This window comes from Tursiops truncatus, chromosome 3 (assembly GCF_011762595.2).
Source record: "Tursiops truncatus isolate mTurTru1 chromosome 3, mTurTru1.mat.Y, whole genome shotgun sequence".
Taxonomy (NCBI): Eukaryota; Metazoa; Chordata; class Mammalia; order Artiodactyla; family Delphinidae; genus Tursiops; species Tursiops truncatus.
The window spans coordinates 123,951,457-124,095,635 of NC_047036.1; the positions used below are offsets into that span (position 1 = coordinate 123,951,457).

Here is a 144,179-nt window from a genome sequence, read left to right on the forward strand (position 1 = left end):
GGTCTTTTGTCTCCTGAGGTAGGTTTATTCCTAGATATTTTATTCTTTTTGTTGCAATGGTAAATGGGAGTGTTTTCTTGATTTCACTTTCAGATTTTTCATCATAGTGTATAGGAATGCCAGAGATTTCTGTGCATTAATTTTGTATCCTGCTACTTTACCAAATTCATTGATTAGCTCTAGTAGTTTTCTGGTAGCATCTTTAGGATTCTCTATGTATTGTATCACGTCATCTGCAAACAGTGACAGCTTTACTTCTTCTTTTCCAATTTGGATTCCTTTTACTTCCTTTTCTTCTCTGATTGCTGTGGCTAAAACTTCCAAAACTATGTTGAGTAAGAGTGGTGAGAGTGGGCAACCTTGTCTTGTTCCTGGTCTTAGTGGAAATGCTTTCAGTTTTTCACCATTGAGGACGATGTTCATTGTGGGTTTGTCATATATGGCCTTTATTATGTTGAGGAAAGTTCCCTCTATGCCTACTTTCTGCAGGGTTTTTATCATAAATGGGTGTTGAATTTTGTCGAAAGCTTTCTCTGCCTCTATTGAGATGATCATATGGTTTTTATCCTTCAATGTGTTAATATGGTTTATCACATTGATTGATTTGCATATATCGAAGAATCCTTGTGTTCCTGGAATAAACCCCACTTGATCATGGTGTATGATCCTTTTAATGTGCTCTTGAATTCTGTTTGCTAGTATTTTGTTGAGGATTTTTGCATCTATGTTCATCAGTGATATTGGCCTGTAGTTTTCTTTCTTTGTGACATCCTTGTCTGGTTTTGGTATCAGGATGATGGTGGCCTCGTAGAATGAGTTTGGGAGTGTTTCTCCCTCTGTTATATTTTGGAAGAGTTTGAGAAGGATAGGTGTTAGCTCTTCTCTAAATGTTTGATAGAATTTGCCTGTGAAGCCATCTGGTCCTGGGCTTTTGTTTGTTGGAAGATTTTTAATCACAGTTTCAATTTCAGTGCTTGTGATTGGTCTGTTCGTATTTTCTATTTCTTCCTGATTCAGTCTTGGCAGGTTGTGCTTTTCTAAGAATTTGTCCATTTCTTCCAGGTTGTCCATTTTATTGGCATAGAGTTGCTTGTAGTAATCTCTCATGATCTTTTGTATTTCTGCAGTGTCAGTTGTTACTTCTCCTTTTTCATTTCCAATTCTATTGATTTGAGTCTTCTCCCTCTTTTTCTTGATGAGTCTGGCTAATGGTTTATCAATTTTGTTTATCTTCTCAAAGAACCAGCTTTTAGTTTTATTGATCTTTGCTATCATTTCCTTCATTTCTTTTTCATTTATTGCTGATCGGATTTTTATGATTTCTTTCCTTCTGCTAACTTTGGAGTTTTTTTGTTCCTCTTTCTCTAATTCCTTTAGGTGCAAGGTTAGGTTGCTTATTTGAGATGTTTCCTGTTTCTTGAGGTAGGATTGTATTGCTATAAACTTCCCTCTTAGAACTGCTTTTGCTGCATCCCATAGATTTTGGGTCGTCGTGTCTATTGTCATTTGTTTCTAGGTATTTCTTGATTTCCTCTGACTTCTTCAGTGATCACTGCGTCATTAAGTAGTGTATTGTTTAGCCTCCATGTGTTTGTATGTTTTACAGATCTTTTCCTGTAATTGATACCTAGTCTCATAGCGTTGTGGTCGGAAAAGATACTTGATACAATTTCAATTTTCTTAAATTTACCCAGGCTTGATTTGTGACCCAAGATATGATCTATCCTGGAGAATGTTCCATTAGCATTCGAGAAAAATGTGTATTCTGTTGTTTTTGGATGGAATGTCCTATAAATATCAATTAAGTCCGTCTTGTTTAATGTATCATTTAAAGGTTGGGTTTCCTTATTTATTTTCATTTTGGATGATCTGTCCATTGGTGAAAGTGGGGTGTTAAAGCCCCCTACTATGAATATGTTACTGTCGATTTCCCCTTTTATGGCTGTTAGTATTTGCCTTATGTATTGAGGTGCTCCTATGTTGGGTGCATAAATATTTACAATTGTTATATCTTCTTCTTGGATCGATCCCTTGATCATTATGTAGTGTCCTTCTTTGTCTCTTCTAATAGTCTTTATTTTAAAGTCTATTTTGTCTGATATGAGTATTGCTACTCCAGCTTTCTTTTGGTTTCCATTTGCATGGAGTATCTTTTTCCATCCCCTTACTTTCAGTCTGTATGTGTCTCTAGGTCTGAAGTGGGTCTCTTGTAGACAGCAAATATATGGGTCTTGTTTTTGTATCCATTCAGCCAGTCTGTGTCTTTTGGTGGGAGCATTTAGTCCATTTACATTTAAGGTAATTATCGATATGTATGTTCCTATTCCCATTTTATTAATTGTTTTGGGTTTGTTATTGTAGCTCTTTTCCTTCTCTTGTGTTTCTTGCCTAGAGAAGTTCCTTTAGCAGTTGTTGTAGAGCTGGTTTGGTAGTGCTGAACTCTCTCAACTTTTGCTTGTCTGTAAAGGTTTAAATTTCTCCATCAAATCTGAATGAGATGCTTGCTGAATAGAGTAATCTTGGTTGTAGGTTTTTTCCCTTTCCTCACTTTAAGTATGTCCTGCCAGTCCCTTCTGGCTTGCATAGCTTCTGCTGAAAGATCAGGTGTTAACCTTATGGGGATTCCCTTGTGTGTTATTTGTTGTTTTTCTCTTGCTGCTTTTAATATGTTTTCTTTGTATTTAATTTCTGACAGTTTGATTAATATGTGTCTTGGCATATTTCTCCTTGGATTTATCCTGTATGGGACTATCTGTGCTTCCTGGACTTGATTTGCTATTTCCTTTCCCATGTTAGAGAAGTTTTCAACTGTAATCTCTTCAAATATTTTGTCAGTCCCTTTCTTTTTCTCTTCTTCTTCTGGAACCCCTATAATTCAAATGTTCGTGCGTTTAATGTTGTCCCAGAGGTCTCTGAGACTGTCCTCAGTTCTTTTCATTCTTTTTTCTTTATTCTGCTCTGCAGTAGTTATTTCCACTATTTTTTCTTCCAGGTCACTTATCCGTTCTTCTGCCTTAGTTATTCTGCTATTGATACCATCTAGAGCATTTTAAATTTCATTTATTGTGTTGTTCATCATTGTTTGTTTCATCTTTAGTTCTTCTAGGTCCTTGTTAAATGTTTCTTGCATTTTGTCTCTTCTATTTCCAAGATTTTGGATCATCTTTACTATCATTATTCTGAATTCTTTTTCAGGTAGACTGTCTATTTCCTCTTCATTTGTTACATCTGGTGGGTTTTTATCTTGTTCCTTCATCTGCTGTGTGTTTTTCTGTCTTCTCATTTTGCTTATCTTACTGTGTTTGGGGTCTCCTTTTTGCAGGCTGCAGGTTCGTAGTTCCCATTGTTTTTGGTGTCTGTCCGCAGTGGCTAAGGTTGGTTCAGTGGGTTGTGTAGGCCTCCTGGTGGCGGGGACTAGTGCCTGTGTTCTGGTGGATGAGGCTGGATCTTGTCTTTCTGGTGGGCAGGTCCACGTCTGGTGGTGTGTTTTGGGGTGTCCATGGACTCATTATGATTTTCGGCAGCCTCTTTGCTAATGGGTAGGGTTGTGTTCCTGTTTAGCTAGTTGTTTGGCATAGGGTGTCCAGCACTGTAGCTTGCTTGTCGTTGAGTGAAGCTGGGTGGTGGTGTTCAGATGGAGATCTCTGGGAGATTTTTGCCGTTTGATATTATGTGGAGCTGGGAGGTCTCTTGTTGACCAGTGTCCTGAAGTTGGCTCTCCCACCTTGGAGGCACAGCACTGACTCCTGGCTGCAGCACCAAGAGCCTTTCATCCACATGGCTCAGAATAAAAGGGGTGAAAAATTAGAAAGAAAGAAAGAAAAAGTAGAAAGAAAGAAAGAAAAAGGGAGAAAAAGTAGAAAGAAAGTAGAAGTAGAAAGAAAGAAAGGAAGGAAGGAAGAAAGAAATGAAAGAAGGAAAGAAAGAAAGAAAGAAAGAAAGGAGTGAGGGAGGGAGGGACGGAGGGAACCAGGGAGGAAGGAAGGGAGGAAGGAGGAAAGGAAGGAAAAAAGAAAGAAATAAAATAAAATAATATAAAGTAAAATATAATAAAGTTATTAAAATAAAAAAATAATTATTAAGGAAAAAAATTTAAACGGACGGATAGAACCCTAGGACAAATGGTGGAAGCAAAGCTATACAGACAAAATCTCACACCGAAGCATACACATACACACTCACAAAAAGAGGAAAAGGGGAAAAAATAATAAATCTTGCTCTCAAAGTCCACCTCCTCAATTTGGGATGATTCGTTGTGTGTTCATGTATTCCACAGATGCAGGGTACATCAAGTTGATTGTGGAGCTTTAATCTGCTGCTTCTGAGGCTGCTGGGAGAGATTTCCCTTTCTCTTCTTTGTTCTCACAGCTCCCAGTGGCTCAGCTTTGGATTTGGCCCCGCCTCTGCGTGTAGGTCGCTGGAGGGCGTCTGTTTTTTGCTCAGACAGGACGGGGTTAAAGAAGCCGCTGCTTCGGGGGCTCTGGGTCACTCAGGCCGGGGGGAGGGAGGTGCACGGAGTGCGGGGTGAGCCTGCGGCGGCAGAGGCCAGCGTGACGTTGCACCAGCCTGAGGCGAGCCGTGCGTTCTCACGGGGAAGTTGTCCCTGGATCCCGGGACCTTGGCAGTGGCGGGCTGCACAGGCTCCCCGGAAGGGAGTTGTGGAGAGTGACCTGTGCTCACACACAGGCTTCTTGGTGGCGGCAGCAGCAGCCCTAGCGTTTCCTGCCCGTCTCTGGGGTCCGCGCTTTTAGCCGCGGCTCGCGCCCATCTCTGGAGCTCCTTTAAGCAGCGCTCTTAATCCCCTCTCCTCGCGCACCAGGAAAGAAAGAGGGAAGAAAAAGTCTCTTGCCTCTTCGGCAGGCCCAGACCTTTTCTCGGACTCACTCCCGGCTAGTGGTGCACTAACCCCTTCAGGCTGTGTTCACGCCGCCAACCCCAGTCCTCTCCCTGCGCTCCGACCGAAGCCGGAGCCTCAGCTCGCAGCCCCGCCCGCCCCGGCGGGTGACCAGACAAGCCTCTCGGGCTGGTGAGTGTCGGTCGGCACCGATCCTCTGTGCGGGAGTCTCCCCGCTTTGCCCTTCGCACCCCTGTTGCTGTGCTCTTCTCCGTGGCTCCGAAGCTTTCCCCCTCCGCCACCCGCAGTCTCTACCCACGAAGGGGCTTCCTAGTGTGTGGAAACCTTTCGTCCTTCACAGCTCCCTCCCAGAGGTGCATGTCCCGTCCCTATTCTTTTGTCTCTGTGTTTTTCTTTTGCCCTACCCAGGTACGTGGGGGAGTTTCTTGCCTTTTGGGAAGTCTGAGGTCTTCTGCCAGCGTTCAGTAGGTGTTCTGTAGGAGTTGTTCCATGTGTAGATGTATTTCTGGTGTATCTGTGGGGAGGAAGGTGATCTCCGCGTCTTACTCTTCCGCCATCTTCCTCCTCTGCAGCCTTTTGAACACTTAGGCTCTAGGCTTCCATCCAGAGAGTGCCCATCCCGGGTCCTGTTACTGTTTATGCATCTCTCCCTACCCCCGACCCTGCACTGGTTTTGGGAGGTGGCAGGCACTGAGGTGGCCCCCAGGTGAGACCCTGGTATCCGCAGGGGATCAGTGAGGGCCCGCATCTGGGGGGATCTTAGAGGGTCTCTGAGTTCCACTTTTAAATTATTATTCTTTATAGAGAGTTGTCTGTAATATCTTTAGCAAATACATCTTGTAGTTAGTTAGCTGTCAGCCTGCTGGACTTGTTAGAACTGCACTTCGGAAAGTAGCCGTGCTACCTATCTATATCTGTATGCAATTTCATTTTTCAATTAGAATTAATACCTATAATACCTAGGGTCTATGTAACAGGGTCAACAATAAAGATCCTCCATTCTGTTGCTACTAAGATGAAAGTAAGCATATGCTTATTTATTATATTTATTATTTCTCATCGTATATGTATATACTTGACCCAGTGTATTGGACCATTTTTCCATTCTACTTTGTATAGAATAGGAAGAAAAATGTTGCATTGTGATAACTTACATGTTTGTCACCATTCCCCCCACCCCTAGACCACACACATTGATGAATTTATGTTGGTATACTCACTGTCTAGAACTCTATCCAGCATACAGCACTTGCTCAGTGACTGCTTGTTAAAGTAATGAACTTTGTGAATGAATGACAAAAAATAGCATGCCGTTACTTTAATTCTTACATCCTTCACAAATGATTATTTTCTGTCATTCAAGTTAATAAACCATGGAAATGTATTTATTGTATTGTCACTCTAAAATATCAGGTCTTCAATTTTAAAGGAATTTATGAAGAAAATGCTATCATCTAATCTTGGGACTGAAGCATTCCTTCAAGTGGGTCCTGTTGCCACACTGGAGATAAGCCCATGTATTGGCCTCTAGTGACCAGTGCTGTTTTCTACTCAGCATGTGTTCCATGCTTCTCCTAACAGAAGGCTGATTTTGTTCTCTATTCATTTACGTGTTCTTTTCCACATTGGCAGACACACCCTAGGCCTCATCATGACATGGAAATCCTCAGTCCCCAAGATGCAAAACTAAAGTGCCTTTTCTGATCAGATCACCTTCTTTCTTTCCCACTAACTACCACTTTCTGCATCTCTGTTCAGTGGCCAAAAACCCATCATCCTCATTATCACTACCGTTCCCAACTAGTGAGTGCCTACTCTGTGCCAGGTCCTGAGTTATAAGCACTATAGATATTATCAGCAATCCTTATGTTACCATCACCTTTTCACAGATGGAGCTAGATTAAGTGAAATGTGTAGGGTCCCATGGATATGAAGTGGCAGAGCCTGAATTCAAACTCAGTTTGTGTCTAGCTTTAAAATTCTTACTCTTTCTACAGTGCCAAGTGGAGGAATAAGAAGATATATTCACAAGCCAGGATGTTGTCAAAGTCCAAGAACTCACATAGATTCAACATATATTCCAATAGGTAAGTCATAGCTAAATTATGTGAACTTTGAAAGCAGAGATGAGTAGGAAGATTTTTATTCTGAAGCTGGGAGGAGTCATTGGAAGACTTTTGAGGCTGGAAGTCACAAGGTAAGATTAATTTAAAAATTTTTTTAAATTAAGACAGTTTTTTAGAGCAGTTTTAAAATAGCAGCAAAATTGAGGGGAAGATACAGATATTTCCCATATACCCCCTGCAACATCCATATGCATAACCTCCCCGTTATCACCATCCCCTATGGGAGTGGCACCTTTATTACAACTGATGAACCTGCATTGGCACATCATAATCACCCAAAGTCCATAGTTTATATTATAGTTTACTCTTTGTGTTGTACATCCTATGATGTACCTATGGGTCTGGACAAATGTGTAATGACACGTATCCTTCATTATGGTATCATACAAAGTATTTTCACTCCCCTAAATATCCTCTTTGCTTGTATTATTCATTCTAAACACCACCCCACACCCAACTCCTGGCAACCACTGACTTTTTTTTACTATCTCTACAGTTTTGCCTTTTCAAGAGTGTCATATATCAATAGTTAGGATCCTACAGTGTGTAGCCTTTTTAGATTGGCTTCTTTCATTTAGTAATATGCATTTAAGGTTTCTCTATATATCTTCATGGTTTGATAGCTCATTTCTATTGAGACTGATTAATATTCCTGCTTCTGGATGTACTACACTTTACTTATCCATTCACCTACTGAAGGACATCTTGGCTGCTTCCAAGTCTCGACAGTTATGAGTAAAGCTGCTATAAACATCCATTGGAGGTTTTTGTGTGGACATACATTTTAAACTCCTTTGGGTAAATACCAAGGACAGTATTGTTGGATTGTATTGTAAAAGTATGTTTAGTATTGTAAGGAACTGCCCAACTCTCTTCCAAGGTGGCTGTACCATTTTGCATTCCCACCAGCGATGAATGAGAATTCTTGTTGCTTCACATTCTCACCAGCAGTTGGTGTTTCCAGTGTTCTGGATTTTGGCCATTCTGATAGCTGTGTAGTTTTAATATGTTTTTTTATTCATTGTTTTTATTCACTTGTTTTAATTTGCATTTCCCTGATGAAATATGATGTGGTGCATTTTTAAAATATGCTTATTTGTCATCTGTATATATTCTTTGGTAAGGTCTCTTTTAAGGTCTTTAGCCCATTTTTAAATCAGGTTTTCTTATTGTTGTTTTAAGAGTTTTTTGTATATTTAGGTTAGCAGCCCTTTATCAGATATCTTTTGCCAATATTTCACCCAGTCTGTGGCTTGTCTTCTCACTGTCTTGACATTGTCTTTTGCAGAGCAGAAGTTTTCAATTTTGGTTATCTACAGCTTATCAATTATTTCTTTCATGGATCATGCTTTTGGTATTGTATCTAAAAAGTCATCACTGTACCCAAAGTCATCTAGGTTTTCTCCTGCTTTATCCTCTAGGAGTTTTATAGTTTTGCATTTTACATTTTAAGGTAATCTTTCTATTGAGTTAATCTTTGTGAAGGATGTAAAGTCTATGTCTGGATTTATTTATTTTTTGCTTGTGGATGTTCATTTGTTCCAGCATCATATATTTAAAAGACTATCTTTGTGCCATTGTATGCCTTTGCTTCTTTGTCAAAGATCAGTTGACTATATTTATGTGGGTCTATTTCTGGGCTCTCTGTTCTGTTCCATTGATCTTTTTGTCTTCTTTTGCCAATCCCACATTGTCTTGATTACTGTAGCTTTATAGTAAGTCTAAACTTTATAGCATCTCTCTTCCAACTTTGTTTTACTTCTTCACCATCGTATTGACTATCCTGGGTCTTGTGTCTTCATACAAACTTTAGAATCAGTTTGTCAGTATCTACAAAATAACTTGATGGACTTTGATTGGGATTGCATTGAATCTGTAGATCAAGTTTGGAAAAACTGACATCTTTTTTTTTTTTTGCGGTACACGGGCCTCTCATTGTTGTGGTCTCTCCCAGACGTGCAGGCTCAGCGGCCATGGCTCACGGGCCTAGCCGCTCCACGGCATGTGGGATCTTCCTGGGCCGGGGCACGAACCCGTGTCCCCTGCATCGGCAGGTGGATTCTCAACCACTGCGCCACCAGGGAAGCCCCTGACATCTTGATAATATTGAGTCCTCCTATCCATGACTATGGAATATAACTTCATTTATTAAGTTGTTTAAAAAATTTCATACATCATGGTTTTATAGTTTTCCACATATAGATCTTGTACACATTTTGCTATATTTATATCTAAGTATTTCATTTTTATGGGTGCTGATGTAAATGATATTGTGTTTTTAATTTTTTATAACTTCTTTACTGGAGTATAATTGCTTTGCGATGTTGTGTTACTTTCTGCTGTATAACAAAGTGAATCAGCTATACGTATACATATATCCCCATATCTCCTCCCTCTTGCATCTCCCTCCCACCCCTCTAGGTGGTCATCAAGCACCGAGTTGATCTGCCTGTGCTATGCGGCTGTTTCCCACTAGCTATCTCTTTTACATTTTGTAGTGTATATATGTCAATGCCACTCTCTAACTTCGTCCCAGCTTACCCTTCCCCCTCCCTGTGTCCTCAAGTCCATTCTCTACGTCTGCATCTTTAGTCTTTATTCCTGTCCTGCCCCTAGGTTCTTCAGAACCTTTTTTTTTTTTTTTTTAGATTCCATATATATGTGTTAGCATACATTATTTGTTTTTCTCTTTCTGACTTACTTCCCTCTGTATGACAGACTCTAGGTCCATCCACCTCACTACAAATAACTCAATTTTATTTCTTTTTGTGGCTGAGTAATATTCCATTGTATATATGTGCCACACCTTCTTTATCCATTCATCTGTCAGTGGACACTTATGTTGCTTCCTGGCTGTTGTAAATAGAGCTGCAATGAACATTTTGGTACAAGACTCTTTTTGAATTATGGTTTTCTCAGGGTATAGCCCAGTAGTAGGATTGCTGGGTCATATGGTAGTTCAATTTTTAGTTTTATAAGGAACCTCCATACTGTTCTCCACAGTGGTTGTATCAATTTATATTCCCACCAACAGGGCAAGAGGGTTCCCTTTTCTCCACACACTCTCCAGCATTTACTGTTTACAGATTTTTTGATTATGGCCATTCTGACCAGTGTGATGTGATATCTCATTGTAGTTTTGATTTGCATTTCTCTAATGATTAGTGATGTTGAGCATCCTTTCATGTGTTTGTTGGCAATCTGTATATCTTCTTTGGAGAAATGTCTATTTAGGTCTTCTGCCCAATTTTGGATTGGATTATTTGGGTTTTTTTATATTGAGCTGCATGAGTTGCTTGCATATTTTGGAGATTAATCCTTTGTCAGTTGCTTCATTTGCAAATATATTCTCCCATTCTGAGGGTTGTCTTTTCATTTTGTTTATGGTTTCCTTTGCTGTGCAAAAGCTTTGAAGTTTCATTAGGTCCCATTTGTTTATTTTTGTTTTTATTTCCATTTCTCTAGGAGATGGGTCAAAAAGGATCTTGCTGTGATTTATGTCATAGCGTGTTCAGCCTATGTTTTCCTCTAAGAGTTTTATAGTGTCTGGCCTTACATTTAGGTCTTTAGTCCATTTTGAGTTTATTTTTGTGTATGGTGTTAGGGAGTGTTCTAATTTCATTCTTTTACATGTAGCTGTCCAGTTTTCCCAGTACCACTTATTGAAGAGGCTGTCTTTTCTCCATTGTATATTCTTGCCTCCTTTATCAAAGATAAGGTGACCGTATGTGCGTGGGTTTATCTCTGGACTTTCTATCCTGTTCCATTTATCTATATCTCTATTTTGTGCCAGTACCATACTGTCATGATTACTGTAGCTTTGTAGTATAGTCTGAAGTCAGAGAGCCTGATTCCTCCAGCTCCATTTCTCTTTCTCAAGATTGCTTTGGCTATTTGGGGTCTTTTGTGTTTCCATGCAAATTGCACAATTTTTTGTTCTAGCTCTGTGAAAAATGTCATTGGTTGTTTGACAGGGATTGCATTGAATCTGTAGATTGCGTTGGATAGTATAGTCATTGTCACAATGTTGATTCTTCCAACCCAAGAACATGGTATATCTCTCCATCTATTTGTATCATCTTTAATTTCTTTCATCAGTGTCTTATGGTTTTCTGCATACAGGTCTTTTGTCTCCTTAGGTAGGTTTATTCCTAGGTATTTTATTCTTTTTCTTGCAGTGGTAAATGGGAGTGTTTCCTTAATTTCTCTTTCAGATTTCTTATCATTAGTGTATAGGAATGCAAGAGATGTCTGTGCATTAATTTTGTATCCTGCCACTTTACCAAATTCATTGATTAGCTCTAGTAGTTTTCTGGTAGCATCTTTGGGATTCTCTGTGTATAGTATCATGTCATCTGAAAACAGTGACAGCTTTACTTCTTCTTTTCCGATTTGGATTCCTTTTATTTCTTTTTCTTCTCTGACTGCTGTGTTTAAAACTTCCAGCACTATGTTGGATAATAGTGGTGAGAGTGGGCAACCTTGTCTTGTTCCTGATCTTAGTGGAAATGCTTTCAGTTTTTCACCATTGAGAATGATGTTGGCTGTGGGTTGGTCATATATGGTCTTTATTATGTTGTGGTAAGTTCCTTCTACGCCTGCTTTCCAGAGGGTTTTTATCATAAATAGGTGTTGAATTTTGTTGAAAGCTTTTTCTGCATTTGTTGAGATAATCATATGGTTTTTATCCTTCAATTTGTTAATATGGTGTATCACATTGATTGATTTGTGTATATTGAAGAGTCCTTGCATCCCTGGGATAAATCCCACTTGATAATGGTGTATGATCCTTTTAATGTACTGTTGGATTCTGTTTACTAGTATTTTGTTGAGGATTTTTGCATCTATGTTCATCAGTGATATTGGCCTGTAGTTTTCTTTCTTTGTGACATCCTTGTCTGGTTTTGGTATCAGGGTGATGGTGGCCTCGTAGAATGAGTTTGGGAGTGTTTCTCCCTCTGTTATATTTTGGAAGAGTTTGAGAAGGATAGGTGTTAGCTCTTCTCAAAATGTTTGTTAGAATTCGCCTGTGAAGCCATCTGGTCCTGGGCTTTTGTTTGTTGTAAGATTTTTAATCACAGTTTCAATTTCAGTGCTTCTGATTGGTCTGTTTATAGTTTCTATTTCTTCCTGGTTCAGTCTTGGAAGGTTATGCTTTTCTAAGAATTTGTCCATTTCTTCCAGGTTGTCCATTTTGGTGGCATATAGTTGCTTGTAGTAATCCCTCCTGATCCTTTGTATTTCTGCAGTGTCAGTTGTTACTTTTCCTTTTTCATTTCTAATTCTGTTGATTTGAGTCTTATCTCTTTTTTTCTTCATGAGTCTGGCTAGTGCTTTATCAATTTTGTTTATCTTCTCAAAGAATCACCTTTTAATTTTATTGATCTTTGCTATTGTTTCCTTCATTTCTTTCTGATCTGATCTTTATGATGTCTTTCCTTCTGCTAACTTTGGGTTTTCTTTGTTCTTCTTTCTCTGACTGATTTAGATGTAAGGTTAATTTGTTTATTTGAGATGTTTCTTGTTCCTTGAGGTAGGCTTGTATTGCTCTATACTTCCTTCTTAGAACTGCTTTTGCTGCATCCCATAGGTATTGGGTTGTCATATTTTCATTGTCATTTGTTTCTAGGTATTTTTTGATTTCCTCTTTGATTTCTTCAGTGATCTCTTGGTTATTAAGTAGTATATTTTTTATCCTCCAGGTTTATGTATTTTTTACAGATTTTTTCCTGTAATTGATATCTAGTCTCATGGCATTGTGGTCAGAAAAGATACTTGATACGATTTCAATTTTCGTAAATTTATCAAGGCTTGATTTGTGACCCAAGGTATGGTCTATCCTGGAGAATGCTCCATGAGCACTTGAGAAGAAAGTGTATTCTGTTGTTTTCGGATGGAATGTCCTATACATATCAATTAAGTCCATCTTGTTTAATGTGTCTGAAAGCTTGTGTTTCCTTATTTATTTTCATTGTGGATGATCTGTCCATTGGTGAAAGTGGGGTGTTAACATCCCCTATTATTGTGTTAGTGTCGATTTCCCCTTTTATGGCTGTTAGCATTTGCCTTAGGTATTGAGGTGCTCCTATGTTGGGTGCATAAATATTTACAATTGTTATATCTTCTTCTTGGATGGATCCCTTGATCATTATGTAATGTCCTTCTTTGTCTCTTGTAATAGTCTTTATTTTAAAGTCTATTTTGTCTGATATGAGTATTGCTACTCCAGCTTTCTTTTGATTTCCACTTGCATGGAATATCATTTTCCATCCCCTCACTTTCAGTCTGTATGTGTCCCTAGGTTTGAAGTGGGTCTCTTGTAGACAGCATATGTATGGCTCTTGTTTTTGTAAACATTCAGCCAGTCTATGTCTTTTGGTTGGAGCATATAATCCATTTACATTTAAGGTAGTTATCGATATGTATGTTCCTATTACCATATTCTTAATTGTTCTGGGTTTGTTATTGTAGGTCTTTTCCTTCTCTTGTATTTCCTGCCTAGAGAAGTCCCTTTAGCATTTGTTGTAAACCTGTTTTGTTGGTGCTGAATTCTCGTAACTTTTGCTTCTGTGTAAAATTTTTCATTTCTCTGTTGAATCTGAATGAGATCCTGGCTGGGCAGAGTAATCTTGGTTGTAGGTTTTTCCCTTTCATCACTTTAAATATATCCTGCCACTCCCTTCTGGCTTGCAGTTTCTGCTGAAAGATCAGCTGTTTACCTTATGGGGATTCCCTTGTATGTTGCTTTTCCCTCAACCTCTTTTAATATTTTTTCTTTGTATTTAATTTTTGATAGTTTGCTTAATATGTGTCTTGGCGTATTTCTCCTTGGATTTATCCTATATGGGACTCTATACACTTCCTGGACTTAATTGACTATTTCCTTTCCCATATTAGGGAAGTTTTCAACTATAATCTCTTCAAATATTTTCTCAGCCCCTTTCTTTTTCTCTTCTTCTTCTGGGGCCCCTATAATTCGAACGTTGGCACATTTAATGTTGTCCCAGAAGTCTCTGAGATTGTCCTCAATTCTTTTCAGTCTTATTTCTTTATTCTGCTCTCTGGTAGTTATTTCCACTCTTTTATCATCTAGGTCACTTCTCCATTCTTCTGTCTCAGTTATTCTGCTATTGATTCCTTCTAAAGAATTTTTAATATCATTTATTGTGTTGTTCGTCATTGTCTGTTTGCTCTTTAGTTCTTCTGTGTCCTTGTTAAATGTTTCTGGTAATTTCTCCATTCTGTTTCCAACATTTTGGATCATCTTTACTATCATTACTCTGAATTCTTTTTCAAGTAGACTGCCTATTTCCTCTTCATTTGTTTGGTCTGGTGGGTTTTTACCTTGTTCCTTCATCTGGTGCGTATTTTTCTGTCTTCTCATTTTGCTTAACTTACTGTGTTTGGGGTCTCCTTTTCTCAGGCTGAAGGTTTGTAAATCACCTTGTTTTTGGTATCTGCCCCCAGTGGGTAACGTTGGTTCAGTGGGTTGTGTAGGCTTCCTGCTTGAGGAGACTGGTGCCTGTGTTCTGGTGGATGAGGCTGGATCTTTTTTTCTGGTGGGCAGGACCGCGTCCGGTGGTGTGTTTTGGGGTGTCTGTGAACTTAGTATGATTTTAGGCAACCTCTCCTCTAATGGGTGGGGTTGTGTTCCTGTCTTGCTAGTTATTTGGCATGGGATGTCCGGCACCACACCTTGATGGTCCTTGAGTGGATCTGGGTCTTTGTGTTGAGATGGAGATCTCTGGGAGAGCTCTCGCCAACTGATATTACGTGGGGCCGGGAGGTGTCTGGTGGTCCAATGTCCTGAACTTGGCTCTCCCACCTGAGAGGCTCAGACCTGACCCCCTGCCGGAGCACTGAGACCCTGTCAGCCACATGGCTGGTTTTGTTACCACCCTCTGGAGTCAGTCCCTAACAACAGTCCTCCTGCCCAGTGCCTCTCAGGACAATAGAACAAAACTGAGCTCAGTTCAGAAGCAAAGGAAAGCTTCATTCTTTGATTGAAGAATGGAGAGGCACAAGCTTATGCTCTAGAGTACAAGCTGCCCTGTGTTTTTAATTTTAAATTCAATTTTTCATTGCTAGAATATAGAAAAGTGATTGATTTTGTATATTAACCTTGTATCTTGCAACCTTGCCATAATTGCTTATTAATTCTGGGAGTCTTTTTATGATTGTTTTGGATTTTCTACATAGACGATCATGTCATCTGTGCACAAAGATAGTTTTATGTTTTCCTTCCCAATACCTTAATTTTTTATGGAACTAATAGTTACCGTTTATTAAGTACCTACTAAATCCTAGGAATTTTCAAATATTTTCTAATTAATCCTCACAATAATTCTATGAAATAGTTTAGTCTCAACCAAGTCTCAGAAATTTTAAGTAATTTTCTGGTTTTCATGGCTGGTAATGGTGGATTTAGGCCCCATAACCTAATCTGTATTGTTCTTTACTTGTCGTGCTTCCCTGCTTGTAAAATGTTCTAGAAATGTAGATCAGACAAAACTGTGCAAGATTTGAGGTTATTGGAGGCAACAAATGTAATAATTAAGGTGAAAGTGGTTTATAATGTCTGAGACCAATGTTAATGACAGAAAATGTTCTGCATGGACCAGGGAGTATTCATAATTGTAAACAGATTAAAGAATTTAAATTTTGGGCAAATGAAAAGTTTCCCTTATCAGCAGGCAGTCACTGTCTTTTGATACTTTATCATGTATTGTGGTTATGAAAATGTATAAGGTACTGTCTCTGTTCTGTTAGATATACAGCTATGAAAACAAAAGCAAGTCATAATTTAATCCTTAAAATAATGTGTCAAATGGGTGATCAAGTCAATATATATATGCTAGAGGAGGTTAGAGGAGGGAGTGTTTCCTGAAGCCAGGTGGACAGGGAAGGCTCTTTGTAGCAGCTGGCACTCTCCTGCACTTCAATTTTAAGGTAGTGGGCAGACTCCATGATTGATGCTCTTCTTCCATAATGTCATTACATCATAAAATTGGGAAGAAAATGAAGGATCAACTAATCCCACGTTCTCATTTCACCAATGTGGAAATTAGGGCTCAGAGAGGGCAAATTTTTAGAATGTAGCTTTTTTGACGATAAAGTCAGTACTCAATTCTAAATGTATGTGGCTTTCAGATCTTTGTGCCTTAACACGTCTTTCCTTTTCTATAGGCAATTGTTTCCTTGGAAGATCTCAGAAAGAATGAGCTCTTTCATATTTATGTCACTGTTTATATCTAGGAAATTTGATTTAGGAGTTGAGTTGTCTGCCTCAAATACTTTTTAGAAGAAGGTGGGGTGGAAATAAATTAGCAAGTAAGCATAAACAGACATGAGTAGTCCTGGATAAAATGACATTCTTTAAATCTAAGGAAATCCTATATGATGAATCATACTTCATGCATTTCACATTATAATTTGACCTTGAAGAGTTTTGTGGCTATTAAGGACAGTGTGATTTCGTTCTTAAAAAGAATTGGTGGGTGGGATCTGGAATGGAAGAGGAAGAGAACAGTCATTTATTGAACACCTTTTATTTGCCCATTATTGGGCTAGATTTCATTTAACTTTAATCCTCCCATTATTCTGTGAGATCAATGTCATTATTTCTCCTTCTCTACTAAAGAGGTGCAGAAGTTCATGTACCTGTTACGTGGAGCAGGTTGGCTCTAAAGCATGTGTCTTTTGCTCTGCAGTAGTTTACTTTATACAGTCTCCAAATTGGGTGGAATCTTAGGGTTCCTCATCTGTAAATGAGAATGTTATTACCTTTTTCATTTATATCCTACATAGGAACAAGTAAAACAGTCTTATTATCCAATTGGCTAAAGATATGAAAGTATTATGAAAAATATTACACTATTATTGTCAGTTAGAAGTGTGAGATCACAGCCTGCTGGCATTAAAAAAATTTTTTTATTGAAGTATAGCTGATTAACAACATTGTATTAATTTCTGGTATACAGCAAAGTGATTCAGTTATACATGTATAAATATATTCTTTTTCATATTCTTTTCCATTACTGTTTATTACAGGGTATTGAATATAATAGTTCCCTGTGCTATATAGTAGGACCTTGTTGTTTATCTATTTTATACATAGTACTTTGTATCTGCTAATCCCAAACTCCTAATTTATCCCTCTCTCACCCCCTTTCCCCTTTGGGAACCGTAAGTTTGTTTTCTATGTCTGTGAGTCTGTTTCTGTTTTGTAAATAAGTTGATTTGTATCTTTTTCTTAGATTCCACATATAAGTAATATCAATGTGTCTTTCTCTGTCTGACTTAGTTCACTGAGTATGATAATCTCTAGGTCCATCCATGTTGCCGCAAATGGCATTATTTCATTCTTTTTTATGGCTGAGTAATATTCCATTGTATATATGTACCACATCTTCTTTATCCATTCATCTGTCGATGGACACTTAGGTTGTTTCCACGTCTTGGCTATTGTAAACAGTGCTGCTATGAACACTGGAGTGCATGTATCTTTTCGAATTATAGTTTTTTCCGGTTATATACACAGGAGTGGGATTGCTGGGTCATATGATAGCTCTATTTTTAGTTTTTTAAGGAACCTCCATACTGTTCTCCATAGTGGCTACACCAATTTACATTCCCAACTGTTGGCATTTTAAGTCTGGAAGGCAGCACAATAGCATGGCCTCTGTGGTCACACATTTCTAGGTTTGAATCCAGTCTGTGCCACTCTCTAGTTTTGTGACTTAGGTTAAGATTCTTAGCCTCACTTTCTAAGTTTAAAATGGAGATAAAATATCACATAGGTCTATGGGGAACATTAAATCAGATGACAGGTGAAAAACATATTAGTTCTTTAGGCTCTGAGGAGAAGAGGTTTTACCCAAGCTACCTCTAGTAATGGGAATGAATTGTGAGGATATCATGTGGCAGTAAGAAAGAAGGATGATAGACAGAAAGTGTGGTATATACATACAGTGGGATGTTATTCAGCCACAGAAAAGAAAGCAGTCCTGTCACATGCTACAACATAGACAAATCTTGAGGAAATTATGCTGAGACAAGACAGACACACATGGACAAATACTACAGTTCCACTTTTTAAAATATTTATTTATTTATTTTATTTATTTGGTTGCACCAGGTCTTAGTTGCAGCACATGGGCTCCTTTGTTGTGGCTGCAGGGCTCCTTAGTTGCAGCAGGTGGGCTCCTTTTTTTGTGGCTCGCAGGCTCCTTAGTTGTGGCATGCGAACTCTTAGTTGTGGCATGCATGTGGGATCTAGTTCCCTGACCAGGGATCAGACCCAGGCCCCCTGCATTGGGACTGCAGAGTCTTATCCACTGTGCCACCAGGGAGTCCCTATATGATTCCACTTGTATGAGGTATTTACAGTAGTCAAACTCAGAAACAGAAAGTAGAATGATGGTTTCCAGGGGTTAGGGGGAGGGGGAAATGGGGAGTAATTGTTCAGTCATGCATGTTTTAGTCATGCAAGATGAAAAAAATCTGAAGAGATCTGCTGTACAACATTGTGCTTACAGTTAATACTGTACAGTACACTTAAGATTTTTTTAAGAGGATAAATCTCAAGTTATGTAGTTTCTACCCAATTTGAATACAAAAGAAGAAAGAAGGATCCTAGGGGAACCATCAAAAGGCTTTTGGAAGACCAAAAGTAGTTCAAATAAATGATCCGATTGGAAAACTGACAATGTACTTAAGGGACCTACAAAGCTGAGGTGCCAGAGTTTTATTTTTTAAGGTTTTAATATTACGTTACAATCAGTGCATAGTCATAAAGGTAAAACTCAAGTGTGTGAACTGCTATAGACATGTTTTGGTGTTAAGTAATTTTATAGTTTTTTTTAATTGCAGTATAATTGCTTTACAATGTTGTGTTAGCTTCTGCTGCACAGTGAAGTGAATCAGCCATACACATACACACACCCCCTCCCTCTTGGACCTCCCTCCCCACCACCATCCCGCCCAACTAGGCCATCACACAGCACCAAGCTGAGCTCCCTGTGCTATACAGCAGGTTCCTACTAGCTATCTATTTTACACATGGTAGTGTATTTACGTCAAACCTAATCTCCCAATTCATCCCACCCTCCCCTTCCCCTGCCATCCACACAACTGTTCTCTACATGTGCCTTTCTATTCCTGTCCTGCAAATTGGTTCATCTGTACCATTTTTCTAGATTCCATATATATGCGTTAACATACGATATTTGTTTTTCTCTTTCTGACTTACTTCACTCTGTATGACAGTCTCTAGGTCCATCCACATCTCTACAAATTACCCAATTTCATTTCTTTTTATGGCTAAGTAATATTCCATTATATATATATGTGCCACATCTTTATCCATTCATCTGTCAATGGACACTTAGGTTGCTTCCATGTCCTGGCTATTGTAAATAGTGCTGCAGTTAACATTGTGGTACATGTGTCTTTTTGAATTATGGTTTTCTCAGGGTTTACACCCAGTAGTGGGATTGCTCGGTCACATGGTAGTTCTATTTTTAGTTTTGTAAGGAACCTCCACACTGTTCTCCATAGTAGCTGTATCAATTTACATTCCCACCGACCGTGCAGAAGGCTTCCCTTTTCTCCACACCCTCTCCAGCATTTATTGTTTGTAGATTTTCTGATGATGGCCATTCTTACCTGTGTGAGGTGATGCCTCATTGTAGTTTTGATTTGCATTTCTCTAATAAGTAATTTTACAATTTTGAATTCCATATTTTGTAGACAACTGTGTCAATGTAATTGCAATACTTCGAACCCCTGCCTTCATCTCTGGGAACAATAGATTTTCTTGCCAACCCTTTCATTAGATATACAAGTATATTTTAAAACCACAAGCTTGCAGTATCCTTTTTAAACAAATTTGATGATTTTTCTTTTTACTTTTTTCAAAATATTACACATAAAGCTTGGCTCATTTCCAGTAATATTACCTATTCAATTTCATTCTAAAATGTCATTTGTGTTACCTTCGGCCAAGTTTTTAAATAATATTTCCTTATTGATTATATGTAGGTGATAAGTTTCCACTTATTATATTCTCTAACTTATGAAGGTATATCAGATTACTCTTCAATTTGGCATGCCAAAATTTGTCCATATCAGCAAATACTTAAAGCAGAATAGGTAACCAAGATTTTCTTTAATAGAACATTAATCCAGTATACAGACTTCCTATAAAATATTTGATGTTTAAAAAAATCATGTAGAAAGAGCCACGAGAGATAAAGCAGAATGAGACCCAAGATCCAGGTATTGTGCCCTTTACATTTTGGTCCCAATATCCTTTTATAATTGTATCTATCAGTATTTTCAGTCACCTTTTGTCACAGTTGAATTAAGCGCTGCAATATTACTTTTCCTCCAAATATAGTTCTCCTGAGCCTCACCCATATATCTATGTGTTCAGACCATTCATCTCTCAAGGCTTTTTTTCAAATTTCATGTCTCCTATAATCCTTTTCTTAATATTTCAGCTGATAGTAATTTTTTTCCTTCTAAATTCCCATGCCACTTTATGTTTCGGCAGTTATCACTTTTTATTTCAAAGTAAAGCTATATTGGGCATATGCCTTGTCTACTCTATTACAAGACCCTTGAAGGCAAGACTTTTATCTGATTCATCTTCAGTAACTTCCACTGACTTTGAAATTGATGCTCAGTAATGACTCAGCGAATCGATGAGTTTGACTATGCGTGCTGTCAAAGCAAGCACAATGAGTGAATGGTTTTGGTAGAGCTAATGGAAAATGAGAAGTGGTCTTTTTTTTTTTTTTTTTTTTTTTTTGCAGTACGCGGGCCTCTCACCGCTGTGGCCTCTCCTGTTGCGGAGCACAGGCTCCGGACGCGCAGGCTCAACGGCCATGGCTCACGGGCCCAGCCGCTCTGCGGCATGTGGGATACTCCCAGACCGGGGCACGAACCCACGTCCCCTGCATCGGCAGGCGGACTCTCAACCACTGCGCCACCAGGGAAGCCTGAGAAGTGGTCTTTAAAAATGAAGAAAAGGGGCAGCAAATCTGAATAATGCGTTCAATGAGGATAATACAATTCTTCACAACATGAGGAATTTTCAACAGATACAAGATTTAGGATACCTCCGAGCAATTGAGATGCAGGGGGAAAATAGGGTGAAAAGTCCACACTTGGCATCGTTGTTATTTTCAAACTGTTTATACTTCTTCCTTCTTTCATTTTGATTAATAAGATAAGTACACACTTCTTTGCAGGTACCCCTCTCCAAGATTTTAAAACTTACGGTTTCTGCACTTGTAATAAAAGGGGAGGCTGGGTGAGGCATATTAGTCCTCCCATCTCTGGTTGAAAACAAAACACTTTTATGTATTATGTATGTTATGGTTATATTCAAGATCTTATTTTAACAAATTTTATTTTTTTTAAATTGAATTACATGTTGCAAAGACAGAAATGTTCCAATCTCCAAAGAAAGAACAGAAGACACTTAGGAAAGTTCTAAAGAATCAAGAAGAATGGAAGATAAGAAAGCATTCTCTGGAATGCAAATTTAAGGTAGACCATGGTTTTAACAGTGAAGAGAATCAGAAATAGAAATAAACCTTTAGTATGTGACCAGCTGTGAACTCCTAGGTAGCTTGGTGAAGTTTCATCAAAGGTGAAAAGTCACTGAAAAAAGATCCTTGGATGGAAAGGGTCTTGAAGTTAGATCTAAGAGAAGTTCAGTTCTGGAAATGCTAATGACAAAATAATGATTGGAAAACATGGAGGAAACAGAAAGAAGGACAAAGTAAAATGTCCAGTATTCTACATCTTTTTTTGAAAGTGGTCCTTTCTCTGGCAAAAACGGGTTATTGATGGATTCAACATTTGTTCATGTACTCTACACTCAGGTGAGGATTTGATTTTTAAAATCAGAAATAAGAAAGTTTCCAATCCTGTAAGACATTAAAAAATAAGTATCACTTGGCTTTTCTATCAGTACATTATACCCTCTGGGGGCATAGCAGAATCCCTTGTTCCAGAATCAGCTGTATAATCACCAAGATAATTAATGAAGCTTTGAAGCTAATTCTGGATAATAATTCTAGAGTAGAGTCTCTGAACGCTCTGTTGGCATTTTAGAGTGGCTAATTCCTTGTTGGGGTGGGGAGTGTTGTCCTGTGCATCGCAGGATGTTTAACAGCATCCCTGGCTGCTATCCACTAGGGGCCGTAGAACATCCCTAAATGTGACAACCAAAAATGTCTTCAGACATTGCTGAGTGCCCCCTGGGGGGCAAAATTGCCTTTATTTAAAATAGATTAAAACTAATAAAAATGTAAACTAGCGGTCAAACCCCATTATATAAAATACTATATATGAGTCTGAGTTTGTTCCCTGGAATACAGGGTGATTAAAAAAAAGAGTCAATCCCCAAATCAGGCATGAGTGAGTGATTGAAAAAGTTGTGGTTTGGGAAAAACACATGGGGCTAGGAGTCAGGAGAAGTGAAATGAGTTCCAGCTGGGCCAGTCTCTAATTTTTTGTCCTTGAATCTATGGCTTCCCCTTGTCAGGACTTACTAATAAAATGAAGATATTTGGGGGCTTCCCTGGGGGTGCAGTGGTTGGGGGTCCGCCTGCCAATGCAGGGGACGCGGGTTCGTACCCTGGTCCGGGAGGATCCTGCGTGCCGCAGGGCGGCTGGGCCCGTGAGCCATGGCCGCTGAGCCTGCGTGTCCGGAGCCTGTGCACCGCGACAGGAGAGACCACAGCGGTGAGAAGCCCGCGTACTGCAAAAAAAAAAAAAAAAAAAAAAAAGAAGATATTTGAATATACTAGAATACACCACATCCCATTCCTGTTCAAAGACTATGATAAGCTTGTGACTATTCATAAATGTACACACACCTGGTTCTTTGGGTATTGAACTCTCTCAAAGACTGGACACTCAACAGAGCTAAGTGTGTTTTCTTGCCAGGGCCTGACCTGAAAGGTTTTCAGTCTTTCTTTCTTCCTTTTGCAACAGGATTCAGCCCATGTCTACGCTCACTGTTTACTTCCACGAGAAATGGAAGGAAAGAAGTGTGCTCTGGCAAAGGCATTTATTTGGCCCTAAGATGATATTCACATTTTCCACCTCTGGAGAAGAGGCCTGGGGCTAGGCTGTCTGGGTTATGCAAGCACCTTTTGCTGAGCTCAGAAACATAAGCCAAGTGGGCAAGGAATCAAGAGTGAACTTCCACGGGAATTTCAGAGCCCATTTCTGTCCACTTGCCTCTCTTCCCAGAAAACCAACATCAGAGGATGTTCTGCATTTCTGCCCTAAGTAGGCTGCCATTTTCCCATTGCATCACAACTCTAAGAGGAGAGATTATTCTGACTCCCAAGAGTTGTTTTCAGAGCACAGCAGTTAATTAGGCAACAAGACAACAGGGTGGAGTGCTGCTTTATTACTCCGGATGTCTCCACACCCACAATGGACTTGGCCTGGTGCCCCTGCCAGCCACCTTCACAGCAGTGGCATCTTATAATGCAGCCACACCCAGATGATGACAAATTGTATTTTTTAAGGACTAACTAATTTAAAAATTGCATATAGTCATTAATCTAGGGGCAAAAAAATGTGTTAGCTCTTCCCTCTCTTCTTTCCCAAAGCCCACATAATTGTTTGAAATTTTGAGATGTAATGAGCTAGCCTTTTAAGTGAATATTCCTGATAAAATAGGAGTTGAGGCAGCTTGAGGCACATAATACCAATCTACACCAAGAACAGCAACTAGCTTCTGCTCAGCACCTTATAGCTCATGAGTCCGTCCACTAGTACTGTTTAATTATATCTTTATATAATTAGCTCTTGATATTGTACATTCTATGGGTTTGGACAAATGTGTAAATGTATAATGACATGTTTCCACCATTATAGTATTATACAGAGTAGTTTCACTATCTTAAAAGTCCTCAGTGAAGATATCTTTATTATATTGGTTGATACACTTCATCAGTACAGTGTAACTGGCCTACCTTCTTTTCATTCCCTTTGTTCATTTCCCAATGTGCCTCACATCATGAGTAGTTTAGGAATGCAATCTGTCTCACTTCAGCTAAAAGTGAGGACTGGAATTAAAACACAGACTTCCTAATTCCACATCAAACACTATTTTGACTTCATTCATGAACTTGCAAATGAGCTAAAGGCATAAGAGGGACTGGTAATGGTAAGAAAAGGCATTCCCTCCAGTCTCATCCCCTGCTGGATAATAAGACATTTCCTCTCTTTTAAGGAGGGAAAATGTTTGAAAATTTAAGAGCTTAGAATGAGCTCTTTGATTTTCTGAACTATTTAAAAAGGTGTCACTTCTTTTTTTTTTTTTTTTTGCGCGGACCTCTCACTGTTGTGGCCTCTCCCGTTGCGGAGCACAGGCTCCGGACGCACAGGCTCAGCGGCCATGGCTCACGGGCCCAGCCACTCCGCGGCATGTGGGATCCTCCTGGACCGGGGCACAAACCTGCGTCCCCTCTGCATCAGCAGGCGGACTCTCAACCACTGCGCCACCAGGGAAGCCCAGGTGTCACTTCTTGATGGCTCAGATGACCTGTCAGTCCATCCAGCCATGTGTGGTTGTCGTTCACTGAGGGTGACCCAACTCCTTACAAAAGCTGCACCACCTGAAGTACAATATGTTGTCCAAAGGAAGGGGCACTAATGAGGAAATGACTCCTTCACCCTGGAGGCTATTAGTTGTACCCCTAAAATTAGCACTGGTTTTTAGCACTTCCCACAAAATATTGAATACTTTAAAAGACCCGGAAGTGGATTTCCCTATTGTGATCTCTGATTCAATGTAGCCAGCAGGCTAACAAGAAGACCTTTCTAGCAACAGATAACACTGTGCACTCTCCATACGCCAGGTACTATCTAAAGGCTTTACATAAATTACCTCACGTCATCCTCATGGCAATCATGTTACCCTTCTCAGGTTAGTGGTGAAGAAATTGAGACAGAGTTTAGGTAAATTGTCCCTGGTTACACAGCAAAAAAGCCAGTTTTTAAATCCAGGTAGCATTGCTCCAAAGCCCAACACAGTTCTAAGTTACATCTCCTTTGGCTCTCAAGAAGGACTTCAGCATGTATAACTTGAACAGCTACCAATAATAATAGTTGCTTTAGCCTTTTCACACAATCATGTCAATCTGCTCAACAGTTCTGTCAAGTGAATGATACTCTTATCATGATTTGTCTGAGATCAAAATGCTAGCAAGTCACACATTTCCAAAAACCGCTTGTCTCCTGTGGTGCAGATTGGAGAAGTAATCTTCTCTGTCCAGACACTGTTGGGATCCACCTCCAGGAGATGGTCCAGGAAAATCCTGAGACACTTTGCTTTAGCATTACAAAGTGGGGGTTTGGAAGGATGAAAATCTCCCCCACCCCATCAAAGTAAATCATGACATTTACAGTTAGATCATATCGCTTAGGGGATGAAGGTACTGAGGATGTGTGGTTTTAATTGAAATAATTAGGAAAAATCATTCTATTTGTCTTAGCCCTCATATCTTCATCTGTAAACTAAAGGGGGGAGTTGGATGACTTTCAGTGTTCTATCTAGCCCTAAAAATACCTAACGAATTTATAGAAATAGCATTTTTATTCTTAAAAATAATACCTACTTGGTACAAAAAACTTATCAGACAAGGAAAATGAAAGGAGAACATTAAAAAATCATAAGTAATTCCACCAGAGATAATAAATGTTAGGATTTTCTTGTAAATCCATTTCTATCTTCCTTAATACTTAAGTGTATAAATGTTTTAAAAATAGTATGATATTTAATGTCAATTTTTTTCCAAAGTTAAGTTTATTGAAGTGAAATTTATAAAGGCAAAATTTAAACTTTTGGGTGTACAGTTACATAAGTTTTGACAATCACTTATGTAACTACCATCACCTCAAAATATTTTCATGTGCACCTTTGTGGTCAATCCTGTATCCTCTCCTTTGATTCATAGCCCCTCGCACCCTCTGATCTGATTTCTGCCCTTGTAATTTTGTCACTTAAAAAATGTCATATGGGGACTTCCCTGGTGGTCCAGTGGGTAAGACTCTGTGCTCCCAATGCAGGGGGCCCGGGTTCGATCCCTGGTCGGGGAGCTAGAGCCCGCATGCCACAACTGCAACTAAAGATCCTGCCTGCTGCAATTAAGACTTGGTGCAGCCAAATAAATAAATAACTATGTATTTATTATGAATATTAATAAATATTTCATAATAAATATTTATCATTTCATACGAATGGAATTTTATATCTGGCTTCTTTCATTTAGAATAATGTTCTTGATGTTCACCCATGTTGGAGAAGGTTCATTTCTTTTTATTCTTGATTAAAAATCCACTGTAAGGATGTACAATAGTTTTTTTTTTAATCCATTCATCAATTGATGTACATTTGGGTCATGTCTGTTTCTCAGTGATTATGAACAAAGTTGCTATAAATATTCTTTTGTAAGTTTTGTGTGAACATATGTTTTAATTTTCTTTTGAGTAAATACTTAAGAGTGAGATTTCTGGGTCCTATCGTAAGTACATGGTAAACTTTATAGAAAGAACATAGGATTTTGTAATCTACATTTTTAAAAACTTTGTTTGGAATTTTGCAAAGATAGTACAAAGAAGTTCTGTGTACTCTTTACCCAATTTCTCCCAATAATTAAGTCTTACATAATTATACTACAAAATCAAAACTAGGAATTTGATTTTGATGAAATGTGTGTGTGTGTGGTTCGATATTATTTTATCGAATGTGTAGTTTTGTGTAATTAACACATCAATCAGGATATACAATTTTCCATCACCACGAAGACCTCCCCCATGCTACCTCATTATAGTCACATCTACACCCCCCACTCCCCATCCAACAGCTATCATTAACCCCCGGCCAATATTAATTTGTTTTCCATGTCTGTAATTTTGAATGTTATATAAATTGAATTACAGTATGTGCGTTTTGGAGATAGCCTTCCTTCACTTAGCATAATGCCCTTGAGATCCATCCAAGTAGTTACATGTATACATAATTCATTCCTTTTTATTGTTGAATAGCATTCCGTGGTGCAGTGTACTAAAGTTTGTTTAACCATTCACCTACTGAGGGACATTTTAGTTGTTTCCAATTTGGGGCTATTACAAATAAAGCTACCGTGAATGATTGTGTGCAGATTTTTGTGTGGATATAAGTTTTCATTTTCCTGGGGTAAATGCCAAGATGTGCAACTGCTGGGTAGTATAATTCGTACGTGTTTAGTTTTTTCAAGCAGCTGCCAACTTATTTTCCAGAGTGGTTGCACCATTTTACATTCTTACCAGCAACGTATGAGAGATCTGGTTTCTCCAAATACTTGCCAGCATTTGATGGTCACCATCGTTTATTTTAGCTACATTCTGACCTCCCACTCTTCTAAAATTACTTTCTACTCTTTACTTTCTCATATATTGTTGCAGTCAAAAGGTATTACAGGGCTTCCCTGGTGGCGCAGTGGTTGAGAGTCCGCCTGCTGATGCAGGGGACACGGGTTCGTGCCCTGGTCCGGGAAGATCCCACATGCTGCGGAGCAGCTGGGCCTGTGAGCCATGGCCGCTGAGCCTGTGCATCCGGAGCCTGTGCTCCACAACGGGAGAGGCCACAACAGTGAGAGGCCCGTGTACCACACAAAAAAATAAATAAATAAAAGGTATTACATAGTCTTTCATGGAGACCCCACATTATTTTGCTCCTGGAACTTTGCGTATGTCATTGTGCTAAAATATCAGTTACATTCCCATCACCACATGTTCAAATATTCTCAAGCCTCAAGGCCCACCCAATCCAAAGTCCACATCGTTCAAAAAAATCATTACTATCTTCCAGATAGAAATACTGTATCTTTCCTGGACACTTCATTTGTACTTATTTTAGGACACTTTAATATTTTGTTTGGGACTTCCCCAGTGGCGCAGTGGTTAAGAATCCGCCTGCCAGTGCAGGGGACATGGATTTGATCCCTGCTCCGGGAAGATCCCACATGCTGTGCAGCACCTAAGCCCGTGTGCCACAACCACTGAGCCTGCACTCTAGAGCCTGGAGCCACAACTACTGAGCCCATGTGCCACAACTACTGAGCCCGCATGCCTAGAGCCCGTGCTCCACAACAAGAGAAGCCACTGCAATGAGAAGCCCGTGCACCGCAATGAAGAGTAGCCCCCGCTTGCTGCAACTAGAGAAAGCCCACGCACAGCAACGAAGACCCAACGCAGCCAAAAAATAAATTAATTAATTAATTAATTTAAAAAAATTTTATATTCTATTGAATTATTTCTGAGGCAAGTATTGTCTTCCTTACCAGGTTGCTAGATTCCTTAGCGTAGAAAAATTCTTTATTTTTTTCTCCTTACTTCCAGCACCTATGGTTTTCAAGCTTTCAACTACTGAAATTCAACATGCCTCCTACAAATTGATATTGATCTAAATTTTTGATTGGCATTAATATCCTTATAGATAAGTATACAAGAGGAAAATGCGTAATTTCAAATCTCTGTGTTGAACATTTTCTTAATCCTATACCATCTTTATCTTCATTGCATCTAGTTAATTTCTACATAGCATTCAAATTTTATAGTTTAAAATCCACTTATTCTACCCTAGGCCCAGATAGTAGCAGCCCATGCATGTGATCTATTAAGTGTTACTTATGGTTTTTCTGCCATCCCCAGAGGCATAAAAGACAGTCTCTCCAAGGCAGCCATGTGCTTTATATCTGGACAGATTTCATTGTTAGAGAGCTTTCCCTTTCAATGGAGTCATAACAGCCTCTTACTAACTTCAGTCAGGTTCTAGCTTTACTTTCTTGGGTTACATGGAGTAAAACTTTTTTTTTTCTGCTTGATCATAAAGAATTTCAAGACTTTCCTAAGTATTCAAAATGCCAGTGAGTAACAATTCTGGCTTAAGGTGAGTTATAAACAGATACTATGATTTATAAACATATGAATGCTTGGTTTTCATCTAATGAAACAATAAGAAATATTCTCTCATGTAATTTCTATAACTCTTGACTACCTCTCCTTTGTTAGGTACAAACACTTTGAGTGGTAAAAATGTCCTCTTGGTGAACTGATATCTTTGTCATCATGAAATGATTCTCCTTATCTCTGGTAATATTCTTTGCTCTGAAATCTAGATTGTCTGATATTCATATAGCCAATCAAGCTTTCTTTTGATTAATGTTAGTATCATATATCTTTTCCCGTCCTTTTACTTTTAACCTATTTCTATCTTTACATTAAGGTGTGTTTCTTGAAAGCTGCAAATAATTGGATTTTCCTTTTTTTTATCTAATTTGACAATCTGTCTCTTAATTTACATATTGACATATAACACACATGTTTATGTCTAATACATTTATATAGAATATATTTACATTTAATATATATTTTACATAAAATATATAGGTTTAAATATAATACAGATTATTGATATGGTCAGAGTTGAGTCTGCCATCTTTTTGTTTTCTATTTGTCCTTTCTGTTTTCTTGTTACCTTTTTCCTTTTTTCTGCTTTTGGATAAATCAAGTATTTTATGATTTCATTACATCTCCTTTGTTAATTTACTACCTATAGATCTTTAGTTCTTACTATTAAAGCAGTTATTTTTAAAAGAGATTTAAATAATAAGAAAAATTCTCATATATTTACCCATGTCGTTATCCTTTCTAATGATTTTCTTTCCTTTGTGTAGATCCATATTTTCATGTGGTATGTTTTATTCTCTTGCCTGAAAGTCTTCCTTTAATATTTTCTCCAGTAAATGTATGGAGTAAGGGATGAATTCTTTTAACTTTTATACATAAAAAAGTCTTTATTTCACCTTCACTTTTAAAAGATGTTTTTATTGGGCATAGAGTTCTAGATTGACAGAATTTTCTTTCAGTACTTTAAGGATGTTGCTTCACTGTGTTTTTACTTGTGTTATTTCCAAAGAGAAAATCTGCCGCTTTCCTAATCTTTATTATTCTGTATATAACAGAGCCTTCTCTCCCTGCCCCACTCACCCACCCCCTGCAACTGCTCTGAAGATTTTCTCTTTCTCACTATTTTTGAGCAACTTGATAATGATGTGCCTTGGTATAAGTTCTTCACATTTCTTGTTCTTGGAGTTCATTGAGATTCTTGACCTGTTGGTTTATAGTGTGGAAAATTTGGGGCCATTACTACATCAAATATTTTTTTCTGCCTTCCCAGGCCTACCTTTGGGGGCTCCAATTACACTTATATCAGTCTTCTTATATTAGTTGTCCCACAGCTCACTGATGCTCTTTAGGTTTTTTTCCTCTGTGTTTTATTTTGTATCATTTATATCATGTGTCTTCATATTCATTCATCTTTTTTTCTATGACATCCAATTTATCATTAATCATATTTAGTATATTTTTCATTTCATACTCCAAAGTCCAATTTGTATTTTGTTTTTATGTCTTCCATATCTCAACTTTATATTTTCGAATATATGGAACACATTTATAACTGTTTTAATGTCCTTGCATTCTAACATCCGTAACAGTTTTGAGTTAGTTTTAATTGATTGATTTTTCTCCTCACTATTTTCTTGCTCTTCATATTTTCTTGCTTCCTTAGCATGCTTGGTAATTTTTTATTGAATATCAGACATTGTTAGTTTTATATTATTGAGTAGTGAATGATTTTGTATTTCTATAAATAATTCTTAATTTTGTCCTGGGACACAGTTCTGTTAGGAAAAGTGTATGTATCCTTTTGGATCTTGCTATTACCATTTGTTAGGTAGGACCAGAGAAATATTCAGGCTAGAACTAATTATCCCCTACTACTGAGACATAGCCCTTTTGAGTACTCTATCCAATGCCTTATGAATTTTGAGATTTTTCCAGTGTGGTTGATAGGAACAGGTACTAGTCCTGACCCTGTATGAACATAGGGTGCTATTCTCTCTAATTATTTCAGGTGGATCTTTCTTTGGTCTTGAATAGTTATGTCATGTGCCTTTGGTGATCCATACTGTGCTGAATGCTTAAGTGTTATTCATATTTCTAGGGTACCCACTCTGTTCCAGCTCTCTCATCTCCAGTATTCTGTTTTGGTAAATTCCAGCTGCCTTCATCTCTCTGGAATCTCAGCTGTCTCCTTAACAGAGTCTGTATGGCTGTGCCTGAGTTTCTCCTTCATTCTCTGTGACTTGGAAATTTTCTTAAGACAGTAAGCTGGGGCAGCTTACAAGTCGCAGCTTGTTTGTTTACTATCTCTCATGGATCACTTGTCTGCATTTCCAGAGACTGTTGTCCGGTATCTTGAAAACCATTGTTTCATGTATTTTATGTTTGTTTTTATTTGTTTGTTTACTTATTGCAGGCAGTAATATAACTCCAGTTCCTATTACTTTCTTTTGGCTAGAATCATGAGTCCAGTCAATTCTTTTGACTGATTTTTCTTCTTAACATAAATTCTATTTCCTGTTTCTTGGTTTGTCTGATAATTTTGGATTGTATGCTAGTCATTTTATGTTTACTTTGTTCAGTGATGAATATTTTTCTTTCCTCTAAATGTCCTTGAGGTTTGTGCTGGGACACAGTAAAGTTACTTGAAAATACTTTGATCCTTTCTAGCCTTGCTTTTAAGCTTTGTTAGGTGGAACCAGAGCAACTTTTTGTGGTTAATTTTTTCTCACTACTAGGGAAATACCATTCTCAGATCTCTAACTAAATGACAGGTTTTTCCCTTTGATTGGTGGGAACACAAGCCATCTGCTCTCCTGTTTTACTCTGGATATTATTCCCTCTACTTCTTAGCACCCTTTTTTCCATAGCCTTGAGTAGTTTTCTCACACACAGTTACTGACTATCACTCAGTTGAAGACTCTAGGTGGACAATTTGCTGCAAATCTCTCTTTGAAGTTCTCTCTTCTTGGTATCATGCCATGTAAATTTTACCTCCCTTGGTCTCCTCAACTCTTAGCTTTGTATCCTCATCTCGGGGAGACTGCTGTGCTCTACCTGTGTTTTCTCTCTCTATTCAACAGACTGGAAACTATAGACAGTAAGCTGTGGCAATGTAGAGCTAACTTGGGTTCTATTCCCACTCCCAAGGATCATGACCTGCATTATCTAATGTCCAGTGTCAGAAAACTCTTGTTTCATGTAGCTTTTTTTTTTTAACTAATTTTTTTCTTTTATTGTTTCAGGTGGGAGGAAATATTCTTTCCTTGTTACTGCATCTTGGCCAGAAGTGGAAATCTTATCATTAAAAATGAAACAAAACAAAACCTGGTATATCCTGGTAAACATATTTTTTTGTTTCTCTTTTCAGAAAATAACTCAGTTATTTTAGTTTTCTTATTTGCCTTCTCATCATTTTCTTCCTAATGAAATTATGAAAGCTTCAAGCATCTTTCACAGTGTTCCAGAAGGATTATTCTATATAAACTACATGTTAGTCTTCAGTAGAGTATCTTTTCCTTTTCTTTTCTCCCCCTTTTTTCCCATTTTTCCGTTATTATTATTATTTTTTTGATTTTGGTTGTTTGATGTGCAATATGTTTTTGTATGCAGGTAGTAAATAAACTTTGATCTTCAAAAAAAAAAAAAACCAAAGGGCATAGGGAAAAGACAATGGAATCTTGATTGAGTAGACTTCAGTCTGAGTCCAGCTTTCACCACTTACTGTTTGTATCTTTGGGAACGATCTCTCTAAATTTTAGTAAAATGGGGATGCTAGCAATAATGTATGTCCAACCTACTCAGAAGGTTGTTCATGAGGCCCAAATGAGAATATTAAAAATTGTAATTTGTAAAGCATTTTACATGTTATTATTGCCCTTCATCACCAAGATTGGTTCAAACTTGATTTTTTCTCTCTTTCAGTATATTTGGTGTCCTTCTGTTCCTTTATTTTCTTTCTGAATACATGCCTCTCTTTTGTACTCTTTCCATGTTTTCTTCTTTCCTATCCTAATCTCACTGAATTTGTGTTTAGACCTCTGTTAAATATGGGAGAGTGTGAAAAAAATATATCAGAACAAATACATATATATATATATCAGGAAACTTGAATTCCTGTCACAGCTCTTGCACTTATGGCTAACAGACTTGAAGAAAATCATTCAACCATGCTGATTTTCAGTTTTACTGACCATGAAATGGAAATAAGATATTATTTGCTTACCTCAAAGAGTTAATGTGAGGATCAAATATATAAAATATAGACAGTATATAAATATTTTTATATATACATATTGTGTACAAATTAGTATTGCATTCTATTATTATATAAATATCCTATTATAAAAATAAATTTTATATGCAATTGCTCTATAACTACAATAATAATAAGTATATTAATAGCCTTTATTAATGTTAGTAACTGCATAGAATTCTTAAATAATTTCCTATACAGTTTTACAATACTTCTCAGAAGCATAAGTAGTATTTTCTATCTAGAAGTGACAGAAAAAATAGACTAAAGCTGGTTATTGCATTTTCCAAGGTTGTGTATGTAGATAACAAATGTCCACTACTTACAGCTTCTTGCTCAGAAATATTAAAATTACTTTCTGGAAAAATACCTTCTTAAATAGAGGTGTTTTATAGTAAGGACGTGGTGATGAAGTGCATTAATATCATGTGGGAGGTGTCACTCAAAATAAACAAAAAACCCACTAAATGCAAAATAATTTCTATATTCACTTTTAAATTTCTGTATTCACTTTTAAATTCACTTTTAAATAACTCCTGCCCCCATCCCCAGTAGTGTTAGTTAACTAACTAGTAATATAGTGGAAACTAAAATTCAGGTAAAAGAAATGACTACAACACAATTTCATTCTCTGATTCATTTAAAATATATATTTTTAAATTTTTATTGGAGTATACTTGATTTACAATGTTGTTAGTTTCAGGTGTAGAGCAAAGTGAATCTGTTATACATACACATATATCTCTTCTTTTTTTTTTTTTTTTTTTGTGGTATGCGGGCCTCTCACTGTTGTGGCCTCTCCTGTTGCGGAGCACAGGCTCTGGACGCGCAGGCTCAGCGGCCATGGCTCACGGGCCTAGCCGCTCCACGGCATGTGGGATCTTCCCGGACTGGGGCACGAACCTGTGTCCCCTGCATCAGCAGGCTGACTCTCAACCACCGTGCCACCAGGGAAGCCCCCATTCTTTTCTAGATTCGTTTCCCATATAGACCATTACAGAGTATTGAGTAGAGTTCCCTGTGCTATACAGTAGGTCCTTATGAGTTATCTATTTTATATACAGTAGTGTGTATGTGTCAATCCCAATCTTCCAATTTATCCCTTCTCCTGCTTTACCACCCCCCCCCAGTAACTATAAGTTTATTTTCTACAAGGAATGATTCATTTGGATTAACTGAATTTTTCAGATGATTGAAGGCTATACACCTTTTTAACCCCAGCTTATTTTTTTAAGAATTGAGAGTATCATCAGGGAATTCCCTTCTAGAGGCCAAATATCTGTATTATATGCTAGTTTTATTCTATGGACATCGTTTTTAAAAGATTTTCACAGAGTCAGGTGAACAATGATTTGTATGATTATTTTCTGCTTCTTCCACTAGAGTATAATTTCTTAGAGATTAGAGACCACATCTATTTTATTCACAAGCTTAATGCTGGGCTCTCACATGATAACAGATAATTGTATGCATTCAGTAAATATTTGTTGTATTCATGTGGGGAGTATTATAGAATCTATTGGAATACCATAACATCTAACTTTGGACTTATATTTTTAACTTGTTAAATCACATTTTGGTAATTTGGTCCCATACCTGAGGATTCTCTGATTTATTATTCATTCTTACTGCTTTTTTCTGTCTAGTGAATCAGGATTGTTGTATGACACAATGGTTGGTGCTATTTAACTTGCTACTTGTTTGAATGAAATTTTTAAGTCTTAAAACCTAGATGTGAGCCACAGCTTGACTGCTTACAGACCATGTGGCCTGGTGTAAGTGACTGTGCACAGGCATCCCTGGTGTCTCTCTCTACATCCAAATTTCCTCCTATAAGGGCACCAGTCAATTTGGGTTAGGGCTCAACCCTAACGGCCTCATTTTAACTTAATCACCTTTGTAAAGGCCCTCTCCTCGAACACAGTCACATTCTGCAATACTGGGGTTTAAGACTTAAAAATCTGAATTTTGGAGGGACACGGTTCAGTCTATAACAGGAAGTGTCTGAGATAAACTAGTTATAGGTGTAAATAATATGGTCACTACAGTGTGTGTTATTTTAGAGCTTGGACTCTGGATTTCACTGCCTTTATTTTCATTGAGTGTTATCATTTGCAAAGACCACTGCTTACAGGCTGTATGACCTTGGAAAAGTTATAGAATCTCACCAAACCTCCATTTTTTAACCTGTAAAAAAAGAAAAAAATGATACTCTTTATTGTTGTACCTGTCACTTAGTAAGTGTACCATAAATGATAGCAAATTTTATATTTCTTTGCAAATAATTTAATAAAGATATATATACCACCTTTTTCTAATTTTGCTTATAAATCTAACAGTTTTCTTATTGTATATACACACACATAAAAGTATTTCACTGTAAAATATGCGTTACTTTTTTGCCAAAACTCATTATACTAGCTACTTCAGAATTAATTCATTGTGATTTTTTTCCCAAAGGACTGTAGCTCCACAAACTTGTTTTCTACAGTCAGAATGAATCCTAGGAGACTTGAGAATGTACAGAATTTTCAAGTGATGGATAGTGTAGGGTCATGGAATAGGAGTTCCAGTAGCATCAGCTGTAGGGAGAAGCTGGATATTGTATTTAAGAACAAAATATAACCTGATACATAAAATTTAATACAGTTAAAAATTAGGTATTAAAACATTCCTGTTTTCTTAATCCTAATCTAACATAAGCAACAATTATGTCTATAAATAGTAGGGTCTGTATGCTTAGTGATCAAAGAATGCCCATCTCATCCTGTTCTTAGATAAAATGACATGCTTATCTTTATAGTTTCTCAGCCTTTCTAGACAAACAGAAAGGAACTCCCAGAGAAGGAGTAAAGGTACCTGTTAATGGGACATTTCAAGATAAGAAGGGGGGTAAAATCTATTTTCCAGTTAGTGTCTTTTAAAAAAGGAGAATACAGACATGTTCAATTAATGGGGGAAAACATGAGAATTTTAGGAAAGGAAATTAAAAATTAAGAAAATAAAAAAGAAATTAATTCATCTTCTAAGAACTGTTAGGACATATACTTTTTCAGTCATGGTCACAACGTAATTCTTTTTGTCATTATGGGTTTACGGTTGTGTGTGTGTGTATGAATGTGAGAGCAGCGGATAAACATAAAGGACTGCGTTAGCAGTAGAATGTTGAACCTAGTTTAAAGCACTGTTAACGTCCGGATTCTCTTTGAACTGTCTGAAATGCTATGCGATGGCCACATAGGGTGTAAAAGGTGAGAAAGTGGCAAGGCTGGTATTACCATCCAAGCTAGTTCCTACTCTGAGGTTTATTAATGGCGCCATTTTGGGCAGGTGAGGAAAGGACAATAACACCTACTCTGCTGCATCACTGCATTGCATAAACAAGTCATGAGAGCTAATGGATGACAGATTGTTTGGAAAGATGTGGAAGGTGATTTAATTGTAAGGGACTATAATTATTTATTATTGTGATCATCAAGGATATCTCAGCATAGAAAAAGAGAAGATCTGAACAATGATCTGCTAACTTTGGATTTTGGAAATAACCTTTGTCTTTAGTAATATTACTGATCTACAAAATCTTGTTTACTTTATATTTTTCTTATCTCTTCCCTCTGTGTCAATATCCTTGATGTGAATTCAGATTCTGGGCCACTCGATACATGTTTTGAATTGTAAAGCTTATACTTTTTACAACCTAACTCCATTCCTTTTTAATGAGAAGAAAAAGGGTTTTACACGTTTGATGAATAATTGAGAGAGCTGGCCACCCCCCCAAAAAAATAGAATTTAGAATTTCAGGAAAGTACTCTGATAACCTAATATAAAAGTACTCTATTAACCCAAAACTCAGTTCTCTAAAACCTCAGTCCCATTCATTTGAATTTAAAGTCCATGGTTTTCAAAAATAAGGAGTGATTAACAGAGTGTATGATTAATCACCTCTGGATTTACATTTCTAAAATGAAATGCAGAAGTAGGTCTGATGACAAGAGCCGGCTGACATGTACTTCCAGTATTGGGGGTGCTCACTGAATCTTCTCTTGGCCATCTTATTCTGCTGGAAGAGGTTATCAGTCTGAATCCTCTTATTCATCATTTCAGAAGGTTCTGGGTGTTAGTAAGGAACTCTTCTTCAGTAAGAAAGAAACCAACTCCTTCAACCTTCCCTCATAGCAGGGATACTTTAGAGATGCAATCATCTTTTGGTTCTTTTGTTACACCCTATCACTACTTCCACTCCTGGAAATACTGTCCATTTGGGCTAGATTTGGTGTTCATCAGAACATAGTACACAGTCACCAATTCTATTGTAAGGCATTAAACTTTTCTACCGTATGGTTGGGACACATTTCATATGGTCTAACAGAGCAAATGGAAGATTAAAAGATTAGTATTGGTATGTCATTATGCAGAGGAGGATTTTTATAGACATCAGTGATGACCGAAACCTAGCAATGACTTTGACAAAGTTTAGATGGTTAATACTTTGATCTATTTCAGGTGTCATGGTTTAGAACACAATGATAGGATGAAAAAGAGAACCTATATCCTGACTTTTTGATTTCACTTCAGAATGTTTGGGGATTGTTATTTCTATGCCGAGTAAACTTAAATCTGTCATTGTGGACCACGTTTAAGAGATGTTGACTTTTCTCGGAGTCTTAGAAATTACCTAGTAAATCACATCATTATAATGAGATAAAAATGCAAGGCCAGCTATCATTAACTATAAAACTTACCACATATGCTTGGAATTGTTCTAAACAGTACACGCACACACGATTTACCTCTAACTCTTACAACAATTGTGCAATATAGTTTTACTGTCTCTATTTTACATATTAGGAAACTGAAGCTGAAAGCAAATAAGTGACTTGCCCAAGACAACATAGCTAGTAACTCGTGAGTCAGGATTTGAACCCAGATCTATAAATGCATCAAAGCCAGGTTCATTTCCATTACACTGTGTAGTTGCAAAGACAGGAATAGAAACAAATTTTCTGACTCCCTGTCCCATTCTTTTTCCATTAAGCTAAGACAGTCAATTTTCTAACCTGTGATAGTCATGCAATTTGAACTTGTTTTCCATGGGCACTAATTTCACTAACCCACTGGAAAGAAATAAAGCTTATAGCACAGACCTTAAGACCAATGATTATATTTTATAGGAAAGAAATTAATTCATGAAAAAAAGAAAGGGAAATATTCTAGCTTTGATGGGATTCAGAATATTGACACAATCTCAGCGTTGGATAGCCTTAGATCAGTTTTCTGGAACAATATTTAAAAGGGCTTTGATCCCATCAATTCTAACTTATATATGTGTCTGTGACACTGAATTGAGACACTTTAGAACAGATGCAGATGGAAGCAAACGGAATCCTAGGTGCTCTTGCTATATGCAGCTTTCTTCAGATGTAGAAATCTTTAAATCTTTACTTGGCTTGTAGGACAACCCATCTGTCTTCTTTTTCCCTCCCCTCCCACTTATGAAGGGAGCTGAGTTAGAAACATGTTTGTCTATGAGGAAATGTGTCTGGTGTTGGTGAGGAATTCAGTTCTGATATAGGATTATGGAGTACTAAACTTTGAGCAGGGTCCTTGGACATTATCTGTTGCATTCTAGGGGAGGTATCATGAAGACACATTAGAACTACTTTAGAAATAATATCTGTTCAAATCTGCCACCTTGACAGGATCCTAAAAGATGGAAACTAAATTGATGTGGTATATTAAGTTTAGCATGACCTTGAACAACTGGTTTTACAGTTTGGCTGTTGTTGTGGGTGTCACCCATAGTATACTATAAAAATGAGCTGCATCTCCACAGGTTCAGTCTTAGAGCACCAGCTGGTGAGCAATGCAAGGAGCAGTCGTGTAACCAACTTACATCGTCTTCAACATGAAGATAGCTGCAGTGCCAATGCTTCTGACCCTGGCTCTTTGCCTCATACAAGGTGAGCAATTTACCTGTAGTCTAAGCCTCTTGCCAGACATCCTAAAGCTCTGGACAGGGACTTGTCTCTCTCCCTCCTTCTTCAGTGTGTGTGTGTATGTATGTATGTATGTATGTGTGTATATATATATATCCCTGAAATACCTTGCCAGATGTAGAGTTTTGAAGAATTACATACGTGGTTTTATAGCTATGTTATCTTTAGAAATGACAAGTAGTTTGAGATAATCTGAATTTTTATCCATCAGAAATCCTTCCATTAATTCAACATTAATTCTGAAAAGCTAATAGATTCTTTTCCATATTCCCCTCACCAAACATAAAAGTTCATAACAATATGAATTATATATATTATACATATGTAGGATATTAAGCCTATGAATTGATGCTGATATGAATTATGTGTATAACAGATATTTAAAACTTACATGTACTTAATATGTATATTTTAATACTATATTTGTAAATAAAACATTAAAAACTCAAATTCAGTCATCTGTTTTTATTTTAAAGCAGTAGTGCTTTCTAGCAAATTTTATTTTTGTGTTTTCAAATCCTAAATGGATTGAAAATATTTCATCTAATTGGTAAGGGACTTCTGTGGGAGCTAGGAAGTAGGTTTTTGCTTTTGCTATTTGAATTTGAAGGGAACACAAGATTGCCTAGACTTAACCTGCTATGAAGCATTTACATATTTTAAAAGGAAACCTCAGAGATGGAGAGTGAGGAGACCATTATACACAAATGATGCCCACTTTCCTAAAAAAGTGTATAGGTACAAAAAAAGTCTGTTAATGAGAGAGTATATTAGTCTGTGAGTTTAATCTTAATATTTACCAGATCTCTAATTTTTGTGGCTATAATGAGGAGGCGGAGCTACCAGAATTCAGAAAATTTAATTTTATGTATATATATGATATAAACTTTATGCTATACTATACCTTAAAACTATAATTGATATATTTGATAGGTGTACTATGTTATAATTTTAAAAGAGGCCTGCAATACTTTGTTCTGAAAGGATCTTTTAGAAATTAGATATTTTGAGGGGGTAAGAAAGCATATGAGTAAGTATTATTTTTCAAAGTAATTGGAACTTTATGAGCGAGAGATCTTTGTGACTGTATATACTGCCTGGTGCAGTGCCCTCACTTCATTTGCCATGGTAAATTTTAATGTGTTCAAATCAATTTGTGGTTTTAAAATATACTGCCATTAAAATAAGCAAGATACTACACTCAGTAAATTGTTTTACTTATTAAATGTTTTACATTCCCTTAACTTTGGTTTCTGTATTTTTGTCCCAGATGCTGCCAGTGAAGGTGAAAATCAGGTTAGTCCTGCTTTTGCTCTTCATTGAATTCATTCCAAGATCCCTAAAGAAAAATGTTCTGTGGCCAACACCTTCATATTATAATACAGATACATTATACTCATGGGTACTAATAGCTTTTGTTAAAAACACAGAAACAGGTCTTTATGAATCAAGACATGAATCACACACACACACCAGTCAACGTCTTAATGATAATGGATATCTGCAAGAGGCAATCTACCACACTAAAGGAGTGCTTTAAAATTCCATAAACAAACACACTAGTGAATTACTATTGTTCAGTTTAACAGCTGAAAAGTCATGATACACATAGGAAGCTGAAATAACTTTTCTTGTGATCATTATGCAAAAAGGGGCTGTCTGTATCTTGTATATAGTCAGTGTATATATTTCATTCAATACATATTTACTGAGCATCTATTGTATGTCAGATCCTGTTTGAGATGCCAGGGATATAAAAACAAAAAAGAACGCTGCCGTCATGGAGCTTACATTTTAGTGGAAGAAAACAAACAAGTTAATAAGTAAATTAGTAAAATATATACAACATTAAATAATGATTAGTGCTAGAAGAAAAATAAAGCAGGATGGAAGACAGGAATTTCTGGAGATGGAGATGGTATCAGTTCTTATGAGATAGTCAGGTAAGTTCTCTCTGAGAAGATAGCATTAGAACATGGATCTAAAGGTGAGGTGGGAGTGAATCATGAAGTTACTTGTAACTCTCAGCAGACCAGGCAGAAGCACCTGTGATGGCAGAGGCCCTGACTCTGGAAGGGTCTGCACCAACTCTAAGGGATCTTTTGATTGAGAAATGAAGGAATCGTTTTCTATAGAAATTAAACATTTTTTAATCTATTTGAAAGACACGTTGAAAGAGCCAATTATACACACACACACACACACACAACTGTGCCATTATTTCAGATTGAAAATATTTCTACTTATGTAGCAGATATTTGCTATGTTTCTCAAAGACCACGAACATTGAAAGAATAAAATAGTAAAAAGATTCTTTTCTACACCAAAACTCTTATAAATGTGGTTAAAATACTCTTGCTGTATTTTATTGTTACTTTTTTTTTTTAAAGAAACTTACAGGAATATTCTAGAGAATTCCATTATAGTCTCTATTATTTCATTTAAGTTTTTTTTTTTCATTTTAACATCTTTATTGGAGTATAATTGCTTTACAATGGTGTGTTAGTTTCAGCTTCACAACAAAATGAATCAGTTATATATATACATATGTTCCCATTTCTCTTCCCGCTTGCGTCTCCCTCCCTCCCACCCTCCCTATCCCACCCCTCCAGGCAGTCACAAAGCACCGAGCTGATCTCCCTGTGCTATGCGGCTGCTTCCCACTAGCTATCTACCTTACGTTTGGTAGTGTATATATGTCCATGCCTCTCTCTCGCTTTGTCACCGTTTACCCTTCCCCCTCCCCATAGCCTCAAGTCCATTCTCTAGTAGTAAGTCTGTGTCTTTATTCCTGTTTCACCCCTAGGTTTTTCATGACATTTTTTTTCTCTTAAATTCCATATATATGTGTTAGCATACGGTATTTGTCTCTCTCTTTCTCACTTACTTCACTCTGTATGACAGACTCTAGGTCTATCCACCTCATTACAAATAGCTCAATTTCGTTTTTTTTTATGGCTGAGTAATATTCCATTGTATATATGTGCCACATCTTCTTTATCCATTCATCCAATGATGGACACTTAGGTTGTTTCCATCTCTGGGCTATTGTAAATAGAGCTGCAATGAACATTTTGGTACATGACTCTTTTTGGATTATGGTTTTCTCAGGGTATATGCCCAGTAGTGGGATTGCTGGGTCATATGGTAGTTCTATTTGTAGTTTTTTAAGGAACCTCCATACTGTTCTCCACAGTGGCTGTATCAATTTACATTCCCACCAACAGTGTAAGAGGGTTCCCTTTTCTCCACAACCTCTCCAGCATTTATTGTTTGTAGATTTTTTGATGATGGCCATTCTGAATGGTGTGAGATGATATCTCATTGTAGTTTTGATTTGCATTTCTCTAATGATTAGTGATGTTGAGCATTCTTTCATGTGTTTGTTGGCACTCTGTATATCTTCTTTGGAGAAATGTCTATTTAGGTCTTCTGCCCATTTTTGAATTGGGTTGTTTGTTTTTTTGTTATTAAGCTGCATGAGCTGCTTATAAATTTTGGAGATTAATCCTTTGTCAGTTGCTTCATTTGCAAATATTTTCTCCCATTCTGAGGCTTGTCTTTTGGTCTTCTTTATGGTTTCCTTTGCTGCGCAAAAGCTTTGAAGTTTCATTAGGTCCCATTTGTTTACTTTTGTTTTTATTTCCATTTCTCTAGGACGTGGGTCAAAAAGGACCTTGCTGTGATTTATGTCATAGAGTGTCCTGCCTATGTTTTCCTCTAAGAGTTTGATAGTTTCTGGCCTTACATTTAAGTTTGCTGATTAAAGAGAGGTTCAGAAACTTCTATTGCCTAAGTAGAGTGGGATGGTAGGGTAGAAAAAAAGCCTGGATTTTTGAGAATCGAAGAGCATGCTCATTTGGATATTTCATACTGGAAAAAGAAGGGTATTGTGTAAATCTTACTGAGCATGAAGCCATGATTTTCTTTTTTCAGTGTCTATGATAATGGGTAGTAGTTTCGGTGGATATTTCAAGTTTTGCACTGATATTTCTCATACTGTTGAACTCTATTTCACTGAAAAACATTTAAAAAACAAATTTAGCCACCTCTCGTGTTGGCATAAGCAAAAAAGAATATAAAACATAATTATTTATCTGGAAATATTTCTGATCATAGTCTTTGGATATTTTGTCAGAAATGAAAACTATTAATTTAGTCTTTCTTATAGTGCTGGAAATTTTATTTTCCAAGTTCAGTAGCTCAAGTTCTTTCTAGTACAACATAAAAACATGTTGAATTTTACAAACATGAGCCAGAATAGCACAGAAAAGCACTGGAGCAATCTGCAAGGATCTTTACCATATGCTTAAATTTGTCATCCCAGAAGAGTTAATACGAAGCCATGGCAACCTTGATGATGCTCTAACACAGAGCAGGGGTGATGCCAGCTCCTGAGGGGTTTATGGTGATGCCTGGGGAGGAAAAATGGAAAACACTGGGCAATATCACAGCCAGTGAAGGAAAACAGAAAGAGCTTGGCCCTACAGGGCTCCAGTTTCTCTGAGACAAGTGGAGAAAACACAAAGAGCAACTAAAGCAAACAAAACAAAACAAAAATGAGCCAAAGACTGGAAGTTAGATTGCAAGTAATCGGTTGCTGGGAAGTCATCTCACCAACTCAGGATTCCTTTACGGTCCAGACATGTTCCTGTTTCAGCCCTCTCTATTATGGTCATTGGGAGGTTATTTCCTTTCTCCCAGAGAAAAACACAACTGCTGATTTCAATTTTTATGGCCTTTTCCTATTTCCCAAAAGAACACACTGGATAACCTCATAACTCAGAAAAATAGCATCGAGTTCCATCTTTACTAATTACAAACTGTGAACAAATTTCTTACCTGTTCTCTGGGACTCAGTTGTCCATTCATATAAAAATAAAAGTGTGTCTTTCTAGGATTTAGGTATTTTTCTAATTATGACACAGGAGAAGTCCAATTCAGGAATTATCTTGATTGAGAATGTTCTTTTTCAGTTGACCACTAAAAACTATTTAAAGCTTTATTCTAGTGTTATCATGAATCTTTGTTTTCAGCACTTTCTTTAAGACCTACCTCACAAGGGATATATTTCTATTACAGAGTCACCAGGCTGTTCTCTGGTTCTATGACAATGTTTTTATCTGGACTTTATAGAATCAGTTATATCCAGCCAGCTAAGCAGTAACTTGCAATACTGGCATAAGATACTATAGAATCAGAGACCAGACACGGATCTCAAGAGGCCCAGTTGTCAGTCTGTTGCCAGAAATTATTGCTCTGCTACTCAGATAAGATCACTGGGTGGTGGTAATACTCTTAGAGATGTTTTAGTAGGTCACCCTTAGCGAAATTTCCTAGGGCTGGTCTCTGAAATTATTTATTCTTCTTCACCATTAATCATTTATTCTGCAAGTGCTACCAACTGCCTCCTGTTTATAGGATGCTAGGTTAGTTACATCATTATCCATTAGATGGTAAGCACCATTTAGGCAAGGATCCTTCCTGCCTTATTTATTGCTGTATCCATGACACCCAGGAAAGTATAGCATCCTCATAATAAGTGTTTGTTGATTAACTGAATGATTATTATGAAGATATAGGAGGCTGAATAGAATTCTATAATCTGTCCTTTGGAAGAGGTTGCCTATGTCAGAGTTGGAGCAAAGGCTTGATTGATTTACTTATATTTTCTGGTGCGAGGATCTTTATGCTTTGTATTTTCAAAGTCAAAACAAAACAAAAAACCAAAAGAAAATAAAAGAAAACATAGATTACAAAGGCTTTAAAGGACCAGTGGATTTCCTAAACTAATAGGTAGTATAACATTTTAAATCAGTACTTTACTAAGTAGTGCAAATGCACCATTAATGTTAAGCTCCTAGAAAAAAAGTGAGTGACATATAGCAGGCCTTCATCAAATATATTGCAACATTTTCATATACCTTTTAATGGCCAATATTATTGAACTGTGTGCTAGGTATTTTATATGCATCATCTTAGCATATTCCAATAATAATGGCAATAGCAACAACAACTATAATAATAAAGCAGGAGGAAGAGGAGAGGTAGAGAATCTAATTATTGAATATCTGCTATGTATCAGGTACTCTTTGAGGGATTTACATGCTTATGATATTTAATCCACACGAAACTTATGAAACACATATACTTATATCCTCTGTTTTTACAGATAGAGTAAATGAGCCTTTGAGAAGTTCATTTTCTATGGCTATTGGGCTTGTAAGTGAGAACCCTGGAAGATAAGCTCAGATCTTTTGACTCCAAGTCCCTTGTTCTTTCCATTTCACTAATGACTTTAGATGAATGCTTTTAGGTGAATTTTCAATCTCCAACAGACAATCCAGATTCATTACTTTTATTTTGTATTATCTGTATCACCTGAGTGAATGTCTTCCATACAAAGCGGGTGGTGGTCATGAAATAATATTGTTCTTAGAAGGTAAAGTCTTGCTTTGATGAGATTTCTGTAAGCACTTTTTTCATATCTTCCTAAGGAAACATGCAATGAATATAGGGCACTGATGAAAAATGGAAAACTGTTCTGTTCCCGAGATAAAAACCTTTTTCAAAGCTCTGATGGAATAGTGTTCATCAACAAATGTGCCACATGCAAAATGATATTGTGAGTAAAGTTCAATCTTTCTTTCAAGTGTTTTGAGTTACAAGTTATTCTCTGAACTACTAAATGTATTATTTTTATTTTCTGTCAAATATACTTTTCTAAATCTAAGTGGGTAAATAAAAATGCTTAGCAGATCACTGTGATAGCTACCATCAAGTAAAGTTGGATAAATGCCACCCACTCTGAAAGATTTTAATAATAACTCATGGTATTCCAAAATATCCCAGAGGGCCTGGTATCAGTACCTCATGCAACACTTAATAGTTTTTTGAGGATGTACTTCCAAGTTGAGTTTTCTGACCCTGGGAGAAAAGAATTCTTGAGCCTGTTAAGACCTGACTCTGTTGTACCCCTGAGAATGATGCCAGACTCTTCTTGTGAGAGCCAACCAGGAGAATCAGGATACACCCTGACTCTGTGAGCTGCCAGTGTCTTCAGACATCTAGGATTATGCTAGCATGAGACGGACCCTAGGATTGACTGTGGCTTCCAACTCCCCACAACTCAGAAAGAATTAATATCCTGGAGGTTTACTGACATCTTTGCAATGCTTCTTAACTATTTCCTTCTCTCCAGTGACACTCCATAGGTGGTAAAGGCTTGAGTTATCAGTTGCAAGTCCTCAAATCAAAGGGACCGAATTTGGTTTTGAACAGGGAATTCATTCTCGGCTTCTGACCACCATCAAAACTTCAACTCTGGGGGCTTCCCTGGTGGTGCAGTGGTTGAGAGTCCGCCTGCCGATGCAGGGGACACGGGTTCGTGGCCCGGTCCGGGAAGATCCCACATGCCGTGGAGCGGCTAGGCCTGTGAGCCATGGCCACTGAGCCTGCGCGTCCGGAGCCTGTGCTCCACAACGGGAGAGGCCACAACAGTGAGAGGCCCGCGTACCGCAAAAAAAAAAAAAAAAACCTTCAACTCTGGTACCAAGCCAACACAAAACTTACCCACTGAAGATAATTATATTATAATCAGCTTTTAAAATGCCAAGTTGGTAATGTGTCAAGGCATTTAATCTGACATAGTCATTGATATCGGGATAACAAAGCTCTGATCACATGTGCTGCTCCTAATGAAGACACTGTAGGAAGATGAAGGAAGGCAGGGCAAAATTTAGGGAGGAAGGACTCCCAGGGCAAGTTGAACAATCCTTTCTTAGCCTCTTGAAAGCTGAATGTAAACCAGCAGGTGTAATATTTACTAAAGAGTTTCCTCCTTGTTACATAGGATGTTTTGTTAGGAGACTGAAACTATAAATAGAATAAATTTATTGAAAAATAATTTAAAATAAAAATTAAATGCCTTTAGACATACAAGGCGGGTTATTTATCACTTTGAGGTCACTCACGCAATTATTATCTTTATTACTTATGTAAATTATATTGGGATAAACTTGGCTTCTTAACCTGGAAAGGAGGAGACTGTATGAGGCATTAAAGTTATCTTTAAATTGCTGAATTTGCTCTGTGGGTCCTTAGAGATTGGAACCTCAGACCAGGACAGGTGGGTAGATTTTGGATCAATCTGAATATGGTCTTTCAAAGAGAGCATTCCAAAAATGATATAAATGGCTTTTAGAGTTGGTGACCACCTGGATGATGGAAGTATTTAAGGTGGGTAATCAGTTATACAGTTAACAGTAAAGATTCTTGCCTTTAATAGAACCACATTTGAGATATATTTCAGCCCTGAGGAGAGATTTACAGTACCTGTGGTTATTTCCAGACATACCTCCACTTCTGACAAGCTAGATTAAGCTGAGAAGAATAGCCAAAATTAAGTTTACCATGTATGATGTTAGACCTAAAATTGGTCAAGCATATCTGAGCTATTCTGTTCTTTGCTATCTTCCAGAGAAAAAGAAGCAAAATCCCAGAGAAGGGCCAGGCATTTAGCAAGAGCCAGGGCTACTGCCCCAGCAAAGGTGAGACTATTTGGAGTCAACTTGTCATATTTGCTTTAGAGATTATGTTCAACTCTATTCAGATCTCTTTATTTCTTAATTACTAGGTCATACCTGTTGTGAGGCCAGCTACTTAGAAGGGAGGGAACATGGCGTAGTCCAGGGGTAGGCTAAATATCTGGTACAGCTTGTCCATAGGTCCAACCCATGACCCAACTCTCTGAAAACATCTGGGGCACTGACAGATGCTAAGAGGTGGTGTAAGCCAGTGTGATGTCTGCCTTCCACGGCCGTTTCTCATTTCTACTGTCCTGTCTTAGCTCCAACAAGAGAATTCACGGGACTGTAGAACTTAAGTTCAAGTCTCAGAATTTGGACAATTTATGTATACCTGGGTCTCAGTTTTTTCACCTGTGAAATGGAATGTGGATCAAATGAGAAACTAACTTTTAAAAGCCAGCTACAATGTTTAACATGTGTTAGCAGACATTTGACTCATTTTATTTCCTTTCTCTTTTCCTCTTTCTCTTCTGACTGAACATATTTTCTAATACTTGGAGATTTCTCCTAATTCAAGTAGACTTGCTTATTTATATCTGTTTTGCAAATTGGGATTCAGGCTAATATTTGTTGGAGAAAACTGTTCTGTGGTAAAAAAAATTTTTAATTAAATAAAATGAAAGAAACTATACAGATGCAACCCAACACATAACCATTTCCCTTTATAAATAATTTTTTATTATACAAAAATTCTTATTTATACAAAAAAATAAAAGTTATAGGCCCAGACTTGTTGAACTCTCTGTCTACGATGTCTTACAATAAGTTATTGACAAAGCTGGGGCTATTGCCAGGTATTCTGACAACTACTCATATTATTCCAGGTCTCCTATGTAGCTTCTTCTCCAATATCTTCTTTCTCTTCCTCCTCTCCTGCCTCTGACACATAACTAAAATGATCAGTCAGGGAAGGCACACCCAAATTACATGAATATCCCTGGTCTAACCAAGCTACCATTCTCCTTGTCAGTGTTACTCAGGACTGTCTGAGCACCTCAGCCTCCGCAGTAGACCGAGTCAACCAAATCTTTGCCCGGGCTCAACCAGTCTCACTTTTAAAACAATAACATAGTCACCACACAATTGGTCAATAACTACAAACTCTTTGAGCAAAAGGGAGCTGCTTCTATGTTCCCCCAAATCTGTGAGCGTCAGAAAACTTTACTGATACTTTTCAAATCTGCCTTTCTTTGTGACATTTAGAGAGAGGCTTATGCTATAAAATCCATTCTCTTCCTCCTCCTCTTTTTTCTTCATGAAAAACTGATATATCATTGGTGTTTAAAAATATAAAATACAAGAAAGTGACAAACAAAAATCCCCCCAATACATACACACACACACACCATTCTTAAACCTACCGTTTTAAAACATTACTAGTGGTACGTTTTCATATGTAGACACACATTTACTGAATTTTAATGAAATAGGATTTTTAAGAAATAAAATGATAGAATATTAAGACATTATACTTCTCTGTTACCATTTTATGCCTGAATTATAATTTTGACCTCTAGATAAAGTTCCTATGGTTACATGTTTTGCTACCTAGGAAATTATTTACTTATAAATTAAGGCAGTTAATATTTAGCTGTTTGCCTTCAAGTAATTTCTGTCTAGATGTTTACTTGTCTGTGTGTGAATAGATTAATGCAATTATAGTATATTTTTATTGTTGTTATTTTCCTCTTAACTGTAAAAGAAAACAATCTACTTTCTCTGCTTAGATTTTTCCCATCAAAAATTAACGCTTTTCTCCACACCCTCTCCAGCATTTATTGTTTGTAGATTTTTTGATTATGGCCATTCTGACTGGTGTGAGGTGATACCTCATTGTAGTTTTTTTTTTTTTTCTCATTGTAGTTTTGATTTGCATTCCTCTAATGATTAGTGATGCTGAACATTCTTTCATGTGTGTGTTGGCAATCTGTACATCTTCTTTGGAGAAATGTCTATTTGGTCTTCTGCCCATTTTTGGATTGGGTTGTTTGTTTTTTAGATATTAAGCTGCATGAACTGCTTGTAAATTTTGGAAATTAATCCTTTGTCAGTTGCTTCATTTGCAAATACTTTCTCCCATTCTGAGGGTTGTCTTTTCGTCTTGTATCCTCTTGCACTGTTGGTAGGAATGTAAATTGATACAGCCACTATGGAGAACAGTATGGCATTTCCTTAAAAAACTAAAAATAGAACTACCATACGACCCAGCAATCCCACTACTGGGCATATACCCTGAGAAAGCCATAATTCAAGAAGAGTCATGTACCACAGTGTTCATTGCAGCTCTCTTTACAATAGCCAGGACATGGAAGCAACCTAAGTGTCCATTGACAGCTGAATGGATAAAGAAGATGTGGCATATATATACAATGGAATATTACTCAGCCATAAAAAGAAACGAAATTGAGTTATTTGTAGTGAGGTGGATGGACCTAGAGTCTGTCATACAGAGTGAAGTAAGTCAGAAAGAGAAAAACAAATACCGTATGCTGACACATATGTATGGAATCTAAGAAAAAATTGGTTCTGATGAACCTAGGGGCAGAACAGGAATAAAGATGCAGAGGTAGAGAATGGACTTGTGGACACAGGGAGGGGGAAGGGTAAGCTGGGATGAAGTGAGAGAGTGGCATGGACTTATATATACTACCAAATGTAAAATAGATAGCTAGTGGGAAGCAGCCGCATAGCACAGGGAGATCAGCTCAGTGCTTTCTGACCACCTAGAGGGGTGGGATAGGGAAGGTGGGAGGGAGACTCAAGAGGAAGGAGATATGGGTATATATGTATATGTATAGCTGATTCACTGTTGTAAAGCAGAAACCAACACACCACTGTAAAGCAATTATACTCTAATAAAGATGTTAATAAAAAGAAAATTAACCCTGCTTCTTACTCTCAGAATAAGATGCTTTGTTCAAGAAGTTTCCTCCTATAGACATCCTCTCTCTCTTGCATCATCAATTTATTCTTCATTACTATGTATGTCATCCTTTAACCTTATGACTCTGATATGCAATCCATCAACAAGTCTTGGTTTTGCATCCAACGTATATTCCAATTTGACTCCTTTTCATGATTTCCATTCCTACCACCCAAGTTTTCTGAAATCCTCCATAATTTCTAATCACTAACATCTTTGGCCTATGTAGAAACTTTTGTTTTTTAATTGATCAATTCATTCATTCAGTGTTTCTCATTGATTTCAGTTGCCAACTTTGTAGGATATTAAATTCATAGGTGTGTATGTGTTTCTAAGTTCCCTTTTTTGTTCATATTGTTCATTTCTTTAATAACTAATAAGACAAGTCCCCTTTCTTATCTCACTTTTTCAAAGTTGACTTACCTATGCACAGATATATATTTTTCCACATATATATTTGAAATAAAAAATTTACTAAGTTTATTAAAAATCCAACTTGAGTTTGAGAACTCAATGTGGTAAAGGCTACAGAGAATTTATAAATTAATTTGGGTAAAATTGACTTTTTACAATAGTAACTTGCCCAAGTCAAAGGCATAGAATATCTTATTAATTCATATAACTTTTGTGTATCTTATGAAATCTATAAAATATTCTCCACAGGTATTTTTTGCCAATACCTAGAAAATTTGTAATTTTATTGCTCTTTTGAGTGGTATTTTGTTGTTTATGGTATTTATATCTGATTATTGTTGGCATAGACAAATTCTATTGATTTCTATAGGTTTATCTTCTGTTAAAAACCTTTATGATATCTTGTTAATTCTTATAATTTATCTTTTAATTCTGTTGTCTTTCTTGTAAGTTGATCACATCATCTGCAAATAATAGAAGCTTTATAACTTCCTTTTCAATCTTGTCACTTCTTTCTTTTTCTTTCCTTATATCATTGGTGAGGATCTAGAGTTCAATACAGTAGTTCAACAGTAGCAATGATAATGGACTTCAATCTGCCCTTTCTCTGCCTATATTAAATGCAATATAGCCAAAGTTTCTCCATTAAGTATATTGTTTACCATAGGTGTTTTTCTATAAACTTTAGTAAGTTTAGAAGTTCCTTTCTGTTTTTATTCTTCTGAATATGTTTTGATCATTATCACATGCCTTCTCTGCAACTATTGAAATAATTTTACAATTTTTCTCTTTCACTCTATTAACATAATACATTTTTTGATAACCATGCTAAATGTTAAATCATTATTATTTTCTTAGGGTAAATCATAATCGTAATGCATTTTTTAATACACTGTTGAATTTGCATAGTTATTATTTAGAAAATTTGAAACTATTTTTGTAAGTAAAATGAGTCTATACTTTCCCCTTGCTAATTATTCTTATCTGGTTTGGGAATCAATATAAAATTACCCTGAGGGGGTGGCACTTCAGACTATTGCTGAATAAGGAGGTCAGCTAATTCCCTCCCCAAAGAACAACTATAAGGCTACACAAAATTGAGTAAAACAACCATTTTAGCATTCTGGAAATTGACCAGCAGCCTATGTTAATCTGACAATCAGTTATGCTTGAAAAACTGTTGAACTCTGGGTAAGAGCAATGGGATTCTATGATGTTCTTGCTTAATGATAGTCCCATCTCACTCCCATGGCTTGGTTGATATGGAGGGTCTACCAAAACAGAGCAGGCTGTGTGGATCAGCAACTGCACTGCAAATGTTGAAAGGGGTTTATTTAATTTTGAGTAGTGGGCAACTGACATATCCAGAGATATTTTTGGTTATTCCAGTAAGGAGAATGATCTTAGGTTATAGCAGTAAGCATATTTCTGGCTATGTCTTCATAACAGGGCAGCAGAGACAAAAAGGGACTAAGCAATTCATAAAGTCCTGGACAATCATAGGGATGTGTGCAAGCACTTAGAAGACACAAGAAAATCCCAGTGGAAAGCAAATGCTAGGGTAGACGTAAAAGTAGCCTGAAATTTGAATACCCTCTCCTACATACACAGGTCCATCTGTGGAGGATAGACACCTTACTAGCTTGAGCATAAACTCTGTCTAATCATTGGCCTACTGCTAAGTTACACAGATCCAGGGAGAAAAAACCTAAAAAGTCAGGCTTAAAAAAACCAAAAAACTACAGTCATCCCTCCATGTCTGTGGGTTCCACATTCATGGATTCAGGCAATCACAGACCAAAAATATTAAAAACAAACAAACTCCAGAAAGTTCCAAAAAGCAAATCTTGAATTTGCCCCATGCTGGCCACTATTTACATAGTATTTATATTGTACTTACAACTATTTACATAGCACTTAAATTGTGTTAGGTATTGTAAGTAATCTAGAGATAATTTAAAGTATACAGGAGGATGTGCATAGTTTATATAAGGGACTTTAGTATCTATGGATTTTGGTATCCATGGGGGTCTTGGAACCACTCCCCCAATGAATACAAAGGTATGACTGAATAAACATTTTCTTAGCATACACATCAACAGCTGCACACTATGGGAGAGCAAGAGATCAGAGATTTAGCTCAACCAAAGAAGCAAACAATAAAACAGCGAAAATCATCTTTGGAATAAATTGAGTTGCTAAACTATATTATCCATAATGTCCAGTTTTCAACAAAAATTATGAAATAGGCAAAGTAAATAGAATATATGAACCATAGTTGGCATGAAAAAATGTTAATGGAAACTGTCTGAGTGGTTCCAGATGTTAGTTTGACAGACAGAGACTTAAAGAAGCTATTTATAAGGTGTCCAACACTAAAGAAAACAATATTTGAAGAGTTAAAGGAAAACGTAATAACAATGAATAGAGATTTTCAGTGAAAAGTTATATATAACACCCTCATATACACTTGTATATGTGTATATATATATATATATACACACATATATATGTATGTATATATATAACCAAATGAAAATTCTGGAGATGAAGGGCACAATAACTCAAGTTTTAAAAATTCAGTAGAAAGGCTCAAAAGCAGCTTTGAGATTGTATAGTAAAAGAAGAATTAGTAAACTTGAAGAAAGATTAATAAAGTTTAACAAAAGAAGTACAGAAGGAAAAAATATTGACAAAAATTGCACAGAGTCGCAGAGTCCTTGAGACATCAAGAATGCCAGTATATGTGAAATAGGAATGCCAGAAATAGAAGACAGAGACTGGATAGAAAAATTATTTGAACGAATAACAGCCTAAAATGTATCAAATTTGATGAAAGAATGAATCTTTATATTCAAGAATTTCAACAAACTCTAAATGGAACAAATCAAAGAGATCTACACTTGGGCTCATTATGATCAAAATGTTGAGATCAAGAGAAAGTTTTAAAAGTAGCAAAAGAAAAATAACCCATTATATATGACTGGCTTCTCATTTAAAATAATGAAGGTCAGAAGGCAATGGAAAGAGATGCTCAAAGGGCTGAAAGAAAAAAAATGTTAACCAATATTCTATATCCACAAAAATTACCCTATAAAATTAAGGCAAAATGAAGATATTCCCATATCAATGAAATCTGAGAGAATTTGTTGCTAACAGATCTGTCTTATAAGTAATAATAAAGTTCTTTAAAGGAATGACCACCAGATGGTAACTTGAAATTAGAAAAAGAAATAAAAAGCACCAGAAATGGTAAATATAGGGGTTAATATGAAGTACTCTATAAATATATGTCCCTTATTTTCACCTAGCTTCTTTTAAAGATATAATATTGTATATAGCAATGATTATAATGCTGTTTTATTGGGTGTACAAATATAACATGTATGATAGTTACAGTACGAAAGGAGACAGAGAAAATAGAGCTACAATTGGGGCCAAGTTTCTATATTTTACTAGAATTAAGTATTAATTGGTAGTAGATTGTGATAAATTAGGATGCTTATTGTAATCACTAGAGTAACCGATCAGAAAATGACATGTATAATAAATGCATAAAATCAGCAGGAGAATAAAAAAGACGCACTAGTAATATTTAACCCAAAAAGAAGGCAATAGTGGAAGAATAGAGAAGTAAAAAGAACAAGAGTATATTAAAAACAAATAGAAACATAGCATATGTAAATACAATCCTATCGATAATTATATTAAATGTAAATGGTTTTAACATCCCAATCAAAAGGCTGAGACTATTATATGCTAAAAAAAAAAAAACCCCAACTATGTCTCCAGTACATACTCCTTAAATTCAAAGATTTAGAAAAATGTATTTTAAGTCTATTAGAAATGGGGCATTTTGGGGAGAGAATATCTCAGACCAGTATATCAATTAGTTAATATACTTATTGATACGTTCAACTTTCCTCCTGCTTAGGACACCAGCGGAGGTATTTTCTACTTTTTTTGTAGCCATGTCTCCATTTTGGTTTTCAAATGCATTAGCATATGGATACTCACAATATGCTTTCATTGTATTATTTCTTAATGTTCAGTTATTTCCAATATCACTATATATATTTTTAAATTGTCATCTTCTCTTTCTTTTTATCAGTTGTACTAGAAAACTATAACATTAGCTTTTTTATTAATTTTCTCTGTAGTTTCTGTTCTTTATGTTATTCATTCCTATTTGCTCTGCTGCTCATTTTACAGTGAATTGAGCAATACTTAGTCTTTAAATTTTAACTTTCTAAATTTCATGACAAGTGTATTTGAAGGTATCAGTGTTCATCTGTCTCAGATTTGTACTTGAAGTGTTTTCATTTGTCATTCTTTGCCAAATATTTCTTAACTTTCCTCCCTCCCAAATTTATTTAGTAACACATTATTTGATTTACAAATATGTGGTACTTTTTTTCCATTTTAAATTAACTTGTTTATTGAATTGTGGTCAAAGAACATGGGCCATATGACACTGATCCTTTGGAATTTCCTAAGACTTTCTTTGTGGCCTGATAAATATTCTACTTTTATAAATGTTTTATATCTTCTGAAAAAAGGTTTATTTTCTGTTTCTTGGATGTAGTTTTCTATTAAAATCTAATGACTTAAGTACCTTAATTTTTTCCTTTGATATATCAGCTTCTGAGAAGTGTGTGCTAAAAACTCTAACACCAGTTATTGATTTATTTAATTATATTGGTTATCACTTGACATATTTAGAGCCTGTATTATTGAATGTATGCTCATGATTATTATACCTTCTTGTTCTTTTCTTCCTTTTACTTTATGTAATGTCCTTCTTTGTTACTTATGATGCATTTGGGACTGAATTCTATATATTAATATTTTTGCTTCTGCTCTCTTCTTATTCACTTTTGCCTTGTATCTTTTCTTATCCTATTATAATATTTGTGGGCTTTTTAATTTTTCTGTAGTAAATTTTTTTCTGCTAAGGTGAGTTAGAAAATACTGAAGCCAAGCTTCAGCCTCTGCCTCGCCTGGTAAGTGTCAGGAGAGGACAAAGGATAAGACTCAGAGCTGAAGGTTCTAGAACCAGTGTTAACTCCAGTTTGCTGCCACTTCACCATGTCAAGAATCCATCTGTAAGCTCTCAGAAATTGTCAGCATCAGGAAGAATTGTTCACTGTAGGCTGTGATCCACCAGCCCTTGGGGTTTGGAGGAGGAGGAGGTGGAGTGGTAAACGCTTACACCTGTTTTCATCACCTCCCAGCTGGGCTTTTGATCTGTCCATCACCCTGCCAACATCTGTGACCTAGTAGGCTGCTGTTGGTTTCACTGGTGAAGCGGGAGAGGAGTGATGGCCCCAAGTTGATTGCTTGGATCCCTATCCCCATGCTTCTGCAATTTCTCCAGAAATGATTTTTGAGAGAAAATCAGCAGCTTTTCCTTACGCTCCTGCTTTTTCCTTATGCTCCAAACACACTTCTATTCTTTCTGCCCCTTAAACAGGAGAATCTAGTTCCTATCACAAATCTTTTGCAACTGCAGTTCTCCATGTCTGGAATGTTCTTTCCACAAGTCTTTAATGCCCGGCTCCTCCTCATTAATGCCATCTCACCTCAAATGTTACCTTTGCAGAAAGATCTTTCTTGACACTATATTTAAAATAGCCCCTATTCTGGGTGCTATCATATCATGCAGTTTATTTTTCATAGCACTTGTTATAATTTAAAGTTTTTGTATTTACTGTCTATCTCTTCCCCTATTTAACGAATGTAAATCCGTTAGAGTACATATTCCTTTTCTCTTTTTTTGCTGTGTCACAGTCTAGTGGAATGCCTAGAGCCTAGTAAATGGGTAATGGGTTTTGAGGAATAAATGAACAACCAAGTGAATGGGGTAGCACATATGGCCATGACTTAACCTGTTTTCACTCTATTTTTAACTTCTTCCTAAATATATGACATGAAGAGTGGGGTATGTTTCATAGATTTTCTTTTCTAGTTTAAATTTTTTCCTTTTTAATTGTCTTCTAGGAGAGTTCCTCAGTGTAATCTTCTGGCTCAAAAATTTATTTTACATTTGTGTCTGTCCTACTTTATTCTTGATATTGTGTGCCATACTAAGTCACAGGTCCATATCCTAAGTTTTCCAAATCTATAATAAAGACATTTTTGTTATGACAATAATGACATCAAAAAATTTGTTTTGCAATGTTCTTTGGTTTTAGATAGAAATTAAGTTCTGAACCATATTCTTTGGTTTTAGATAGAAATTAAGTTCAAGTTAACTCTGAATCAGAATATCTGGCTTATGTCACAATGATGAGTTGCCAAATAACGTTTCAGTTGGGCTAACACCTTCTTTCTATGCTAAAATTCTGTGGGCCTGTGATAATAGGGGAAGTGAGTGAGGTTACCCCCATCAAGACATTTAGCACATTGTATTTTTTTCTTTAGATGTATTTAAACTATATTTTTTGTCTTTTTTAATTGAAGTATAGTTGATTTATAATGTTGTGTTAATTTCTGCTGTACAGCAAAGTGATTCAGTTATACATACACACACACATTCTTCTTTATATTCTTTTCCATTATGGTTTATCCTAGGATATTAGCACATTGTATTTTTTTTAGCTGTATAGCATTATTTTTATGAGAAAAAGATAAATATATGTGTGTAAATATGCTTTTGCTTTTATATGCTTAGGGAAAAAAGGGAGATACCTAAAAAATCACAAATACATTTATCCCTGGAAAGTAGGATTACTCTAGGATAGTGGTTTTCAATGTTTTTTGTCTTAGGACTCATTTAAACCCTTAAAAATTATTGAGGACCCCAAGGAGCTTTGTTTATGTGAGTTATATCTATAGATATTTATTGTATCAGGAGTAAAAACTGAGAACTTGAAAAATATGTTTATTTTTCATTTTAAATTACAATAAACCCCTTACATGTTAACATAAATAACCTATTTATATAAAAAGCCACATTTTCCATAATTAAAGAAAAACAGTGAGAAGGTAACATTGTTTTATCTTTTGTAACTCTCTCTTTTATTGAAGTATAGTTGATTTATAATGTTGTGCTCATTACTGCTGTACAGCAAAGTGATTGTTATAGATATACATTCTTTTTTTTAAATATTCTTTTCCATTATGGTTTATCATAGGATATTGAATACAGTTCTCTGTAGCACGTTGTATTTTAAATGTCTCTTTGTATCACCCAGTAGATTGTGAGCAAGTTGAGGGCAAGGATTGTGTTCTACCTTTGTTCTAACACGTCATAGGTTATCCACGTTTACTAATAAATGAATAAACAAGTAAACGAGTTCTATAGTTAACCATGTGAATTATACAGTACTTACTGACCTACTTTTACATGACTGGCATTGCTCTAGGTAGCTAGTGTGCACTAGGCAGAGGGGCACTGGGCTCTATAAAATTTCTGAAAATGGTGTTGTAAGCATTACCATCCGGATGGTAAATGTGAAGTTTCTTTCCCTGTTCTTCAGGATATATGTAGTGATTTTCGGCCTTATGTGAAGGATGGAAGACTTGGATGCACAAGGGAAAATGAACCAGTTCTTGGTCTTGATGGAAAGACACATGTCAATAAGTGTGTGATGTGTGCTGAGCTATTGTAAGTATCATCACCCCCAAGCTGGCCAGCAGGTGGACCTGATGAGAATGTACTTGGTTGCTATCCTGAGAACCACTCCACAGAGAGATAAAGTCCTTTTCCTCAAGCATGTTATCCTTTGTCTTTATAAGGTGAAATGGGCCTTGCTCCCAGAGTGGCTTCTTCTCTTTTTAATTCATATTATCTGATAAAGTTTCTTTTCTTTTTTTTTTTTTTTTGCGGTACGCGGGCCTCTCACTGTAGATAGGGCTTCCCTGGTGGCGCAGTGGTTGAAAGTCCGCCTGCCGATGCAGGGGACATGGGTTCTGCCCCAGTCCGGGAAGATCCCACGTGCCGCGGAGTGGCTGGGCCCGTGAGCCATGGCCGCTGAGCCTGCGCATCCGGAGCCTGTGCATCTGGAGCCTGTGCTCTGCAACGGGAGAGGCCACAACAGTGAGAGGCCTGCGTACCGCAAAAAAAAAGAAAAGAAAAGAAAAAAAAGGAGTAGATAAAGCGGTTATGCTAGTTATTTAATTTATTTAATTATAATGACTTGAAAATGCACAGTGTTTTATAAGGCATAATATTTCAAAATTTAAAAGGTGCTCTCGTGGAATAATCTAAGTCAGTCATTTGACATGTACTGCTTCATTGAGGCATGTATAGATACTCTCACTGAAGATGACAGTCTAATTTAAAATAATGTCATGTGGCTGGATTTATTAGTTGTATGAAAGGTGGGACTTTATGAAAGGGAAGAACTGTTGGGTTAATCTTTCTCTCAGTGCCTGACACTGCTCTGAGCACTGAGACACAGATATGAGTAAGATCCACAGAGTCTTTAATATTCTGACTGTTAAAGCATAGATTCTCTAATCCGTTTGTCAGCAAGCCTTAAAGTGCTCTATTTATATCACTGGATTTTTAAAATCAGGAGAGAGAAAGATTTAACAGATTAAAGGACTTCACATCTGTCTTTGAAAATTATAGTATGCTGTGTGGAATTCAAGGGCATGTCCTCTCAGGTTTAAAAATAGTTATTATAACTGGTTTCCAGACAGGAAATCATCCTCATTTCCACTTTCTTATCTAGGAGGCATGCACTTTTAGTGCTCAAACCTGCCCTAATTCTATGATTCTGTGTTTCTTTCCATGTGCTAGCTAAAAAAGAGAATCTGACCTCCCTGACTCCTGGTTGGTTTTTTCCTCTGTAGAACTAAGATAGTCTTGTCTATCTCCAAGTTGAACTGCAGTTAGATAATAGATCTGAAAGGACTTAGAAGCTCAGTTCAATGTAGCTTTTATTAACAAGGGTGCTTTTACGTGAAGGCAAACAAGTACTTTACAAGGTTTAAAAAAGCTATACATAAGGGTGTGGATGACAACATGTACTTCAAATGCTTAGTTTGGTTTCATCCTTGTCACAGCATTGTTTTAAAGCTCTTGGTTCTTCCTGTTAGAGCAAGTTTTCCTGACAATCTTGTGTGTCAATCAAGGAGTCACACCCATCCAGTTTTACAGAACAAGGCTTCTAATTGATTGTCAGTGAGTCAGTTTCACACCCATCCTTATCTTTGGCAATTTTCTGGCTCAAACATTCAAGACAGGCAAAGCTTGTCTCATGTAAGTGGATGGGTTGAGCAAGTTGAGCAAAGGATATGGAAGTGCTTAGCACAGAACTGGACACTGAAGATATGATAAAGTCATAAACCGACCAACTATTTTCCTTTCTTAACAGCTTAAAAGAAGCTGAAGAAAATGCCAAGCGAGAAGGTGAAACCAGAATTCGACGAACTGCTGAAAAGGTAAATTTCTCATCAACACAATTTGGTTCTTGTGGACATAAATATTAACAATTTATACTTGAACCTTTAAGGTAATTCAATCATGTCATTGTTCTTCATTATTACATTGAACTTTTCTCCTTAATTTTAAAGTTTCCCAAGTTGAATTCCTAGTACAGTATTCCTAGTATAATATTCCTAAGTATATTAATCACTAGATTCAAAGTTAAAATAGCATTTCCCACCTAAAGCTCAAAATACTCTGCTTGCTTAAAAAAAACAAGAGAAGACAAAGTTTATGCAACTTAAATTCTGCTTAGTTTCCACCAGACTTCTCTTTGACTTAGTGTAAATTACTTTTGCTTTGAATAAATTAGTTAAAAAAGCAACTTAATATAAATTTGACAGGACTAACTTGAAAATAATTCCAGAATCTTTTAAACAGTATATCCACTGGTGTATTTTATGTATATTCCCACTGATGCAAATTAGTTATTCATTTTTCCATTATGGTTATTATGTTCAGAGAGGGATGCAATTATAAAGGTCATGCTTCTGATTAAACAAAAACCTCAAACAATTACTGATATTGTTTTTAAAATAACCTTAAAATTAAGGTTTTTCAAATTATTCGATGATTTAGTTTTTCAATCTAGTATAAAAAATTATTCCTTTCGTTAATTGAATATGCATTGTAGATAACACAGCCTGGATTTCTTAAATCACCAAGGTTATTAAACCCTACTTTCAATGAAAGTGATAGCAGCTACTTTGGTAATGAGTAGTCTTTTGTTGAAAAGTCAGAACACCTGAGTTTTAGTCCTTCTCTGGGTGTGTGAAACTGAGCAACTCATCTCTTCTGTCCAGGTCTCAATTTTCATTATTAGTAAAATAAGGAGGTTGGGTAAATGATCTCAATTTTACCCTCCTGTTGGATTCTGATTCTGTGTCCTGCACCCTTTGGTGCTAATAAAAAGATACTATTTTTGTGGACTGTAGGGCATATGTTTTCCTAAGGGGAGACACAGGTGCAATTTTTGGTATTTAAGAGCTGAACTTCCACTTCATAATGCCATTCAATGAAACAAATGTCCCACCCTAAATAGGGCATTCAGAATTTAAATTAAGAAACACAGAGCATTCATAATTATCCATAATGTGTTCAACACTCACTGAGATTTGAAAAGCAATTTTGTTGTGGTGGTTGTTAAATTTCAGTATAACACTTTGGGTCATCTTGTGATATTCAACATTTTATTACTTCATAAACAGGGAGTTTCTTTTCCCTTGTCTTTCATCATGCCTCAGCTACTTTTCCTTCTTTTTGTCTGTGGCTGGGATCATTGTTTTGGTGGGGTCATTTGACATGATTATGTTGAACAGGACTGCATTATTGTGATGGCTCAATATTTGCCCCATAATTAACCTGTCAGTGGGTTGATCACACAGCAGCATTTCTTTAGAATCTCCTTGGATGAATCACAACTTATAAACTGAAATTATCATTGTTTCTTTTATGGGAACCATTGAGCATCAATTTTATTACCACACTGTGATTATCAGGTGACTGTCTTCTGCGTCTGTATTCCTAGATTGTTACAACCAGGAAGTTCGGAACACACCCATTACTCCTCTAAAGACAAATATCTCCTCATTAGATTCTCTTTTAAAGTGTCCTAATGAAGTGTGAGTTATATATTTTTTAAAATCAGAGAATACTAGATCTAGAAAAGGTCCTAAAGAGCAGCTATTCTGAAAACTGCCTTTGTGTTGGTAGTGAGACTGAAGTCTCAAAGGTGATGTGACTTTGCTATGGTCTCCCAGTGAGTTAGAGCCACAGTTTAATTTCCCTTCTGACTCCAAACCACACTCTTTTTTAAAATAAAATTTTTAATTGAAGTATAATTGATATGCAATATGTTAGTTTCAGGTGTACATCACACTGATTTTGTATATATATATATATATATATATATACATTTCAAAACAGTCACCATGATAAGTCTAGATACCATTTGTCACCATACAAAGTTCTTATAATATTATTGACTATATTCCCTTTGCTGTACATTACATCTCCATGACTTATTTATTTTATAATGGGAAGTCTGTACCTCTTAATCCCCTTCACCTATTTCCCCTACCCCACCCCACTCCCCTCCCCACTGGCAACCACCAGTTTGTTCTCTGTATCTATGAGTCTGTTTTATTTGTTCCTTTGTTTTGTTTTTTTAGATTCCACATATAAGGAAAGTCATACAGTAATTACCATTCTCTGTCTCACTTATTTCACTTAGCATAATACCCTTTACAACCCATCCATACTGTCACATGGAAAGATTTCATTCTTTTTCATGACTGAATAATATTCCATCCATCCATACATACACATTGTATATATGTATATATCACATCTTCTTTATCCATTCATCTACTGATGAACACTTAGGTTGTTCCACGTCTTGGCTATTGTAAATAATACGGCAGTGAATAAACCATACTCTTTATGCTCACGTTTTTTTAGCTGAAATGGGAAGATGAGGGTCATACAGTTGAAAAAGGCCACAGAGAAGGAAGCATTTTTATAGATTATATTATAGTAATATATGCTATCAAGTAGTATTTTGGTATAGTGTTTTAAAGTTTATATATATATTTATCATATATAATTAAATATAACTTTTGTATACACACATACCCACACACACATATATATGGCCCTTATCAAATAGAATTTTCAAAACACAGAGAGAAACTTGAAAATACTGAATTCAAGCATCAATCAGGAAATTTGTGTGTATAAACCTCTTCTGAATTTTGGGAGGAAGTCACAACATTTTTAGGTTTTCTAAATAAAGATTAGTCTTGATGGTCTGCATTTCTAAGTGGGTAATGAAGGAAAATTAGGTTCACTCCTGAGGTTTCCACCTGCAGTGTTAGAAATGAACATTGATAAAGGTGGCAGAGTATATATAAAAATGGTCCACAGATCCACAGAGGAAACAAATAGAGTAAGCATAATGCTGTTGGATACCATCTTATTCCTTTTTCCTTGCAAACTAAGTAAAATTGTTCTTGACTTGTTCCATATTAAGTAGCTCTTAAGTATCTCATCTTACAGATTCTATATTCTGCTCATTGGCAACACTTTTATTTTGTCTTGGCTGCTGTGTTTTGTTATGTCTTTGTTGGAACCTCATGACAGATCTTTTATTTATTATCTTTTTCCATAGATTTGAAAGTGAACAAAAACTATCTGATTTTAGAAAGTATTTGCTCAGCCTTATTCTTTCCTAGGATCTTTTACATTTTAATAAATACACGACATAGTATATACAGGTACCGAGTAATTTGACAATGTAATTACTATTTCTCATTAATACGTTGTGTGTGTTCACCAACACTTTCTAGATATGACATTCTTTGACTATAAATCCATGATGCACATTTTCTAGATTAAAGAATAGAAAAGTGCTAAATGTAATTACTTGTCTTTTTAAAGGATTTCTGCAAGGAATATGAAAACCAAGTGAGGAATGGAAGACTTTTTTGTACACGGGAGAGTGAGCCAGTCCGTGGCCCTGATGGCAGGATGCATGGCAACAAATGTGCCCTGTGTGCTGAAATTTTGTAAGTATAGATGTGGTTTCTTTGGAGTTACTCAAAAGGTGAAGTGGAGAGTGACTAAAATGATGAATAAGAACAATGTTCATGGGAATATTTGTTGTTGAGAATTTTTGAGCTGTTTTATGTCCTCTACAAATCATAATACCACCTAATAAGTAGGCTCTAATGCTATACATTTCTTTTTTAATACAAATGGATTCTAATTTCCAGTAGGATGACTGGATTACAAAATACTTGTTTACATTTTCTCCCATGACCTTTGTAGGCCTTTTTATGAGCTAGTCATAGTACAGAATGAGGGTTAAAAGCAGGCACTAGGACTTTGATTCTTTTCCTTCAGTAATTACCCCATTGTGGCAGAATAGATGGGATGCCCACAAAAAAATCCATGTTCATATGTGAACTGGATTAACTCTATCTTTTCATCTTGGACATCTGACCCTGGGGGAAGAGCAAATCCCACAACATATAAATTATGGCACTTATAAAGATGGCTCAGGAAAGGTCTCATCACATTTTTTTTTAGATCTTTGAACTCTATGAGCTCTTTCCTACACTTTCTGACTGCCAGTTCTTGTTTTGGCCAGCTAATGTCTCTTCTATGGTTTGCATTTCAAGATTATCCTTCCTTGGATGAAATCTCCTAAAATCACTAATTAAATTCAATCTTTATAACACTTGATAATTTTATTTTATACTAGTCATCATAGTTGGTATTTGTATAATTATTTCTAGTACTATTTGTTGACTGTCACTCTTCTCTACTGGTCTGTAAGTTCTAAGAAGATAGGGTATGTGTTTATATTGTAAACTACTGAACTATATGCCCAGAGTGCTTTCCAATGCTTGCTGAAAAATAATTACTAACCAAATGTTGAATAAATAAGTGAATGAATGAATGTATGGACAAAGATCCCTGCTCTCAAGAAGCTTAAGGCTAATAGCAAAAATAATCCTTGGATGTACACACACACACACACACACACACACACACACACACACACACACACACATTGCAAGACAGAATGAAAACTGTCCTATAAGAGAAGAATATACAAGTATGAAAACACACTGAAAGATGTAGAACTCATTTCCACTTTGAGGTATGGGATGTCTTCTTAAAGAAGGTAGAATTTAAGCTGGGAAGGTTTAAAAGGGAAGATGACAAAAAAGAAAAGAAAAAGATTGTTACAGTGGAAGGAAATGGCAAACTTAAAGGCAAAATGCAAGGGGTTCTTTGGGGAAATGGTGAAGATTTCAATTTCATAAGGGGCTTTAGGGTGGTTTGAAAATGTTTGTTCTAAAACTCAGGAACACTTAGCTGTTTTTTTCCACTTGCATCTAAATGACCATTTTGTAGCTTGAAGATTCAAAACATCTATATTCACTTCCTTATTTTTGTTTCTTCCTCCAGCAAACAGCATTTTTCAGAAGAAAAAAATAAAGCAGATGAACGCCTGAGAAAGGCTAAAGAAAAAGTTAAAAGAGAAACTGAGGTGAGGATTAGTTTGATCAATTCAGTTACGACTTTTGTAGGGTGTGCATGTGTGTACTTTACTCTAGAATGCATTTTCAATATTTATTTATTTTTCCTCCACTACTAATGGGTTTCTGGAGACTAATTTTTAGTTACTATTTTATAAGATTTAGAATACTTATGACATTACAATTTTCAGCTCTATTTGGAGGAAGTTAAGGCACATTAATAAAAACAGTTCTACACTCCTGAATGAAGGTGATATATCAAGGCTTATCTGAATTCAAAGCTGATATACATTCTTCAAATGTGTGACAGTTGTTTTGGGGTTTTCATTTTGAAAGCAATAGCAATGTAAAATTTTAATATGATCCTTTTAAAATCATACGACATTCTACTTTTAAAACACCTCTTAACTAGTCATCTCCCTTTTTTCCACTGCTGTCATCTTAGCACAGATACCTAATAGCTTTCTTTTGCATTGATACATTAGCATCCTGCCTGTTCTCTATACTTCTAGCCAACATCTTCCTCAATCTTCAAGATTCAATTATTCTTCCATGTTGTTTTCACAGAGTAGGAAATACTTCCATGAACCAATGGCATTATGAAAATCTAATGTTTACAGGTATTCTAGAGTGTATTTGGACCATTTCACTCCATTAAAGAGACCCTATTTTACTTATTCCTTAGAGTTATCCCACCTTCTATGAAGTGTAGTTCAGTTTCATAAAATAGCTCATTCCCGTAGTCCACCTTCTGCCTTCATGTAACTATATCTTAATTGCTAAGGCCTGTTTCAACTGCTTTCTTTCCTTCAGTCCTAGGTTACACAGTCCTTTTAATTTTAGCTGTTAAATGTCCCTCAACTATCCTATCTTTCACTTTCAATTTCTTCCTTCCTTTCTCTCTTCCTTTTCTTTTTCTCCCTTCCTTCCTCCCTCCCTCCCTCCTTCCCTCCCTCCCCCCTTTCTCCCTTCCTTCCTTCTTCCCTCCTTCCTTCCTTCCTTCCCTCCTCCCTCTTTCCCTCTCTCCCTCCCTCCCTTCCTTCCTTCTCTTCTATAGTTTACCTAGCTTCAGTCTTTAGTCACTTAAACCCTCCACACATCCGACTGGATAATCTTTCTAAAACAAAGATTTGATTAGGTCCTTCTCTGCTATAAATATTGTTTTCCATTTCCTAAGAATAAAGTCCAAAGTCCTTTCAAAGTTTAGTAGTCTGATTTTGACTTTCTTCAAGGTCTCCTTTTAACGAGTTCCCAAACCTTCCTCTTTGTGTCCTGCTAATTCTTTAGCCACTATACTCCTGACTGTAATAGATTATCTCAAAATAACATATTCTTTTACGCCTGTGTCTTTGCATATCATAATTCCTCCTGGAGGACTTTTTTGCCACATTGTTCTCCTAGGCACATTCTAAAGATACAACTCAAATATAAGCTCTTCTCTGAACTTCCTTGGATCATTCTTTCCTATATGCTAGTGCATACTTAATTTAGACATGTGTCATATCCCTTAGCTTTTTATATTGCAATTCCTTATCCTTTTCACTTGACATAAAAGCACTAAATCACATTCATATTTAATCCCTTTAACTTAATATATTTGTTGAACACTTAAATGGATGAATCTTAATTTATTTTTTAAATTATTTTTGGCTGCACTGGGTCTTCGTTGCTGCGCACAGGCTTTCTCTAGCTGCAGCGAGCCGGGGCCACTCTTCATTGCAGTGCACGGGCTTCTCATCGTGGTGGCTTCTCATGTTGTGGAGCACGGGCTCTAGGCGTGCGGGCTTCAGTAGTTGCAGCATGTGGGCTCAGTATCTGTGGCTCGTGGGCTCTAGAGCGCAGGCTCAGTAGTTGTGGCTCATGGGCTTAGCTGCTCCACGGCATGTGGGATCTTCCCGGACCGGGGCACGAACCCGTGTCCCCTGCATTGGCAGGCAGATTCTTAACCACTGCGCCACCAGGGAAGCCCCAAATGGATGAATCTTACAAGAAGAGAAATACCACAAAACTTTTGGACAATTATACATCCTAAATGTTTTATTTTTTTATCCTTAATTCCTCTTTTCCAATATCTTTGATAAAGAGTATCTAAAGTTTATAGAGAACCATATCTAAACTGTCTTATTTTCTTTATTCAGAAACTCTGCAGTGAGTATCAGGATCATGCAATGAATGGAATCCCTTTCTGTACCAAAGAAAATTACCCTATTCGTGGCCCAGATGGGAAAATGCATGGCAACTTGTGTTCCATGTGTCAAGACTTCTAGTGAGTACAGAGTTTTAGAATGTCGAAGAGAAAAGGGAACCTACAGTAATCTAATAGAACCAGCTTGTTTCATAGATGGGCAAACTGGGAAGGGAGTTCAGGAAATTACATGGAGAATGTAAGTAATAGAGCTGGGAATAAGTACCTAGAGCATTTATGCCAAGATGTCTGTTAGCCCCGACACTCATTCTCTTAGCACTGGAACATCCTGACTTATGCAAATATCAAATTCTCCCTACTGCTGAAGCTTCATATTGTGAACCCGTTGTACAAGTTTATAGGCATCTCATCTTCCAGAGAGGCAAAGACCCAAAGTTAACACTTACTGCAGAAACTGATTATTGAAGTTGCCCATGAAACAACCATGAACTCTTATTAAATTACAGTAAATGTTACTTTATATAATGTGACATTTCTCAGTAAGTTATAACTGAGTTTGGTTTCAAAATTTGGGACTGTACTCAGTTTATCTGATTGAGTTCAGATTAAGTAGTTGACTACATTTAGAATCTTTGGTCTTTTGTAATTTGATTGACAACCAGGTATGGTTGAAATACCATCAGTTAACTGTACATACCATGCAATTCCATTGTACAAAGCAAATTTGGCTCATTTGGTTTATCAATGTACGGAAATTATTATTTTTCCACCCATCCTACATTTTCTTACAGATAACACAGCCATGAGTAAGCAATACAGGTAAACTGAATTAATAAAGCTACGGCATACACGACGTGGTAGACAGAACATAGACTTGAGAGGAGAAATTTGGGTTAGTTGTTGTCATATCCTGAGAGTATAAGCAAAGCCCTCACCACCTCACCTTGTCTCTGTGAAACAAGGGGACCAGTCAATGTGCTTTATTAAGGCCACTTTCAGGCTCCAGGTGTAATGTCACCGCAGTACTAGTTTTTTTTTGTTTTTTTTTTTGCGGTACGCGGGCCTCTCACTGTTGGGGCCTCTCACTGTTGTGGCCTCTCCCATTGCGGAGCACAGGCTCCGGACGCGCAGGCTCAGCGGCCATGGCTCACGGGCCTAGCCACTCTGCGGCATGTGGGATCTTCCCAGACCGGGGCACGAACCCGCGTCCCCTGCATCAGCAGGCGGACCCCCAGCCACTGCGCCACCAGGGAAGCCCACGGTACTAGTTTTGATATCTCCTTGATGAACACTGATGATGTTCCTTTTCTGACCACAGCCAAAAAAGGTAATTTACAGAAAGCAAGTCTCCCAAATCCACAAGTAACGCTATCTTTATTTCAGTGTTATGCAGAAACTATGAAGAAGTTCTGGTATCTTATACTGGAGGCTGTTTTGTTGCTTCTCATTAGTATGTAGTGATAAAGGGGCAAAGTTGCTCCTTCTTCAGGAGGGAGGACAGATTAGCAATGCAGAAATGTGGAGAAACCATTGACTGTGTTTGGTCCTATGGATCTGTCCTGTTTTTGTTTTGTTTTGTTTTGTTTTTTCTAATTCAGCCAAGCAAAAGCTGAAGAAAAGAAAAAGGCTGAAGCAAAAGCAAGAAGTAAAAGAGAACCTGGAAGAGTAGACTCATATGCAGTGAGTAGACTGTAATTTGAACACACTTCAAAGAGCCTAAAGGCTGGAATATTGCCCTGCAAAAATCCCCAGAAAACCTTAACCTTTCAATCTGGAGATGACATTGAGATGAATGATATGGGAGTGGATCAATTCTTGCTGCTTCGGAGACTAACTCTGTACAGTAAAAAGAACTTATTTGCAGTCTGAAAAAAAATGATTTCTAGTTCTAGTTTCATCATTTACAGACTATGCTAGCTTTTGCTTACCACTTTCCTGAGACACTTAGTGTATATTTTCTACATGTGAATTTTTGAAATTTCACATCTGAGTTGGGTTCAAAATACATTGTACACACACAGAAAACATAGTTTTTACCTTTGAAATATTACAATATTCATTTTCATGGCTTTATATAAGTTACCGTTAACTTCTTCTTTAGATGATGAAAGTCTCCTAATCTTCCCTCTAAGTTCTATTCTTTTTCTTATCCAACCATCCTCCCTAACACAGCTGGAGTAGTTTCAAAATATTAACTAGATCATAATACTGCTCTTCTTAAAATGCACAAATAACTCATTAGCAACTAAAGGATGCATTTCAATCTCCTTAACTCTCTTATTTGGCTCCTTACCGTCATTCAGAAATTCATGTTCTGCTATAGGCCATGTAGTTTCTGACATGTGCTTCTCAGCTTATTTTAGCAATCTAAAATGTGTATTTCTGAATCCATTTCTTAACCAGGAAAATCCTATTTACTCTTCAAAGTCTCACTCAAAGTATCCTAGTTCCCTGACATCTTCCCTGATTTCCACAATCAGATTTCATGGTCCCAACCTCTGAGTTCTCAGATTTTCTTGTACCTGTATGTTTGCACTTATTTTATTCTATTTAGATTATAGTGGAGTTTACTTATCTACCTCTTTTATTATACATCCTATTATGTCTTATTTGTTTCCATCTCTTAGCAAATCACGAGGGTTTTTTTTGTTCAATTGAATTTTATATGTGAGAGAAAACACAACTAAAATCCTGGGCTCAAAGATTAGTTTCTACCAATGTAGATGCTTCAAACTTCTGCTCTGAATGGGAATAAAACGTGTGTCCAAATTACCTTCTCTATCTTGGCAAAAGCCGTGCAGACCATACCTCAAGTTTATGACAAATGGAATACTCCCCTGCACCAAAGAGATTAACCCCACCAAGGGCCCAGATGGGAAAATGTATAACAGCCCCTGCTCCATGTGTGCGACTATGCTGTGAGTAGAGCTGCTGCTGGGAAAATGAGGGAGGGTTTTGTCCTTTCTGCTTCATTTCTCTTTTTTGGAGCTTTATTCTATTTTGTTTCTTAAATTGTGTTTGTTTCTTATCAATGGCATTTTTTTGTGACACATTTTTGCACAATGTCATAATTGTCAAAGAATGATTCCTGCATATCAATCACTGGTTGAGTTCCCGTGAAAGTGTAAATGACATGAAACAAGGATCATACCCTTGCAGAGTGGGATATGAAATCATCTGAAAACACGACAGATCACTAGCAAACATATCAATATGCCAAACAGTACATCAGTTCATACATGGTTCATAATATATATAACTGTAATAACTGAATGATATTTGAGTATTTTAGATCACTTTCAATCTGGAGAGTCTATGATTCTTAATCATCTCTTTTTAAATCACTCTTTTTTAGCCAAGCAGAAAAAAAAGAAAAGAAAAACAGGGAAGATGAATCAAAAAATAAAAGGCAATCTGAGAATACATCTTCCTTTGAGGTGAGGGGACCTTCTTCAACAAGTCAGAGGCATATGGACCTGGGATCCATAGATGGTGTTCAGGGAACCCATAAATTCCCTTAAACTGTATGAAACATTGATACAGTTTGTGGTTTGTGTATTTGTTTATATGTGTGCATGTACACATGTGCATATGTGACTATTTCTAGGTTGAGGGTCTGTAACTTTTATCATTTAAAAATATTCACGTCTTCAAAGTTAAGAACTATTCTAAAATTCGCTAAGTGCTGACCGCCATTTAAGAAAAATGTATAAACTTGAGCAGTTTTTGCAATCTGATCCAACCCGTGTTCAACACCTCAAACTTCCCTCCTTGATTTCACAGGAGTTGTGCAGGGAATACCGCAAATCCATGAAGAATGGACATCTTCTTTGCACTAGAGAGAACGACCCCATCCAGGGCCCAGATGGGAAGGAGCACGTCAACCTCTGCTTCATGTGTGAGGCTCTCTTGTGAGTAGAGCTTGGGGCTTCTGAGGCAGTGGGGACAGGGAACTGCTAAGGGCAGTTTTCCAACAATTATGAATAATGCGTTTTCCTCTTCAGTGTAAAACTTCAGTGTAGTTTTCCTCTTCTTTTTTTTTAAATTTTTTTAATTTTTTGCGGTACGCAGGCCTCTCACTGTTGTGGCCTCTCCCGTTGCAGAGCACAGGCTCTGGACGCGCAGGCTCAGCGGCCATGGCTCACGGGCCCAGCCGCTCCGCGGCATGTGGGGTCTTCCCGGACTGGGGCACGAACCCGTGTCCCCTGCATCGGCAGGCGGACTCGCAACCACTGCGCCACCAGGGAAGCCCAGTTTTCCTCTTCTTGTGTGTCACATTTAAATGAACTAAAAAACAAACAAACACACAAAAAACTCCAAAACCAAGTGGAGAGCTTTCAGATGATAACTACTGTGATATAAAAAATGCAGAATAATTTCAGGACATTTCAGAAAGAACTCCGAATCCTTTTTTCAGAGAAGAGAATACTCTATGACAGCCATACTAATTGCTTTTAGTTTTCTGAAGGATTATCAGCTGAAAGAGGAAATGATTGAGATTACATGTAATATATTGATATCATTATGGTGCATGGCAAATTTTAGGAATTTTTGTTTTGTGTTGGTTCATGATTTTTATTTCTACTCGTTCTGTGTGACCTCAAGGAACAGAATTAAAATTGATGAGAGATACAGGGAGACAGATTTGGGCACAACATGAAGATGAACTCTGCAATAGTTAGAGAAAGGCTGCTTCAGGAATGATGATTTTGTTGTATAGGAGTTGAATACCTCATTTACAGGGGACTAAAGTATGACTTTAGAATAGACAACATGGTATGTCCTCTCAAACCAGAGTCTGCTGTATTCCTTAAGTCTTTGTCCCAAGGGATACTCTATTTTCTAGATGCCCAGAATCTCTGAAAGGATTCAGTCATTCCGTCTTCCCTAGTGGAGAGCAATACAACCCAGCAGATTTGTCCCATAGTGTAAGTGAGCCATGGAAGCATTAAAAAATCTGTTAGATGGAAGTCATGACGATGACCATATAATTATCATAACCAACATTTATTGGCATATAATCGGCATATACTTGGGTTTTGCTACCCAATCTCATTTAATCTTCACAACAACCGTATGAAATGGGTTCTGTATTATCCCAAGTTATAGATGGAAAAAAATTAAGGCCCAGAGAAGATGAGAATGATGGAAATTTCGGCCCAGGAAAAATGAAGAAAATGATAAGATTTCTCAATGTAGGGTGTAGACAGGGTATAATTATTTAGCAAAGCCATTATCAACTTCTGGTAGTAACATCTGCCTGTTACGCTCATCTCAGTCTGTTTTTCTTTACCTTAATCTTTCAGAGATGAGGAAGTAAGTCTGCCACCTAGTGGTCATCTCTGCTGTTTCCTCTGACAAGTTTTCATTATGCAAAGAAAATGCTTCTTAAATTTTATAGTCAACTTAGACTCACAGTAAAGTTTGGATCAGTATCCATATAAAGAAGTATAAGAAACCCCACAATTTTGGAGCTATTTTAGTTTGTTCCATCAATATAAAAATTCCTTATCCAACTAAAATTTTATTGCCTCATATTTTATGGATATGTTAGCAAAGGCTATTGCCTTTCTTAAGAACCATACTTCCCTCCATAGTCATTTCTTAAACACTTTAATATCATATACAAATAGTGTTTTCAACTTTTAAAAAAGTTTTAAGTTGATCAATGAGCAGTTTTTACGTTGACTGTAACGTATGAAAACGTTTTAGCAAATTATTTGTCTCTACAACATGATTGAATTATCTGCATTATAGATCTAATTATGCTGCAGACTGAGTATATTAAACTCAATTTCTAACACTGTTACTCATCCAAAATGGTTAACAGCTATTACTCTCATTTCATTTTCATCATGTGCCTGTTTTTTTGTTGTTTTTATTTATTTATTTTATTTATATAAATAAAAGTTATTTATTCATTTTTGGCTGTGTTGGGTCCTCACTGCTGCACACGGGCTTTCTCAAGTTGTGGTGAGCAGGGGGCCACTCTTCCTTGCGGTGCACGGGTTTCTCATTGCGGTGGTCTCTCTTGTTGCAGAACACGGGCTCTAGGAGCACGGGCTTCAGTAGTTGTGGCACGTGGGCTGAGTAGTTGTGGCTTGGGGGCTCTAGGGTGCAGGCTCAGTAGTTGTGGCACACGGACTTAGTTGCTCTGCGGTATGTGGGATCTTTCCGGACCAGGGCTCGAACCCGTGTCCCCTGCATTGGCAGGCGGATTCCTAACCACTGCACCACCAGGGAAGACCAATATGCCTGTTTTTGGAGTGTTCACTTTCAATAATGCTTACAATGCTGATGATGACAATCACTTTTATCAATCACTTTATTATGTACTGGATACTAATTCTAACTGCTTTACATGTATCAACTTATTTAATGCTCACAACAGTCCTATGAGAGAAGTATTCTTATGACCTCTTCTATCCCTCCACTCCATTTCCCCATTTAAAGATGAGGAAAACACAGAGAGGTTAAGACACTTTTTGTGTTCCTTATTCTATTTGGCTGCAGAGTCTTTCTTCTTAACTTTCTTCTTAATCACCATGCTATACTGCCTCCCAGAAGCTAAATATCACCACTTTATAAAGAGTTCTGCACCTTTTGCAGATGTAAAAGAATCAGCAAATAAGAAAGTCCTATTCCAGGATATTTGCTGGGAAGCTAAATAGGTTTACTCATTAATTAAGGGGTTTTCCCTTGAACACCATTCTCTTGAGATGTGGTAAATCATTCTAATTATTACCCAATAAAATTACACCTACTATGAGTGGATCTTTGGAGTTGCTTGAGAATAATCAAAGCAATGAATGATCAACCTGTGACTGTTAAGAATCTATACTACTGTATTAAGATTCTTCTGTCTCTCTTTTTTCCTGTTTCTTACAGTCAACAAGAAGAAAGAGCAAGAGCAAAGGCTAAAAGACAAACTGCAAAGGTAATCTTCTCACAAATTCTTATATTATACCCTGACATTTTTTCTCTGCAATAACATTCTAGATATCTCATTAGCATAAATGTTTTCCTGTTTTTTTGGGACAGGAAAGATAAATATCATATGATATCGCTTACATGTGGAATCTTAAAAAATGGTACAAATGAACCTATGAAACAGAAATAAGAGTCACAGATGTAGAAAACAATCTTATGGTTACCAAAGGGGAAATGGGGGTGGATAAATTGGGAGACTGGAATTGACATATACATAGTACTATATGTAAAACAGGTAACTAATAAGAACCTACTATATAGCACAGGGAACTCTACTCAATACTCTGTAATGACCTATATGGGAATAGAATCAAAAAAGAGTGGATATAGGTATATGTATAACTGATTCACTTTGCTGTATAGTAGAAACTAACAAACATTGTAAGTCTATACTCCAATAAAAATTGTAACTATACTCCAATAAAAATTAATTTAAAAAATGAATAAATATAACCTTTAACCTGGAAAAAAAGTCTTAAGTACAAGTTTCCTGAGTATCAATTTTATTTCATGATAATTCAAAATTTAAGGTTTAGTTCATTAAAAATGGAGTTTAACTTATTTGGCTTTTCTTAAGATTTCTGTTGTCAGGCACAGGTTATTACTATCAATTTTTACAATTTACTAATTTCAGGTTACATAATTCCTACCTCTTAGCTATTTTAAAGAGAGTACAACATCCCTATCATTCACATTAGTTCAATTTACAAAACAAAGAGCACATATATTATCATAGTTGATCTTTGTCAGCACCCAGCTATAGAGGAATACTAGTATTTTCACTTTCAATTATGACTATTAATTAAATCCTTTGACTTTCTAATTATTTTTAATCTACTTCACATTTCTATAATTTTACAATTTTATAAGTAGCAGAGCAAAGTCTGTCTTTACATAGATGTAGGATTACTCTCACATAGCCTTACACAAGGTTTACCTTTATTTATTCTGTTTCCTAACAACAGCTTCAAAAGTATAAGCCTAATAATTTGGGGGGGGAAGTTGACAGTTTAAAATGTTGCCTTTAAACTGATTCATTTTCTCAGTAACTTTCTGTTACCTGGAACCATCTTTTTATTAGTAATTCAGAATTGAAAATTTGTTTTATCCATAATGTTTGATCAGTTTCTAAATCCTATTAGATTTTTCAAATGGTCTTAACACATTCCTCCTCCTCTCCACTCCCATTGTTACTCTTCTGTTTCAAATATGCATCCCCCATCCCTGGACTTTATCAAGTAACTCCCAGAAAGGTGTCAGTTTCTCCAGGCATCATACTTTCATATTTGTTCTCTCCCCCATATCTTTGTTTCAGATATGTCTTTCTTTCTTTTTTTTTAATAGATCCTTATTGGAGTATAATTGCTTCACAATACTGTGTTAGTTTCTGTTGTACAACAAAGTGAATCAGCCATATGCATACATATGTCCCCGTATTCCCTCCCTCTTGAACCTCCCTCCCATCCTCCCTATCCCACCCCTATAGGTTATCACAAAGCACTGAGCTGATCTCCCTGTGCTATGCGGCTGCTTCACACTAGCTAACTATTTTACATTTGGTAGTGTATATATTGTCAATGCTACTTTCACTTCGCACCAGCTTCCCCCTTCCACCCTGTGTCCTCAAGTCCATTCTCTATGTCTACATCTTTATTCCTGCCCTGCAACGAAGTTCATCAGTACCATTTTTTTTTTTAGATTCCATATATATGCGTTAGCATCAGTATTTGTTTTTCTCTTTCGAACTTACTTCACTTGTATGACAGACTCTAGGTCCCTCCACCTCACTACAAATAACTCAATTTCGTTTATTTTTATGGCTGAGTAATATTCTATTGTATATATGTGCCACATCTTCTTTATCCATTCATCTGTCAATGGACACTTAAGTTGCTTCCATGTCCTGGTTATTGTAAATAGTGCTGCAATGAGCATTGTGGTAAATGTCTCTTTTTGAATTGTGGTTTTCTCAGGGTATATGCCCAATAGTGGGATTGCTGGGTCGTATGATAGTTCTATTTTTAGTTTTTTAAAGAAACTCCATACTGTTCTCCATAGTGGTTGTATTAATTTACATTCCCACCGGCAGTGCACAAGTGTTCCCTTTTCACCACACCCTTTCCAGCATTTACTGTTTCTAGATTTTTTGATAATGGCCATTCTGACTGGCCTGAGGTGATACCTCATTGTAGTTTTGATTTGCATTTCTCTAATAATTACTGATGTTGAGCATCTTTTCAGGTGCCTCTTGGCCGTCTGCATGTCTTCCTTGGTGAAATGTCTATGTCTTCCACCCAGTTTTTAACTGGATTGTTTGTTTTTTTGATATTGAGCTCCATGAGCTCTTTGTATATTTTGGAGATTAACCCTTTGTCTGTTGTTTCATTTGCAAATACTTTCTCCCATTCTGAGGGTTGTCTTTTTGTCTTGTTTATGGTTTCCTTTGCTGTGCAAATGCTTTTAAGTTTAATTAAGTCCCGTTTGTTTATTTTTGTTTTTATTTCCAATACTCTAGGAGGTTGGTCAAAAAAGATCTTGCTATGGTTTATGTTATAGAGTGTTTCTTCTATGTTTTCCTCTAACAGTTTTATAGTGTCTGGTCTTACATTTAAGTCTTTAATCCATTTGGAGTTTATTTTTGTGTAGAGTTAGGTAGTGTTCTAATTTCATTCTTTTACATGTAGCTGTCCAGTTTTCCCAGCACCACTTATTGAAGAGGCTGTCTTTCCTCCATTGTATGTTCTTGCCTCCACTGTTGTAAATTAGGTGCCCATATGTGTGTGGGTTTATCTCTGGGCATTTTATCCTGTACCACTGATCTATATTTCTATTTTTGTGCCAGTACCATACTGTCTTTATTACTGTAGCTTTGTGGTATAATTTGAAGCCAGGGAGCCCGATTCCTCCAACTCTGCTTTTCTTAAGATTGCTTTGGCTATTCGGGTTCTTTTGTGTTTCCATACAAATTGTAAAATTTTTTGTTCTAATTCTGTGAAGAATGCCACTGGTAGTTTGATAGCGATTGCACTGAATCTGTAGATTGCTTTGGGTAGTATAGTCATTTTCACAATATTGATTCTTCCAATCCAAGAACATGGTATATTTCTCCATCTGTTTTTGTCATCTTTGATATTTTTCATTAGTGTTTATAGTTTTCTGAGTACAAGTCTTTTGCCTCCTTAGTCAGGTTTATTACTAGATAAGTTTATTCCTTTTGTTGCAATGGTAAATGGGAGTGTTTCCTTAATTTCTCTTTCTGATTTTTCATTGTTGGTGTATAGAAATGCAAGAGATTTCTGTGCATTAATTTTGTATCCTGCAACCTTATCAAATTCATTGCTTAGTTCTAATAGTTTTCTGGTGGCATTTTTAGGATTCTCTATGTATAGTATCATGTCATCTGCAAACAATGACAGTTTTATTTGTATTCCTTGTATCAGTTTTATTTGTATTCCTTTTAGTTCTTTTTTTCCCTCTGATTGCCATGGCTAGGACTTCCAAAACTATGTTGAATAAGAGTGGCGAGAGTGGACATCCTTGTCTTGTTGCTGATCTTAGTGGAAATGTTTTCAGTTTTTCACCATTGAGTATGATGCTTGCTGTGGCTTTGTCATATATGGCCTTTATTATGTTGAGATAGGTTCCCTCTATGCCCATTTTCTGGAGAGTTTTTATCATAAATGGGTGTTGAACTTTGTCAAAAGCTTTTTCTGCACCTATTGAGATGATCATATGGTTTTTATTCCTTAATTTGTTAATGTGCTGTACCACACTGATTGATTTGCATATACTGAAGAATCCTTGCATCCCTGGGATAAATCCCACTGGATCATGGTGTATGATACTTGTAATGTGCTGTTGGATTCTGTTTGCTAGTATTTTGTTGAGGACTTTTGCATCTATGTTCCTCAGTGATATTGGTCTATAGTTTTCTTTTTTTGTGATATCTTTTTCTGGTTTTGGTATCAGGGTGATGGTGGCTTCATAGAATGAATTTGGGAGTTTCTCCCCCTGCAATTTTTTGGAAGAGTTTGAGAAGGATGGGTGTTAGCTCTTCTCTAAATGTTTGATAGAATACACCTGTGAAGCCATCAGGTCCTGGACTTTTGTTTGTTGGAAGATTTTTAATTACGATTTCAATTTCATTACTGTTTATATTGATAGGTCTGTTCATATTTTCTAATTCTTCCTGGTTCAGTCTTGAAAATTGTACCTTTCCAAGAATTTGTCCATTTCTTCGTGGTTGTCCATTTTATTGTCATATAGTTGTTTGTAGTAGTCTCTTATAATCCTTTGTATTTCTGCAGTGTCATTTGTGATTTCTCCTTTTTCATTTCTAATTTTACTGATTTGCATCCTCTCCCTTTTTTGCTTGATGAGTCTAGCTAAGGGTTTACCAATTTTGTTATCTTCTCAAAGAACCAGCTTTTAGTTTTATTGATCTTTCCTATTGTTTTCTTCATTTCTATTTCATTTATTTCTGCTCTGATCTTTATGATTTCTTTTCTTCTACTGACTTTGGGTTGTCTTTGTTCTTCTTTCTCTAGTTGTTTTTTTTTTCTTTTCCCCGCACGGTACGCGGGCCTCTCACTGTTGTGGCCTCTCCCCTTGCGAAGCACAGGCTCCAGACGCGCAGGCTCAGCGGCCATGGCTCACGGGCCCAGCCACTCCGCAGCATGCGAGATCTTCCTGGACCAGGGCACAAACCCGTGTCCCCTGCATCAGCAGGCAGACCCTCAACCACTGCACCACCAGGGAAGCCCTCTCTAGTTGTTTTAAGTGTAGGTTTAGATTGTTTACTTAAGATTTTTCTTGTTTCTTGAGGTGAGATTGAATGCTATAAACTTCCCTCTTAGAACTGCTTTTCCTGCATCCCATAGGTTTTGCGTTGTCGTGTTTTCCTTGTCATTTGTTTCTCTGTATTTTTTAATTTCTTTGATTTCTTCAGTGATCTCTTGGTTATTTAGTAGCACACTGTTTAGCCTCCATGTATTTGTGGTTTTTACAGTTTTTTTCCTTTAATTGACTTCCAGTCTCATAGCGTTATAGTCAGAAAAGATGCTTGATACGATTTCAATTTTCTTAAATTTTCTGAGGCTTGATTTGTGACCTAAGATGTGATCTATCCTGGAGAATGTTGTATGTGCACTTGAAAAGAAAGTGTACTCTGCCACTTTCGGGTGGAATGTTCTATAAATATCAATTAAATCTATCTAGTCTATTGTGTCATTTAAAGTTTGTGCTTCCCTATTTATTTTCTGTTTGGATGATCTGTCCATTGGTGTAAGTGGGGTGTTAAAGTCCCCTACTATTATCATGTCACTGTCGATTTCTCTTTTCATGGTTGTTAGCATTTGCCTTATGTATTAAGGTGCTCCTATATTGGGTGCATAAACATTTGTAACTGTTATATCTTCTTCTTGGATTGATCCTTTGATCGTTATGTAGTGTCCCTCCTTATCTCTTGGAACAGTCTTCATTTTAAAGTCTATTTTATCTGGTACAAGTATTGCTACTCCAGCTTTCTTTTGATTTCCATTTGCATGGAATATCTTTTTCCATCCCTTCACTTTCAGTCTGTATGTGTCCCTAGGTCTGAAGTGGTGTCTTGTAGGCAGCATATATATGGGTCTTGTTTTTGTAAACATTCAGCTAGTCTGTGTCTTTTGGTTGGAGCATTTAATCCATTTACATTCAAGGTTATTATCAATATGTATGTTCCTACTACCATATTCTTAATTGTTTTGGGTTTGTTTTTGTGGGTCTTTTTCTTCTCTTGTGTTTCCCACCTAGAGAAGTTTCTGTAGCATTTGTTGTAAAGCTGGTTTGGTGGTGCTGAATTCTCTTAGCTTTTGCTTGTCTGAAAAGCTTTTGATTTCTCCATCAAATCTGAATGAGATCCTTGCTGGGTAGAGTAATCTTGGTTGTAGGTTTTTCTCTTTCATCACTTTAAGTATATCCGGCCACTCCCTTCTGGCTTGCAGAGTTTATGCTGAAAAATCAGCTGATAACCTTCTGGGGATTCCTTTGTATGTTATATTTTGGTTTTCCCTTGCTGTTTTTAATATTTTTTCTTTGAATTTAGTTTCGGTTAGTTTGATTAATATGTGCCTTGGTGTGTTTTTCCTAGGGTTTATCCTGTATGTATACTCTCAGTTTTTCCAGGAAGCTTCCCCTTCCAGGCCTGTTGAATCTCCTCACCTTGATCTTTCCTAGCTTTTATAGACTGTGATGTGCAACACATCATAAACATATATATTTTATATTGCTCTCCACCAATTTTATCAGCCTTCTCCTGCACCAATATTTAAGCACCCTCAAAAGAATGCTGATGGTAAATATTTACAGATCCACTATAGTGACATCACAATTCTGAGTCTATGATAGAAGCCTTTTATTTTTTTATTTTTTTAATTTAATTTATTTATTTATTTTGGGCTGCATTGGGTCTTCGTTGCTGCACACGGGCTTTCTCTAGTTGCAGTGAGGGGGGGGCTACTCTTCATTGTGGTTCGCAGGCTTCTCACTGCAGTGGCTTCTCTTGTTGCAGAGCACGAGCTCTAGCTGTGCAGGCTTCAGTAGTCATGGCAGGCGGGCTCAGTAGTTGTGGCGCACGAGCTTAGTTGCTCCGTGGTATGTGGCATCTTCCCAGTCCAGGGCTCGAACCTGTGTCCCCTGCATTGGCAGGTGGATTCTTAACCACTGCACCACCAGGGAAGCCCCGATAGAAGACTTTTAAATGCTTACTGACTTACTGCTACATGTAATCACTTTTCTTTTTACTTCTTACTCTGCATTACTTGTCTTCATAATAGACAAAAGTGTAGGGAGGATAGGAAACCACTCTGAGAACATATTTTCTTCATTTTCCAGGAACTCTGCAATGAATGTCTCTGCTTTTTCTAGCTTCTAGAGGGCGTTCATGTTCCTTGGCTCCTGGACTGTTTCCATCATCTTCAAGGCCAACAACATTGCATCTCTAATTGTTCTTCTGTAGTCATATCTCCCTCTCACTCTCTCCCGTCTTACTCTTCCAGTTTTAAGGACTGACCCTTTTGATTTCATTGGGCATACTAGGATAATCCAGGATAATATCCCTATCTCTAGGTCCTTAACTTAAACACATCTGCAAAGTCCCCCCTGCCCTGCAATATATTCACAGGTCCTGGATATCAGGACTTGGACAAATTTGGGGGCAGGAGCTATTATTCTGCCAACCACAAATTGCTTTACGAAAGGGACAATAAATCATTCTTTTTTGTATCTCTCACAGTGCCTAGCCCAGAATAATATTCGGGTAAATTGAAGGTTTTATAATTAGATAAGTGACAGCAATCTCATATTCCAAACAATGTGTGACCTAGGCCTCTGAACAGCATCTGGCTAATACTAACCTTCTGCATCGCCTTCTTGATGCATCCATTACGTTTGGGACATTATATCATAGTTTTCAGAGGGGTAATGTGGAGGAAGCTTTCAATATTTAGTTACCTGATTCTATTTTTTTGTGTGTGTGTGGTACACGGGCCTCTCACTGCTGTGGCCTCTCCCGTTGTGGAGCACAGGCTCCGGACGTGCAGACTCAGCGGCCATGGCTCATGGGCCCAGCCACTGCGCAGCATGTGGGATCTTCCCGGACTGGGGCACGAACCCATGTCCCCTGCATCGGCAGGTGGACTCCCAACCACTGCCCCACCAGGGAAGCCCTAGTTACCTGATTCTTAAACCCTCCCTCACTTGGCAGGAGCTGTGCCGTGAATACCGTAACTATGTGAGGAACGGACGTCTTCCCTGCACCACAGAGAACGACCCCATCGAGGGCCCAGATGGGAAAATCCACGGCAACACCTGCTTCATGTGTGCAGCCTTCTTGTGAGTAGACCTGCAGTCACTGCTCCTGCTGAGTGTCGGAGAAGACAGGCGTGTGGTGGGCAAGAGAGATGATATTGAAGGTTTTTTCTAGGAGGCAGATGGCTATCTTTGCACTGAGTTTGGGGATTTACTCTTACAAAGCCATATACTCGGTGCATTTCTTTGTAGTGTTCTCAGTGTTCTGAAAGGTACCTGAATTGCCATTAAGGGAGGACCATGTGCTAAGAGGAAACTCCTCCAGAGTTAATGGCATATAAGGATTGGAATTTTTGTTCTCTGCGTACATACTGTCATGAATAATCCAAAGATGTAATCACTGGGTGCTAGCAAATTAAAAATTTGCTAATATTTAGTCATTTTTTAAGTATCCTAGTTGCTTTCTGAGGAGAAGGCCGATACCTTTGTTTTCCAAAATAAACAGAGTAGTGAAAATTTATTTACTGTCTGGCCATGGCATATGTGTCTTACTCTTTAAGCAATACTAAAAACAAGAAGAACAATATGGAGAGGTGTACATTTACTTTTCTACTCCCAAGCTAAGTTGGTATAGGTGTACAAGTAATGGAATATATCTATCAAGAGAGATTCCCCTTTAGGATAATATGTATTGGGTACTAGGAATGATTGTTCCCCCTGCCTTTCTCTTATAGCCAGCAAGAAGCAAAAGAAGAAGAAGCTGAATCCAAAAGACCTAAGAGAGGAGCTGAAAAGGTAGTTATCTTGGAAGCTTCATACCACAATGCGGTTTGCAGTTTCTCTTTAAAAATAACTCATGGAATCACTGAAGGCCTATGTGAGAGAACTCAAGGTTTAGTTAGTCCAGGGGTTGATAAAATTTTCTTAAAGGGCCAGACAGTAGATATTTTAGGTTGTGACCATTCAGTCTCTGTCACAACTACTCAACTCTGCTATTGTAGCTCTAGAACAGCCATGGATGATATGCAGATAAATGGGCATGGCTGTGTTCCAATGAAACTTTACTTACACAAAAAAGGTGGTAGGCCAGATTTTGCTCATGGGCCATAGTTTGCAAACCTCTGATTTACTCCATGCCCTATTTTTAAATGAAGATTTAAAATCCAGAAGGAGGAAGAACTTGCTTACAAAGGTAGTGAGACTATTGGTATCAGAATCTTCATACTGTTTCAAAGTTCTCACAGCTGCAAAACAGAAACAATTCAAACTTAGACTTCCTGACACCAAATCTAGCATTATTCCTAACACACTATGTAGCTTTGGATGAGCACATTTGGTCAAACCAGGTGTGTTCCTTGCTTTAACTTTAATTCTCTCTGGTGTCAGCAGTTGGCAGAAAAATAGAAGAGCAACTTTCCCCAATAATATTTTCTTGGTTTCAAAATGAATGACTCCAGGTAGATTTTTCCAGGTTTGTGGATATTTCCTTGCCCCCATCAAAAAACTATTGATATTAAAAATAATCTATAATGAAGTATCACTTGGAATTCTGTATGATTGGTTTGTTTACAGTTATTTTCCCCACAATTGTGAGCCTGAATTTAAAAATAATATGAGCTCATATGCTTCCCTTTTCAACATCAATAAGAAAATATTCTTCAGTATCAGACAATTTCTGATTTCACATTAGCTACTATCCATAAACTATCCTCTCATATCATATTTCTTTTGCTAAATATGACCAGTTAGGGAATCAGGCAGTGAACCTTGAAGGAAAGCTAGGAAAAAACTCACTCTTATCCTCACTGAGTTTTGACTTGAACTAAAAGATACAGAAAAAAACACAAGTTCAGTCTTACTTGCCACCAGTAATTAATTATATGATCTTAAGTGATTTGCTTATTCTATCTCAATTCCTCATAACTCTGAAGCTAAAATTTATTGAGTACTTCCTAGATGTCAGTCATTGTAGATATAGTAGATATACATTATTTCACATTATTCTCATAACAATTCAGCACATATATTGAATACTTAATAGATATTGGCCATTATTATTTTAACTGTGTGAAACAGATACTATCATTATTTCCATTTTATAGAAGAGGTAACTGAGGCACAGAGAGGCAAGACCCCCTCATCCAAGGTCTCTTGGTGACAGAATGGAATTCTACCTAATGATATTATATAGCTGTCAACATATTGGGCTTGTCTGGACATACCTGGAATATTATGTTGAAAGGGAAGAATTAAGAACGCAAAATGGTGCAAATGACTGAAACAGATTGGAACAGAAAGACTGAAGTATCTGGGGATGCTTTGCTCTTGGAAAAGCACATAGGGAGCTATGGAGAAGGACAAGAAAGCTTTCTCCAAATATATGAAGGACTTTCTGCGTGCAGGAAGGAAAATATACTCAATTTTTCTGAGGGAAGTAAAATATGTTGACTTTGCTTACTGGTTTGAAAGAACGTATTCATCCCATGCAGTGACATCTTAGAAAAATAAAACTCTAAGGATAAGGATCCTATAGGGTTGATTAGAGATATTTTCCAAGATCCTCCCAAAGTAGCACTATGGCTAATCTGTGGGAATGATTTAAGAAATTTTGGAATGAACTATCTGGAGGGTAACGAACTCATCACTGCAGGTATTCCAGTGCAAATTAGACCACTTTTTGGCAGGCATGACATAAAGGGGATTGAGACGTAGTACAGATGGTTGCACCAGGTGAACTTCAAAGTTCTACCTAAACCTTAATTCTTTAAACTTCTATGCCATGTGCAGTGTTTTTATTGCATTATAATATAATAGAGAGGGACAATAAAATCTTGACTAAGGACTGTGACCAGTCTGCAGAGAACCCAGTTTATTAAGAGGTTCTTGCTTGTGTGTGACTGCAGGTTCAGTCTGGATTTGGAGGCTATATCTCAAGGACAAAGAAACAGAAACCTCTTTTTAAGTCCTGTGTGCTTACTAGGATTTGAACAAAACAGTTGCCAGAAAGAAACATTCATAGGTCATTTTCTTTTTTTTTTTTTTTTTTTTCCAGGAAGCACTTAGTAGGGACCCAACAAAGTAATTTCCAAGAAAATACCCAAGCTCTTGCCTTTTCTCCTCCTTTTAGGATACATGCAGTGAATTTCGGCGCCTTCTGAAAAATGGAAGTCTTTTCTGCACTCGAGAAAATGATCCTGTGCGTGGCCCAGATGGCAAGACCCATGGCAACAAGTGCGCCATGTGCAAAGAAGTCCTGTGAGTGCACAGATGAAGCCCATGCTGTGGGTGGCAGAGCCGGGAAGATAATATAGATTGTGTTTGTCCTTTCCTTACATGTAAAAATGACAAATGATGATCTCTAAAGCATTTTGGGGTGAACCTCTCTTTACAGAGGCTAAGATTCACAATTCTAGAAATAGGCAATAGGTGACTAAGTTATTACACTACATTCTCCATTAGTTCTGGGGTAGCACCTTACAATGATCACACCATCTTTCTTGGTAAAATCTTAAGCCCTTTGCTGTCAGGTGGATCCCTTTTCTGGATTATTTTGTAATCCCCATCGGGAAGAACATACACAGATTTTACTATCAATCTAACGCCTCTACCTGCATTTTTGGAAAAAAAACAATCACACTTCTAGGAAACTAAAAATAGCTTTACACAAAGTTTGGAAGTACACCTAAAATATTTGTCATTAACAGTCATTTGCTGAACATGTACAATGTATAATGTGTATAACGGTTGGTTATACAAAGTTGAATGAAACAGTATTACCAAAAATCATATAGTTCAGTAAGGTTTAGACATGGGCATAAATTAATATAACACAAAGGAGGAATTGCTAAGTGAAAAATGATATATACAGTGTGTTATGGTAGTTTAGGAAAGGGAGCGTTAATAGAAAGTTTTATGGAAGAATAGAACTAGATCTGGTAATTTGGATCATATGTGAACAGTATGGGAAGGAATGAGAGGAGGAAGGAACAGTGTAAGTAAAATCTAAAATTAAAGAAACTGTACTGTATGTACATAAAGAGAGCAAGTCATTTTAGTTTAGTTAGAGCTTACCCACTTCACCAACTGTGAATGCCAGATCATGGATTTTGAAGTCAATTCTATATACAGTGGCAAGCTGCTAAAATTTTTCAGCTAGGAGAGTAAGTGGCGTAAATATGGTTCCTTTCAGAAGATTCATATGTCAGCAGTAAAAAGGAGAAAAGAGGAAGGGACTAAAATTCAGAATACCGCTGGCGGTAGTAGGGGATTACAATAATCCAGTGAGAGGTAACTAGAGCAAGGGAGCTAGAATAGAAGGTGAGTGGGTCAACATAGGAGACACTGAAAGTGAAACCAACGTCCTGTGGCAACAGCTATGCGAGCTGAAGGAGAGAGAGCGGTTAGGGATGGCTCCAATGTTTTGTTCTTTGTGAAAGAGAATCCAGGAGGAAGAACACATTTGGCAGAGAAGATAATTATTTTGGGACCTTTTGAACATGAGGTATTTGAGAGAAATCCAGCTGGAGGTTCACATGAGCATTTACAAAATGCTAATTAATTGCTCACCTAGTCTTGCTTGAGGTTATGTAAACGCTGGTTTTCTTCTACTGCAATGAGAGCTCTTCAGGCAAAAGGATGTGACATAATTCATCTTTCTATTGATATTTTCAAAGAAGAGGACCTGCAATGTAATAGGTGTTCAATAAATGCCGGTGAATTCCATACAAATCTAATCTGGTCATATGATGAGAAACTCACAGAAATGCATTCCACTCTCTGTAATCTATTATTCCCTACCTCCCACTTTCCAATTTCCAGCCAGAAAGAAGATGAAGCAAGAAAGAGAAAAGAAAAGGAGAGAAAAGAAAAGGAAGATCAGAGAAAAGCTGTACGGAGTGGTCGCAAACGTGGCAGAAGAGGGAAAGCTGAGGTGAGAGCAGCCTCTAACTTCCATAACCAGAGTGGGCTCAACTCAATGGCACTGGGACCCCGGCAGACCCTATGGTCAAAGGCTATGAATGTGTGTAGTGCTGAGTTGGAAAGCATCCTTGGAAGGACAGGGGATTTTCCCCTTAAGACTGTAGAGTAATATCTGAGCAATTTTTAGTTTCTCTAGGGCTCACTTTGACTTCTTTAAACTTGGAAATAATTAACATGAATACCAGACCCCAGTCTCTTGACTCCTCTTTATATCATCTAGCTTTCAGGCCAATAAATGATCCTAGGAGAGTAAGTGGTATAAATGTGGAGATGTTCCACATCAGCATCACATGCTCTTCATTTCCTTTCATTATTCTCTCTTTCCCTGAATGGAGCCACTTTTTGGAAGTATATTTTCTATTGTTCCTAGGCAGAATAATATGGTGAAAGAGCACAGGTTTTCGAGTCAGATAGTTTGAGGTATCATCCTACCCATGCCACTTGGGCTTGCAAAGCACTGAATAAATCACTTCATCTCACTCAACTCTAGTTTTTCTTACTTAGCACTACTCTTACAGGGATACAATAAAATAATTTAGGCAAGTGTTTAGCACATTTCCTGAGACTTTTTTTTTAAGTGTCAGCATGACAGTGTTGCATGTAAGCTCACTCCTCGTGCATGTGAACACAACTGCCTGAGATCACAGCCACCTTATTTCTATTCTTATGACCTGGGGATATCAAGACCATCTCTTTGCCTCCAGATCTGACACAGGCCCAATATCTGCCTTTGATAAATTTTGGCTTTTCTGTTTTTCCATATTTTCTCCTGTAGGAACCTGAGTTCTCACTCTCAAATGATAGACTTGTTAAGACCCTTTTTCTATCTTCATAATTTGCTCAAGCCTGTCTTCCTTGGCATTTTGCATGATTCTGTGCTTTCTCCCAGCACTTCTTTCTCCCTTCTATCTACATTAGAGGTCAGCAAAATTTTTTTTTTCTGTAAAAGGCCAGATAGCAAATATTTTAGGCATTACGGGTCACACGGTCTCTGTCGCAACTATTCAACTCTGTTGAATAGCCACTGTTGTGGGAAAGCAGCCATAAATAATATTTAAATGAATGAGGGTGCGCTTCAAGTTTTATATATGAAACTTCTTATGTAAGAACAGACAGCAGGACAGATTAGTCCTGTAGGCTATAGTCTGCTTACCCTTGATTTGTGCGATTAAATCCCAACCAGCTTTATCATTTCCCTTTGTAGAACCTTAAAAGCAACATTACCCATGACAACAGATGTCTTAGAATATGGATGATTCCAGCCCCTCCTCTTCTGTAGACAGCAATCCTAGATGTTACATGCCTTATAAGAGAACATAGACAAGAACTTCTTACTCAAATTATTTAACAAACTTAATAACAATACAACAGACCAAGTCATCCAAGAGGCCTGCTCTCTTCTTCCCTTTCAGGACCAATGTGCTGAGTATCGGAAACAAATGAAAAATGGACCACTCAGCTGTACTCGGGAGATTGATCCTGTACGCAATGAAAATGGCAAATCATACAACAATAAGTGTGCCATGTGTAAAGAGAAACTGTAAGTAATTCTCTCAACCTGCATGTTTAAAAGATAGCCACCTGTTCCTCCTGAATTAATGGTTATTTCTCATTTGCCTATAGCTCCTTTCGTGAACACTACCCTTTTTGTTAATTCTCAAATATTATCTCTTTCTCTTGCATCCCCTAAGGAACAGTGAGCCCTAGTAAGGGCAGCTAATCAGTGGCTGATTCCTACTCTATTTTCTATCATAATTCTGTGAACTGTGTCATCATGGTAGATAATTGCTCTTTAGAACACATCATGGCTAAATCCTAAGGATGGTTTGCAACGGTCATTGGAATAGTTAACCAACATAGTTTAAGAGGGTGGCTTCATGTCGTATGTATGGGACACATTTATTGCACAATCCAGGGTTTGTTCCTTCTATTTATTTTCTTTTGGTGAATGGTACTGATTGGAGTGGTTAATGATCCAGCTCAGCCACTCTTGATTTGTGTTACTGCAGCAAGTAACATAACCACTATTGGTCCCATCTGTATACTGAGGTAGTTTTCCAGGTAACCTTGATGGGTACTTATAGTTCTAAAATTTGATGCATATATCACAGTGTTATTAATTATGGTATTTAATTGATATGCATTTAATGAGCACTTAATGCTTCTCCACACACATTTTTTTTCTCCTTGAAAAAAAATCACAATCTTGTGATTGTGGTACTACAGGCCATGTGATAAAATCTAGTTATTCCAAGTGCTGCATTTTACAGATGAGAAAAACTGAATTTTTTTTCTTTAAGTACAAGGTCTCATGGGGGAGTGACTTCAGAGCTGAAACTAGAATCCAGTTCTTCTGAATACCAGCCTAGTATTTATTCCATGTCATAATATTCTTTAATAGAAGCAGGGTCGCAGAATGGGGCAGTGCTAGGGTATTAGCATCATATGGTTATTTCAGCTCCATGTTCTTGGACAGGTTATTTCACGTCCCTAGGCTTTAATCTGCTTATATTTATAGTGGGGGTGGGGCAGCCATAATCATAGTAGCCACATGATGTTTCTTTTGAAAGTTAAATGAGAAAAACTATGTAAAACTCTTAGCACAGTGCCTAGCACAAAGGAGGTGCACAAAAAATGTGAATGGTCACTATTAGCACTGTCATTAGTGTTCGGCAAATAACAGGTGTCGCCATTAATAGCAATAAAAGAATGACTATTATGATCTCTTATGCTACCCTATGTTGCCCCTTGGCACACCTCATACTTCGTAGGTATGATGTACATAATTGAGATAGCTCTTCACATATGACTATTTCTTTCTGCATCACATATTAATAGTGGGTAATTTTGTGAAGGAACAAATGATGAATCTCAGATGCAAACAATTATTAAGATAAAACTTTGCTGATACAATCCATGTCATCTATGTTATAAGATACTTAACTGGGGCTTCCCTGGTGGCGCAGTGGTTGAGAGTCCGCCTGCTGATGCAGGGGACATGGGTTCGTGCCCCGGTCCGGGAAGATCCCACATGCCGCGGAGTGGCTAGGCCCGTGAGCCATGGCCGCTGAGCCTGCGCGTCCGGAACCTGTGCTCCGCAACGGGAGAGGCCACAACAGTGAGAGGCCTGCATACCACAAAAAACAAAACAAAAAGATACTTACCTGGTACTCCAGGTAACAAAATATTTAACAACATAACAAAGTATTTAACAACATAAATCAAATAATTTTACAATCTTTGGAACCCATGCATCTGACAATAAATGGTTTTTGATGGCCTACTATATAATAGGCACTCTTCACGGACAGGTGCTCTTCAAGTGAACAAGACAAAATTCCTGCCATATGGAACTATAATATAGGAAAGACAGATTATAAACAAAGAAGTAAAAAGCTACATAACAAGACCAGGTGTTGATAAGTAAAGCAGAGTAAGGCAACAGAAAGGGATTGGAGGTGCTACTTTATGGTGTTTGGGGAAAGCCTGACAGTAAGGGAGACCTGAAAAAGGGAGTGAAATGAGCCAGCTGGCCGTCTGAAGGAAGAAAGTTTCAGGCAGAGCAGGAGCCACTGCAAGTTTCTGTATATATATATGAAATTCACAAGCTCAGGAAAGAGAGAGGAGGTCATTGTGTCTCAAGATTACTGCGTGGAAAATTGCAGAAATTAATTTGGAAAGATCATGTAAGGCTTTTTTGGGCCAAGAGAAGGACATTGGATTTTATTCTATGTGTGATCAGAAGCCACTGGAGATTTTTGAGCAGAGCTGTGATTGTAGATTGAATTCCACCAGACTGAATCATTACAGGTGGTCTCTTTTTCCTAGTATTTGATTAAGATGTCATGACTTTATTATATTTGTTTGAATCCTCAGGATACATTTACTACCACTTCCCTATTTCTTATATATGAAAAGGGAGCTCCGTAAAATACACACACACACACACACACACACATTCATGTTATATACATTCATACACGTTTCTTTTAAGCATAAAGCCAAAAGAAACTTTTTTTTTTACATCTTTATTGGAGTATAATTGCTTTACAATGGTGTGTTAGTTTCTGCTTTATAACAAAGTGAATCAGTTATACATATACATATGTTCCCATATCTCTTCCCTCTTGCATCTCCCTCCTTCCCACCCTCCCTATCCCACCCCTCTAGGTGGTCACAAAGCACCGAGCTGAGCTGATCTCCCTGTGCTATGCGGCTGCTTCCCACTAGCTATCTATTTTACGTTTGGTACACAGACCTACTAGAGAATGGACTTGAGGATACGGGGAGGGGGAAGGGTAAGCTGTGACAAAGTGAGAGAGTGGCATGGACATATATACACTACCAAATGAAACTTTGAAGGAGAAATACGTGTACTAGAGTTCTGCAGTATTTGGATCTTGGGTCAACTGCATCAGAATCACCTGGCTTGCTTGTTAAAAATCAGGTTACTGAATCCCAATGTAGATCTTGTCAGTAAAATTGTTGGGATTGACGGTGAATCTGATTTTAAAAATCTCGTAGCTGATTCTTAATGTACATGAAAACTTAGGAACCACTGGCATAAATATTTTATCAGAAAGGTGAAAGGTTAAAAAAAAAAACCCAAAAAACCATGATCCTAAGGTACTTCCTATATCACTTGTCTTCTTTCTATCTTGGGCTCCAATGATATTATAATGAATTGAAATAGTACTATAATAGATTGACCTACAAATTGAGGAATAAGAATGGTGAATTGGTAAAGAATTAAAACCACAGCTTATGATAAAAAGGTGAAAGAACTGAGGAAGGCGGACTTGGAGACCTGAAACTTGCCTTTAGATATCTAAAGGATTAATATCAGGAAGAGGTAATGGATTCAGCAGGCTTGTTCTGTGTTTTCCTGAGAATGTGAAGTAAAACTAAAGGATGAAAGCTATAGGGAGATGAATTTGGTACAAATAAAGGAGACTCTGAGATTAATTTGACTTGATCTGCCTAGAATATCTACCCTGTAATGAGGGAGCTTCTTAATAACCAAAGTCACTGTCCATCTGTGAGAGGTGCAGAGAGGTTCTCTGTGAAGGAGGTGGTTTAGTATACATAAACTCTAAGGCCCCTTCCAAATCTGAGTATGTGTCTGCAAGATGACTACTGACTCTTTTCTTTTCCAGGCAAAAAGAAGCAGAGGAAAACAAAAAGAATTCTCGGAACAGATCAAATGGGAATGAATCAGCATTAGGAAAGGTGAATCATTAACTAGGTTTTGGCAAGAATGGTCTTTCTGTAAGTCATTACTTAACTATCAAAAATGTGGAAAGAGGTTGTCAATGTTACCAGTCAGGATATTGCCCTTAGAACATCAGAAGTCATCATTAATGGGAATATCTATCCCTGATAACTTTTTCAGTGTAGAAATTTAACACCAGATGGAAATCTTTCTAACACTTTATAAAACAGTTTTATAAATAGTAGTTTAAGTATCTCAATAGCCTGGTCAACTAAGTTTTTTTTCAACCTCATTTTATAGATGGGGAAAATGAGGTTCAGCTGCTGTAACAGATTACTACCAACAGTGGTAAAGCAACCCAGATTCATCATCATACATTTCTGGAGTTCAGAAGTCCTAAATGGGTCTCACTGTGTTACAGCCGAGGTGTCAGTAGGGCTGCTTTCCTTTTTGGAGGTTCTGGGGAAGATCTATTTCTTTGCCTTTTTAAAAAATTTCTAGAAGTGCCTGCATTCCTTGGCTTGTGGCCATCTTTAAAATCAGCAGAGGCCAGCTGATTTTTTTTTTTAAGCTGCATCATTCTGACACTGATTTTCCTGCCTTCCTATTTCACTCATAGGAATCTTTGTGATTACCCTGGGCCCACCCAGATAATCCAGGATAATCTCTCCATTCTAAGGTCACCTGGTTAGCAACCTGAATTCCATCTTCAACTTTAATTCCTGCTTGCCATGTGAGGCTACATATTTTCAGGTTCCAGGAATTATAACTTGGACACCTTTGTGGTCCGTTATAGAGCCTCCCACAGCAAGGTTAAGTGGCTGCCCAACTCCTGAGTCAAAATCTTCCAATTTTCAAGCTCAAATACTATGTGAAAATAGCCATTTCCAATGTAATCCTTCCTTCTTTTCAGGATGTATGTGATCAGTTTAGAAGTCAAATGGAAAATGGACAACTTACTTGCACCCAAGAAAGTGACCCTGTCCAGGGTCCAGATGGCAGGACACATGGCAACATATGTGCTATGTGTAAGGAAAAACTGTGAGTTATTTTTCAAAAATGGGCCTTTAGTTGTGAGTCTTAAAGGAAATAATCATTTCTCATCAGCTTGAGAAAATGACAGTTATTTTTAAAGCACACCTGAGGTGTTTGTTCACTTTAGTTGAAGCGTTTCTTCTCATGTTTTTCTTCAAGGGGAAGGGAAGCAGCCAAAAGAAAAACGAAAGAGCAGGACTACATGACAAACACAGTTGAAAAGAACAATGGAAAAGAGGTAATATATGTTAGATGTGCTTATACTTAAATTTGGATGATTGGTTGCAAGATTGATTCATTCAACAAATACTTATGGAATGCCTACTCTGTCCCAGTCGTTGTGGATATAATGATAAACAAGAAAGACACGGCCAGAACTTCAAAGAAACAGCATGGAATTCAATGCCCTAAGAGCAACTCTGATGCAATTACCACACATTTGCAGGAACAGTGGTAATTGTAAAATTATTGTTATTATCAAGTGGATTTTTTTTCTGAAGTTTTAAAACAATTAAGCAAATAGATGCCAAAATTACACACAAGAAAAAAAAGTATCAAAAGCTTGGAGCTCCAGATGATAAATTCTTGACTTGGCATTCTAGTGCCATCTTGTATTCAATTGGGGGTTTTAAAAATAAGGTTCAATGCTTTATGATAGCAGCACATAGAATATGACAACAGCACAATCTCTTCTAATCCATCTATGGACTTCAATTAGAAAAGTGAAATAGTGAAATTTCCCCAGGAAAGTTTTCCCATTAATGAGGCAACTTTTCATTAGTTCTATACTGACTACACAAAATGAAACATTAATAGTAATGTTCATTTTTGAAAAGCACGTTGGGAATTATGCATTTTGGTAGATGAATAGCTTTGAGAAAAGACTATTGTACAACTTCAAATGATCTCTACTGGATATCTATTCTATTTCTAATATTGATCACTTTTTTTCAAGTTTTAAAATATCTATTTTAGCAATTTCAAACAAGAAGAAATACTCTTTCAGCAGACCAGAAAGGCTCTTCACCCAACTTCCTCCCACTCCCCGTCCAAACCAAGTCCTTTTCCCAACAGCCTGGAATGCGATGCTGAACTTACTTATACTGATTATATACGTATGTAAATATAAATATGTAATTTTATACTTATTATATTTACATTGAGCCTAATGGGATTGCTTTTTTAGAGCTTTGCCAAGGTCAGGAGTAGAAAGAAGTAAAGAAGATATGAGAGCATGAAGTATATTCATTCACAAAGTGCAATCTTGAATTGGGTCCTAGAAGGGAGACTTTAGCACCTAATCTGATGACCCAAAAAAAGAAGAAAGAAAGGTATCAAACATGAATTTTATCTAATTATTTTCCCAAATCAAGTAGAATAATAGATGAGTTACACTAGTGAAATACATAGTAATTACATATTTCTAGTAAATTAGGCACTATACTAGGGATCCCTAAGCATGGAGAAGAGCTGTTCACAAAATCTGCTATTTTCCCCCCAGCTTTATTAAGCTATAGTTGACATAAAACATTATGTAAATTTGTGTACAACACATTGATTTGATAGACTTAAAGAATGTAAAATGATTACCATTATAGTGTTAGCTAACACCTCCATCACCTCACATAATTACCATTCCTTTTTTGTGGTGAGAATATTTAAGATCTACTCACCAACTTTGAGTATATAACACAGTATTATTAGCTATAATCACCATACCATATATTAGAGCCCCAGAACTTACCTTTTAACTAGAAGCTTGTACCCTTTGACCAATGTCTCCCATTTTCTCCAATACCATCCCCTGGTTAACGACCCTTCTATTCTCTGTTTCTATGAGTTCAGCTTTTTTAGATTCCACATATAAGTGATGTCATACAGTATTTGACTTTCTTTGTCTGACTTATTTAACTTAGCACAGTGCCCTCAGGATTCATCCAAGTTGTCACTAATGGAAGGATTTCCTTTTCTCATGACTGAATAATAGTCCATTGTCTGTGTCTGTGTGTGTGTGTGTGTGTGTGTGTCTTGGCTCTTGTGAATAATAAAATCTGGTTTTTTTTCAGATTTTTATTGGAGTATAGTTGATTTACAATGTTGTATTAGTTTCAGGTATGCGGCAAAGTGAACGAGTTATACATATATCCACTCTTTGTTTTTAGATTCTTTTCCCATATAGGCCATTACAGAGTAGTGAGTAGAGTTCCCTGTGCTATACAGCAGTTTCTTGCTAGTTATCTATTTTATATATAGTAGTGTGTATATGTTAATCCCAATCTCCCAATTTATCCCTCCCAAAATGTGTTATTTAAAAAAAAACATTTTACTGAAGTATAATAGTCATATAGAAAAAGTGTATATATCATAAGTGTACAGCTATTACTAAGTGATCATATCTGTGATATTAACACCAGATCAAGAAATAAGATATCACCAGCAGACCAGAAACCCGATCATGCTTCCTCCTGAATAACCTGGTTTTGAGCTGAGCTTTCTCTTGGGGAAGAAAACAACATTCATTATTCATTTTGTCATTTATTTAGCTATCATTTATGCATTCTACAAATAATTATTAAGCACCTACTATTTTCCAAGCATTACTGTGCATATGAGAACAATAGCCATAAACAAAACAGATACAACTCTCTACACTTATGGAGTTTATACTGGAAGAACACAGATCATAGATGATGCAAATAAATAAAATGTAATAGCAAGGGGGAAATAAAGTAGAAAAATGCTATAGTAAATGCTGGGATACAATTTTAAGTAGCTTGTACAGGTAAGAGCTCTCTGAGAAGGTGACATTTGCACCTCCTAAAGGGATCAATTCCATACATGTAAGTGAGGGGAGAACATTCCAAGAAGAGGAACAGCAAAGCCTTGAGGCAGGGATCACAGTACAGCAAGGAGCCCAGTACAGTTGACAGAGTGACCACAGAGACAATTATAAAGGAGGCAATCATTAAAGTAACAGGAGGCCATCTTATGTAGGATTTTGTAGACCATTTTAAAGGCGTTAGCTATTATTCTGAATGAAGGTTTTGAAAAGAGCAGTGACGTGATGTGATTTATGTTTTGAAAGAATGCCTCTGCCTGCTGAATTGAAAATACACTGCAGAAGGACAAGAGAAAAAGCTAGACAGCTAGTTAGCCACAGCAGTAATCCACAGAGGCTGGTTTATACTATGGTGGTAGTGGTGGAGGTCATGAGAAGTGGATGAATCCTAGGTCTGTTTTGGAGGTGGAGAATTTGTTCAGAGTTGATGTGCTATGTAAGAAAAGAGAAGCATAATTCTGTCTTTGTTGCTTCTTTATAATCCTTTATTTTAGTAGTTCAATCTTGGGGCAGCAGATACCTGAAAAATACTAAGGATATACCTGGTTCAGTCCTACCTTTACCAGTGATTCTTAGAAGGGGCTTGTCTAAACTCTCCCTGAATTATCTCTATTGATAAGGAACTCACCAGAGTCTAAAACAGTCCCTTTAGATGTTTGAATTATTTAACAAAACAAATTAGAAAATACTTCTTTATGCCTCTGAAATAATTATCAACAGACTACTATTACATTTTCTATTTCTTCTCAGAAAGTGGTTTTCAAGGAATTTGTTAATTCCATCTAAGTGGTCAAATTTATTGGCACACAGTTATTAATAACATTTCCACATTATCCTTTTAATATCTATATTTATATAGTGTACCACTTTTTATTTTTAATATTGCTAATGTGTGTTTCTTGCATTTTGTCAATTTTGTAAATAGTTTATCGATTTATTAATCTTTTCACACAACCAATGTTTGGCTTTGTTCTGTTTTCTATTTCATAAATTTCTTTTCTTTATTATTTGTTTTCTTCTATTTCCTCTGAGCTTAATTTGCTTATTATTTGCTAGTTTCTTGAAATGGAGGTTTATTGATTTTAAAACTTTTTATGTATTTACTTAAAACTCTCCTTCAAATCACTGAGTTAGCTACTGAGTTTTGATATTTTGTATTTTCATTATCATTCAGTTCAAAACACTTCTACATTCCATTATGATTAGAGTCATGAGTTCTTTAGAAGTGTGTTGCTTAATTTCTAAATACTGAGGAATTTTATAGCTATCATATTTATTACTATAATTATTCCACTGTGATCCTAAAACTTACATTTTATGACTTCAATTTTGAAATTTATCAACACTGGCTTAATGACCCAGAATATGGTCTATTTTGGCAACAACTTCATGTCCACTTGAAAGGAATGTATAGTCTGCAGCTGTCAGATACAGAGGTCTATAAATGTCATTTAGGTCAAGCTGGTTAATTTTGTTTTTCAAATATTATACATTGATATTTTTTGTCTGGGGTATCAATTATAAAAAGAAGTATGTTAATATTTCCATTTATGTTTGCAAATTTGCCTATTTCTCCCTCAGTCAGTCAATTTTTGCCTCAGATATTTTGAAACTATAGGTACATAAATGTTTGGGATTGTTCATTACTGAACTTATTATTTTATAATTAGAAATTCTCTTCTTTATCTCTGCTATTACTTCTTGTCCTAAATTCTACTTTGTGGGATATTAATATAGATATACCACCTTTTGTATGATGAGTGTTTGTTTGCATGTATATATTTTCCATCCTTTTACTTTTAATCTACTGGTTGAAATATAAAGATATAGTTAAAGAATCATTAGAGAAATGCAAATCAAAACTACAATGAGGTATCACCTCACACCGATCAGAATGGCCATCATCAAAATATCTACAAATAATAAATGCTGGAGAGGGTGTGGAGAAAAGGGAACCCTCTTGCACTGTTGGTGGGAATGTAAATTGATACAGCCACTATGGAGAACAGTATGGAGGTTCCTTAAAAAACTAAAAATAGCACTACCATATGACCCAGCAATCCCACTACTGGGCATATACCCCGAGAAAACCATAATTCAAAAAGAGTCATGTACCACTATGTTCATTGCAGCTCTATTTACAATAGCCAGGACATGGAGCAACCTAAGTGCCCATTGACAGATGAATGCATAAAGATGTGGCACATATATACATTGGAATATTACTCAGCCATAAAAAGAAATGAAATTGAGTTATTTGTAGTGAGGTGGATGGACCTAGAGTCTGTCATACAGAGTGAAGTAAGTCAGAAAGGGAAAAGCAAATACTGTATGCTAACACATATACACCTATATATGGAATGTAAAAAAAAAAGGTTCTGAAGAACCTAGGGGAGGGACAGGAATAAAGACACAGACGTAGAGAATGGACTTGAGGACACGGGGAGGGGGAAGGGTAAGCTGGGACGAAGTGAGAGAGTGGCATGGACATATATACACTACCAAATGTAAAATAGATAGCTAGTGGGAAGCAGCCACATAGCACAGGGAGATCAGCTCGGTGCTTTGCAACCACCTAGAGGGGTGGGATAGGGAGGGTGGGAGGGAGATGCAGAGGGAGGAGAAATGGAGATATACATATAAGTATAGCTGATTCACTTTGTTATATAGCAGAAACTAACACACCATTGTAAAGCAATTATACTCCAATAAAGATGTTAAAAATAGTTATTATTAAAGATATAAAGTATACTTCTTGTTAACATTATAAGTTGAGTCATTTTGTTTCTCCAGTCTGATAATGTCTGTTCTTTAACTGAAGTACTTGGTCCTATTAATATTTAATGTAATTATTGACACCACTGAATTTTAGTCTTTCATAATCCTATTTTTAAAATTTCTCTGTGTTTTTTTCCCTTTGGTCCTACTTTAAGATTAATAAAGTTGTTATTATTATTATCATCATCATCATTATTAAACTCACACTTCCAAAAGACTAGCAACAACAAATAATCTTCCTTCTTCTACATGAAAAATCTATGTATTTTTCACCTTGGGAAACATACTGACAACTAACATATACTGAGCACTTAGTGTGTGCCAAACACTGTATTATGTATGCATATAAATGCATTATCTGATTTGATTCCCTAAAACAAATGAGGCAAGAGCTATAATTATTCATGTTTTTCAGATGAGAAACTAAGGCTCAGAGAAGTCAGATAAATCACTTCTCTAATTAGTGGCAGAGCTGGGACTCAAAAACCCATATGGTTACCCAGCATTTACCTCTGAGTCTCTCCTTTCTAGATTGTATATAACCAGTGTCTTCATTTAAGAAAAAAAAAAGGGATATTATTTCTTGCATGGTAGTTTTTGTCCTATGGGCATACCTCAGTTTATCTGTGCCCAGTATCATGTAGGATTTCTGTTTTCTTATTGCTTTGTTTTTCCTTGTATCTTGGTTTAGCTACTTAACTTCCCTAGTAAAAAGAAGCCAAATCTAGGAGGTTAAATCTACCTAACAGTGGTGTGAAACGAATATGTGAGTTTGTATAACCTATGTTACAGTTCCTTTACTAACCATTTATTCATACATGATTGAGGAAATCAAGAGGTTTTCCCCAAGCTCATATCTCTTGAGTGCCATTGAGCAAATGTACTTTATGTTTTGCTTGTTCAGAACTCTGAGATGTGCAAACACTACCGAGTATTACCCAGGATGGGTTACCTTTGTCCAGTGGATTTACAGCCCGTCTGTGGTGATGATGGCCAGACATACGGCAATCCTTGCAGGCTCTGTCATGAAAATCTGTAAGTATACAAGTCCAATGAGTCCATCTTCCAGTGTAGAGGCTCTTGATGACAGTGCTGACCCACAGCAGTGTACTGATATGAATGTGAGGTGTGTTGCAAACAATTTACTAATCGTAGCAGTTAAAATTCAAATGTTGTGAATGATCTTATTCATGCATAAAATAGAGAGGATTTAAGGTTATCCCTTTAATAAAACTGTTCATATAGTTTACTGAGTGGAAGAGAAAGGAAAAAGTGGTGGGGTTACAATAATTAGAGAAAATCTAAGCCCATGTGCACTCATGGGAGCGTGAACATCATCTACCCTTCGTGTAAAGAGAAAAAAGTTGAAAATCATTGCGATACAGAGTCAGCCCAGCCTCTAATCTCTAATGGCCTTATGACTACCTGATAGTCACAGATTTCCCATCCTCTCCAAGTCTTCTTGGAGCAGGAAGTGCTATCGTGCAGAAGAAAGCACACTGGAGCAACCGGCAGACCTATTCTCAATTTATCACAATCTATCTGCAGGCATATTATCTCATCCTGAGATTCACTTTCTTCCCTGGAAAACTTGAGATAGTTCTCTGGGCCAGCTGACTTCACAGGATTATTGAGAAAAATAGCGATTTTTATTTTAGTTAAATACAAGGAATTTAATACTTTAATTATTGGTTGTAGATTTGTTGTTGCTTTTCTGCTCGAATGCTATTTACTCTCACCTCCATTCACATTCTTCACCCTGTTCCCAGCCTTCATTTGACCAGCTTTAAATAAGGGCATGGTGGCAAATCTTGACTTTTCTACCCCACCCCACCTCAAACTTACATTGCAGTCCATATATGTTCATTCTCTCCTTCTTAGAACACTGTAAGCAAGGCCCAGAATTTGAGGATGGGACTGATATCCTGCTTTTCAATCCCAGGAAAATATCTGAATTTACATTTATTTCCTTTTAAATCAACTAACTCACAAAAGCAAGAGCCATTCTGCAGTTCATATACATAGACTAAAATCTGAATATGAGTGCTTTATGTGTTATATCTGTAAGTCAGTCACTTTCATATTCACAGTTTCACTGAATCCTCACTGCTCACTACAGAGTGGTATCATCTTCATTGCACAGATGGTTAATCTGAGGCTCAGAGTCCAGGTAATTTGTTTAAAATGACAAAGCTAGGAAGTAGATCAGACTGGATTTTAATCTTGTTGATTTGGGTCTAAACACAGTTTTCTTTTCTCTCCACTACACTACTGTTATATCCAAGGCAGTAGTTCCTTAAACATTTGGGGAGCAAAGATTCCTTTGATAATATAGAGAAAGTTACCTCTTTCCACAAAGGAAAAGAAAATGCTGAAACATTAAAAATCTGTATGCATAATATCTGTGGGCACATAAATCTCTTGAGATCTATCCATGGATCTTACAGAGTTTTAATAATTAAGGAATCTTAATTCTTAAATGTCTTAAATGTTTAAGGAATGAGTACAACCATTCATGAATCTGTTGCTATATATGTCTTATTTTCACCGCAGAAATCCTTCAACTTCTCTTTATTGTAAATGTCAGGCCCTAAGTTATCCACCCAGTGCTCTACAAGCATTCCATTCACTGTATAAACCCACAGTAAGTTTACTCAAGGGAGCTTCAGAAATTACAGAAATGCCCATAATAAAAATATTGATAAAGGATTGTTTAGCTAAAGAACTGTGAGTATACATTAGGAAGAGAAGATTCAGGCTAACCCAGGCAAGATGGAACATTATTGGTTTCCATGGTCTTAGAGGAAGTTATAGGGAAGCAGTTTCAACTTGCACAATGTTCAAAGACAAAATGAACTGTCCTGATAGACAGTGAGTTTCCTATCACCAGAGCAAACAAGTAGATGTTTACTATATAATATTTCTTACAAGAAAGGCATTAAAATTCATCTTTTAAGATTCTTTCCAACTATTGATATAAAATTCATACTCTATGATCATATATTGTTATATTTTATAACATACATATAGAATTTATATATATTTATATAAAGTACATTTTACAAAATATATTCTATTTTATAATCTCCAAGTCACATTATAGGTATCCAATAAAGTCAAACTTCTCTCTGGGATCCAGTTTTCCCATCTATAAAATAATGGCTTTTGCTCTAGATGATCTTCAAGTTTATTTCTGACATTCAACAATTCCATGACTGTATAGTGTACAGGAGAATGAAATGTGATGAAATAGATCCAGGCCTGGAGCACAAATCTGGGGCTCAATCAGGAGAGAGAGAATAAACCTGAATGATGCCTGCTGGAAAATAGTTGAATGCAGATCCCGGCCCCTACCCCTAATTTCAGTTCTGGTTTGATGCCCAAATGTCATATTGATCCTTGGTTGTGTTTTGTCTTTTTTTTTCATTATAACTTTGAGTTTTCCCATCTTTGAAACTTCCTCTTCTGTTTTAGAATACGCCAAACTAATATACGCATACGCAGTGAAGGAAGGTGTGAGGAGAGCAACACAGAAACAACACCTCTCAGCATGCCAGCATCTGTAAGTACACCGGTGTTCATGATTACAGTGTCAGAACCAGGTGGTTCTGCTTCTGTTCTCTTGAACTGAGTGATGGACAGTTCTCTGGCCAGGGAAATGATACTAGGTTAGATAACCCCAGAACTGGTCAAATCTTCATTGTGAAGATAAGTGATTACTGAAATATGTGGAAATAAAAATATAGTAGTTAACATTTTTAAATGTTTACAGTTTACTGGGATCAATGACAGACTATGAGCAATGTACATAATGTAACACTTCTGCAGAGTTGATTTTATTTTCTGTGATCTGCAATACAAAGATGAGACAGAGACCAAGCGAGGTCAGATACTGAAAGAAGCGGACTTAAACGTTATATCCTCGTATCAATACTTTGCATTAAGCTGTTTACCAACATGAAAAGTTGCCTTTTTCATTTAAATCCCTACAAGGATGTTATGACACACATTACAGTACTTTCACCTTATCTGAGGTTTTGCTTTCCATGGTTGTAGTTACCCAAGGTCCAAAAATACTAAATGGAAAATTCCAAAAATAAACAACTCACAAGTTTTAAATTATGTGCTGTTCTGAGTAGCATGATGAGATCCTGTACCGTCCTGCTCCATCTCACCTTTTTCCAGCATAGCCCACCTCTTAGTCACTTACTAGCCATCTAGGTTATCAGATCAACTGTCATGACATCACAGTCTTTTGTTCAAATAACCCTTATTTGAAGGAATAATGCCCCCAGAGTGCAAGAGTAGTGACACTGGCAATTTGTATATGCCAAAGAAAAGCCCAAAAGTTCTTCTTCTATGTGCAAACTAAAAGTTCTCACCTTAATAAGGGGGAAAAAAAATATTGTGTGCTGAGGTGCTCAGACCTTTGGTAAGAATGAATCTTCTATCCACGAAATTGTGAAGAAGGAAAAAGAAATTTGTTAGTTTTGCTGCTCCACCTCAAAGTGCACAAGTTACAGCCACATTGTGTGATAAGTGCTTAGTTAAGATGGAAAAGGCATTAGATTTGTGGGTGGAAGACATGAATAGAAAATGTGTTCTGACTGGTGGCAAGGTGCTGGGCCAGAAAGCATCAAGCCTCTACCAAGACTTCAGCAAGGGATGCCGTGAAATCAGTGACACCAAGCCATTTACTACAAGTAAAGTATGGTTACAGAGATTCAGGAATAGGTTTGGACTGAAAAATATAAAAGTTACTGGAGTGGCTGCGTCTGCCAGTGAAGAAGCTGCTGCCACATTTCTGACAGAGTTGAAAAGGTTGATTAAAGAGAAAGGATGTCATACAAAACAAGTCTTCAATTACAATGAGGCTCCTCTGAAAGAAGATACCCAACAGAACCTGCATTCATAAAAGTGCAAAGGAGGCACCAAGGCATAAAACATGGAAAGCCAGATTAACTCTGGTACATACCACAGGGCATATGATTAAGCCAGGCATAGTATACAGAGTGAAGAACCCACTTGCTCTCAAAAACAAAAATTATCTGCCTGTGTTCTGATACCATAATCAGAAAGCATGGGTGACAGCCATCTTGTTTATGGAATGATACCACCAATGCTTCAACCCAGAAGTGAAAAAATACTTGGAAGAGGAAGGCTTGGAATTTAAAGTCCTCCTAATAACAGACAATGCACCTGGCCATCCTGAATCTATTTGCTATGAAAATGAAAATTTCAAGGTTGTATTTTTGCTTCTATATATAACCTCATGACTTCAGCCCCTTGACCAGGGCATCATTCAATTTGTCAAGGTCACATACACCCGCCTGGTATTTGATTACATTTGATCAGCAATTGATGCAGACCCTAATCTGGACAAAATGCACTGCTGGAAACCATTCACTATTGCTGACACAATAACATTCCTCGAAGCTGCAATGGATAAATTAGACCTAGAAACTGTAAATGCCTGCTGGAAAAATGTATGAAGTCATGAATGATTTTAAAGGCTTCCTGGGGATCAATGGAGAAGTTAGGAAAATCATTCACAGGGCAAGACAAGTTGACGGAGAAGGATATTCTGACATGCTCGATGAAGTGGAAGAACATATTGAAGGCCACTGAGAAGTGTTAAAGACTGAGGAATTGGAAGAACTTACTGAGTCATCTACAGAGGGAGAGGAAGATGAAGAAATTGAAGCAGAACCAGCAATGTGAACATTACCAAAATTTGCCAAAGTGTTTCAAATTGCACAGATATTAAGGGAAAAAATTATGGAATACGATCCTTGGATGGAACACAGCATTAAAGTCACCTGTATGATCACCAAAGGATTACAACCTTTGCAGCAACACTTTGATGAGTTAGAAAAAAAGAGTGACACCTTCCGATTACAATGTCCTTCCAAAAGTTTTTGGCAAAAAAAACCCTTAAGCTATCAAAGATTCCCAACCATTGACATTATCTGCTCCTGTCATCCAGACATCAACATCGTCATAGTTTGATGGATTACCTGAAGCAGATGATCCTCCTTGTGACCTATTCAGAAGGTCAATGGTAGCCTAATGCTATGTCACAGTACCTATGTCATTCACCTCAATCTCATCACATAGGCACTGTATTATCTCATATCACCACAAGAAGGGGTGAGTACAGTGCAATAAGATATTAGAGAGAGAGAGAGAGAGAGAGAGGACCACATTCACATAACTTTATAATTGTTTATTTTATTATTGTTGTTGTTAATCTCTAACTGTGCCTAATTTATAAATTAAACTTTATCAGAGGTATGTATGTATAGGAAAAAAGCATAGTATATATGGGGTTGGGTGCTATCTGTGGTTTCAGGCATCCACTGGGGATCTTGGAACATATATCCCGAGGGTAAGGAAGACCAATGTGTTGAGTTTAACATTCTCCCTGGTGATGGCATTTGAGGAATCTCTTCCTCAGGCAAGATGATATGTGACCTGGAGAAAAAACTAGGAATTTTCAAATAAGAGAAAACTTTTTGTCACCAGATAAATATGGGTTCAGAGTTTTTGATGTTTTTCATATGTGAGACCTTTGGCAAATCACATAAATACGTAAACCAAAGCTCTCACTGAGTTATTGAAAATATTTAATAAATACTTTTAAGCATTTGGCCCAGTGTTTAAAAAGCAATGGCATTTATTATTATTATCAGGCCTAGGAGCCTAAAGTATGAATGTAGAGAAACAGACCCTGGCACAATGCTTATTTCTTTTAAATAATTTTAATAAATTTATATTTGGTATTAAAATATACTTATCTTTAATAAAACAATATTTTAGTAAGATTTGATAGCTAGTTATTATTATTCACAACTGTTTTTACTCTATTCCACTGGCACAGAAAGCTTTGGCAATAATGGAATTAAAAACAGTTCTGCCAGATGTGAGGATCTTAAGCAATACTAGATGAGACCATATTCAGAAGAACTCAGCGAGCCTTGATATGGGAAAGTGGAAAAACAAGAGCTATAAGCTAGGTGTTTCTGGTTTCACACTGGCAGCTGGAACGCAGGGTAGGAGGCAGGGTACTGGAATGAAGTCAGGAGACCTTCACTGTTTTCTCATGTGGGTTAAAAAAGTCATATATCTACTCTGGGCATTACACATATATAAAGAGAGGTTTTAAACTTTTGCTCTAGTCCCTATGTTGTGTTGGCTATCTTCTTAATCTTATTAGATATAAACTGTTAGTGGTCTGCTTCTCATTTTATTGCCAGAATATCCTGTCTCCCCATCTTAAAAACATACCTGGTCACGTACATCTCAAACAGGGAGGTAAAAATAATCTTTATGCAAGTCTTATAGACCACACCTTAGACTATGCCTTGCTGTAATCTCATGTAGACAACATGATGCAAACTACTTTATGAGGAATCTGCCATAGAATAATACTAATAAGATGTATTTATTCAAATAATGAAGCATCTTGCCAGAGCTAAGAACAAAAGGTTTTGCAACTTCCTTCCTTTCATTTTGGGGTGTTTTTTTTCTCGCTAGAGTTATATAACAGGCATTATTAATGACAGGAATTATTTATGGTTTTATCTGATGGAACAAATCATTAGAGCAAGAGGTGTCCTGGGCATGGGTTCAATTCCTGCTGTATGATTCAATTATGTGATATTGGATACCCCAAGGTGATATGGGTGGGTCATGGCTCAGGACTGCTCTGAAAACCATTATGGGTGTAAATCCTGGAGGCTGGAAACTATTGCCTAAACCTGTTCCTCTGTAGAAGATTCTCTAAGAGAGTCTGGAATCCCAAGAATGAATAAAAGGCCTGGCAGTCACAACTTTCCTGGAAAAATAGACTGAAAATCCTACTTTTACTTCCTATTCTACGAGGTACTTTTCATTATCCTGTAACTACTAAGATTAATTTAATATAGAGCTTTATCTGCTCTTTCCTTCTGCATCCTCACAGTAAATCTGTTTTTAGGGCAGGGATCATTATCTTTCCCACTTTACAGAAAATCAGCCTGGGAGAAATCCTGCAATTTACCAAAGTTAATCAGTATTTGTTCGGGGTCCACTGTAGCCCTGACTTCATTTCTTGTGCTCTGCCACCATCCTTTAGTTGTCAGGAGATTCTGAAAACCAAGGGCTCTAGAAAAGGCATTATCTCAATTAAATAAAGATTAGCTACACTGGAAGGAAATTCCTATGTTAAGAAAAATACCAGTACTATTTTCTGAGATGAATAAATGACTATTCTCAATTCCATGACAAAGATTTTCCAGGATTCAACAAGACCATAGCTTGCCAACTCAAATCAAAGGAAGCCTGATGGGGTTAATGTGAGAACTAAAGTGGAGGTTTGAGTTTGGAATAATAATGCTGCTAGTGTTCCAGGTAGTACCAGCAGACAAGATGCAGTTACCTTTTTTAAAAATTTAAACGTTGATTTAATGTTTTAAATGTTGATTTCAAGAATATACAACTACATGGATGAGTCAGGCAGGAAGACAGCTGATTAAAATCTCATGGCCTAAAACAAACTATAATAGTAAAGCATTAACTGTTAGAGGAATTAGACTTAAGTCCTGACCAAATGTGACATCTTGGCAAGTCAGTGAACTTCTCTGAAGTTTAATTTATTCCTTTGTGAAAAGATGTGAATGACACCTTCCTTTTTTCATTACCATGACGGTCTCATGTAATCAAGAGCAGAGTTCATTTTTGTATCCACCTCAACAGGTAGTATATACTAGATACTCAATAAATACTCACTGAATCAACTGAATAAAATGTGAAAGTGATTTGAAATTGTGCATTCTTAGCAGAATGCAGGAATCTATGGATTTCTTTGACTATGTTATTACCATCATAAACGTATAGCCTGCATTTCTACAACGTCTTTGAGTTTCTAACATCTAACCTACCCATCTTCTCTTGTAGGTCAAATGATGAAAGAGTTGGTGAAAGCCATGAGGGAAAAATGTGTATTCCAATTCTGAATTGCCTACCTTCACCATCTGTATATACAAAGAATTCTTCAGAGCTCGTCTTATTTACTATAGAAAACAATACAGAACTGTTGGGGGAATGGACTCACTGACTTTCAGTCTTTTCCATCTCTTTCCTCCTAGATTCTGTGATCTGAGGGCACAGAGACATCTTCATCCAGTCTGTGCTGTAGAAACCTCCTGATCACAATGCTGTCTGTCCAACTGCTTGTTCAATAAAAGTAAACCCTGCAGAACGCCATTTCTGGGATTTCTTTGTCACTGCCTGGAAAATAGGAACTTGTTTTTGCAGAAGCTGAATGAACTCTACCTTTTTGTTTTTCTAAGCCTATAGGTGGATGGAGAATGCTTTCTTCAAATTCAAGTTGCTGTCACGGCTGGGAAGGAATGTCTAGAAGAGAGGTGGGGATGTAGGGGTTCCCAGGCAGCCAACAGCTATATAAAGCCAAACCAGATATGAATCAATAATTCATAATTTCCTGTATCAGGGCCTTGGACCCATACATAGTCTGGGGGAAGACCAAGGCAACAAGAGTTACCAAGCCCCATGTCAAGTGCTCAAGAGCTACATGTATTATAGCTAGAGGCTACTAAACTAGACAACGACCTAATACACATGAGAAATCCACCAGAGAATATAAGCACTAGATAGTGGATGGAACACGTATAAGCTCCTGCCTCAATGCTGAAACACTCTCATGCTCAGAACCTTGCTACCGGTGTCCTGTGACAGTATCTAGTTACATTGTTCACTTGCAGATTCCAGGCTAATGCTGAACACACTGTAGATGGAGGAAGCTGTGGGGAATCCACCATGCTTCTAGTTGTTCTCAGCTCTAGAACTGTGCTGGGAATGGCAGGCCTACTTGGATTTGGGGAGTTAATTTTGTATTGATTCCTCTGCCCTTTTTCTTTTAGATAAGTTGCCACTAGGCCCATTATAGTAGGATTTTATGATCTTTGTCCTCTTTAACTGAGTGAAGATAAATCATTCCCTATGTTTTTTTTTTTTCTTTTTATGTTATCATTAAGAAAAAAGAAAGAAGACTTGTAAATCATTTTTCAAGCAGGAAAACACAGAGCCATTTCAGAAAAAAAAAAAAATGAGAAAACAATGTTGCTATTTTCTTTGGTAATTCCAGGACATACAGAATGGGTTTACAGATACTATAACATCTGAGATTGTATCTCCTTCTTGGTTATTTCTAGGAAATCCAGAAATACCATTTTCCTGGCCAAGACATATGATTTTTGAGAAGTAGTCACTTTATGTCATTTTGAATATTTTATTGAGATAACAACAACAAGCCCCCTGGACTGCCTTCCTCATTATTATTTTGATTATGATTATCAGGTAATATGCACAGAAGACTATGTTCTCTCACACTCAAGGCTTAAGCAACCCTTGATAATAATTCTGAGCACCAGGGAGAAAGTGTGGCTCAGGGATATGGTGAGGTGAAGGATAGGGTGGTCTAGAACAGGATGAGACACAGGAATGGAGAAAATTCCAGGGACCAGTCAAAGTCAAGGGTGAAGAGGGGGACAGAGGTCAGGGATGAAATGAGAACCAAGGAAAATAAAGCAGGGAATGGACTGAGGCTCTGGGATTGGGGTTAAGAGTGTGAATGTGTTGAACACATTACTTGAGATTAAAAAAAAAACAACTGAAAGTTGTTTATTTTGGAGACACAATCTGGAGGCAAATATAAAATGTCATCTGTGTCAAAATGGTCACAACAAAATAGCTGTATTAACTATCAAGTAAACTGATTTTTGAGTTGCTTCCTGAGTTACATCTTGACATCCGAATGGGAGGTAAATGAAAACCAGACCCATCTTACTGATGTTTCACAAACCAGCCCTAAAATTCTAAACCGGGAAGTGACAAATGATCCTGAGATGGACCTAAAGAAGGCCAGACTATTTCTATCACCTCTTCCTGGTCACTACCACAGACTTACGCATTTCTCTATAACTATACTTCAGATTCCACTTTCAGAATGTGGGTTTTCATAGAAGTACCACTGTTAAACTCCTTATTTTTTCATGTCAGGAACTCACCTGAAGTCTCCCTCTCTCTCTCAAGGCTTCAGAAACAAGTACAGAGAGCACTTGTATAGACTACAGGTCAGAAAACTTTTTCACTAAAGAGCTAGATAGACTTTGTGGGATAAACAACCTCTGTCACAACCACTCAATGCTGCTGTTGTGTTAATATAATGAATTTACATTATGTAAATTCATATGCATAGCTATGTTCCAATAAAACTGTATTTATAAAAACAGGTGGTGGGCCAAGTTTGACCTGTAGGCTGTAACTCAGTTATAGTTAAGAATCTGTCTCTTTAGCTACATGTAAATCAATGAAATTAGAACATTCCCTCACACCATACACAAAAATAAACTCACAAAGACATGACACCATAAAACTCCTAGAGGAGAACATAGGCAAAACATTTTCTGACATAAATCATAGAAATAGTTTCTTAGATTTGGCTTCCAAGGAAAAGAAATAAAATTTTAAAAAAATCAAATGAGACCTAATCAAACTTAAAAGCTTTTGCACAGCAAAGGAATCATCGACAAAACAAAAAGACAACCTACCGACTGGGAGAAAATATTTGCAAACGATGCAACTGACAAGGGATTAACTTCCAAAACATACAAACACCTCATACAACTCAATATAAAAAAAAACTCAATCAAAAAAAGGGCAAAAGATCTAAGCACACATTTTTCCAAAGAAGACACACAGATGGCCAACAGGCACATGAAAAGATGCTCAACACATCACTAATTATTAGGGAAATGCAAATCAAAACCACGATGAATTATTACCTCACACCAGCCAGGATGGCTATTATCAAAAAGAACACAAATAAACAAACGTCGGCAAGGATGTGAAGAAAAGAGAACCCTTGTACACTGTTGGTGGGAATGTAAATTGGTACAGCCGCTACAGACAACAGTATGCAGGTTCCTTAAAAACTAAAAATAGAACTACCATATGATCCAGTAAATCCACTCCTGGACATATATCCAGAAAAGATGAAAACCCTAATTCAAAAAGATATATGCATCCCAATGTTCATAGCAGCACTATTTACAATTGCCAAGACATAGAAGCAAACTAAGTGTTCATCAACAGATGACTGGTTTAAGATGTGGTATATATAGGCAGTGGAATATCAGCCATAAAAAGAATGAAATATTGCAATTTTCAGCAACATGGATGGACCTACGGAATAGCATACTAAGTGAAGTCACAAAACATAAACAGACTCACAGACATAGAAAACAAACTTATGATTACCAAAGAGGAATGGGAGGGGTGGAGGGATGAGGAGTATGGGATTAACAGATACAAACCACTATACATAAAATAGATAAGCAACAGGGATTTACTGTGTAGCACAGGGAACTATATTCAATATCTTACAATAACCTATAATGGAAAATAACCTGAAAAAATATATCTCTATATAGATAGATATAGATGTAGATAGATAATGACTGAATCACTTTGCTTTACACCTAAGACAATATTGTAAATTAACTATATTTCAATTTTAAAAAAAGAATCTCCCTTATCCTTCTTCTTTGTAACTTAATTGTCTTCTTTGCTCCCTTCTGTACACTTAAACACCAACCACACTTCTTATTCTATGATAATAATAGAAGATAATAAATGTTGACATCTCTAAACATTTAATATGTGCTTACAAATGAGAAAAGCACATTCAAAATGCACATTTGTACTCCAATCCAATACTCTTTGTGGCCTTGCTGGTTGACTTTGTCCAAGGCCAGTCTCATATATAGCACAATTAGATCATGGTAAATGAAGGGAATGTGCCCTCAAATAGCACTCCCTGTGGCCTTTACCAATGATGGATAATACTTGTTTCCCTCATAGTAAAAAGCATAACAAGACATCTTGTTCTTTCTCTGTTACCATCCTGGCACACAAGTCCCTTTTTCTTTCCAGTATTGAAATTAAAGTTAAATATAAATAATATGTGACTATAAATCATTCTTCAAGCATGAAGGGAGAATAGAAAGAAAGACTCGGTCATTTGAAAATCAGTCCCAAGAAAAAAAATCTCATAAAACATTCATCATCCTTGATGGACTTTTCACTTGACAGTAGTTCCTTCTGGATTATTTTGAGGGATGATGAGCTGTCTTCCTCCAGGCTATTCCATGCACTCTATCCTTATCTGTTACAGTCCTTGTAAATATCTTTCTAGCCTAAAGACATTTACCTTATTTTTTTTCTTTAATGAATTTTAGATCCCCTTTTTCATTTCAGTGGACTTTTCAATGGCCTAACAGACTTGCCTGTCTCCATCCTTTACAGCTTTCTTGTTTTTTAATCTCCAAATGACCTCTTCAAAACACAGATCTGTATAATTCCCCATTTTAATTTTTTTTTGAAAACTCCTACTAAGCAGCCACACTGCACTAAAACACAGTAAAACGAGAAAAACCTGAAACCCAGGCATTATCTTCCCAGATACCTTTTATCCTCTGTACAGTTAATCACTAAATCTATTAAATCTTTGGTTTAAACCATCATCAATCATTCATGATTGACCGAAACAGCCTTATACATGATTTCCCTGCTTCAGCCTTCTCCCATCCATTGCATTCTCCACTGCAGAGTGATGATCTGAAATCCAAATTTGATAGTAATATGCATGAAACTTTTAAGTGGCTTCTCTAGCCCCCAAGATGAACACCAAACTCCTCCTGACATGCAAGGCCTCTCTGTCCACCTCTTCAGGCTCAGCTCTTACACTCTCCTCTTTCCCTTCTACCCTTGAATAATTTCCTTAAACTTGTTCCTTTATGTCCTCTCCTCTTAACATATCCTCCTTATCCACCCCTGGTCCTTCTCCCACTTTTTCCTTCCATCTCACAAGGTTCATTCCTTCAAACTCTAGAATAATTTTTTCTCACCTCATTAAAGGTGTAGCTTTTTTCTGGAAGCCTTCCATGACTTCTTTCCCCTCTGTGAATTAGTTATTCCTTTCTTATGCTCCCATAACACCCTGTCCTTTCACCTATATTACCAGCTGTCACTGTTTCCTAGTTGCTTATTTACAAGTCCATTTCTCTCACTAGACTGTGAATTCTTTAAGAGAAGAGATGGTTTAATGTTCTTGTTTTTATTTCCAGTGCCTAGCAAAATACCTAGCATGGAGTGTTGCTTATTAAAAGTTGTTGACTAAAGCTAGACCCTTAAGAGACTTAAAAGAAAATTTAAAACAGGCACTCTCAGTTATGGTCAATGACATAAAGCCTACAAGGACTTTTGTTTTCAAAGAACTTAGAGATTCTGCATTCCCTTCCTGGTACAAATTTAAAATTGCTGGCACTGATGGTTGGAAACAAGCTAATATTACCTGAAAATATGAACTTATAAAATGTATCTCCTCCCCAGATGAAGGCTAGATTCATGAGATGTTTCTCAGAAATATTAGAAAAGGCTGCAGCTAAAGAGGAATGCAAAAGCAGTAGGAGCCCAGAAAAAAATATGCTGTGAAGTGTATTGTTATAATTAGCCTTATTGTAACTTTCAACTAATTAATTTGCTCTTTATCAGCTAAATATATGATATGTAGTTATAAAGAAAATCTCAATCAGGGAAAGGTTATTTTACTTCAGACTGATAAACTCCCAGGCTGACAGAGCTAGAAGAAAATTAGAGATGATTTATCCAGCATGTTTAGTATATGGGAATCCTGAAGCCAAAAGAGGGGAAGTGATTTTTCTAAGCCCACCCAGATGAGTGCAAAGGAGAAATACAAATTCAAGTAAATGGTTTTTAATCTCATGTCCCTTACACCACTCCCTCTGGCCTCATGAACCACAGTTCCATGCTTTTCATGTAAATAAAATTATCTATCTGATTATGTTTTCAGACAAAAGGGTGGATTTTGTATCAAATGATCCTAGAAAACTTCATTATCTACAGAAACAGTCACGTCTGTTAATCTGTGGAATACTTCACTTCCAAATCTATGGATCATGTGGCAGGAGACAGTACACATGCAGATTTTTTAGCATAGAGTAATGGGATTAGCAATGAAAAGTGAATTCTAATGGCTTGACTTAACACGAAAGAAGTCCTGGGAGCAGTAATAAAATGGAAAGTTGCCAGCTATTATATTCTCATCTCTGGATCCACTTTGCTCCTTAAATTTTAAGTTAGAAAGTTGCCAGAACTCCTACTGCCAAGGTCTCTAAAAATGAGCTCTGACAAGTTGTGTTCACAAAGGATATTTGCTTAGGTCCTGGCCTCTGGTCACAAGACAGACATGGATGATTCACGAAGGAAATGCCCCATCCGTCTCTACCCAGAGGCTCTTCCCAGGCACCCAGGAGAGGTGTAGGTAGTTGGAGAACCTCCAGTTATAAGTACCCACTGAAGAATTTCTGGTGGAGCTGTTTACCCCCAGGTTAGCACTTATCTGGAAGCACAAGGTAGGTTTCTAAAGATGAATGGAATTTTGACATAGTCATTTTAATGTCAATATGTCAAACAAGAAGTAATAACACAGCATCAACAACTAAGGCAGTAGTTAAAAGCTATTAACTAGTTTTCTTTTTATCTTTCCTTCACTCTCTATCACAAAGCTTGAAGAAAAAGGTATGTATTTTTACTTTACAGGATATTTGAAATAAACTGGACAAAAACATAAAAAGGGGCAAAAAATTACTCTTAATGGCTTGAGTACATTAGAAAGTAACCAAAGCAGAAGAAATTAAATTTTCAAAAGAAATCAAAGGGACGGAGTATTGACCAAGACTGCTGCCCGGCAGCTTCCTGAAGAGGAAGAGTCTGCTGAGTGTATGACTATACAAAGTATCTGCTGAACCCTAGATTCATGGGGTTCTCAATCTCAGTCAAAAATCACCCTGTCTCATGGGTGGTACAGAATCATGGAGCAGCCTCAGTGAGGGGAACCATTTAAGGCTGGCTTGCACTGCTGAGATGCAGGCAGCAACCATGCCTGTTCAGAGATAATAGGGCCTGTTCTCATTTTCTGTGCACTGCTTAAGCACCTCAGATCCTCATAAACTCCTATAATGAATGAGACCAAATCTCCCCAAATCTAGGCAGAATGAAGACCTCAGAGCCAGACATAATTTTATTTAGAGAAAAAGAAACAGATAATGTTTTACATATACACTTATTGATGGAAACTGACATCTACTCTGTGTGGGACCCATGTTGGGGATTGCTAGGAATTCCTGTGCAGTGCATGTCCATATTAAAGGCTGGCTGCCCCAGAATCACACCTAATCAATTAGTTTTGGGAAAAAAAACTGAGCCTGTTAAGGAACTGGTAATAGAGATGAGCGTGGATTTGTTGAAGGGTTTCTTGATTTGGGCAATGTATTGTGATGATGTTGAGTTTCAGGTAATTGTATATACTGTTTTTAAATCCTTAGTTACTGAGTAGATGGTGAAAGGAAAACGCAGTCACGTTGGTTGTTGACCAGATTAATTCTTCGTATAAGTATTTCCAGAAAGAGAAGAACATGGATAGTGAATTTTTAGATCATTATTCTTGAACCCTGAATTTTTTAACATCTTTATTGGAGTATAATTGCTTTCCAGTGTTGTGTTTCTGCTGTAAAACAAAGTGAATCAGCTATACATATACATATATTCCCATATCCCCTCCCTCTTGCATCTCCCTCCCACCCTCCCTATCCCACCCCTGTAGGCGGTCACAAAGCACTGAGCTGATCTCCCTATGCTCTACAGCTGCTTCCCGCTAGCTATCTATTTTACATTTGGTAGTGTATATATGTCCATGCCACTCTCTCACTTCGTGCCATCTTACACTTCCCCTTTCCATTCCTCAAGTTCACTCTCTACATCTGTGTCTTTATTCCTGTCCTGCCTCTAGGTTCATCAAAACCATTTTTTTTTTTTAGATTTCATATATGTGTGTTAGCATACAGTATTTGTTTTTCGGTTTCTGACTTACTTCACTCTGTATGACAGACTCTAGGTCCATCCACCTCACTACAAATAACTCAATATCGTTGCTTTTTATGGCTGAGTAATATTGCATTGTATATATGTGCCACATCTTTATCCATTCATCTGTCGATGGACACTTAGCTTGCTTCCATGTCCTGGCTATTGTAAACAGAGCAGCAATGAACATTGTGGTACATGTCTGTTTTTGAATTATGGCTTACTCAGGGTATATGCCCAGTACTGAGATTGCTGGATTATATGGTAGTTCTATTTTTAGTTTTTTAAGGAACCTCCATACTGTTCTCCACAGTGGCTGTATCAATTTACATTCCCATCAACAGTGCAAGAGGGTTCCCTTTTCTCCACACCCTCTCCAGCATTTACTGTTTGTAGATTTTTTGATGATGGCAATTCTGACTGGTGTGAGGTGATAATCACTGTAGTTTTGATTTGCATTTCTCTAATGATTAGTGATGTTGAGCATCCTTTCGAGTTTTTGTTGGCAATCTGTATATCTTCTTTGGAGAAATGTCGATTTAGACCTTCTGCCCATTTGTGGATTGGGTTGTTTGTTTTTTTTGATATTGAGCTGCGTAAGCTGTTTGTATATTTTGGAGATTAACCCTTTGTCAGTTGCTTCATTTGCAAATATTTTCTCCCATTCTGAGGGTTGTCTTTTCATCTTCTTTATGGTTTCCTTTGCTGTGCAAAAGCTTTTAACTTTCATTAGGTCCCATTTGTTTATTTTTGTTTTTATTTCCATTTCTCTAGGAGGTGGCTCAAAAAGGAACTTGCTGTGATTTATGTCATAGAGTATTCTGCCTATGTTTTCCTCTAAGAGTTTTATAGTGTCTGGCCTTACACTTAGGTCTTTAATGCATTTTGAGTTTATTTTTGTGTATGGTGTTAGGGAGTGTTCTAATTTCATTCTTTTACATGTAGCTGTCCAGTTTTCCCAGCACCACTTACTGAAGAGGCTGTCTTTTCTCCATTGTATATTCTTGCCTCCTTTATCAAAGATAAGGTGACCATATTGTGTGGGTTTATCCCTGGGCTTTCTATCCTATTCCCTTGATCTATATTTCTGTTTTTGTGCCATTATCACACTGTCTTGATTACTAGCTTTGTAGTATAGTCTGAAGTATAGTCTGATTCCTCCAGCTCCGTTTTTCTTTCTCAAGATTTCTTTTGCTATTCGGGGTCTTTTGTGTTTCCATACAAATTGTGAAATTTTTTGTTCTAGTTCTCTGAAAAATGCCATTGGTAGTTTGATAGGGATTGCATTGAATCTGAAGATTGCTTTGGGTAGTACAGTCCTTTTCAAAATGTTGATTCTTCCAATCCCATAACATGGTGTATCTCTCCATCTGTTTGTATCATCTTTAATTTCTTTCATCAGTGTCTTATAGTTTTCTGCATAGAGCTCTTTTGTCTCCTTAGGTAGGTTTATTCCTAGGTATTTTATTCTTTTTGTTGCAATGGTAAATGGCAGTGTTTCCTTAATTTCTCTTCCAGATTTTTCATCATTAATGTATAGGAATGCAAAAGTTTCCTGAGCATTCATTTTGTATCCTGCAAGTTTACCAAATTCATTGATTAGCTCTAGTAGTTTTCTGGTATCATCTTTAGGATTCTCTACGTATAGTATCATGTCATCTGCAAAGAGTGACAGTTTTTGTTCTTCTTTTCCAATTTGGATTCATTATATTTCCTTTTCTTCTCTGATTGCTGTGGCTAAAACTTCCAACATACTACTATGTTGAGTAATAGTGGTGAGAGTGGGCAAACTTGTCTTGTTCCTGATCTTAGAGGAAATGGTTTCGGTTTTTCACCATTAAGAACGATATTGGCTGTGGGTTTGTCATTTATGGGCTTTATTACGTTGAGGTAAGTTCCCTCTATGTCTACTTTCTGGAGAGTTTTTATCATAAATAGGTGTTGAATTTTGTCAAAAGCTTTTTTTGCATCTATCGAGATGATCATGTGGTGTTTCTCCTTCAATTTTTTAATATGGTGTATCACATTGATTGATTTGCATATACTGAAGAATCCTTGCATTCCTGGGATAAACCCCACTAGGTCATGGTGTATGATCCTTTTAATGTGCTGTTGGGATTCTGTTTCCTAGTATTTTGTTGAGGATTTTTGCATCTATGTGTGTCAGTGATATGGGCCTATATTTTCTTTTTTTGTGACATCTTTGTCTGGTTTAGGTATCAGGGTGATGTTGGCCTTGTAGAATGACTTTGAGAGTGTCTTCCCTCTGCTATATTATGGAAGAGTTTGAGAAGGATAAGTGTTAGCTCTTCTCTAAATGTTTGATAGAATTTGCCAGTGAAGCCTTCTAGTCCTGGGCTTTTGTTTGTTGGAAGATTTTTAATCACAGTTTCAATTTCAATGCTTGTGATTGGTCTGTTTATATTTTCTATCTCTTCCTGGTTCAGCCTCGGAAGGTTGTGCTTTTCTAACAATTATCCATTTCTTCCAGATTGTCCATTTTATTGGCATATAGTTGCTTGTAGTAATCCCTCATGATCCTTTGTATTTCTGCAGTGTCAGCTGTTACTTCTCCTTTTTCAATTATAATTCTGTTGATTTGAGTTTTCTCCCTTTTTTTATTGATGAGTCTGGCTAATGGTTTATCAATTTTGTTTATCTTCTCAAAGAACCAGCTTTTAGTTTTATTGATCTTGCTATCGTTTCCTTCATTTCTTTTTCATTTATTTCTTTATGATTTCTTTCCTTCTGTTAACTTTGGGTTTTTTTTTTTTTTTGTTCTTCTTTCTCTAATTGCTTTAGGTGTAAGGTTAGATTGTTTGAGATGTTTCTTGTTTCCTTGAGGTAGGATTTTATTGCTATAACTTCCCTCTTAGAACTGCTTTTGCTGCATCCCGTAAGTTTTCGGCTGTCGTGTTTTTATTGTCATTTGTTTCTAGGTATTTTTTGATTTCCTCTTTGATTTCTTCAGTGATCTCTCGGATTTTTAGTAGTGTATTGTTTAGCCTCGGATTTTTAGTAGTGTATTGTTTAGCCTCCATGTGTTTGTATGTTTTACAGATTTTTTTCCTGTAATTGATATCTAGTCTCATAGCATTGTGGTCGGAAAAGATACTTGATACAATTTCAGTTTTCTTAAATTTACCAAGGCTTGATTTGTGACCCAAGATATGATCTATCCTGGAGAATGTTCCATGAGCACTTGAGAAGAAAGTGTGTTCTGTTGTTTTGGGATGGAATGTCCTATAAGTATCAATTAAGTCCATCTTGTTTAATGTATCATTTAAAGCTTGTGTTTCCTTATTTAGTTTCCTTTTGGATGATCTGTCCATTGGTGAAAGTGGGGTGTTAAAGTCCCCTACTACGATTTTGTTATTGTCAATTTCCCATTTTATGGCTGTTAGCATTTGCCTTATGTATTGAGGTGCTCCTATGTTGGGTGCATAAATATTTACAACTGTTATATATTCTTCTTGGATTGATCCCTTGATCATTATGTACTGTCCTTCTTTGTCTCTTGTAATAGTCTTTATTTTAAAGTCTATTTTGTCTGATATGAGAATTGCTACTCCAACTTTTTTTTTTTTTTTTTTTGCAGTACACGGGCCTCTCACTGTTGTGGCCTCTCCTGTTGCGGAGCACAGGCTCCGGACATGCAGGCTCAGCGGCCATGGCTCACAGGTCCCACCACTCTGCGGCATGTGGGATCTTCCCGGACCAGGGCACAAACCCGCGTCCCATGCATCAGCAGGTGGACTCAACCACTGTGCCACCAGGGAAGCCCTCCAGCTTTCTTTTGATTTCCATTTGCATGGAATATCTTTTTCCATCCCCTCACTTTCAGTCTGTATGTGTCCCTAGTTCTGAAGTGGGTCTCTTGTAGACAGTAATATATACAGGTCTTGTTTTTGTATCCATTCAGCCAGTCTAATGTGTTTTGATTGGAGCATTTAATCCATTTACATTTAAGGTAGTTATTGATATGTATGCCCCTATTACCATTTTCTTAATTGTTTTGGGTTTGTTTTTGTAGGTCTTTTCTTTCTCTTGTGTTTCCTGTCTAGAGAAGTTCCTTTAGCATTTGTTGTAAAGCTTGTTTCATGGTGCTGAATTCTTTTAACTTTTGCTTGTCTGTAAAGGTTTTAATTTCTCCGTCGAATCTGAATGAGATCCTTGCTGGGTAGAATAATCTTGATTGTAGGTTCTTCCTTTTCATCACTTTGAATATGTCCTGCCAATCCCTTCTGGCTTGCAGAATGTCTGCTGAAAAATCAGCTATTAACCTTATGGGGATTCCCTTGTATGTTATTTGTTGCTTTTCCCTTGCTGTTTTTAATATTTTTTCTTTGTATTTAATTTTTGATAGTTTGATTAATATGTGTCTTGAAGTGTTTCTCCTTGGATTTATCCTGTATGGGATTCTTTACACTTCTGGGATTTGATTGGCTATTTCCTTTCCCATGTTAGGGAAGTTTTCAACTATAATCTCTTCAAATATTTTCACAGACTCTTTCTTTTTCTCTTCTTCTGGGACCTCTATAATTCAAATGTTGGTGCATTTAATGTCCCTGGGTTCTCTGAGACTGTCCTCAATTCTTTTCATTCTTTTTTCTTTATTCTGCTCTGTAGTAATTATTTCCACTATTTTATCTTCCAGGTCACTTATCTGTTCTGCCTCAGTTATTCTGCTATTGATTCCTTCTAGAGAATTTTTAATTTCATTTATTGTATGTTTACCATTGTTCGCTTGCTCTTTAATTCTTCTAGGTCCTTGTCAAACGTTTCTTGTACTCTCTCCATTCTATTTCCAAGATTTTGGATCAGCTTTACTCTCATTATTCTGAATTCTTTTTCAGGTAGACTGCCTGTTTCCTCTTCATTTGTTTGGTCTCGTGGGTTTTCACCTTGCTCCTTCATTTGCTGCATATTTCTCTGTCTTCTCATTTTGTTTAACTTACTGTGTTTGGGATCTCCTTTTTGCAGGCTGCACGTTCGTAGTTCCCGTTGTTTTTGGTGTCTGTTCCCAGTAGGTGAGATTGGTTTAGTGCCTTGTGTAGTCTTCCTTGTGGAAGGGACCGGTGCCTGTGTTCTGGTGGGTGGGGCTTCCCAGACCAGGGCTCGAACCCACATGTCCTGCATTGGCAGGTGGATTCTTAACCACTGCACCACAAAGAAAGCCCAAAAGAATATACTTAATTTTTTTGTTTTTGTTGTTTCATCTGCAGAATAGCAATAATACTGCTCTTCTTGTTTCATAAGGTTAATCATTTAACAAGCCTTCATAAAATGTTGTAAAGTGTGTTCATGCTCTAGATAAGCAAGGTTTACAGTGCTATTAATGTTGTCTACTACAGTACATTTTAAAGAAATGTGCTTCTATGATCCTTTTCAACTTTCCTGCATCTAATATAATCTTAATGCCCTTTACACGTCATTTAAATGTCTATTTGCTCTTTACTACACCTATGATTTTATTTGTTCTCAAATATAGCCACACCATTATATTTGCTGAGTGATCAAAGGGATCTTCTGGTAGATGAGTTTCAGGATGTAACTATTCCAAATGTCTGTAGCTCAAGATAATAAGGACTCATTCCTTGACACATGAAATAAATACCCTAGCTTGGATTAATGCCAATCATCATTGCAAAGGCCAATTTTAATGAGGATGGGACCCTGCCCTGAGTATATATATGTGTATTTGGCAGACTGCTTTTTCTCTCTTTCTCTCTGAACTTCTTGCCTCAGAACAGCATCTCTCTACTACCCTCATTCATCATCACTATGAAGAGCATCACTGCTTTTGTCATCCTTGCTCCGGCAGCCACTACATGGGTTGTCACTCCACCTGGTAAGTTAGGATTCCTTTTTAATATTCATACAACGTTAACTGCAACATATTCAGCCTTCAGTAATTATAGAATGTTAAAGTCAAAAGAAAATTTAGAAGACATCTATTTTGATTGGTCTAATCAACAGAGTGGGGGTGAATCAGACTTTGAGGAAGAGGAAGAGAGACTGAGAAGAATAAAAGGATTGTGAGCTTTCTGCTCAGTTCCTCATCGGGATCTCTCAGGTTTCTGACTTGGCCTTTCAGAAACCACCTATACAACTTTGAGACCATAACTCCAACTCTACCCTGGGCATGCCCACAGGATCTCCTGGACAGCCCTTTCTCCAATGACCAGAGATTCCCCCTACCACCTCATTTTTTTTTTGTTTTTGGTCAGAATCATATATCTCTGACTTCCCCCCGAGTTGGCCCTGAGTAAAGAAGCGACCTCTTTTAGGTCTGGCCTGGGCAAGGGATGTTGGGAAATGGGTTTTAGTTACTGTGAACAATGAATTCAGCTTTGCATTTCTAACTGTGGAATTTTCTATTTCTCCAATTCCTTCTCTCGAAATGAATCTCGTCCTACTCTCTTCTGGCCATCAAGCAATAGGGACAGAGGTGAGTACCTTTTCGGCATGCTCTTGGCAAAAATGAAATCAGAGCTAATGTGTAAATGAGTCATGAAAGTAGCTAAACTGACTCACAGTGGGCTGAAATAATTCCCTAGGATATAAAACTGTTCCTACTGTACTTTCCTGGTGGTGTTTCTTTCTTTAAAGGTTACAAAATGAATCTCCTTGCAAAAGGAGAAGAGCAGATAAAGTAAAGTTTTACCTTTTGGTAGCATTTTAAACTTTTCTCAGTATTTTTCACATTCATTATCCCACTGGACTCTCATTATAACCCTAAAAAGAGAGATCAATATTTCCTTCTTAAACTGCTAATTCTCATTTAAGGACTATTCTAGGTCTGATTTATTTTTGCAGCACAGCACCTGGTCCATAAAAGATCTTCTAGACATGTTTGCTGAAAAGTTAAAGAGACTAGTACTCTTTCCACTCTCTTCTCCCTCTTTACCATCTCAATATGAGAATGACGCAGAATTGAAGGAAGAGAATGTAGGGTATTATTTTTCTTCCAATTACAGGTGGACTGCACCAAATACAACAGAAAAAGTGCCAGGATTGCATGCACAAGGGAATGGAGACCATTATGTGACATAGATCAGAAAACTCACAGTAATGAATGCATGTTTTGTATGCTAAATCAGTAAGTACAGTACTCAATTTGGAGCCCTGTTTTGCTTTTGTTTTATGATCACAAAATTCACATTGGCCAAAATCTGCTTGGTTTTTAAAAACATGGTTTTACAAACCTTACCTTTTGTCATGATCCTCCAGTACTCTTTGGACATTGCTTTGTTTTGAAAAAATAGCTATATGTAAGAATATATATGTGTATATATTTCTTTGCTATCCAGCCAAATTCTCATTTATAGTCTACAATGTCCCTCAGATTAGCTGCTACATATAGACATTTTTATTCCCACATTACATTTACGGAAACTGGGTCTCAGGTGGGAAATATATTCTTGGTCAAAGTTTCATGAATCTCCTGTGTTACATCTATCTTATCACTTAGTGGAAACTCAGAAGACAGCTGTCTATATTTGGGCTGTTAGCCATGGACACTGTTATAAGACTGATCTATCCTTCATACCCCAGAGGAGAATCATGTTGCTTCTCTGATTGTCTGGAGAGGTCTAGGGAAGAGAATGAAAGCCCAAACGCAGAGTTGGAATTAGTTGGAATCCTCACCACCACCAGCCCCATCCATTAAATATTAAGTCCTCACTATAAACAACATCTCAGCTTCTAGGAGATTTTAAGAATGGTTATTACCAGCCATTCCAACAACTTTCTTTTTTTTTTCATTCCAACAACTTGAATTCACTCCTTTCTGATTAGTAGTTAAAATCATGGGCTTTTTATGCTAAAAACCCTGCAGAAAGTAGGCATAGAGGGAACTTTCCTCAACATAATAAAGGCCATATATGACAAACCCACAGCCAACATCGTCCCCAATGGTGAAAAACTGAAAGCATTTCCACTAAGATCAGGAACAAGACAAGGTTGCCCACTCTCACCACTCTTATTCAACATAGTTTTGGAAGTTTTAGCCACAGCAATCAGAGACAAAAAAGAAATAAAAGGAATCCAAATCGGAAAAGAAGTAAAGCTGTCACTGTTTGCAGATGACATGATACTACACATAGAGAATCCTAAAGACGTTACCAGAAAACTACTAGAGCTAATCAATGAATTTGGTAAAGTAGCAGGATACAAAATTAATGCACAGAAATCTCTGGCATTCCTATACACTAATGATGAAAAATCTGAAAGTGAAATCAAGAAAACACTCCCATTTACCACTGCAACAAAAAGAATAAAATATCTAGGAATAAACCTACTTAAGGAGACAAAAGACCTGTATGCAGAAAATTATAAGACACTGATGAAAGAAATTAAAGATGATACAAATAGATGGAGAGATATACTATGTTCTTGGATTGGAAGAATCAATACTGTGAAAATGACTATACTACCCAAAGCAATCTACAGATACAATGCAATCCCTATCAAACTACCACTGGCATTTTTCACAGAGCTAGAACAAAAAATTTCACAATTTGTATGGAAACACAAAAGACCCCAAATAGCCAAAGCAATCTTGAGAACGAAAAATGGAGCTGGAGGAATCAGGCTCCCTGACTTCAGACTATACTACAAAGCTACAGTAATCAAGACAGTATGGTACTGGCACAAAAACAGATTGATAGATCAATGGAACAGGATAGAAAGCCCAGAGATAAACCCACACACATAGGGTCACCTTATCTTTGATAAAGGAGGCAGGAATGTACAGTGGAGAAAGGACAGCCTCTTCAATAAGTGGTGCTGGGAAAACTGGACAGGTACATGTAAAAGTATGAGATTAGATCACTCCCTAACACCATACACAAAAATAAGCTCAAAATGGATTAAAGACCTAAATGTAAGGCCAGAAACTATCAAACTCTTAGAGTAAAACATAGGCAGAACACTCTATGACATAAATCACAGCAAGATCATTTTTGACCCACGTCCTAGAGAAATGGAAATAAAAACAAAAATAAACAAATGGGACCTAATGAAAGTTAAAAGCTTTTGCACAGCAAAGGAAACCATAAAGAAGATGAAAAGACAACCCTCGGAATGGGAGAAAATATTTGCAAATGAAGCAACTGACAAAGGATTAATCTCCAAAATTTATAAGCAGCTCATGTAGCTCAATAACAAAAAAACAAACAACCCAATCCAAAAATGGGCAGAAGACCTAAATAGACATTTCTCCAAAGAAGATATACAGACTGCCAACAAACACATGAAAGAATGCTCAACATCATTAATCATTAGAGAAATGCAATGAAATATCATCTCACACCATTCAGAATGGCCATCATCAAAAAATCTAGAAACAATAAATGCTGGAGAGGGTGTGGAGAAAAGGGAACACTCTTGCACTGCTGGTGGGAATGTGAATTGGTACAGCCACTATGGAGAACAGTATGGAGGTTCCTTAAAGAACTACAAATAGAACTACCATATGACCCAGCAATCCCACTACGGGGCATAGACCCTGAGAAAACCATAATTCAAAAAGAGTCATGTACCAAAATCTTCATTGCAGCTCTATTTACAATAGCCCAGACATGGAAACAACCTAAGTGTCCATCATTGGATGAATGGATAAAGAAGATGTGGCACATACATACGATGGAATATTACTCAGCCATAAAAAGAAATGAAATTGAGCTATTTGTAATGAGGTGGATAGACCTAGAGTCTGTCATACAGAGTGATGTAAGTCAGAAAGAGAAAGACAAATACCGTATGCTAACACATATATATGGAATTTAAGAAAAAAAATGTCATGAAGAACCTAGGGGTAAGACAGAAATAAAGACACAGACCTACTAGGGAATGGACTTGAGGATATGGGGAGCAGGAAGGGGAAGCTGTGACAAAGCAAGAGAGAGTCATGGACATATATACACTGCTAAACGTAAGGTAGATAGCTAGTGGGAAGCAGCCGCATAGCGCAGAGAGATCAGCTCGGTGCTTTGTGACCGCCTGGAGGGGTGGGATAGGGAGGGTGGGAGGGAGGGAGACGCAAGAGGGAAGAGATATGGGAACGTATGTATATGTATAACTGATTCACCCTGTTATGAAGCAGAAACTAACACACCATTGTAAAGCAATTATACTCCAATAAAGATGTAAAAAAAAAAAAAAATCATGGGCTTTGGTGTCATACATCTGGATTAGAATCCAGGCTGCAGTTTGTAGATCTGTGACATTAGGCAAATACCCAATTCGCTGCACAATTCTGTATTCAGTAAGACAGAAATTATAATAGTGTTTAGGATTCACTGTGATAAAACATGTCAAACCTTAGCTAAGCAGCTGACAAAGAGTGAATACTCAAAGAAATAAACTCTTCTTCCTTTTTATAATTTTCCTCCTTTTCTAGACCTTCTGAAAATTTACAAATATAATAGCAAGTGTTATCCAAAATAAAGTCTCTCAGGATATGCAAATTCATGCCCTAATAAAACCATCAGAGACTGAAGACTGAGATGGTATTGATTATATTATCTCATATCTTCTTTTTAGAAGGAAGAAATCTAATACTCAGAAAGGAGAAATGACTATAACAAAATTACATAAACTGTAAATGCCAGAGATGTATGTGTGCATATTTTCTTTTAAAACTGCAGAAATGTTTGCACACTATATTATGCTTTTGATTTCCATCTGAATATTCATGGACTATTTTAAAAGTGCCCAATCTCCTTTTAATGTTGGTCTTATTTTTTATATTTTTATTTGTTTGCAAAATGATCATCTATCAAGGATGTTAATGGTAAATATCAGCTAACTAGGGTAGAATATTAACCAGCACTCTTCATTCTTAGTTCAGGTCAGACAGCACAAAATGACATATGACTATGTTTTACTCTGTAGATTATGAAATATCAAATAACTGTATGACCCATTCAATAAAATCTACTTTTCCAGACAGAAAGGATCTCAACTCAGGAAACTTCATGATGATGAAGTGTAAGTAAGTATAGTATATATACTATATATATACTATATATATACTATAGTATATATACTATAGTATATATACTATATATATAGTATATAATAGTAAGTATACACAGAAATTTTATTTATTCTTAATATAAAATGTTTTAACAATTTCTCACTTTCATCGAGAAAAAGTGTTTTCAGATATGTATTCTAGAAATGATCTATGACTATGAGTAGTCATAGATAAGACACCTGAGCAGCCTAAACACAAAACCTAAAGTATAATTTATTTACCCAGAGGAAGACTCCACAAACTTTATTCGTAGCCCTTAACTGGAGCAGATTGATATACATGTGGTTATTTTCTAATACTGCAACTAATTAGCAGGTTAAGAAAAGAACATTAGGGACTTAAGAACACTAATAACAGTAAAAAGTTATTTAAAAAGCACAAAAAAAATTCAAGAACACAAAAGTAGAGATAATTTAGGGGTAAAGAGCTATGTGAGTGGAAAGTCAATAATTTTAATAGAGTTTGAAATGTGATACTATAAGAGAACGGCAAACATGGGGTTGTGGTAGTAAAGACAGTTCATTTTAAGGATGGGCACCTAACCCATTGTGGTGGGTGAGGGAGAGAAATGCGGCCATGAAACTGTTACAAAAGTAAAATGATATTTGAAGGAGAAGTAGCGGTCAGTCTGATGGATGAAGTGGGTAAGGGCATGCAAAGTAGGATAAATATGAGAAGCAAAGGCACAGGGATGTTCAGGAGCAGCAAACACTGGGAATTCAGTCCTTAAATTCAGCTGGGATAAAAGGCAGAGCAGATGAGACTGGAGAGATAAGCATGGGTCATGAGGGGGCTTTCTGTTGATGGAATCAGTTAAATATTTGAACAAGATCAGATTTGGTTTCTAAAAATATCACTCTGGCAACAATGTGGAGGGTGAGTGAGGGTGCTGTTAGTCATATAATGAGCTAGTGTATTAGTATGCCAGGCTGCCACAACAAAATTCAGATCTTCCTCCATTTAGGATGGGGTTATATCCCGATAAACCCATCATAAATTGAAAATATCATACATGCACCTAACGTACCAGCCTCGCCTACCTTAAATGTGCTCAGAACACTTACATTAGCCTACAGTTGGGCAAAATCATATAACACACAGCCTATTTTATAAAGTAATAAGGTGTTGAATATCTCATGTAATTTATTGAATACTGAAAAAGTGAAAAACAGAATGGTTGTATGGGTACAGAATGGTTGTCAACATACGGATTGTTTACCCTGGTGACTGTATGGCTGACTTGGGTGCTGTGGCTCACTGCTCAGCATCACAAGAGAGTATTGTACTGCTTATCACTAGCTCAGGGAAAGATCAAATTTCAAAGTACAGTTTCTACTAAATGCATATTGCTTTCACATCACCATAAAGTCAAAAAATTGTTATTTGAACCATCATAAGTAGGGAACTGTCTATACCACAGATTGGGTGACTTAAACAATAGGAATTTATATTCTCACAGTTCTAGAAGTCCAAGATCAAGGCACCAGAAGATCTGGTGCTAGGTAAGAGCCCACTTTCAGGTTCACAGTCTACTATCTTCTTGCTGTGTCTTCCCATGGTAGAAGGGGCAAGGTTGCTCTCCGGACACTGTTTCATAAGGGCACTAATGCCATTCATGAAGGCTATGCCTTCACGACCTAATCATCTCTGAAGAGTTCTACCTCCTAATACCATCACATTGAGGATTGACTACAACATATGAATTCTGGGGGATTATAAATATTCAGGCAGTAACACATGCGAGACCTTTAGGATGACGGTCATGCTAGCTCATGACTGGAATGGTGGGCACATGGGTGTTGACCCTGTAATAATAAATAATTTGCTTAACTATAAACAACAACAATGACAAAGTCTACATATTGTAGAGTGGATATATTGTAGAGTACATTATATAACCTATGTTTTAAAAATATATGTAATTATACAATAATTACATAATTTTCTTTTTTAACCTATAAATTGAAAAAGTGAGTTTACTTACATAAACTCTGCTTTTGTCTAAACAAAATTTTCCTAGGCAGATATGCAAGTCTGGACAATGTTGTCCTGTGGCTTCAATAAAAAACCCTGAGAAGGGAAAGACTTTCCCCTATGGTCCAGGGTGGGACCGATCACTTGTATGGTGGCTTTCCTGTGATGGAGAAACAGCTCTGAGGACCTAAAGAATGGCAGATTAGTACTGTGGTGGAGTGATAATTGGTTAAAGAATGGACTAGACTGTGAAAGTTCTATGGTTTGGGCAGTGGAATTGACTTTCCTTTCTACTGGAGAACATGCAGTCTTAGGTAAAATCCTGTGAAGGATTTCCACATCCCTAATGGTGGTAAGAATCTGCTTTGGCCACACACCTATGGTCAATTAACCTTCAGCAAATGAGTCAAGAATGTACAATGGAGAAAAGACAGTCTCTTCACTGAGTGACACTGGGAAAATTGGACAGCTACATGTAAAAGAAAAAAATTAGAACATTCTCTAACATCATATACAAAAATAAACTCAACATGGATTAAAGACCTAAATGTAAGACTGGATACTATAAAACTCTTGGAGGAAAACATAGGCAGAATACACTTTGACATAAATTGCAGTAATATGTTTTTGGACCCATCTCCTAGAGTAATGAAAATAAAAGTAAAAATAAACGAATGGGACCTAATTAAACTTAAAAGCTTCTGCATGGCAAAGAAAACTATAAACAAAATGAAAAGACAACCTGCAAAATGGGAGAAAATATTTGCAAATGATGCTACTGACAAGGGATTAATTTCCAAAATACACAAACAGCTCATACAGCTTAATATCAAAAACAAAACAAAAAAAGAAAACAACTCTATCAAAAGATGGGCAGATGACCTAAACAGACATTTCTCCAAAGAAGACGTAGAGATAACCAACAGGCACGTGAAAAGATGCTCAACATTGCTAATTATTAGCGAAATGCAAATCAAAACTACAATGAGCTATCACCTCACACAAGTCAGAATGGCCATCATTCTGGAGAGGGTGTGGAGAAAAGAGAACCCTCCTACACTGTTGGTGGGGATGCAAATTGGTGCAGCGACTACAGAGAACAGTATGGAGGGTCCTTAAAAAACTAAAAATAGAGCTACCATATGATCCAGCAATCCCACTTCTGGGCATATATCTGGACAAAACTACAATTCAAAAAGATACATGCACTCCTAAGTTCACAGTAGCACTATTCACAATAGCCAAAATATGGAAACAATCTAAAGGTCCATTGACAGATGAATGGATAAAGAAAATGTGGTACATGTGTACAATGGAATACTACTCAGCCATAAAAATTAATAAAGTAATACCATTTGCAGCAACATGGATGTACCTAGAGATTATCATATTAAGTGAAGTCAGGTAGAGAAAGATAAATATCACATAATATCACTTGCACATGGAATTTAAAAAAAAATTGTACAAATGAACTTGTTTAAAAAACAGAAACAGACAGACACAGAAAACAAACTTACGGTTACCAAAGGGGAAAGGGTGGGGGAGGGATAAATTAGGAGTTTCAGATTAACAGATACACACTGCTGTATACGAAACAGATAAACAACAAGGACCCACTGTATAGCACAGGGAACAATATTCAATAACTTGTAATAACCTATAATGGAAAAGAACCTGAAAAAGAATATATATATGTATTATTATATATATATATATAACTGAATCACTTTGCTGTACACCTGAAACTAACACAACATTGTAAATTAACTATACTTCAATAAAAAAATAAACTTAAAAAAAAAGAATCTGCTTTGGACTGTACAGTGAGGAATTGGCTTTTTAAAATATTCGTTTGAGGTGACACTGGAACATACAAACTGAATTATTTCATAGGTAGGAATAGGGCCTGACATCTAGGAACAAAGCCCCAAATTGTAGCTTCTGGAATTCAACCATGGGTATGAGAGATGATGAAGAAGTCAAAGACTAAGGATTCTTTGAGGAAGATGGGATCCCTCAGTCTTATTTACTCTCCTCTCCCAATATTAGTTCAACTGGAATTTGGAAAAGCTAAAACTATTTTAGCTTGATTTTTTCCTATGTTTTTCTTTTTCTTCTATGTATTTTCCTCTATGTATTTAATCTACAGGATTAAATACTGTTTGTAGACCTCTCTCTGTTATCTTATTTTTGCAGCTATTAAACAGGGTCACATATTGATAATATGCAATTCCTTTTATCTTAGGAAGGTCTGCTTCACTTTTACCGAGTCAAGATATTGGATCTGTGGAAATTATTGTTTTATTTCTCATTGCTGTTATGGATGGGTATCAGAGGGGCCATGATTCATACTGGAATGTCACAAGAGTCAGGAAACTCAAATGTTAAAATCTGCTTCTTCAAGTCTGCCTTCCACGAGTAATTATTTGTTTAATAATATTCTCCTGCCAAGGTATAAGCTCCATTAAGGTCAAGAATATGCCATTCTTTTTCACGGCTGTATTTCCAGTGCCCACACAACTCCTGACAAACCAGAATCCCAAACAGTAGAAGGCCTACGGGAACTCATTTAACCAGTGATACCCTGCTAATAACAAAATTTGTGACAAAGCAAAGTTGAGAAAAATGTAAATTATTTATTATCAGGTGGGAAGTAATTTCACGCTCATTATTACCTTTGAATACTCATACAATGCAATCAATCTGTGGCTCTGAGCCTATAAAGCCCATATCAGTAGCGGAGGCAGGCAGTTTTCCAAGCTGTTTAAATGTTAGCTCGCTTAAACCTCCAAAGAGTTCCTTAAGGAAGGTTTGATTACCCCATTGTGAAAATGGGAAAATTCCGTCCAGAGAGGAAAAATTACTTTTCAAGTTGACAAAAATATTGTAACTTGATCTTTTGCTTTTATGTCCAGAATCCTTCCTAAACAATGGGATGCCTCTACCTCTCTGAACTGGGAGATGACTGATATACTTAGGAAGATGACAGGGTATTTTCAAATTGTTCCATATTAGACTTACAGAGCCCACAGGTTGGATGAAAACCACTTCTTTCATATTCTAAGTGACCCAGGTCCTTTCTGGAAGTTTCCAGTAGGTCTGTTTTTAGGCTTTTATTGAAATGAAGTAATGAGACAAATTAACTGAGGTAAATAAAAATTTGTTCATTCCAGTATTGTTAAGAATAATGAAATTGAAATCAGCCTAATTGAGCAACTATGGAAGAATATTAATATAATAAAAATCCATATATGTGATAGAATATGACACTAGGCATCTAAATTCATGTTCTATATGACTATATTTAAAGATCAAGAAAATGTCACAGTACATTTCTAAGTCAAAAAAGTGTAAAACAATATATACTACAAAAATTTGATCAAATATGACAAGAACATGTATATGTGTTCATTTCTGTGTATGTATATATAGATTTTTTTTAAAAAACTGGAATGATATAATTCAATACAGTTTATGTTTCACAGTTATCTATGGGTTTTGAGGTTTCTTGTCTTTTTATTTCTTTTCTAATATTTCTACTTTTTGAATTTTCTAAACTTGTATTTCCTTGACATAAGAAGAATTGCTTTTTAAAAAATGTAACATAGAGGCAGGAAGTTCAGAAATTAGGAGGAAACCCAGCTCTGATAAGGTATCTTCCTTGTTACAAAGCTGCAAAGGTTTGGATTGCTACAGGACAAGGCTGGACCCACTGCAAATGGCATCCACAGACTTCATCTGTCACTGCAACCTCCTCTCTTCCTCAGCTGTTTCCACATTTTTCATTCTGGCCAAAGGCACTAATTATTGTTGTGGAACATTCGATACTTCTATGCTCTTTCCTACTGTGGTATGTTTCTTCTGCTATTGCCTCTTTGGATTGCCCACCCAGGGCTGCCCTGGCCAGCGATCCGTTCCCACCACCCAAGTCTTGTAGGCATCTCTGTACTCCCTTCCCCAACACCTCCTGCTGAGTTTGTCTTTGACTCATCCTAAATGTTTGGCCTCCCAGGGCCTGCTCAGCCCAGCACACAATGCATCAGTGTCTTCCCTCTCCTACACAGCTATTCTATCCCCTCTTGAGGCTCTAACACATGCTCCTTAAAGGAGAGGCACCAGCCACAAAGAATTACATTACATCTCACTTCCTTTCTGAGGTGAGTCAACCTGGGTACACGTGGTAGGGAGAGTGGGCATCTGGCATTGTGTTCTGATACAGCTGGATCTTCCACTGTTGAAGCTCCATTCCTAAAGTAATCCAGGGAAGATGTCAGGAAGAGATGGGGATGTATTTAGAAAAACATGGAGTCATAGACTGTCTCAGGAGCGGGCCGAGCAGACAGCTCTGGACATTGTGCCAGGAGCCTCCAGACATCCTGGAGAGTGGAACACTGTGGAAACATCTCAGTGTCTCAGATAACAAATATCACACCATAGCATAAAGGCAAGTTCATGTACATTACCTATCAACATATGCTACAGAGCAGAGAAAAAGGTCTCTAGGACATAGGGAGGACCAGGTCACTTTTGCAGGAACAGGAAGACAGGGAGAGTTCAATGTGGTCCTTGGTCAGGACCTGGAACCTCCATATACCATTCTTTAGGGTCAGAAAGGCTGCTACAAGGAAAGGCAATCCCAAGGGAGGATTTGCTCACTGAATTCTGGATGAAATAGCTTGGGAACTCCTGTGAGATAGAGTATTTCTTTTTTTCTCCCTATGCAGTCTCTCAGAATGCTCCAAGAGGGTTTAGCTTTCCGAGTCAGAAGATTCTCAGCACAGCCAAGTAGGCCTGGAGTATTAGAAATCTTTGTCTTAATCTCAAGAGGCAATCTCTGCTTCATGACCAAGTACAGACCCGCTTCCTCTATTGAGAAGCCCTTGTTGTCTAGAAGCCTCTAGCAGTCTCATCATTTTCTTTGTATCCTTTCAAATAAAAAAATTTTGAGAGAATCATCAGGTAAGGTGCCTTTTCAAGACACTTAAAATATCTCCATCCTAACATAATACAGTTATTCCCAAACAGTAACCTCTGATTTACTTCTGTCTTCTAAGTAGTCACGGGTCTGTCACTGAGATCTATACATTTATTTATAACTAACCAAAGTTTATTCCTGAGCATTTGTTCTCGGAGAAGGAGCATACAATACGTATACTGGAGATGAATATTCACTTCAGAAGTGGTCTTAATATCCTGATAACCTCTTCTTTTGTGATTGTATCAAAAGGCAACATCCTGAAGCAGTATCTCAGAGAATTATTCTAAGGACACGCCAGGAGAAAAAGTGGCCAAATCCTTCCCAGTACTCTGCTCACTTCTGTTCTTTATCGTGATACATTTGACGTTACCTTCTGGTGAGTAATGTAGCTGTTTTGCGCAGGGATGTAAGGTTGATTGCTGGGCTGTGACATGATAATCTAGAAGAGAATGCTTTGAGATTTTTGTGTATATATATTTTATTAAGTGTATCATTTTACTATATTATATATCTGTATATATAGAGAGACAGACAATGGAGTGTGATCAAAAAAAAAAAAAAAAAAGGCTCTGGGCCAATGGGCAGGGGCCTTAGCTTTCCCATCTATTAATGCGGACTATAAGACCTAACTCGTGGGGACCAGGGGCTTGGGTGACTGGGTGAGGTAACGTGTGAAAGTGACTGGCAATATGCCTCCAAGACAGTGCATCACAAAAATTCAGAACTTTTGAAAATGCTCTGCCATATATTCGACTGGGTCATTATCTTTTGTGTCCTTTTTTAGAGAAGTCATGTAGAGCGACCTAGCTTCAAAGACTGAAGAGCTTAGTTTTCTTACATATCTGCCATGAATTCTTGGGCATTTCATAAGATATGGGGATTGGGTTAAAAGATCTCTTTAAAGTTCTAGCATTTCTTAATTTCTTTCATATATTGGCTGTCAGCTCTGAATCCTCTCAAGCCCAGGCTAATTACTGTTAATCAAAAAATTATTTGGTACACTGGACTGGCAGTGATGCACCTATATAGTCTTCTGTTGATTATCTACCAGGAGTAAAAGAGTTACCCCACATTTAAAAAAATGAATGAATATACGTATAAATGAAATAATGTTTTCAATTATTGCAAGCTTTCTGGGTACTACATAAAACTCTTTTATTCTGTCAACAAATTAAGCTATGACTTACCAGATACTAGATTCTTTAACTATTTTCATTTGTTATGGTTTCAGGCCCTCCACACTGGTGGCCACCACATGGAAATATTAAGGTAATTTTCCTCTAAATTTCCTGGGAACGAGACTCTGAGTTTTCTTTGGAATTACTATTTTAGAACCTTACTGAGGCAAGTGATGTTCTTCAATGTCACATGAATGTGGCAGGTACACTGTAGGTATAGGAGCTCAGAGGAGAGTAATCCAAACTGGGACCCAAGCTGAGATTTGGTCATAGGTATACCACAGAGCCCTCGGTAGTGCCTGGAAAATGTTTATGGACACTGGCGGTTGCCAGGGGACAGGGCAGGTTCTTATATGCCCACAGACTTGGGCATAACATGGTTTCTGCTCTGGAGGGGCTCACAGTTTGGTGGAAAGAATGCTCCTAACTGCCCTGTGATACGCAGAGAATGCCTATGGGAGTTGTGAATGGCAAACGCCAACTCTAAGTTATAGACTGAGGAAATGTGAAGGAACAGGAAATCTCTGAACAGAGCCTCAAATTCTGTTTCCAACTTGTATGAGGGCAAAGTGACAGAGACACCTTTTTCATTTTCAGCTATACCTCTGAGCACTGAATATATTGTGGGGTAAAATAAATGTTTAATAAATGGGGGAAATAGTGAAATGAAAGATTGTTTTGGTTTTTTGATGTGGATTTGCATCACTGTACTCCTTCACTTCAGGAGCACTTGCACTTTAAGCTTTTGTCTCATTAGTAAATTTTAAATTTTACTTCTTAAAAAAATATATTCATGAGTTGACTGGTGAGAAAGATGTTTTGAGGGCAGCTTGGCCTTCAAGGGACACAGAGATCAGAGTGTAGAACCTGTCAGAGGCTATAGCTCCAGCAAAAAAGTCTATAGAATTTGTCCAGGATTTATACTCTAGTCTCATAGAGTTGAGTCCTAGAGTTTTCCTCTTAAGAAGGTTGCCTGCAAGAGTAGTCCTCCACTTGTCCATAAATTTATAAACAAAAATAACCTTACTCATTCTTACTTATTTTCTCATGAAGCTTACAAAAATAGCCAGAAAAAACGAAGAGAGTGACTGTTTTTATAGTAAATTCTATAAATAATTCTATAAATAAAAGAAATAGGATGGTACAATAGAGAATATCTTTTGAAAGTAGAGATACTACTATCAACAATGTGGTCAGTGAAGGCTTCTTGGGCATGGGGATATCTGAGATGTGAAGGGTGAGAAGGAGCCACCCAGATGGAGAGCAATGAGGAAGATTTACCTACTTGAGTCACTGATTAAAGACCTGTGTGACTGGAACACAGAGAGGGAGGGAGAGGGCGCAGCAGATGTTATAGTTACACAGCAGATGAATACATAGCCTACTCACTCGATGAATATACATCCTACTCTAAAGAGAAAGAAAAGCTATATTTAAAGATGATACTAATTACTCTTGCTATTATTTGACTATATTCATTCAGTTTGAACTATTTAAAATCTTATTCATTTTGCACATATTTATAGAGCAAGACTAAGTGCCAATATATGTGCTGGACACACAAAGGTTAGTCTAATCAGAAACAGACCTTACCCTTATGGGCTTATAATTCTTTGGAGTGTGGAATTAGTCAAATAATTGTATAAATGCTTTATTACACACTGATTAGAGATACTAAAAAAGGAATGGAAAGTTGGGATTGTATTTTGGGAACTCTCTGAGAAAGTAGGTCATAACTTGAGCTCTGAAGGCAGAATGAGTTTAGGTTCAAGAAAAAGACAATACATTTGATGGGGGGGTCGTGACAAACCACAAGACTCTGAGATGGAGGGACTATGGAGCACTTGAAGCAAAAACAAAACAAAATTTTTAAAAAGACAAAAAAAACCCATGGAAAATGGCAAAGAGCAAGGTGGTATAAGACAAGGTTGGAAAAGTCAGAAGGGTACAGATCACATAGGGTCTTTTAGCTTATACTAAGAAGAAATTTTTTATGTCCAGTGAAATGCGATTAAAAGAGCATAAGTACAGGAATAATATGATTCAATGGACATTTAAATTACAGAAATTAGAGGCTACAGAGGAAAGGAGAAAGTGGAGGGAGTAGTTGGGTGACAGACAGATGGTGGTGACCTGGCCATGGTGCTGGTGTTGGATAAGGGAAGAAGGGAGAAGAGCTCAAATATGATCCCTCTTTCTCTAAATAGCCCAAACTCCTACCCACCTTGTATTAGAGGTACTTTATCTACCTATCGTATGGTAATCATAGAGCCCCTGAGACTATCATTGTCAAGCTCAATCATCCCAGAGTCACTGCTCTCAAGCCATCACTGATACCAACATTGCAAGCAGACATGGGTTCTGGTCCCACTGAGACATGCCCCTTCCTTTGTTTTCAGTTTTCCCTACAAAATCAGGGAGTTACTCTAAATGATCTCATGTTTCACACCTTCAAGATAAGAGTTAGCCTGGAGATATTTTTAGTAGATAAGATGTGATAAATATTTTAAGTCAAGGCATATAGATTTCAGTGAAACATCTTTTCCAATTATGGGGCTTCAGTTTCCTTAGCTGAGTTACCACAGAAAATCTCTAAGACTAATTCCAGGTCAAATAGTCTGAGAATAAAGGAGATTGAGAGAGAAGCTAAATTTCCCAAATCTGTCCTGTTAACGCACTCTTCCTTTTCCCACTATAGCATAGCAGGCCTCCTTTCTCTCTTCCTGTCAGGAGGTCCTGACAACAAGGGCATCATGTACGTTGTTAGCTGATGGACATACGTGGGTTCCGGTTCCCTTGCTTTGTGGAGGGGGAAGCTAGAGAGCTTGTGTCAGACTAGGATATGATTCTATGTTTAGATTTTCCTAGTAAAGTCCAGGGGTGTGAGTGTAATTCTAATCATATCATTCTTTTCAACTCAATTTCAGGTGAAATGTCCATATAAGAAAGTAGATTGAGTTGGTTCAATGGAACAGTGAACCCCTGCCCTGGTATATATCAACCCATCTGTGGCAACAATTTGGTAACTTATGAAAATCCCTGCATCTTGTATGTTGGGAGCATGTGAGTAGTACTGGGAGAAAAGAAGAGAACAATGAAAAAGCTTAGTGCAAGGTGATTACCTCTTCTACCAAGTACAACAGCCTTGAAGCCAGGAATTTGCTCCAGTTTGCTCAGATAATAATCAGTCCCTGCTCAGGAGAACATGTGGCAATACAAAGCCCACTGGAGTAGAAAGCAGACTCGCTGTACTCAGTAGTGTTTGCTAGGCCCTTTCTTCTCTCAGCCTTCTCATTCCCATATGCCAATTGATAGATTTTTTTTTCACTTGAAGCTTTAAATATCCCTTTGAGTCCTTAAAATTCTTTGATTTTAAAACAAACTATACTTTTGCCTTCTCTCAGATATCTTCAACTTCATATGTGTCTGAAACTCTGAGCTAGGATAGGTGACTATAAAGTTTGGGTCCTCTGGCTAGTTTAGTTTTTGGATTTATGTGACATGATTATCAGTGATTAGACACTAAGTCTCACTAAACTGTGGCTTCAGGGTTGATCTCTGTATAAGACAGTGAAGTTCACAGGGAGAAAAACTCTCCCCGTGGCACCAGACTGAAGCCCTCCACCCAATGATCATTTTGTAATTTTCACAAAGAGCAATGAGACAGGAATGTGTAAACTTCAGGCCACCCCCACTAATGAGGAATTCAGCCAAAGTGTAAGAGTATTGACAGAGTAAGATGAGGACTGATATGCCTCATATATCATAAGCTGAGGTCTGATTAAGTAACTTATTTTCAAAGAGCTTATAATATAGGTCATAATATCTTCAGTGGCATCTTGGAATCATGGAAGGATAACAGGGTAGGAAATCCAATAACCTGGCTTTTGTCTGTAATCAATGTCCTTTATGCTCTTAGTTTCCTCAAATATAAAATAAGGGTGATAGATAATTTTACAAGTATTTTTGTAGCTCTGACATTATATTAATGAAATATTTATTCTGATTCTTCCTTCAGGAAATCTCAGGGAAAAATTAGATTTCTGCAGGATGGAAAATGCTGAGTGGACTCAGACATGAAAGAAGTACCTTTTTTTTATCTTTCCATTGAGAAAATCCTTCTCTTGCAACTCACCCCTCCTTAGATGTGTTCTCAGTGACAGAGAGCTACCCCTAGTGAGCTTGTAGACCTCTCCCCTCATTGATTCGCTGCCTTCCATATTCTCCCTAATAAATAAACTTTTCTGAAAGTCTTATTTAACATGGGTCTCAGATCCGTATCTCAAGCCTCAGAAGTAGAACAAAATGAACATTTGAGCCAAAGGTCAGAGACAAACACAGGGCTTAATCAGGTCTCTGATACTGTAAACTGTGGAATAATCTATCAATACGTAAAGGCTCCTGGTTGTCTTCCAAAGAACACAACAGAAATTTCTTCCATATTCCTTCAGAATTAAAAAAATATATATATTAATAGGAAACATGCCTAAAATAACCAGCTGAGCTTCCCCTCGCAGCTCTAACCAGAGTATTCATCCATCCACCAGCTCTAGTTTGTCTAAGACAGACTTGGAATAGAAAAAGTACACCCTGGGAGAGTGCTCTAAGCTTTCACAGCTCTTGTCTGAGAGGAAACTGCTATCTAGAAATTAAATGAAGGTATAAGAGCATTCTCAGAACTACCAGTCTTACCTGAACCAAGATGGCAGAGTAGAAGGACGTACTCTCACTCCCTCTTGCGAGAACACCAGAATCACAACTAGCTGCTGGACAATCATCGGCAGGAAGACACTGGAACTCACCAAAAAGATACCCCACATCCAAAAACAAAGGAGAAGCCACAGTGAGACGGTAGGAGGGGCGCAATCACAGTAAAATCAAATCCCATAAATGCTGGGTGGGTGACTCACAGACTGGAGAACACTTATACCACAGAAATCCACCCAGTGGAGTGAAGGTTCTGAGCCCCACATCAGGCTTCCCAACCTGGGGGTCCAGCAACAGGAGGAGGAATACCTAGAGAATCACACTTTGAAGGCTAGTGGAATATGACTGCAGGACTTCGACAGGACTGGGAGAAACAGAGACTCCACTCTTGGAGGGCACACACAAAGTAGTGTGTGCATCAGGACCCAGGGGAAGGAGCAGTGACCTCAGAGGAGACTGAACCAGACCTACCTGCTAGGGTTGGAGGGTCTCCTGCAGAGGCAGGAGAGGCTGTGGCTCACCATGGGGACAAGGACACTGGCAGCAGAAATTCTGGGAAGTACTCCTTGGTGTGAGCCCTCCCAGAGTCTTCCATTAGCCCCACCAAAGAGCCCGGGTAGGCTCCAGTGTTGGGTTGCCTCAGGCCAAACAACCAACAGTGAGGGTACCCAGGCCCACCCATCAGCAGTCAAACGGATTAAAGTTTTACTGAGCTCTGCCCACCAAAGCAACACTCAGCTCTACCCACCACCAGTCCCTCCCATCAGGAAACTTGCACAAGCCTCTTAGATAGCCTCATCCACCAGAGGGCAGACAGCAGAAGCAAGAAGAACTGCAATCCTGCAGCCTGTGTAACAAAAACCACATCCACAGAAAGATAGACAAGATGAAAAGGCAGAGGGCTATGTACCAGATGAAGGAACAAGATAAAACCTCAGAAAAATAACTAAATGAAGTGGAGATAGGCAACCTTCTAGAAAAAGAATTCAGAGTAATGATAGTGAAGATGATCCAGGACCCTGGAAAAAAGAATGGAGGCAAAGATCGAGAAGATGCAAGAAATGTTTAACAAAGACTTAGAAGAATTAAAGAACAAGTAAACAGAGATGAACAATACAATAAATGAAATGAAAACTACACTAGAAGGAATCAATAGCAGAATAACTGAGGCAGAAGAATGGATAAGTGACCTAGAAGACAGAATGGTAGAATTCACTGCTGTGAAACAGACTAAAGAAAAAAGAATGAAAAGAAATGAAGACAGCCTAGGAGACCTCTGGGACAACATTAAATGCAACAACATTCGCATTATAGGGGTCCCAGAAGGAGAAGAAAGAACCCGACAAAATATTTGAAGGCATTATAGTCGAAAACTTCGCTAACATAGGAAAGGAAATAGCCACCCAAGTCCAGGAAGCGCAGAGAGTCCCATACAGGATAAACCCAAGGAGAAACACACCGAGACACACAGTAATCAAATTGGAAAAAATCAAAGACAAAGAAAAATTACGGAAAGCAGCAAGGGAAGAACGACAAATAACATACAAGGGAACTCCCCATAAGGTTAACAGCTGATTTCTCAGCAGAAACTCTACAAGCCAGAAAGGAGTGGCATGATATACTTAAAGTGATGAAAGAGAAGCACCTACAACCAAGATTACTCTACCCGGCAAGGATCTCATTCAGATTCAATGGAGAAATCAAAAGCTTTACAGACAAGCAACAGCTAAGAGAATTCAGCACCACAAAACCAGCTCTACAACAAATGCTAAAGGAACTTCTCTAAGTGGGAAACACAAGTGAAGAAAAGAACCTACAAAAACAAACCCAAAACAATTAAGAAAATGGTCACAGGAACATACATATCGATAATTACCTTAAACGTGAATGGATTAAATGCTCCAACCAAAAGACACAGGCTCGCTGAATGGATACAGAAACAAGACCCAGGTATATGCTGTCTACAAGAGACCCACGTCAGACCTAGGGACACATACAGACTGAAAGTGAGGGGATGGAAAAAGATATTCCATGCAAATGGAAATCAAAAGAAAGATGGAGTAGCAATACTCATATCAGATAAAATAGACTTTAAAATAAAGAAAGTTTATAAATAAAGAGACAAAGAAGGACACTACAAAATGATCAAGGGATCAATCCAAGAAGAAGATATAACAATTATAATTATATATGCACCCAACATAGGAGAACCTGAATACATATGGCAACTGCTAACAGCTATAAAAGAGGAAATCGACAGTAACACAATAATAGTGGGGCACTTTAACACCTCACTTACACCAATGGACAGATAATACAAAACGAAAATAAATAAGGAAACAGAAGCTTTAAATGACACAATAGACCAGATAGATTTAATTGATATTTATAGGACACTCCATCCAAAACCAGATTACACTTTCTTCTCAAGAGCGCACAGAACATTCTCCAATATAGATCACATCTTGGGTCACAAATCAAGCGTGAGTAAATTTAAGAAAATTGAAATCATATCAAGCATCTTTTTGGACCACAAGGCTATGAGATTAGAAACGAATTACAGGGAAAAAAACGTAAAAAACACGAACACATGGAGGCTAACAATACATTACTAAATAACCAAGAGATCACTGAAGAAATCAAAGAGGAAATCAACAAATACCTAGAGACAAATGACAATTAAAACACTATGATCCAAAAGCTATGGGATGCAGCAAAAGCAGTTCTAAGAGGGAAGTTTATAGCTATACAAGCCTACCACAAGAAACAAGAAAAATCTCAAGTAAACAATCTAAACTTTCACCTAAAGGAACTAGAGAAAGAAAAAACAAAACCCAAAGTTAGCAGAAGGAAAGAAATCATAAAGATCAAAGCAGAAATAAAAGAAATAGAAACAAAGAAAACAAGAGTAAAGATCAATAAAACTAAAAGCTGGTTCTTTTTTTTTTTTTTTTTTTTGAGGTACACGGGCCTCTCACTGTTGTGGCCTCTCCCATTGCGGAGCACAGGCTCCGGACACGCAGGCTCAGAGGCCATGGCTCACTGGCCCAGCCGCTCCGCGGCATGTGGGATGTTCCCAGACCGGGACACGAACCCGTGTCCCCTGCATCGGCAGGCAGACTCTCAACCACTGTGCCACCAGGGGAGACCCTGACCGTTGGTTTTTTTCTTAAGTTCTCTTGACACTCTTGACACATTTTAACCTTTGAAACATATAGGGACATGTTCTTCTTTGGGTTATATTCTCTCCCTCTCTCTCTGTCTCTTTATATATATATATATATATATACACACACACACACACACACACACACGCACATATACACACACACATACTTTATATGGAAAGACTAACATAAAACTAACATGTTCTCTTTTCCTCAGCGGCTTGCTCCTTACTGGCCTGGGAAAGAATATCTCTTTTGACTCTGAATATCCTATAAGACTGTTGTCAGATTGTTTATATGTTCTGTTGGCTCTTTAATCTTAACTACCATGTTGATTACATGGGGGGACACATGGCTCCAGGGTCCTCTTAAAATTATCTCAGCATCTTATTAGAAAGAAGCCAATGGACTTCTCCCACTGACACTTTGGGTATCTGTTACAGAGGTGCCAAGGGAAGGATGCCATCTGAACTGGCACAATATGCAGTCTCTACCATACAGAGCTTAGGGTAAATCAGTGGAAACAATCACCTTGGGTCTATCATCTTTAGAATATGAAAAGCAAATAGCTCTGGGGAGAATGACAGTCTCTATCTTTATAGTGTGTCAATTTCCACTGCTCTGAGTCCTGGGCCATGCAGGAACACCAAGAACTCCAGGGAGGATTGGTTTCCAACACTACTGCTTTGACTTCATGTTCACAAAATTCTTCCTTCAGTAGTAATCCATCT

At 37.2% G+C, this 144,179-nt stretch overlaps 2 protein-coding genes across 5 annotated transcripts; both read left to right on the forward strand.

Moving 5' to 3' along the window:
* Positions 1 to 39,042: 39,042 nt before the first annotated feature.
* Positions 39,043 to 108,639, forward strand: SPINK5 (serine peptidase inhibitor Kazal type 5). Of its 4 annotated transcripts, XM_019924659.3 has the most exons (25): positions 39,044 to 39,180; positions 40,487 to 40,512; positions 45,714 to 45,841; positions 47,696 to 47,765; positions 58,623 to 58,750; positions 60,468 to 60,534; positions 64,016 to 64,143; positions 65,555 to 65,636; positions 67,764 to 67,891; positions 69,370 to 69,451; positions 70,565 to 70,689; positions 71,127 to 71,208; positions 71,555 to 71,682; positions 74,660 to 74,708; positions 82,506 to 82,633; positions 83,284 to 83,344; positions 85,677 to 85,804; positions 87,368 to 87,479; positions 88,942 to 89,069; positions 92,686 to 92,758; positions 93,655 to 93,782; positions 93,936 to 94,014; positions 100,298 to 100,428; positions 102,868 to 102,955; positions 108,331 to 108,639. In XM_019924659.3, the coding sequence occupies exons 1-25, from the start codon at positions 39,126 to 39,128 to the stop codon at positions 108,337 to 108,339; spliced, it is 2,343 nt and encodes a 780-aa protein (XP_019780218.1). In that variant the 5' UTR covers positions 39,044 to 39,125; the 3' UTR covers positions 108,340 to 108,639. The 4 variants fall into 4 exon arrangements, with proteins under 4 accessions (XP_073658773.1, XP_019780218.1, XP_019780220.1 ...); XM_073802671.1 differs by lacking the exon at positions 45,714 to 45,841 and having other exon boundaries at positions 39,046 to 39,180; XM_073802672.1 differs by lacking the exons at positions 102,868 to 102,955; positions 108,331 to 108,639 and having other exon boundaries at positions 39,043 to 39,180; positions 94,963 to 100,368.
* Positions 108,640 to 122,803: 14,164 nt separating this feature from the next.
* On the forward strand, positions 122,804 to 139,970 carry SPINK14 (serine peptidase inhibitor Kazal type 14 (putative)). The gene is given in 7 exon segments (XM_073801954.1): positions 122,804 to 122,851; positions 123,381 to 123,502; positions 134,663 to 134,772; positions 135,628 to 135,665; positions 138,502 to 138,523; positions 138,526 to 138,637; positions 139,593 to 139,970. Coding segments are annotated over 7 exon segments (498 nt in total). The 3' UTR covers positions 139,639 to 139,970.
* The last annotated feature ends 4,209 nt before the right edge of the window (positions 139,971 to 144,179 follow it).

Bases quoted from the DNA above. Each gene is read 5' to 3' on its own strand.
- SPINK5 (XM_019924659.3), top strand. From the start codon at position 39,126: ATGAAGATAGCTGCAGTGCCAATGCTTCTGACCCTGGCTCTTTGCCTC. The intron at 65,637-67,763 runs GTGAGGATTAGT...TTCTTTATTCAG, and splicing joins AAGTTAAAAGAGAAACTGAG to AAACTCTGCAGTGAGTATCA. The intron at 71,683-74,659 runs GTGAGTAGAGCT...TGTTTCTTACAG, and splicing joins TTCATGTGTGAGGCTCTCTT to TCAACAAGAAGAAAGAGCAA.